Consider the following 129,551-nt stretch of genomic DNA (forward strand, 5'->3'; position numbering starts at 1 on the left):
TGGGGGCCGAGACCGGAGACGTCACTGGGCTTACAGATCCCCAGGCTGGCAACCCAGCGAAATGAGGAGGGATGGGCCACGGCCCTGGAGGGAGACGGGTACTGGCTCAAGGATGCGGAACATGAGTCCTCATTTCCAGACAGTGTCACCTACGACAGCGTCAGGTGAAAGCCAGTGGTTTGGTATTCCTGGGATAGACAGTTCTGGAAATACAAGGGAAGCTTTTTACTCCTCCCCTCTGAACACATGAGGTCCATGGTCCCCTCACATCTAACACTGGGAATCAGAATCGGTGACTCCTTGTCCACCTGAGGACCACCCAAGAGGATCCACACACCTGCTACAACAGCAGCACCGCACCTGGTCTGCCGGGGAGCAAAGCAAATCCCACCTTTATGACTAAAACTGGATTACCCTGACACTGGCAGCCTGCAGTGTGTGTATCGTCAAGCCCCCACGTCTGTGCCACCTGCAAGAGGAACACAAGCCCTTAGTCCCAGGTTCTCAGGACGGCCTGTGAGGTAGATGCTGGCACCTTCCCATCTCCCAGGGGAGAGGAGAGAAGGCCACGGTCAGGGCTTGCATATCAGGAGGGTCGGGATTCAAACCCCATCTGCCTCACAAAGCAGCCCTTACCATTCAAGTGACTTCTATCGTCAGCCTTAAAATGTACCACAGTTACCAGCAATTCTGAGTGCTGTTCCTTGGGACATCATAAGCAAACATTTTGTTAGAAAGGTTTTGCCAAATCTGCTTTCAAAATCCTATGGTATGAAATGACTAATGAAAATTTGAGCTATGAAATAAAGCACATAGTTAAATGAATCCCAAAATGACTATCGCGAAGGAAGTTTTAACTTGAAGTGAAAAATATCCTCCAAATGACATCAGCCAGAATTATCTTCAATCATTACTGATCCCATATGCTTCAGGAATTATACAGCATCATCTCAGATATGAACTTAAAACCATTAGCTGAATGCACATTTCAGCACAACCAAAGTTCTGCTATAATAAGCAGCACAGGCGTCTCTGGAGAGGATTTTAATTGGGACTACAAACGATGTGCACGATCGTGGTAAGAGGTTTCATGCTGGCTGTTCTCCAAGGTGCGACACAGAGAGACACCACTAACCTCAAAGACACCTGCTGCTTTGTAATGAGATGAGAGACGATGTGGACGGACTACTGTAAATATTCGAAAAGGAGAAACAATGCAAGGAAAGAATCGTATCAGTTACCCTTTACATTCTTAGAAAAAAACGATTTTTCTTTTGGGATGATTTTAAAAGAAAATGACATTTCTGGATTTTTTTTAACTTTTCTTTCTGAGACAGGGTCTTGGCTCTGTCGCCAAGATTGGAGTACAGTGGAGCAATAGCAGCTCACTGTAGCCTTAAGTGATCTTCCCACCTCAGCCTCCAGAGTACCAGGGACCACAGGCACGCACCACCACACTCAGCTAACTTCTGTTATACAGATGGGGTCTTGCTATGATGTCCAGGCTGGTCTTCAACCCCTTGGCCTCAAGTGATCCTCCTGTCTTGACCTCACAAAGATTTAGCCTAAGCGACCATGTCTTATTGGAAAACAGACATTAGAGCAAATGCATTTCTGTAAGATTTTCTACCTCTTTTCACTGGAGAAAAAGGTAACTTGCCTCCAAGGGTCAGAGACAAAGACGTTACTGCAGACAAGAGCGCTGTGCATCCCGGGAACCGCTACACCACGAGGCACGGCCGTGCACACTGGACGCAGGAGTAACAAACGAGGCTAGCACAGGCCGATGCTGGCCCTCTCCAGAAGCAGGCCTATCCTTCCTCCTCTCCTCAGCCCCCTCTCCCTTCAGGCCTCAGTGGCTGCTGACAGCGGAGAGGTCACAACTAGAGGAGGCTCTCAACTCCACCAGGGACAGGAGTCCCGGATGCTGGGGACTCAACTGCTGTCCTCCGCATCCACCTCCTTCTGGTCCAGCCTTCTCAGGAGCCAGGCGTGGCCACTTTGACCCTCTTTTCCCTTCTGTGGCTCCTACAAAAAACCAGTTCAGAGAGCCCAGGCTGCCTTGCACTCCAGGGATACCTGGCACAGGCCCCCTCCATGTCCTTATCCAAGCTCCTGGGGCCAGAAGGGTCTTGCAATATTTCACTTTCCAGTTGACCATCCCCAGCCTGAAATCCAGAGTGCTCTAAAGAGCATTTCCTTCCAGTGTCATGAGGAAGCTCAGAATGTTTCAGGTTTTGGAGCATTTTGGAGTGGGGACTCTCAGCCTTAATTTGAACCTCTTCAAGGAAGCCACACACTGAAGCCCCCGATGTCCACCCTACACAATCCCAGCACACCATCTGAAGTCCTCAACAACAGATTTTCTTTCTTCAAAAATAACCACAAGTCACAAACTCACACGCAATCACAGAAGGGGGTTGTGGACACCCACACAGATGATGAAATTTAACTGTCACATTTTTACCTAGGTAATTTAAAGTCATTCCTCAAAACACACCTGTTTTACTGAGTTGCATTTTAAGGTGAACACACACAAATCATTTCAGGGAAACAAACGTCACTTTGGGCTGCGTGTGGTTTCTTGACTCCCGTGAATAACTCAGCGTTCACCCTCACTTCTGGATAAGGGAGACGATGCAAAGAAAACTGTTAAAACAAAGACATGAAAACAAGTTTAAGAAGGGTTTGAAAGGTTCCTCCTGTCCTCCTGGAGGGGAGACGAGGATGCCTGGAAAGCTCACGGGGGACAGGAGCACAGCCTCCTCGGTGTGTCATGGACGCTGCCTCACCAAGGGGAGAGGATGATGCCTGGAAGGCTCACAGGGGTGGGAGCACAGCCTCCTCAGTGCTTTCTACAGTCAGCAGCTTCAGAAATTCCTGCAGAAGCAGAACACATCATGAGAACTGAGACTGGAACACCCCAAAGAAAGGGATGAGGGGTCAAAAAAAGCATTCGATCATTACCAAGGAGCGCGGGCATGAAGCCGCTTCAAAGACCGTGTGAGAAGTCACTCATAGGCGTTTCAGAAAATAAGGGTAGTGCGAGATTGCTCGATCAGCTCAAACAGGCTGCCGTCCCTCAGGCCATGAAGTCCCTGAGATGAGCCTGTCACTGAGCAGAAGTCACTCGTATCTCTGCCAGAGAAAGTACTACAAGCTGACACATAACCTCATGAAACCTGGGCTTCAGCCGGTCAACAGTGAGTCTGACATGGTACATCCCTCCAGATAGTTAAAGACCCCAGGGGTTCATCAGACAACCTCGAAGGGCTGTGTCTGTCCAGCTCCTTTTCCGAGTTCTGGATGATTTTTCCTAATGCACTATAAGCAGCATGTTCCAATAGAGATGTAATTAACTGGATGGGTGTCCTCTTAATTTTGAAATTAGAAACACACTTGGCCAGGCACGGTGGCTCATGCCTGTGATCTCAGTACTTTGGGTGGCTGAGACAGCTGGACTGCTTAAGTCCAGGAGTTCAAGTCCAGCCTGGGCAACATTGCAAAACTCCATCTCTACAAAAAATACAAAACTAAGTCAGGCATGGGGACACGTGGAACACGTGCCTGTGGGTCCTGGCTACTCAGGAGACTGAGGCAGGAAGATCACTTGAGCCTGGGAGGTTGAGGCTGTAGTAAGCTGTGCTCACACCACTGCCTGGGAAACAAAAAGGTTTTTTTGCCTGTCTCAAAAAAACCAAAGAGAAAAAGAATTATATACCTGACTAGGCCAAAATAAAAGAGGCCTTCGCTGCCTACATAAAGGGCTTTCAGAATTCACTTCCATCCTTAGGAAAGGGGGCCAACACCAGGCTGTGTCCCTTAAGATGCCCTGTCTCATATGGGAAAAAAAGTCAAGAGAAATCAAATAAAGGCCATAAAATACATCAGTTTCAACACTAAAATTTGATAGTATGCTTTAAATTGAAGATGAGTTAAGTCACATTTCCAAACCTCTGAAAGCACGGTTACTGGGAGGGAATGGTTTGCAACACACAAACGCAGCTCTGTAAAAGTGCCCAGGCTGGATGAAGGCTCAAACGTCAGTGCAAGGAGAAAGTCTGAACAAACTCTCTCCTGCCCTGCTGCTGTCCTCTTCCAAAACACACTGTTTATCTGTCAGTTTAGAACAAGGCCTAGGGAGGTGGGAGGCAGGCCTGGGAGGGTCACCTAGCATCCAAGCTCCTCACCCACACAACTGCACGAGGCTGAGCTGAGCAGTACACACAAACACAACTGATTCTCCCCAAAAAGAAGACGGAAGGCAGCACACTGCCATGCCAGGCACCCTGCAGATGAGAAGATTGAGGGGAGCCAGAGGTACCTTTAATCTTGCTTGCATGGTGGAGGGAGAGGAATAATGCCACTCACTTGAGTGTTGCACAATTCTTTCTAGCACTGAGTGGCAGAAAACAAAAATTATAGATGCTTCCTCAGATAAATGTTTCTGAAGAACTGAACATAAATTACGTTCAGGAAATAGCATTATGAATGCCTCAAGTGCTTCTGTTTTCAATAATCCCAGAGTAATTCTATAAACCCAGGGAATCAGTCTCACCCAACTCCAGGATCACGGCCCAGGTGACGTGGGCACACATATCCTGAAGCTCCAATACTCAACTAAAGTGGGGCGAGTGAAAATGATCCTGGGTATAATTTACACGGACACAGGAAGGTGGCTGAGCCCCAAACCCCTAAACCAGGAAGACCAGTGTCCTTCAGGGGCCTCACCTCTGTCCTTTCGCAGCCTCTGGGAACCACCACTCTGCTCTCTACTGACACAAACGCCCCTCCCAAGGTACAACACCAGGAAGACCATCATTCAAAACTGAGGAACGTGGCAGAACAAAGCTGTCAGGAGATTTTAATCACCAACACCACTTGTTACATGACCCAAAGATGATTAAAATCCCAGGCCCTTCAAGACTGAATGCTATCTATACTTAAATGCATTTCATCACCATATTGGGGGGTTATTCCTTTGTTTTGCTGCAAATATATCCAACTGCTGTAAAAGGAAAAGGCAATTTGTTAACGAAGCTTCTTGGAGTGTCTCAACAGGCCTCGAGGTAGCATAAAAGGCAGGACTTCCTGGCAGAAACGCTCAGCTCTGAGGTCAGGTGGAGTTCTTGAGCACCAACCAAGGCAAAATAAGGTCGAAGACCACACCACACTTTCCTCAATCACATCTTCATTCCACCTTTCCTTCTATTTCTCACGACTTCACTGGGAGAAATTGTGCTGAAAGAAAATGGAAACACAGACATACATAGGAGACCCTACAGATGCTGAGAATGGGTGCAGCCATCACAGTCCGAATGTCCTTTCAGGGCCATCTGACCTGTCTGGGATCCAAGTATCCAAGGGCAGGATTGTATGTCAGACCCGTGAAGCCAGGATTACAGCCACTGAACGGCAGTTTTCCATCCCACGGAAACCGGCCTTGCTAGGGGCTTCCTCAGGGACCACCGACCTCAAGCCACCACCCGTCAACTACTTCAACTAACCTACATCATGGCAGAGGCCTCCCTAGGCAGACCAGCCCTGTCCAAGTCCTGCTTCATGGCAAACCCTCCAGACAAACGTCCTTGGCCTCCTCCGGGAGGCTGTGCTCGGAAGGCGCCCTCATTTACTTCTGCGGCTCTGAGACATTTAACTAGAGCCCAACACATTTCTTCCTGTTCACATAGTATTGAGTTAAAAGACTTTTATGAGTAAACTTTCACTGGGAAAAATACCATTTCAGGAGCCCCAGTGACCACAATGAAAATGTTTTTACCTTCCCTTACGTGACATCGGCAACGCCAGGTCCAGGAAACGTTCTGGATCTCAGATAATGGCAAATCCACTCATAGTAAGTCTTGGTCTTGTTTCACAAGCTATCAAATGCTGCCCAGAAACAGGAAAAACCCCACAACGTGGCAAGGAGGGGCGACCAGCGTGAGTTCTAAGGCCAGACCACCCGGGTCTGCTGACAGCGTGGTGAGGGGCAAACAGTGCAGGGTCTAAGGCCAGACCGCCCGAGTCCCGCTGACAGTGTGGCTTCAGGAATTTCCTAAACCCTCTGCTCTCCAAGTTTCATGTCAGAAAAATGCAGTGATAACCGTGTCCACCTCGTTAAAATATGTATATATATACACACACATATATATATACTCCAAACCTACAGCCCTATAAAGGTCATTAATCCTAGTTATCCTCAAGGCATTGAGCGATCAATAATGAGCCATCCCCCTGCTGCTGACCTGCCACAGCCCCAGCCTCCGGAAACCCCGCATCGACACCAGCCACACAGGATGAGGCCAGGGAAGGAGCAGGACTGTGTCTTGGGAACTTAAACTCTGGAAGCTGAGTTAAATCAGTGCCGCTCAAATCTTGTCACCAACTGTCTTGTTAAACTGGGAGATTCCATCTCTGGGGATCTTGAAGGAACCTGAGGCTCTACATTGAGTGAGGTGAGCACTCGTGCTGGAATGAGCCGGCAGGGAAAGCAACCGAATCTGGGGTCGCAGCTGCCTGAGGCTTGGGTCCCACCGGGAAAGTGGCACCAGGGCCCTCAGGACAGTGGCGGAGGTCCCAGGAGGCAAGTCCCGGTGCAGAGACTCATGGACCCAAAGATTGCTCCACGGCCAGGAGGGGCTGCTGCGCTGACAGCCACCAGGCAGGCAGCCTTCGAGCTCCTCCAGCTGCCATCCTGCAGGCAGGGAGGACAGTGCCCAGACCACCCTGGGGCTCCCCCCAGCCTGCCAGGCTGGTACTCTTACTCCAGCCACTGACAAGAGTCCCCATGTTGCAAGCTAGGTTGAAACAGTGCCTCAGGCCTCGGGGCACATGCACCCCCCTGCAGGGCCGGGATGGCTATTCCCACACATCCCCAACTCACAGCAAAACTTAAAAATGAAAGTCGGAAGATACACAGCCAGGAAACCAATACTCAAGAAGCAACTCCAGGGTGACTCTTCCTAGAGCTATTGCTATTGAACATCTTTAAAAACATTTCCAGGGTGACTTCCTAGAGCTATTGCTGTTGAAAATCTTTAAAATTCTTCATTTCAAAATTAGCTTTTATTACACTGTCTTCCCTATTCTACCAAGACTCTAGAAAACAAAACCATTACAATTTCCAATTCTATCTTATAGGAAGTTAGAAATACACGTTTCCTCAAAGGATTCTACGTGTTTCCTTGGCAATATCCTTTCCATGCCCCGTACTACTGCCCACAACAGAGAAGGCTTTTCCAACCCAACCCAACCCAACCCAACCCAACCCAACCCAATGGCCCTGAGACAGGCCCCTAACGAGTCGTCTACAAACTCTTGAGACAGGCTTGCCCTGACAAATCATCTGCAAACTCCATCTTCTATTAAAAACAGTACCGAAAATGAGCATATTACCACTTTTTAAAAATTACTGTAAAGTGGACAGTGTTCAGTTCTGTGAATTTCGGCACAAATATTCCCATAATCATCATCACACAAGCAGAACAGTCCAACAGCCCCAAACCCACTCACGGGGCCTCATAAGCATACCCTCCCATTCTCAGCAACCACCCTCTCCGTGTCCTCCCATGACTCAGGTCTATCTTTTGCGAGCGTTGTGGCAAAACACTCGCAAAATCACAATTTCCTGGGCATTGTGCTTGGAGGTGCACCCAGGGTGTCCTGTGATCAACAGCCAGGCCTCGGGGCTGCTGGGTATTTATTATTCCACATATGGCTGTGGCACATTGTAACCTGTTTTGGACAACTATAGACAGCGCTATTAACATCTGGGCACAGTTTTTCTTAAACATCAGATTCTGTTTCTCTAGGGTAAATACCCAGGATTGGGGTCACTGGGACCCACGTTTGTGTGAGTTCAGTGTTGTAAGAAACCGCCAAGCTGTCTGCACCGTGCTGAACCCCAGCATCGCACAGGAGTCCCGACTGCCTGTCCTCACCAGCACCTGGGGCTGTCGGAAGACCTTAGTCAGGCGCTCCAGCAGGGTTGTGAACAAATTCACTGCGGCTTCGGTGCACATCTCGGTGCAACCAGTCATGCTGAAGGTCATTTCAGATGCTTTCGGGCCATCCTCCCGTCCTTGTCAGCGAAGCATCTGTTCAGGTCTCTTCCGCTTTTAAGTCAGGTGGTTTGTTCTCTGTCATGAGCCGTGGGAGTCCTGTGCATTTTGGATACGAGTCCTTTGCCGGCTGCATGGTTTGTAGACATCTTCTCCCCGTCTATCGAAAATGTGTCTCTTCAATTCCCTAGGGGTGTCTTTTATATTAGAAGTTTAATTTTGATGAGTCTTACCTACTTGTTTTCTTCCTTGATTATGGATCATGGTATGGCTAAGAGCTCTCACCCTAGGTCTCCACAATTTCCCTTTGTTCTGCAGGTTTTGTAGTTTGGTATTTTACATTCAGGGCTATGGTGCACCTTAATTTTCATACAGAAATTTCTCCCTGTTTTCACTCTTTTGCATATGGCTGTCCCATAATTCCAGCACCATTTGTTGAAAAGACTCAAATTCCACTGAACTGCTTTTGCATCTTTGGATCTGTTCTGGACTCCACTCTGTCAGCTGACCCATGTGTGTGCATCCTGAGCATAATTTATGACTTTAGTGGCTGTCTCTGTGAAAAAAAGTAACTCTGTCTGGAAGCAAAAACTACATTAGAAGTGCTCTAAATAAGATTCTTCCTGTTGTCAGGAGAGCAAAGCCACTGCCCTAAGCAGAGGTGAGGCCTCAACAGCTTCCAGGCACAACCTTAACACACAATGGGGAAGGGAATTCATTTCAAGGGCCACAACATGAGACCAGCATAGCCATGAAAACTGCAATAATTTCACAACAGAATGAAATTCATAAAGAATTGCTCAGAAGCGTGTGATAAGTTACATAAATCACTGTTCCTTAAATTCTGACGGTTGACTAGAACAGATACAGCTTCACGGTACAGTTCAAACAGGAGAAAGGTAGGTAGGGGTGGTTTCCACACCACACAGGGCCTGCAGGAAAGGGACACTCTTCCTCTAAACGGGAGATCCCGGGAGTGATGTGATAAGCCATGGTGAGAGTCACAGAACTGTGCAAGCCGGAGTCGCGGCCTTTGCCCCACCACGGAACCTGTGTCCATGAACGACGAGGCTCAAATGTCAGGCCGGGGCAACCGAGGCAGTTATCAGGGGACAAGAAAACGAGCGCACGGTGGAGGCAAAGGTCTGAAATCGCGCGGCAACTTCGAGTCAAGTGGGACAAACTGACTCAAAATACAGGTTCCAAAAACCACCACAGAGAGCTGCTCCTCGGCTCTGGAAAGGCTAAGTGACTAATGCCCACACTGAGCATCTGCTCCCAGAGACGACCCTGGTGACCTAAGGCCCAGCTCCTCCGAACCCGCGCCGAACCTCAGTGAGGAACTTTGTTGGTATCTTACGGCACATTGACATGTTCCCTTAAAATCTGGTATTTCATCAACAATGCAGGCGCCAGCTTTGACTCATACACATTTCGATTAAACAAGATAATTTACACCCTGACTATGCCAGGTAAGAGGTTTACTACAATCTTTAAACAGAGCCAGAGGCTACAGTCTGCTCCTACACAACACCATGTCTCTACAAGTTCCATGGGTTTTTACTTTCCATGTCTTCACTTGCCTAGTGCTAGAAAGCAGATTAAAAACAGAAGGAACCCAGAAACACTATTGAATGAGACTCAAATATCTTGCAGTCATCATCGTGATGAGATGTTTATTAAACAGAAATGTTCTCCCCTGTAGAAAGCAGCACACATCAACACGCACCGATAACTGTCGCCAGCATTCCAGATCATCTTCCCTTCCATGGCCACAGTGCAGGGCAATGGACCACGCACACCTGCAGACCCACGGACAGCGGGGTGACACGGCCGATTCTTGTAGCAAGCAGGCCAGGGTGCACTCAAAGTGCGTCTCTTTCCAGAGGTCTGCCATGGAAAGTTACACATTTATTCCACGAGTTAATGGCACTGCACCAAACATTTCTGTAAGATTCTCTAAGCAAGCATTTCCTTCTGCCTACAATGGCCCGACACAAACTGAAAAAGCTCTTGGAGCTGCCAAAGACTTCAATATCCCCTTAACTATTGTCATGCACGCCCGTGTGAAGAGACCACCAAACAGGGTTTGTGAGCGCAACATGGCTGTTTATTTCACCTGGGTGCAGGCGGGCTGAGTCCAAAGAGTCAGCGAAGGGAGCTAAGTGTGGGGCCGTTTTATAGGATTTGGATAGGTAAAGGAATATTACAGTCAAATGGGGGTTGTTCTCTGGCGGGCAGGAGTGGGGGTCACAAAGTGCTCAGTGGGGGAGCTTTTTGAGCCAGGATGAGCCAGGAAAAGGAATTTCACACACACACAAAAAATCATCGCTTAAGGCAAGGACCGGCCATTTTCACTTATTTCTGGTAGAATGTTATCAGTTAAGTCCAGGCAAGGCATTTGCACTTTTGTGATTCTTCAGTTACTTCAGGCCATCTGGGCGTATATACGTGCAAGTCACAGGCGACGCAATGGCTTTGCTTGGGCTCAGAGACCTAACAACCATAGTCTTTACTTTTAAGGTGTGGGGTAAGATCATATAATCCCCAACTAAGCTCCTGATGCTGTGTGTGGCATCTAGCAACAGCACGTTCCATTCCTGGATTACATTTCACTCAAGAGTCCACAGTGAGAACGATTTCTGGTGAATGAAACACCAGGCAGGAGGGTGATTCCGCTGGGCAGCTCTTCACACACAGCCCAGGAGCTGAGGGGAGAGGAAGAGTCCCACGAGCGTCCACCGTGCTCACGCCCCCTTGGAATGCGCCCCACTCCTAGAGACCCGGACCCAAGGGAAATCTGACCTGAAAATGGGCAAACCCTCACTTTGGCAGAGGGACAGGGACTCGGGCCACAACTTGACCTCAGAGCAACACAAGTGCAGACACAGCACCCCACGACACCCTCTCTACCCAAATTCAAGGAGGAAAACCAACGCCCCGCCCCCTTGCGGAAACCCCCGGCTGCTGGAGCAGACGCCTGCCGGCGTGTGCAGCCTCTCCTGTCCCACGTTCCGGGCTCAGCACCTGTGCCTCAGCCCTGGCACTGCTCGCCACACCCACAGGTGTGCCAGGAGGGGCAGGTCCTAAGGTCTCCACTGCACCAAAGCCTGCAAGGCAAAGGGGCAGCTCCCTCCAGCAGGAGTCCAGAAGCACACACTGCACCAGCGTCAAGGCGTGAGAATTCTCCCCTCGGTCTCCGAGTCTCCAGTCTGTTGCCCGCCACGGACTTCTGCCAACGGTGAGGCCCAAGCTGAGCGGCACATTTGGTTCTCACCATTTCCCTTGTCAAATCAATACTGCAAACATATCCAATTCATCCTGTCACTAAAAATGAAATAATCCGCCATCTCCATCACAGATGATGCAATCAGGTTTTCATTACCGGGTTTTTTGTTTTGTTTAGTTTTTTGTTTTTTTTTCTATTTTGAGATGGAGTTTCTGCTCTGTCGCCCAGGGTGGAGTGCAGTGGTGCGATCTTGGCTCCCTGCAACCTCTGCCTCCTGGGTACAAGTGATTCTCCTGCCTCAGCCTCCCAAGTAGCTGGGATTACAGGTGCCTGCCACCATGCCCGGCTAATTTTCATCTTTTCAGTACAGACGGGGTTTCACCATGTTGACCAGGCTGGTCTCGAACTCCTAACCTCAGGGGATCCACCTGCCTCCTTCTCTCAAAGTGCTGGAATTACAGGCATAAGCCACCACTCCCGACCATTACTGGTGTAATTTCTAAGCCACTCTCTCTCACACCCACTCCCTTTTTTTTTTTTTTTTTTAAAGAACCAGCTTTATGCCTATATTTTTTCCAAGAGAACCAGTTACCCCATTTCAAGTACAAATAAGACATGGTGTTTAAAAACCAAAAATGCCCATTTGCACAGAAGTCTCCAAATACCCAGTCGATTTAAGCCTTGAGAATAAGATCAAGCTGTTTGGCTGAATACAACTTCCCTTTCCATCTGTCTGCCTGTGAGTTAGACACAAGGACGAAGCCACGAGCTAGGGACATAAAGGCAGGAACCACCAAGGTAGCCGAGACTCCAAATAAAAGCTGGAAGGACCAACACAAATGCACCACACCCTGCATGCCCCTCCTCCTCTCCTTCCTTTTCAGAATTTCCAGAGGATGAAACAGGGACCTTCTCAGACGTCCCACGATGCAGGCGGCCACAGGGGAAGGCGGCGGCAGCCTGAATGAGGCGACCGGGAAATCACATTCCACAAACAAATTCTCCATGTGCTTTACATCCTCTGTCTCTGAACAACTATGCCAGTCTAACAGTGGCTAGAAAACCGCATTCAAGTGTCATTTCCCATTTCAAGCAAAGAAAACAGTGGTGGGGCATGAGGGAAAAACATAGCCATGTGTTCTGGGCTATTAAATAAGGTTTTTCTGTTATAAACGTATAATTTTACATTCTCAGATTTCTGAATAATTGATATGCTTCCTAATTAGCAGACATAGTAATAAAAAGTGAATTCCAAGTGTAAGATCGGAGGAACCGTTCACATGGCTTCAGGTTCTGCTACTGGGTTTCAACTTAAGAAAATGGTTCTGTGTGTTGGTAACAAGGCCTGAGAGTATGTGTGAGAGTCAGTGTGGCTGTAATCAGGGTTCGTGTTGGTTCCCTAGCAGAGGATGTTACACTGTTACATTATCTTCTACAAAAAATCCTGAAAAAAATGAAGGCTGAATAGACATACACACCCTCCCAAAATAATCCAAATGTCCACCGATATGAAAAACAGATGAATTACGGCTTCCATCGTGGAATATTCTTCAGCAGTGAAAACAAACTATAGCCACAGGTGCCAACTAGGATAAAGAAAACCTTTTAAACACGCTTAAAGTGAACCGACTAGGCAGAATTCCTCGATTACAGGCATCTGCTCCAAAAGGGTACTGTTATTAGTCCTGTGATGTAGAATGATAGTTAGCAACCCTGTTTCGGGGCACATCTAGAAAAAAGCAAAATAATGACTACACAATTTTAAATTCTTTGTAAATTATAACTATTACTATGAAAATTCTAAAAATGTGAAAATCTTCCCAACTGTTATTGGACACGCTTCAAAATAAATACCCTGGCATTGCTTGCCACACCCACAGTTGTGCCAAAATAAATGAAAATATAGCCCAAGGTAGTAGAATTGAAACCTGAAGATGTACGAGCCGTCCCTGCCTCGCTATCTATACATCGTGTAGAAATTTAAGAGCAGGTAGTGACACTGCAATGCAAGGCTCAAACCAACTGGGTATTTGGAAACTTCTATGCAAAGTGGCATTTTCGGTTTTTAAACACGGTGTTATTTGTACTTCAAACAGGTAACTGTTTGGTTCCCTTGGAAAAAATATAGCCATAAACCTGGTTTTTTTAAAAAAATACGGGAGTGGGTATGAGAGAGAGTAGCTTAGAAATTTTAAAAGTATCAGCAGGGAGCAGTGGCTCATGCCTGTAATCCCAGCACTTTCAGAGACAGGCCCAAGGGGCCTTTGAGGACACCGGTCTCCTCTGCTGCCTGCCTGCTGGACTGACCCCCCAGGACATTCACTGGGTTTCCACCCCTGTCTCATTTAACATCCCAAGGGTGGTCTTCATCCTCGTCTGGGGCTCAGCTCTGCCCCAATTTCCTAAATCTCTGCCTTCAGAGCCTGAAAACACCCACGCCCAGGGTCACCCTAAGTCCACGTTTACCCCAGAGAGTCCCCATTTTATGTTTTCCAGGCATCACCTTAGTGATAATTTATCCTGTAAATTCCAACTGCCTTCACACCTCACCCCTGCTGTCTCCCAGCAGACCCCACTCAGATGCACATGCCCCAGACCCACACCCAGGTCTGTACATGCTGCCCTGCTCTACCCATGTGGGGACCACCTCTCTTTCTTGAGGAATCAGCTGGCGATCATCTCCTTGTGGAGGGCTGCCCTGACTTCCAACTCTCTCCAGCAAAGGCAGAAGCCATCCTCAGTACTTCCCCAAAACTCAGGCCAAGTATGAAGATGGCGCAGATGCTAGCTGTGCCTGGGATGCCAAGGGCAGGGCCCACAGATGCTCTGCACATGGCCCGGGGCACCGCCTGAACACAGCAAGTGCTGAAGAAATAAAACTGACATGCGATGACCTCTGATAGGGCCTCCTTCACCATCCACATCTGTCTCCCCACTGGACAGTAAAATCCACAAGACAGGGAAGGCTTGTCTCACTCATCTTCAAACTCCCAGGGTCACCCTGGCAGGTAAAGGGGACTCAAATGTCTTCTGAAGGAAGCAGCTGGTTAGCTGCCGAGTTAAAGGGCCTCTGAAATTCAGAGCTCTGCATAGGAGTCCAGCACACTTTATTATGAATGACTCCAACCACGGCAGAAGTGGCCGTGGAACCAGTGCTAACCAATTCAGGGTTTGTTCACTGTTTCTCAGTTCATTATCACAACGCATTCTCCCAGAGCAGCGGCGCACAGATCCTCAGACGTCTACACAGAGTGGGACGATGGCGCCAAGTCACGTCAACGTCCTGTTGCAGACTGGGAGACACCGGTCAGACACGGACCCAGGCAGAGCACAGACCTCGCGTTAAATCGGCTCCGTGTAAACAGCACTCCCTGCCAGGCCCTTTCCTATCTGCACAGCTTCTACAAATTCAACTCTCGCACCTGACACCTAAGAATACTGCACACCCCCATGTGAATCCCCTACTCACCTCCCAAAATGACCCGGCATGGCCGAGTACAAAAAATTTCAACATAAGGGAACTGGAGGGCATGTGGGGCTTTCTCGAGTCCCTGCTGCCTCCTGATGGGAGGGCCCAATGCTTCACACCCCTAGTGAAGGGCGGGTCTCTTCGGCCCCCAGGCTTTGACCTGGAGCTTAAATCAGCATTAACTAATTTCACTTTCCAGAACCAACTTCAAAGGCCTGCAAAGCCAGAGAAGGGAGAGGAGATGGAACACGCCCTCACCTCAGATCTGCTGCAAGCACACACTTCTCAGATGCGTCCCAAGGTGCACAGCGTGTCCGATGCCTGTTTCACATCCACCGACCTGCAGGTCTTCTATGTGGCATCAGCCTCCTGGGCACTGGGAACAAGAGGTATAATGGCAAGTCCCTTCTGCAGCAAAGCTGAGGCAAAGGGACCCAACACATTGGAACTGACCTTTTTCTGACAGTATCAAAACAGAAGGAAAATACTGTACAGTCAACTCTCCCTCACGCAGGTTTATTTACCTGTGACTCAGAGGCCATGACAGAGAACTTCAGGTTCTTACCGATTCCTATTTTCCCCATCCAGGAAGCCTTTGTTTTTAATATCGTACGAACTTGCCATTTTATAGGCCAAAAACAGCAAATATTGGCAGTTTCCTACAGTTCAACTGAATAAAATATGATCATGGCCTTTTGTGAAACCATGAAGAAAAGGTGGATATCTCAATATGTGTTTCCAGACTGGCTTTGTTCCTGAAGCGGTAACTCTGTTCACTCAGGATATTAGACACTGAAGAATAAACATCAATATCCCACCAAGAAAACCAAAGGAATGAAATAATTTTGCATCCACCTTGGAACCTTTTTAGGACAAGGCAGGACACAAACTTCTAAAAAGCTGCAATTGTCCCTCTGTATACACAAGGACATGGATTCCAGAACATGCCCGAGTTTACCCAAATCTACGTATCCACAGGACCCCACGGCCACCCTATGGAAGCACATGTAGGAAACGTCGGCCCTCCACAAAGCCAGGTTTTTTCAGTAAGGGTTTGGTTGGAAAAAAAATTAACATAAGTGATCCTTCGAAGCTCAAAACCCATGTTGTTCAGGGTCAGCTGCATTTATTACTTGTGTCATATCTGAGGCCTGAAAGCCATCATTCTCGATACCTTAATGTGACGGTTAACAAACTAACTGTTCCGATTAGAAAGAGGAAAAAGCTTATTTTTAAGCTGACAATGAGAGTGGATGCGGCTACGATGAACGGAGAACAGACCTAAGCAAGCACCAAGGCTGGGGTGACTGCCTGTGCTCAGACCCACCAGGGCCTGTTCTTCCATCTCCCTCTGCTGAAAGGGATAACCTCCTTCTCCCCCACGACTAAAGGGCCTTTTTAAAATATTCACACGAGAAGTGCTATGAAAAGCTGAAAGGTCACAGATAACATTTTTAAAAATAAACATTAACGTAAGCATTTAATTTTCGTATAAGGAGTAAGGAAAGGATCCAGTTTCAGCTTTCTACTTATGGCTAGCCAATTTTCCCAGCACCATTTATTAAATAGGGAATCCTTTCCCCATTTCTTGTTTCTCTCAGGTTTGTCAAAGATCAGATGGCTGTAGATGTGTGGTATTATTTCTGAGGACTCTGTTCTGTTCCATTGGTCTATATCTCTGTTTTGGTACCAGTACCATGCTGTTTTGGTTACTGTAGCCTTGTAGTATAGTTTGAAGTCAGGTAGCGTGATGCCTCCAGCTTTGTTCTTTTGACTTAGGATTGTCTTGGAGATGCGGGCTCTTTTTTGGTTCCATATGAACTTTAAAGCAGTTTTTTCATACGAAAATTAATTCAAGATGGATTAGAGACTTAAATGTTAGACCTAGTACCATAAAAATCCTAGAGGAAAACCTAGGTAGTACCATTCAGGACATAGGCATGGGCAAAGATTTCATGTCTAAAACACCAAAAGCAACGGCAGCAAAAGCCAAAATTGACAAATGGGATCTCATTAAACTAAAGAGCTTCTGCACAGCAAAAGAAACTACCATCAGAGTGAACAGGCAACCTACAGAATGGGAGAAAATTTTTGCAATCTACTCATCTGACAAAGGGCTAATATCCAGAACCTACAAAGAACTCAAACAAATTTACAAGAAAAAACAAACAACCCCATCAAAAAGTGGGCAAAGGATATGAACAGACATTTCTCAAAAGAAGACATTCATACAGCCAACAGACACATGAAAAAATGCTCATCATCACTGGCCATCAGAGAAATGCAAATCAAAACCACAATGAGATACCATCTCACACCAGTTAGAATGGCGATCATTAAAAAGTCAGGAAACAACAGGTGCTGGAGAGGATGTGGAGAAATAGGAACACTTTTATACTGTTGGTGGGATTGTAAACCAGTTCAACCATTATGGAAAACAGTATGGCGATTCCTCAAGGATCTAGAACTAGATGTACCATATGACCCAGCCATCCCATTACTGGGTATATACCCAAAGGATTATAAATTATGCTGCTATAAAGACACATGCACACGTATGTTTATTGCAGCACTATTCACAAAAGCAAAGACTTGGAATCAACCCAAATGTCCATCAGTGACAGACTGGATTAAGAAAATGTGGCACATATACACCATGGAATACTATGCAGCCATCAAAAAGGATGAGTTTGTGTCCTTTGTAGGGACATGGATGCAGCTGGAAACCATCCTTCTTAGCAAACTATCACAAGAAGAGAAAACCAAACACCGCATGTTCTCACTCATAGGTGGGAACTGAACAATGAGATCACTTGGACTCGGGAAGGGGAACATCACACACCGGGGCCTATCATGGGGAGGGGGGAGGGGGGAGGGATTGCATTGGGAGTTATACCCGATGTAAATGACGAGTTGATGGGTGCTGACGAGTTGATGGGTGCAGCACACCAACAAGGCACAAGTATACATATGTAACAAACCTGCACATTATGCACATGTACCCTAGAACTTAAAGTATAATAATAATAAATTTAAAAAAAAAAAAAAAAAAAAAAAACGTAAGCATTTAACAAGCCCATTACGATTTAAAGGAAAAAAAAAAAAAACGGTATTAAGTTCCTGGGTGCAGGGGCTCATGGCCGTAATCCCAGCACTTTGGGTGGCCGAGGTGGGCGCATCACCTGAGGTCAAGAGTTTAAGACCAGCCTGGCCAACATGGTGAAACCCCTTCTCTAACGAAAATACGAAAATTAGCCAGGCATGGTGGCGGAAGCCTGTAGCCCCAGTTACTTGGGAGGCTGAGGGAGGAGAATCACTTGAACCCGGGAGGGAGAGTTTGCAATGAGCCAAGATCGTGCCATTGCACGTCAGCCTGGGCGTTGAGTGTGAAACTCCATCCCAAAAAGAAAAAAATATATAAAGTTTTCCTTCCAATGAACCTATCATTCAGCCACCGAGGTATCCTATAGCTACTTATTCAGCCATGAGATACACCACAGGCGATATAGGCGAACAGGACACAGTTCTTCCCTGAAAGAAGGCTGCACCCTCAACAGAAGGGAGGCACATACTCCGAATGGAATCGGCATAGGGAACAGATGCTGCTGCAGGTGAAACTGGCTGCACAGAGCACCCACTCAAGTGTCTGAGAAACAAGGAGCCGTTGGTGCCATCACCTTCCATACTTGAGCTGGGGCAGTGGGGAGCCTGTCATCACCAAGGACAAAAAGCCCCAGAACCACACAACGAGCTTACAAACTCACCGAGGCGATGACTGAGCAATGTGTGTGGAGTGATGCGAACACACAGATGTCAGGGCCACGCGCGGCGTTGGTTTTGTGCATCAACCTGAGCGTGCCCGGGGTGCCCAGATGGCTGGTTCTGCATTATTTCTGTGTGAGATGCATGTTTGCCTCTGGACTGAGTGGAGACCCATCCTCGCCGGCGTGGGGGGCACCACCCTATCCACCCAGGGCCCGAGTAAAACAGCAAGGCGGGGAAAACTGGGTTCACTCCACCTGTCTGGCTGATGGGCCAGTGACATCTGTCTTCTGCAGCCCGTGCTTCTGGGTCTCAGCTCCTCAGACCACGGTGGGATCCGCACCCTCCGCTTCTCAAGTCTTCAAGCCACACCCTCCCAGGACTCTAGCTTGCAGCCTGTGGGTCCTGGGGCTTCTTGGACTCTGTAGCCCCTGCAGCAAGCCTCGCCCTGGAGACACACGCACACCCGGCTGGCTGTCTCTCTGGAAGCCCTGACTAAAAGCCGCCCCTAAAAGTGGTCTTCAGAATTTCTTTCTAGCCCTAAGATCCCAGCGCCCCTCCTACAATTCTAGGCGGAAAGGTGAACGGAGACCAATGGACAGAGGTGTGTGCGAGGACACGCCAGGCAGCAGCACTGGGCAGGAGGGCACTAACGCTCACTAAGCAAAGAATCAATGTTGCTTGCCACAAAAATGAGAGCAGCAAAGATTTCTTCAAACAGAAATGAGTTTGTATCATGATTTGCTCTTAATACATAAGAAAGCATAAAAGTAGGCCTATTAACAATTACATAAGTCTTTAGAGGCCCTTGAACTACTTCTGCCCCGAGTCCTTCCCTTGCTATTGATGGAAATATGGGAGAAACCAGGAGGTCTGAGCGTGGACCTGGCCGTGCTCCCAGGGGCCGAGGAAAGCACCCATCTGTCCAGTCTTCCCTCCACCCCGCGGGGTTCCCTCTTACCCAGACTCTTGGGCTGACGCGGCTCATGCACTCAACAGCGCCATCATTAAACGTTTAGCTTCGCATCACGAGGGCCTCCTCTGGCCTCTTCTGACCACTCCTGAACCTCCAGTCAGCATTAGTCTGCAGGACACGCGTGGACAAAGTTGATGGATCACGGCCTCCAACGAGGAAGGTGCCAGGCAAGGAGTCGGAGAGCCGGGGATGGAGCAGCCCTCACCCAGGGAGGCGAAGGCCAACAGCGGCCACCACCGAGGACCTCCCTTCGCACCCTGAGGGCAGCTCACCCAGGGAAGCGAAGGCTGACGCCGGCCACCACTGAGGGCCTCGAGGGCTCTCCCCACCCCGAAGGCGGCTGCGATCACATTTTCCCATCGCACCAAGAGACCCCTGTATTGAGCACAAACCTTTCCAACCTTCGAATCAATAAGGAATCACAACACAGACATTCCCTCAATCCAAATGGCCAGCACACAAAACAGACATGCAATCATACACATTTCCTGTGGGAAAATCAGTCAGTCTCTGGGGCCTCGCGCCAGGGGTGGGGGAGCATCATGGGGAGACGCCCCAGCCCCAGCCTGGCTCCTCCCTCTATAGCTCCTTTTCCCTCCTCTTCCCCCCGCCCCTTCCCACCCCCTCCTAGCCTCAGAGGCTCCTTCCTCAAATTCTTTCCCCTTGATGAAGTCATTCATGCCCAAAATACAAGGCAAAGTCATGGGGGCTCAAGAGAAAATCCATACCGTGGCTCGCGTTTTAGATTCTCATAAGTTTGAGAATAACCAAGCAAGAATCTTTGGCATCTGAATGGTCTGAAGGATTCTGAGCTCAATGTCCTGCACTGGCCCGGAGTGGATCATGGGTGTCTCGGACATCTTCACAACTCTACACCAGTTATTTTGAAACACACCAGCAGAATAGAACCATGTGAATAGCTGCTTCTCAGTTAAAAGTAGGAAAAGACTCCAAAAGCTGCCCTCAAGGAACATCCTTCCCATGAGGAGTTTTCTGCATCGGGCCCTTCAGGCACAGGCAAGGCCCCTGGGCCCAACTCCCTCATCCCTGCGTCATCAAGCAGCAAAGACAGTGGGGAATAAAGCAAGTGAAGGAGTCAGTCCCGCACAAAACGGGCTCCAGAAGCCACAGCTACTCTCCCAGTGTGGGAGCCAAGTTCAGAGACCTGGAAACACCAGCATTCCCAGGGAGGAGGGCAGAACAATGCCATTTCCCCCTAGTTTAGGGAGACACCACCCCACGTCCTCTGGCCTTAAAAGAGGAGAGACTTCACATACATGATTTCAATGACTCCACCACACACAGAAAGTGGGCTGAGGGCTAACACAACCATATAAATGCCTGGCAAAAACACACTAAATGAACACACAGATAAGCAAGGTTCTCCTGTTATCCACCAAATATTCAGAAACAAATCCAGTAAGCAATCTCTTTGCAATCAAAAGACCAATTCAGAGGTGCAGATTAAAAATAAACATACAACTGAACCCTTAATACACCAAGAACCAAATTCCACGGAAGTGTTATCACATCACCACCTCCCAGCTGAAGGAAGCAGCACTGGCCACTGACCAGCTGTTCACTCGTGGATCAGTGAACGAAAGGCAGTGCTGTCCAGGACAATGATGAGATGTTAACCTGAAAAGGGCAAAATTGCAGAGGCTGGAGGGACCTTCCAGGTAACCCGTCCCCCTCAGTGGACAGAGGACCCCCGTGGGACCACAGAGCCCAGAGCTCCAGTGTGTTCGGGGCAAGGACTCAACTGCAACCCTGATGATGTCCGAACGCCTTCTGCCCTTCTGTGTCTCTGCCCCACTAACAGGGAATCCGTGAATGCTAAGGAAATGTAACGCATTTTACAATACATGTAGATTTTTAGCAAATTAAAGATAAACAGTGACAAACTTTGAGAATTAACTAAAATATAGTTCAGTGAATGCCCAAACTCAAAGCTAGTCTCCAAGAGGTGATAAGCTGTGTGTGGTGGTTAACGCCTGTAAATCCCAGCAGTTGGGGAGGCTGACGCAGGAGAATCACTTGAGCCTAGAACGTTGGGGTTGCAGTGAGCTGTCATTGCACTACTGCACCCAGCCTGAGAAACAGAGTGAGACTGTCAAAAACAAACAAACAAAAACAAATTAAAGGAGTTCAAATGAACTCGCCCATACGCTTTAAATTTTCATTTGGGTACATGGGGTGATCTAGTTCCTTTTTCCCTTGCAATACATGAATAATCTAATAATTAAATATAATCTAACAATTACATGGGAAAATTTAATTATTTTCCCATTTCATTATTCCCTATCTCAGGGAAAAAGTTAAAAGTATTCCCTATTTCAGGGAAAAAGCTAAAAATCATTTTAAACCTTCCTTCCACAAAACAGTGTACTCAGTCATCTCTATCTGCTTGATCATGTGGAATTCAGCTTCACATGTCTACAATACGGTTTTTGTTAAACAGCGTTTATGTAGACAGGCTAGAGAAAGAAACACTTGGTCTATGTAGAAGCAGCAGAAGACACGTTTTAACAGAAAAGGGAGAAGATACCACCGTGTGAATCTGGAAATTCTGTCGTCGTCTTGTCCACACACACAGAAAACACCCAAGCACGTGCCTAGTGTCCAACAGGAGCACAGAAAGGACAGGGTTCCTCCAGTTGTTTAATGACCAGCCCCACTTGTCACCGCCACATAACAAAATCCGCACGGCAACTTCAGCACGTTTCATTCACGATTCCACGGAAATCAGGCTGAAGAACATACAGATGTTTTGCCCACATTTAAAAATCCAAGTGTGGGACTCATAGAAATAAAACACATTATGGGTTCACTTAACTTTTCCAAATTTTTACTTGGAGAAACCTATAAAGTTCTTGTCAGTTACATCCTTAAGTTTTCCAGTAATTTTTAAATGCGAAGGTCAGGCAAGACTTGTAAAGAGGTACACACATACGGCTCGGCGTGGTGGCTCACACCTATAATCCCAGCACTTTGGGAGGCCGAGGTTGGCAGATCACGAGGTCAGGAAACCGAGACCATCCTGGCTAACACGGTGAAACCCCGTCTCTACTAAAAATACAAACAATTAGCCAGGCGTGGTGGCGGGTGCCTGTAGTCCCAGCTACTTGGGAGGCTGAGGCTGGAGAATTGCATGAACCCGGGAGCCAGAGCTTGCAGTGAGCTGAGATCTCACCACCGCACTCCAGCCTGGGTGACAGAGGGAAACTGTCTCAAAAAAAAAAAAACAAAGGAGGTACACACATACATGCCATGTTCTTCTCTCAAAGAGACGGGCCCTTTTTTAAGATTCCAGAAGTAAATGGGGTTGTCATCCTGCTTTTGAGAGGATGGGCTGTGTTTTAAGCATGAACAGACTTTCCTCCATGCACCAAGGATGCACCATGGGGGCAGTGCTGCCGCCGCCTCCCCAGTCTCTGCTCAGGGTGGGGCAAGGGGAGCTCCGTTGTCTCCCGTATACACCGTCAACAGGCCAGGTGCTCAGGAGGCGGCTTCCAGGACTCGCTGTAGGCATTCGTCAGCAGGGCAGGCAGTGCCTCGTGCTGGTGGGCATCCAGCAGTAAGGGGGTCTTGCACTTCACTCCCTGGGCCCAGCCGCAGACAGAGGGGAAAGAGACACCTGTATCGTAACTCATGTGTATTTATAGATACACAGAGACTCTGCAGTGCAAGGTGCAGAACTAGAAGGAATCATGGAAATAAGAGGGAAGACATTTGGTTACGACTGGCAGAGTCACCTCAAGCCTCAGCACTTCCTGCCGGAGCCCTCACTGACCAGACTCCTCCAGGGTCACTGCCACTGCCTTGCCCAGCTCATGACAGGGCAGACAGTGACAGAACCTCAGAACAACCTCCCACTCCTTCCTCACCAGCCCAGGGGATGAGCTGTTCATGAGTGTCCCAAAGCCTGAATGCGGGAACACAGAGGTGACTGAGCAGAAAGGGGGACAGCCACAATGGCCGCGGGTGTGCAGATATTGCGGGGCACCCCAGCAGCCCTTTCCGTCTTAAAGAGGATGGCCACGGGTGTGCTGATGCTCCCGCGTGACCCAGCCGTCCTCTCCACCTTATAGGGGAATGGCCACGGGTGTGCGGATATTCCCGGGTGCCCCAGAGCCCTTTTCACCTTAAGGAGATTTTCACAGTCTCATATCAGTCTCCAAACTATTCAGTGAGGTTGGAGGAGTATCACTGTGGACCAACACTGATTGGCACCAAGTAAGGGCGATTTTATAACCATGTCTCAACCATGAAACAATCAGGTCTTTGGCCATCTGGTCTAAGCTTTTTCTGTAACAAAGTTGGATAATTTAGTTGAACTTTGGTTTTCCAAAGCTTGTTACAGAAACCACATCTTCCTAGGTGTGGCTCTGTGGTGTCACGTGCACACTTCAGTAGCCAGGCTTGCCAAGACTCACGGCACGTTACACGTTCACCTGAGAAGGCTGCTGAATCATTGAGGGCTCTGGCGTGCTCTGAAATGAATTTGCCACTTCAGCCTACACTCTACTCCCTTGTTTGGTTAAAGAAACCCAAAAAGCAGAATTTGTTTTGGCCAATCGCCTGCTGACCCAACTGCAGAGGTTTTAATTAGAGTACTTTCATTGCATCATAGAAAGCAAAGTCATATAGATCAACTCATTATTACCACTCCAAAGGTTTAGTAAATCTCCAGATAATCAGGCAAACATTTTAAGAAGCTACATTAAGGTTTACAATACTCAAAATTTAAAACTACATCCATGCTCCAAAAAACCACCATTCCCATTTTAGATGGCCAAATGCATATGAGAAAGAAAGAAACGTGCTGAGCGCATTTTTTGGGTAATCTTATGGAGAAACTGCCACTTTAAAAATGGCTCTAGTTCCTGGCTCCAGATGGGTGTGGTGGGTTGCCTCACTCAATTTCAACTCCACCTGAAGCTGGGACACTAGAAATCCATTCGCAGACTCCACGGCACCAGAATTCCCACTTCTGGAAACAGCCAGGAATGCAGACCTGTAGCAGAGAATTCTTTCCTGCCCACCCTAACTGTCCTCTGTGGAAGGCGACAGTCAAAGACAAGTCCACCCCCCTAGTCGCAACTGCACCACGAAGAACCATTTCAAGGTGGGAAGTGATTGATCAGTGGGAACAGGCAGTTTAGCTAATCACTTATAAGGCAGAGAAGGGGGGTTTGAAGGCCTGTATCTGGTCTTGTCCTCGGTAAACGGTCATCCGCCAGTCAGCCTAAGCCACATGGGAAGGGTCTTCTTGCAGTAAAAATGGGGGCGCAGTTGTGGGGAGGGGGAATGTCTTAACAATCACTGTTTTACAGGATCACAGGGCTCAGGCAATGTTCAGTATTGTCACACACCAAGGTTTTTACAGTCTGAAGAAAACTACAGTCCTAAAGTGTCAGTTCTCAAAGCCCTTAAGTTCCTCCTGCTAAGATTCCCAGAGTCTCCACTTCTTGCACCGAACCCCAACTTGCACAGGCACCTGCGTCTTCCTCCTGCAGCAAATGCAGATAAGAAGCTGTGGCTCTGCTGCAGTAATGATGCCATGCAGCCCTAACACCACAGCAGAGCAATGGCTCTGGCCTGAATGTCCCCAAAACCTCATGCTGAAACCATCTCCGAAGGGATACATTAAGAGGTGGGGCCTTTGGGAAGTCCTGCTCTCAGGACTGGGGTTGGTGTCCTTGTTGGGAGGCCTAGAGGAGCCCTCCTGCTCCTCCACCACGTGAGTTCTGACGAGACGACCGCTGCCACGCAACACCTGTTGAGATGCTGCCGTCTGTGAGCCACAGGCCCTGGGGCACCAGATGTGCAGGTGCCTTGACCTTGGACTGCCTTGACCTTGGACTTTCCAGCTTCCAGAGCTGTGAGCAATAAATGTCTCTTTACAAATCACCCAATCGACAGCAGCCGGACAGAGACAGTAATGTCACAACATGAGTCACTTTCTCAGTGGGCCAGAGGACTCCCCATGAGCCACCACCGTAAAGCAAGAACTCCCTGGAGGATGGAAAGGGGTTCACAAGGAATTCTACCCAGCACCAGGGTGTCTGTCCTTTCTTGCAGGAAGACAGCTGAGCCATGGCAGGAAACTACAGGGTGGGTGGGGCTGGACAGTAATGTGTCACCTGCTCATCTAAGCCTCAGTCTCCTGCCTCTCATCACGACAGTGGGGGTAACACCCCCCTCACCTGAGCTGTTGGGGGAGGTAAGAGTGCTGGGTGATTAACAATTGTTAGTTCCACAGAAATAAGGCAAAGAATCTGCCCCATGTCTTATAAAACCAAATCAGCCCAGGAATTCCACATCACTACTAATTTGCATGGGAAAATACCAGATTCTCCTAAGTTCTGGCATGTCATTTGTATTAATAAAGTTTGCAGAGTTTTCACATACTAAGTATATAAAACAGGAAAATAAATCATGCAATTTGGAGGCTGAAGCAGGAGACTCACTTGAGCACAGGCGGCGGAGGTTGCAGTGAGCCGAGACCTCGCCACTGTACTCCAGTCTGGGTGACAGAACGAGACTCCATCTCAAAAAATAAAAAAAAAAAGATTTTGCTGCTTCATACTAGTAAAGTGGGCAGACTCTACATGCCAACTCTTATTCAAAGGTCGCCTAACACTGACTCAGGAACTCTGGCCCTGATGTGCTTGGAGTTTTAATCCTAACAGTGTTAAAGACCACTCCCCCAGGAGCTCTGAACAAGTACTCCAGGTATACGCTGAACAAGACCACACACTCTGACCGAAATCTAACTTCCCAGACCCAAACTACAGAACCACAGAAGACACTGCTTCTGTCCAACTTTGTGTTCTGCCATCGTTTGTGTCCATTATTTCCTACAAACCATCTCATTAGAATTTAGGGCACACAAAAGGCCGATACAACAGGGTCACTTTTCAAAGGTTTGGAGGTGAAGAACAGATACAATGCATTAGCTTCCTATTGCTGCTGCAACAAATTACCACAAATGCAAACCTCCTCTCAGCCCTGGAAGTCAGGAGTCCCAGGGCTGAAGTCAAGGGGTCAGTAGCTTGTATTCCTGCCTGGAGTCTCCCAATTCATAGAAGCCACCATGCAGCTTGACTCACAGCCCCACACCCCTCCTACCACTGCCCCGGCCACAGCCCTGCACCCCTCCGGACCCTGCCCCTGCCCCACACTCGCCCTCACCCCCACAGCCCTCTGGCCTCTATCTCGTCCTCAGGTCTCCTCCTCTGAGGCAGACCCTCGTACTGCCTTCTCAAAAGGCACATGTGAAGACACTGGACCCACCTGGACAACCCAGGGTCCTCTCCCATCTCACTGTCCGTTACACTCACATCTGCAAAGCCTCTTTTGCCATGGAAACTTCATTAGACTAACAATCATTTAACAAGTCCATTCTAATGATGTGAAAATTGGCATTGTTTTCCTCCTAATGAACAGATCAGTCACCCATGTAACCTATAAATATTTGACTATTAAATATACAATACTGTAGGAGACAGAGATGAGGAAGACGGTTCCTCCCTGAAAGACGACTGGACCCTAGACGGAGGGATAAACATTCTGAACAGAATCAACATAACTCAACATTTGAGTCGGAGAGGTCAAGCAATAAGACGTTCAAAGAAGCAACCAGAAAGTATGTACTGTGCCTGTAGTTCACATCTGCGCCTGGCGTCATGAGCACGAGCATGCGGACACGCACACAGGGCCCAAGTGTAAGATCAAATATAAGGAGCTTTCCACTGTAGTATTTAACTAGATCTTATTACAAAATAGCCTCCTGATTTTTATCCAAAAAGTTCTCTGTAATTAAGGAAATTAATTTTCCCCTAAAAGGCATTTCTCTAGCTATCATTCCATATAAACTAAATGGGCATATTAAAGAAAAAAGACAAGGCCGGGCGCGGTGGCTCAAGCCTGTAATCCCAGCACTTTGGGAGGCCGAGACGGGCGGATCACGAGGTCAGGAGATCGAGACCATCCTGGCTAACACGGTGAAACCCCGTCTCTATTAAGAAATACAAAAAACTAGCCCGGCGAGGTGGCGGGCGCCTGTAGTCCCAGCTACTCGGGAGGCTGAGGCCGGAGAATGGCGTAAACCCGGGAGGCGGAGCTTGCAGTGAGCTGAGATCCGGCCACTGCACTCCAGCCTGGGTGACAGAGCGAGACTCCGTCTCAAAAAAAAAAAAGAAAAAAGACAAATGTTTGACTTTGGGGGTTTGCCTACGACTTGAATAAGCATGATTTTCTTCTGGCCAAGCAGGGAGCAGCTGGACCAGACTGGAGGGAAGGAAGAACAAATTTCCACTCTGACCTCAGTTGGGCACCAGAGTCTTCCCTGTCAGAATGTGGGTGTGGTGCTTCCCACACACCAGCCTCTGACGAAACTCAGCCCAAGGGTGTGGGAAAAGGTTGTCTACTTCTGAAAAATCTACAAAGTGCAGACACATCAAAAGCTTCAGAAGACTGTAAAGGGCCAAGGAGACCACTACACCCTTGGAGTTTACAGAAAATGGTCAGCATCACACGTGCCTGAGGTCCAGGGTCAGCTCCCGGCTGCCGCGACGCCGTGAACGCAGCCCTGGCTTCCCCTCTGATGCAGAGAGCTGGTCACTCTGCCGGCAGCACTCAGAGCTCAGAACATTCTAGAGGAAAGCAACGTGTTCCTTTTAAAATGGGGAACCGGGGCAGCACAACTGAAGCTCTACGACTGTCTCAACTACTGGGTTTCGGGGTAGCATTAGGAAATCGTGAGAATCCAAATCTCAATTTCATACAGATTCCAGATTCACTGCAGGTTCCAGAATTTCCTGAGACATTCTTCCAATTTATCACTCAGGATTCCCTTGCCAAAGCTAATAAAGTCTACATTCCTTACGGAAAACCCCCCATAAGCACCACCACAAATAAGATCAACTGACTGACGCCCGCCCTTCGCACCAAACATAGAAACTGTTACTCACACAAGACTGTGCTGGAGGCAGCTCTCAGCTGAAGCCGAATCCGTGAGACTTCATTATCCCCCATTTTGGATCGAGTGTGAAGACTGTCAGCAAACCAGGGCCCCAGTGTAAAGCAGAGAACAGATCCTCTGATGCCTGCCTGAACATTTCCTTCCCACCTCTGTCTTGGATATTGAACACCCTCAGAGCTACTGAGTCACCCACATTTGCAGGTCATTTATCCAGCCACCAGGATAACACAATTATGCGATAAAAATGCCTTCTCAGGGCTTTGTCATACTCAACAAAGAAGCTCAGAAGGCTAGGTAAGCGCAAGAAAGGGGGAAGCGTCCTCCAAACAGACAAAAACCAAGGAAAACCGTGCAGAGACTCGAGAGAGAGCAGAAACACAGCCCGCTGTAGCCTTTCAGGTCCTGCTGGCCGCAGCCCTGCGTTACGTGGCACCATTTCCACAGATGAATCCTGCTGGGCCCACTTGAAAGGTCCCGCTTGCGAGACACTCACCCCCACTTCCAGCTCCTGCAAGACCCGCTGCAGCCCCACTCCATCCTGGGGGCCGACTGTGCAAGTCTTCTCGGCAGAGACCCCTCAGAGCCTACTCAGTGTCTGAGACTGGGAAGCACCAAGGATCCAGAAAGGCACAATCCCGTTCTCCTCGTGCTGCTTTCTGGGTTCCAAGTTGTCTAACGAGTCCTGCATAAACCCCGGGCTGGGGAGCCAGCCAGGGCCCAGCAGCACCCAGCTCATGCGCTCCACTCACCCCACAGAGGACCACGGAGGCCCCAGCACGCTCTGTCCGCGGGGCAAGACACCAGAAACAGCCACAGTTCAGGGTTCTGCCACCCGCCCCGCTGCCGTCATTACCTCCTGGGATCTGAATTCTCATTGGTTGCAAAGGTGATCCCACAGCTCCGCTGCCTTAATTACCTGCTGGGATCTGAAATTGTATTGGTTGGAAAGGGGATCTCATTGCTCAAGCACTCCCTGCTGCCTCCTTGCAAACAACATAAAAAATCCAAAACCCCTTGTAAAGAACGTTTACTATAACCTCAAAACAAGACACATCCCGAGACCAAGGAAGATACACACGCACATCTGACACCCGGTGGACGTCAGTGACCGACGCCACGGCTTCCGTGTGGCGTGTGAAGCAGGAGGCCTGTCACGGTGACTCAGGCTGGTATCTGAATGGGGGTCTTCCAAGCAACTAGGCAACCAGGACGCACACCCCAAAACCCAAGTCCCCGCACTCATGTACCTCGCAGAAATGCTGCGTGGCCATCGACGCCAGTTGTGAACCAAGACCGATCTGTGTCCTGTGGCCCTCACAACGTCCGTACATGCCTGGGCCCAGCAGAGGCCCGCACGGCACCCTGCTCGCCTCCAGTGGGGCTCTCTCCTGCCAAAGGGGATGGCCCTGAAGTCCGTTGAGATTTCCAAAGCTCTACAAAGTCGTGCTTCCTCCTGCTTGTTCAGAAGGCCTAAAGCCCTGAAGACACCAGTGAGAATTGACCTAGCCTCTTAAGGCAGCTCAAATACCTAAACACAGGAACGCTGGACCTCTCTGCCCTCGAGAGCAGCCGATAACACACTGGGCTAAGCAGAAGGTACAGATGTCACATCCAGAAGCCAGTGGCGCTCAAGATTGCATTCCAGGAGCCGCCCATGTGAGTCCCTCCAAGGCTTCCAAGTCCCACTTGATTGTTTTCATCGTATCTCTATAACATCAGAGACATTATATCTCACGGTATCTATGAGATCGTCTCCACTTTTATGAGCACATATGCTCCCTGACTTACCATGGGATGAAACTGTTCCAATAAACCCAGCGTAAGCTGAAAATATCCTAAATAGAAAGTGCATTTGACATCATAGTTTCAACTTACAACGGGTTCATCCAGAGGCAGCCCATCTTGGGCCAAACAATGCACTGAGTGTGACTAGTTCACACCATCACAAGGTTGAAAAAAAAAATCAGATATGTAACAATTGGGAGCCAGGGACCCTCTGTATTGGGGCTCCTGTCTTCAGAGACAACAGAAACCTCTTCTTAGACAAGAATCACAATTTATAATCCTCAAAATGTTAAACTTAGTTTAACAATCTAGACGTTCAAACAAAGCCAAAGTAGGCCCACAAGGCCGTTTGTGCCCTTCACTAAGACGCACGACTCTATAATAACCCTCACCACAGCCCCTCAGGGTGGGTCCCAGAGGCAGTTGAGGCTTGTGGCTACGGACACTAACGAAACCAAAATCAGAGTACGCAGGTGCAGTCAAGTCATATGACTTCTCCACTAGCATGTGCACAAATGTTCATCAGCAAATCTCATCTTCGCTTTACCTCCCTCCCATGACCTAAAAAGGAGTCCACTACACACACCCATACACACACACACCACTTCAAAAACATAATTAGTACTTGCATTCAATTCTGGGCATTCGGAATAGACCTAATGGGTGATTAAATCTTTCCTCCAACCCATTGCTTAGTCTTCTTACAGGATGAAGGATTTTGCATAACACAAGTCAACATATAAAAGATCTGCTATAGAAACAGACTTTCAAGTGGTCCTCATTAGAGTGATTCAACTAATATACAAAGGACCCAACACACAGTGTATATTAGAAGAATGATTAATTTGTTCCCCTAAAAATCCTAATATCTACACAGAAAAAATACCCAATACACATTTTATCATTCTTTACCAGTATAGTCATACAAAGGAGTATCACAAAAGCAAAAGAACACATTTGGTTTGACTCACAGTTCTAAGTTTAATATAAAATTGCTAAAACCACCAAGACAAACATGACTATGAAATATTTAACGATCTTCACCTAAATTCAAGTCACCATTCAACCACCAATACCTCTGCTCTCCTTACGGGAACTTTCCAAAAGTAAATTCTGGAATTAACAGGACAAAATTTTCTGGTGACAGAAATTAGGAAGAAATTGGTTGAAGGCCGTTCCTTGGCTGTCAAACTTTTTCTCAATAATATTTTGTAAAATAAAAGCGTCAAACAGATCTTTACATTAACTTACAATCTATCAAGCAATACTGGAGCAAGCTTTAAATATTAGCCACATTCTGTCAGGGCTGACTAACATTAAATCAGTATCAGTCTCATGTCTTGTAGGATCCACAGCTCATCTTCTTAAAACCACTTAAGATTTCATAATTAACTCAATTAAACAATGTAAGTCATCTCCTTGATCTTTGACATGAAGGGGTAATTTTCCCCCAAAATAGTACCTCTTTCCTTGACATGATTTAATCTGTGGTTAGAGTATTTAACAGGATTTCTTTCCTTCTTAGAAAATAAAATATACACCTTTCCAATATGAAAAACTCTAACTGATAATGCCATAGCTTACCCAGGTCAAAAGCATTTTTTTTTTAAGTTAAAAAAAGAACCTAACTGCATCTTTGGACCTTATGTGAGGTAGTGTCCAGGGCCACTGGGACCCCTACTTGGCCAGTGTAGCTGGGTACCAATTAAAGACAGAAACCCAAGCATTCACTCAAAGCCCCTTCCCAGCTGTTCATCCTAGTGGAAGAAGCCATGAGTACAAACGAATGCGGCATTCTACGGAGGGCTTTGGGGATAGGCTGCTTGAGAACATCAAAGTGGCTCACGTCCCCCGAGTATAAAGCCAGTGACTGCTCTCAGCTTCCATCCACAGTAGCCAAGGTCTGGAATCACCTGAGTGCCCGTCAACAGGGGATGAAGGGAACGTGGCCCGAACACACACAGGAGCAATACTCCACCACACAGCGGAGAGCCCTGTCATCCGCGGCAGCATGGATGGAGTTGGAGGACATTACGTTAAGCAAACGAGTCAAGCAAGGAAACGGCTCATGTTCTCACTCATAAGCAGGAGCTGAGAGCAGATCTCATGGAGGCCAAAAGTAGGTGGTCAACAGGGCCCAGCAGAGCCCACTCATAAGCAGGATGGGCAGAGGCTGGTAATGTGCACAAACACACAGCCTAATGGGAACACGAGACCTACTATTGATAAATCAGCAGGGGGATGGCAGTGGGTCATCTACTGTGTATTTCAAAACAGCTAGGAGAGAATAACTTAACATAACCAGCACAAGGAAAAGAAACTATTTAAAGTGAAAGACATCCCAAGTACACAGATTTCATCAATATAGGGGTGAATCAAGGTATCACATGCACTCTGAAAATATGTACGTATATTATGTATCAACAGAAACAAAAACCAATGACAGAACCATTTGCGAAGCACGTGCAGGAGAAGAATGGGAAGCCTGACATGGTGTGGCTGTGTGTCCCCACCCAAATCTCATGCTGAACTCTAACCCTATGTTGGAGGTGAGCCCTGGTGGGAGGTGATTGACTCATGGGGGTGGTTTCTAATGGTTTAGCACAATCCCCCAAGTGCTGTCCTCATGATCGTTCTCCTGAGATCTGGTTGTTTGGAAGTGCATGGCACCTTCCCCTTCACTCTCTCTCCCCTTCCAGCCATGTGAAGACATGCCGGCCTCCCCTTCACCTTCCACTCTGATTGTCAGTTTCCCCAGATGTAGAAGCCTGTACAACCCACAGAACTGTATGCCGATTAAACATTTTTTTTCCTTATTACCCAGCCTCAGATAGTTCTTTATAGCAGTGGAACAACAGTACAGTCCTCAGGACCAGCAATGTTTTCCTTCTACCCAGCGGCCAACAAGGTCCTACACCGTAGCTGGTTTTCCAAAGCTTTGCCAGAATGCTGAAGCTGTTTTGGGGATACTAACTTTCCCCATCTCTGGCAAACCAGATGGGGCATCCTATTTGCCTCTTACCACCTTTCTCAGAGAAACCCCACCTCTGAAACAGCCTCCACCAGGGGCCTCCTTCAGCAGCAACAAAGCTGAGTGTTCCTTGCACTTCCCTTCTTCTGAACAAGTCAACATCTTAAGCTTGTTTTTCCATCTTCCCAGCTCATTGAAAAAAATATCTTATGCTTTCTATTTTCCTGACACACACACATGGAAGAGAAGTGCCGTGAGGGCAGGGGCTCTTGTTTTCCCGGATCTGAGCCTGGCCCTCAAACACTAGCCGAATACTAACACGATATCCAGAGGCAGAAATGCAAATATCCATATGACTTCAAATACCCTAAGGACCTAACAGGCCGAGTGGCCCATGTAACTATGGTGTGCTGGGCCATTCACCTGGTGTCCAAATCCCTGTCCAAGTGAGCTCTTTAATTTCGAGACTTTTCAGACAGCTGTTTTGTTGTTGTTGTTCTGTTTTGTTTTTATTAAAGGGATATGTTACAATTATAATCAAGAATATCCCAGGCCGAGTGTGGTGGCTCGTGCCTGTAATCCCAGCACTTTGGGAGGCCAAGGTGAGCGAATCACCTGAGGTCAGGAGTTCAAGACCAGCCTGGCCAACATGTTGAAACCCCGTCTCTACTAATACAAAAATGAACCAGCCATGGTGGCAGGCACTTATAATCCCAGCTACTCAGGAGGCTGAGGCAGGAGAATGGCGTGAACCAAGAGGTGAGGCTGCAGTGAGCCAAGATCGTGCCACTGCATTCCAGCCTGGGCAACACAGCAAGACTGTCTCAAAAAAATAAAAATAAACCAATACTCCCAGTTAGTTCTTCACCAATGTCAGATACCTCAGTTTAAAGAAAAATATGAAAGCATGTTTTCATATTTCAGTGTTGAATTTAACCATATCTTTTAAGAAGATATGAAGATAGAACTTCCTCAAGGATTGGGGGAGAGAAAAGCAGTTAAGAAAATCTTAAAACCTCAGGAGAAAAACAAGTATGGGTTAAGACCTCAAGGCAAAACTTTTTCTTTGCACTTTGATTTCAAAAGAACAGAGATGCCCAAATTATGAACTCTCCCATCTGCATTTTATATTCGTCTGTGTCCTTTGAAAGGCTGGAGATGGGATCCCAGGTTCCAAAGTGCCTGGCCGTGGCTCACATCAGGCGGCATCTTTCACAGCCGTTTACTCCCCTGACTCTGCCTAGAGAGCTCTGTGGCCCAATTTACAAAAAAAAAAAAAAAAAAAAAAAAAAAGTCCTAATTTACTCACGTTCATCACTTTCAGCAGAGTCTCAAGAAATGAGACAAATATTGAGACTCCACAGAAGCAAGTACTCTCTTCCAAAAAGTCAAGTGTCAGGTTCCCATGAGCCAGGCAGCTTGCTTACAGAAAGCACTGGCTGACTTGCTGGTTGAATGTTAAATGCATTTAAAATGTTAAGTGATCAAACGCCCCTCCTAGTGGGTGTGCGCGTTGAGCTGGCTGCAGTAGTGATGCAGACCACGTTCTTTCCTTTGGTTTTGCTTCAAGCAGAGCACCCCACACCCAGGAAGAGGCCGAAGGACGGCATCGAGGTCTAGGACAGATTTAAGGAGAGCTGCAGGCTGACTGCCTCATCTGCAAATAGTCTCTCATTTCAGAGAAAATCACTGAACAGAGTTCATAACACGTGAATTTTTAAAATTCATATTTCTAATTTCATCCCATTAGAACTTTTGAACCTCCACCTCCCACCTAGAGAACGTCAGCTCAAGCCGATCACAGCGCAGTGCGATTTTCTATAAATAATGTGCACGCCTGCATCTGAGCTGAGATGTGAATGTCTGGAATGTGCCTGCCAGGCCCAGGAGGAACTGCAGCAAGTGTGGGGACACAAGCCGCTAAGGAATCTGATTTGGAGGGAACTGGAGGCAACTAAAACTAGGTCCACTGGTTTTTCTTGGTAAGGTTTGACCAGGCAAACTGTTATCACTGTTGCTAATTTATGGTAATTGGCATGGGGACTTAACAGTAAGTAATTAGAGTAATTACAGAATTTGCTACTCAATTACAATGGCACAGATTCCTGAGAATGGAAGAACTGTTGCCCAGGAATAGAGTTCAAGAGGTCCTCCCCATGCTCCGAGGAACATGGCATTTCCACGCACCCCTGCTTTGGTCCCTGGCCACCACCATCCTGATCTCGGCCATCTGATGGCATCAGTCCCCAAAGCTGGAAACACCTGACACCTCTTGTCACCCTCCCATCTGCCCTGCCTTCCTCCAGTCCGGGATATTCAGGGATGCCCACATACAGGACCAGGAAACCAGGGTTATCCCAAACCAGTGCCTGCATTCAAAGTCCTCCACGGCAGCACAATCACCAATGGCCAATACTCCCAGAACCTTCCACCTCAAAACGGGAGCACATCTGGATTCAAGCTGACAATGCTGCATTCTCTTTGCCATGTACACATGGAGGCATGTCAGGTTCCACCTAAAGGTATCAGGTTCCACGCTGCTCAGGAGCCCAAACCTAGTCACTCTGCATGATCTCAATTCACCATCCACAGAGAAGCCTGCAGTTTTCCTCTGGTGCACGGTGTGGATGGTGGATGGTGGATGCATTTCCCCTGAAGACTCGGAAACAGAAGCCTGGCCAAGGAGGCCAGTCACCCCAGCCCCTGCAAGGCCCGGACGTGACCCTCTGCTGTCTGCACACAGTACCCAAGTCTAGCAGTGCTGGCTCTGTGGTGGGATCCATCTGGGCCTGCAGAGGACCCGGGGCACAGGAACCGTGCAGCCTGGCTGCAGCCGGAGGCCTAAGGGATCCCCACGAGGCTCTCCAGCCTAGGTGCCCTCACCACAGGCAGAGCCATGCAAGAGAGTTGCCTGCTGAACTGGAAACGCCCCAATCTGCTCAGCCAACACAGAAAGACAACAGCCACCTACAGCTGCTGAGCCCCAAAACGTGGCCACTGGGCCTGAAGGGTTGAATCTGGAATTTAATCTGTGAAGTTCTTTTCAAATGTGTTTAGCTATGTAATCAAATCTTTATTCTAATTCAATTTAAAGGAGCCTCTGGCTATGGGCTCCCTTGTCGGGCTTCACAGCTCCAGGGAGTAAGAATGGGAGAGAGAGAGGCCCAGAGCCTCTCTGCATTCTCCACGTTAATTCAACAAGTCATCATAAGGAAAGGCACTCCAGCAGGAGAGGTGTACACGGGAAGAACTGGGTTGGCCCTGACAAGCATGACCCCCATGGCATCACAGCTGCCTCAGGCAACAGGCAAAAGACAATGATGCCCACCTGGACAGGCCACCGGATGTGATGATGCACCCCCAAGCCCTAGTCCCACAGTAGCCAGAGACCACCTGCTGCTCATCCCGGGTGAAACAGGCAGAGCTACCGGAGCCCTCAAAAGCAGGAAGAATTAAGGAAGCGATTCCCACGACACACGTGACACTCCTTGGAGACAGACACAGGCTTCGCTGTGAAAGTGCAGAGGACGGTGGAGTCCCTAGGCAGGCTGCTTCTTCCAACGATCAGGAAGAAACCAGATCCATTTCCTTGTAGGAGAATCATTTGTACCGTGATTAGACAGAAGACAGAAGGTGGCTGATGTTATCAAATCATCAAGCACCTCACGGCTGCTTCTCCAAGGAAGGCCTGGAAACTTGCAGCCACCCGCGTAGGGGCCGCAGTGTTTACAATGGAGATACGGGTGACCGAGGTCTGGCTTCCTCAGGGAAGCTACATTTGAACTTTCACCACTGAGGAATCGGTCATTTACAGTCACTCACCCTCAATGCAGAAGAGGGCTCAAGACACTGCACCAGACTTCAACACTCAGGGTTGGGGTTAGGGTCAGGGTCAAATTCACAAGTTTTACAAGATGTATTTCCTTGGGATGCCAGAAGAGATGCAGCTTCACACCCCTGACCTCCATGGTTTCCTTAGCCCCTTCACCAGTGGATCTCACCAACAGATGACACATCCACGCCTCATCCATGGCAGCACAGAAAACCACTTGGAAGACAGCCACTCCCACCAAGCTTCCTGACTTTGGTGTTTAAAATCTGCATCATTTAAAATCTGCATCTCATACGTGAGATTACACTCCTCCGAACAACGACATTGCCACTGTCATTTCACCCAAAAGGGCTTTAGGAAGTGACACGCGGTCCAGACGCCAGAGGTCGCCGGCCGCCTTACTCTAGCCTAATTCCTTTGTGCCTGTATGGAGGCTTCACAGATACAGCCCATTAATGACTGTATGAGAAGCTCAGGGCATAGACGAACTCAGTGCTGAATTTTTTCCATTTATCACCCTTTGTTTTGTCCAGAAGACAGCTGAGAAAGGCGGGGGCAGATCATCTCCTCGAGTGTAATGACTCTAGCCACTTCTCTTCACCCCAGGTCACCACTCAGTCAACACCCTTTTGAGAAACCAAAGCAATTCTGTTCCCTTCACTCCGAGTTCCAAGCACTAAATTCCTCCGTTTTATCAATTAGATTATCAAGCAGCCGTTTGTAATCTGGACTGCAATCTGATACGAAATTTAAAGCTAATTTAAGTTGCGGTAATAGCTCCTATTCACATTGTAGATAAGGCATGAAGGAAAACTTTAATCTGTTCATAGGACCAACTTTGTAAACAAACCAATTATTCAAGCAATGATTGTCTTCAGTTAGATGCAAATTACTTTGCTCATAAAAGATTTTCCAGTAGGAATTTTTAAATCCATGGTCTGTCTTTTCTGAGCCTGTCTCTGCACCTTCCCCTGAGTGCACAGCAGGACTTCTCAGGGCATCCCATCAGCAGACCCACTGAAGAGAATAAGCCCGCAGCCCCCAGCCCAGGAATCAAGTCCGAGCCCCAGCAGCCCCTCGTCCAGCCGGGGCTTCCTCACCAGCACAGCACCCAGAGGTCTTCCAGGTTTAATGCCACGTGTGCGTGGAAAGTAGAGTGCTGGAAGGAACACAATAGACATTCAACAATGCAAATTCCCCCCTGGAACAGCCCAGCAATCCTCTGTACCTTCCCCCAAAGTACCCATGCTAGGCAGGCGTAGAGTCCGATGGGGGTGCCTAGGAATCGGCATTTAACACTATTCTGATGAATAAAAGTTTGAGAGGTCGGTCAGCGAGAGGCTGTCGTGGCCTCCACTCATTTGCAGGCTCTGAAGAGACACAGATTCAGGTAACAGGCCAGACAGGACAGGACAAGGATGGGGAGGTGGAGGGCAAATTCCATGGACCACCATCCGCCCCGCCATCCCCACTGAGACTCCGTGATTTAAAGAGAGGCAAAGCCAGGGAGAAAAGATGCCCGCACCACACGAGCGACTGAGATTTCACCTAAAGCACGCAGCATGTGGCTGAGGGCCAAGGTTGGGCAAGCCAGGAGCACAGAACGGGGTTCACTGGCCCAGAGGTGTCTCCCACACCCACACCCCGTGCAGACCTCCCAAGCACTGCCTGTGTCTCCTGCCTGGTTTAGTTCCTCCCCGCCTTCTACTGTGTTGGTTTCTCAGCCGCCACCCACCACCACACAACCCTCTCTACAAGCTTGGTGGACTGAAAAGAGAGGGGGCGGGTAAGATCTGGGCTCTGGGGCCAACGTCCTGCCTGAGACATTAGTTCCAACCCACCTAGCTGTGATGTGAGCCCCCGAGATTTCTCAAATGTGAGATGGGAAGCTAACTGAACCCACTCACCAGGACGGCTGTGCAGACTGAGATTACATATAGCCACACCTCGGCATCCACCACACGTGGGACCCCAGTCGTGTTGCCCCTGATGGGAATCCCTCTATCTATGCCCCTTCTGCTACCAGAGCCAACTCCCAGCAGTAGCTGTGGAGGGTGCATCCTCTATTCCCACTCCACTCCCCTCCCATCGCTCCACGCCGTGACCTGCCACGCAGCGGCCACCAGCAAATCCGGCCCCACTGGATAACCGACCACCAGCCCCCCCTCACTTTGGGGCGTCTTCCACTTGCAGTTCCGAAGCAGGCCGAGAAACCGCCCTCAAGGGCAGTCACCTGTTCCTTAGTGCATGTAATGACCTGCCACGCAGGACCACCAGCAAACCCAGCTCCACCATCCAGGCCCCTGTGGATTAACCGAACCCCCACCCCCCACCTTGGAGCGTCTTCCACTTGCGGTTCTGAAGGGGGCCGAGAAACCGCTCTCAAGGGCACTCACCTGTTTCTTATTGCATGTAATGACCTGCCAAGCAGGGCCACCAGCAAACCCAGCTTCACCGTCCAGGTTCTGGTGGGTAACTGCCCCCGTCCCCCGCTTCCTCCTGGGGTGTCTGGGAGGCTCAGAAACTGCCCTCCACGGGCACTCACCTGTTCCTTATTGCACTAATACCTCATTTACAGAAATCCACTTTGACTTTCCAGCACTGCAGTTGTGACAATTTAGCAATCCTGCTTGCAAGCTACAAGAGCTTGAGGTCACGTCCACCTCACCAGTATCCCAGAGACCCAGCACTATCCCACTGTGTTTAAAATTCCAAAATACTCCTTCAAAATGCTACTGGCATTTGCTTTGCACATAAAATGCTAACAACCTTCAAGTGAAACAAATATCTTCAACAGTTTGGTACAACGACATGTGAGTTACACATCTGCCAAGTTGTAAAGCCTCATGCATTTATAACATTTTATGTACGGTCAAATGGTTCATTAATATAAATTATGAGAATCTCTAAGAAACAGGTTTTTTCTGGCATTAGATGACCTAAGGAAAACTGGGTTCTGGCTGGCTTGCGGGCCTGTAGAGACAGACATATCTGCTGACACAACCAAGCTCCTTCCCACTGATGTGGCCTCATCCCAGGCCCCTCACCCGGATGCCTGCAGGCCCCTGGAGGAGCAAGCTGACCTGTCCACATTTCTCAAATGCACAGCTGTTGCTCACACTGCAGATAGAGTTCAAGGCACGAGCAGGCCACCATGCTAAAAATACCACGCAGCGTCCACGCCAGGTGACGGTGGTTTTCACTCCATCCCAAAGCCCCAGGTATGAGTTTACAGCCATGATTACCACATGGATTTTTAGACCCTCAAGACATACTTTGTTTCCTTTTATGCAACAAAGTTAAAAGACTATCACTCAGATATAGGCTCTGAAACTGTGGAATAATTATTTGGGAACAGAGCCTCTGCCAGATCAGGATTAGCACTTGGGAAAACACCCCGTGACCTCGGTCCACACAAACCCATCCAGACCAGAAGCCTCCCGCACTGTAATTTCTGTGGATTTCTGTAAACGAGGTATTACTGCAATAAGGAATAGATGAGTGCCCTTGGAGGGCAGTTTCTGAGCCTCCCAACCACACGGCCACGTTCAGGCTGAAGCCGCACCACCTCCAGAAACACTGTCCCTCGCCGAGGTGTGCCTGGCTTCTCCCTTTTTCCAAAACTTAACAAAACTTGAAAAGGACAGGTCTGTGTAGAAAAACACAAACTACTTGCGATTCCTCTTCCCAGTTCAGGCTGTAGGAAGCTCGTCTCGGCCCTCACCGTGTTCTGACTGTGGCTTGGTTCCCATAAGAAATAAAGTCAGAATTCTAGTCCCTGTCTCCTGGGCAGTGTGGCAGGCATACATACCTTCAGTTATATGAGGAAAGGCGTGGCGAGCCCCCTTCCTTCAGTAAAACTGCACAGTTCCCAGAACCCTGATGCCATCTCCCTCACACCACTGTGAACACCTGGACAGAGCACATTTCAATGCGTGCACATTTGTGGGCTAGTTTTCTATTTCTCCACTAAATCACCCCAAATTTAGCGCCCTAAACTCTGACTTATTTTCTCACATTTCTGGAAGCTGGAGTCCAAAACAGGTCCCACCATCTAACGTCGAAGTGGCGGCAGGGCTGGCTCTGGGGAAGCCACCGTCTCCTTGCCTCCCGCAGCCTCTAGAGGCTTCTGCATCCCCTGGTCCATATGGCACCCACTGTCTTCAGGACCCACAGCGGCTCTGACGGCCCCTCAACTGGAAGACGCAGAAATGTCAGGAGCCCGGGAATCTAGTGCTAAGGCCAAGCCTCCCCACCCTCCCAGCTCCTCACACACTCCCGTGTGAGCTAATATAGATTCCACTTTAACTAGTGTCACCTGTGTAAGGGGTAAGTGCCCAGCTGTGAACTGGTTAACCTCGCCCACACAAACCCCGAGAATAAACTCACAGGCCATGGACCACTCCACAAGCAATAAGTGACCACCTGCTCAGGGACCTCCATGCCCCAGCAGAGCCCTCCGGTACCTCCTTGTGAGCTCAGACTGGCAGCAGGGTTCTGCAGCGCCACAGGGCCCTGGATAAAAAAGACAGCTCCCATATCGGGAGGCACCGCCCGCGGTTGGGTTCCCAGTACTTTAATAGCCCAGGTGGACAAGCCGGGGCGCATGCAACCCCATCACCAGAATAACGGCTGCACGTGGCGAGTGCACGGGTGGCCACCACTCAGCCCAGCTGGCCGCGCTAAGCACATCACCACCGTGACGCCCAATCAGATTGAACTGCTGGAACAGTCCCAGCATCGGCCCCCAAGAACATTCTGGATCACAATTCAGAGTAGTGATTGCGATCAGGGCCACATGTGGCTGAATGTTTTTACAGGAGGACACCACAGCTGGACTGACGCCACAGCTGGATCTGGCTGGACTGAGAGCATTTCCCACTGGACATTCTTACAACACCATTTTATTTGCACTTTATTAAACTTCTATGGCTTTTTTCTGCTTATCTACTTTATGGGAGTGTTTCTTGTTCTTATGACTGCGGTGATACTTCAAGCTACAACTATCAATGTGTAAATTAGTTTGGAAGTCGCCTTATCATTAAACATTTCACAAGCAAGCAGTCAGAGGCACCTAACCCGGAGGCCTCTTTTCTTCTCTGAGCCAAAGCTACCTTGGACCCAAAGAAAATGGCACATGGAGGGGGACTGGATCTCCAGCGCCCATTCCTAGGGAGCCCCCTGGGGAGCAGATATGGAGGGAGAAGCCCTGGGTTATGGCACTGTCGTACTAAAGAAAAGTCTGTTTGGGTAATGTAAGCACCAGACTTAAGAGATTAAGCAAACCATGAAAAGAAACTACTAACCACAGCTTCTCCAAAACAGAACTAAACTCCCTTCCTTTAGTTTGAATTGGAAAAGCAGAAGTGATGATCAGGATACAAAAAAAAAAAAAAAAAAGAAATGACACAGTATCTGAACACAGGAGAATAATCAAGGGCCACTGTCTCTTCCTGTGTCAGTGGGAGCCTCGCATCTAAACTGGATTTAGAAGGTTGCTACTTTGGACTGAAAGGTATCCCCAACTCTAGTTTGTAAGCAAGTGGAGCAGAATGCTTCAATTATTTCAAGGTTTAGCGGTAAAGCTCTGCAACTCTCACAACCATTTTAATTGGTGTGAATTTTAAAGTGACTCAATCTGTTGGCTGGAGTATCTAACGGCTTAACCACGGGGTCACGTTGGAAAATTTTTCCAATTGCTTTTGTTTTTCCTACTGAAGATGCATTTGAACGTTCTTGTAGTTTGCAGTTGGCTGGTTCTGATGTTTGGTCCTGAGGAAGCCCAAGTATCCGTAGAGGAAGAATCTGAAACCTCAAGCCACTCGAGTGCTGTCTGGGCAGATGGAGACCCCAACCCGAGGGCCACTGACGGGCTCAGCATGGGCGCAGGGCCGCCCGATGCAACAGGCCACGTATTTGCCGGTTACAAAACATCATAAGCACACACCCCCAGGTGTGCACACACGCTCTGTACACATCTGTCCCTATCAACACCAGCACACACCCCCAGGTGTGCACACACGCTCTGTACACGCTCACGTCTGTCCATGCCAACGACAACATACACCCCGAGGTGTGCACACACGCTCTGTACACATCTGTCCCTGCCAATGCCAGCACACATCCCCAAGGTGTGCACACACATTCCATACGCGCTCACATCAAGGTGTGCACACACGCTCTGTACACACTCACATCCCTCCCTGCCAATATGAGCACACATTCCCAGGGGTGCACACAGGCTCTGCACATACTCATGTCTGTCCCTGCAGCCTGAGTCAAACAGTCACAGAGAGGCAGAGGAGGAGGAAGAAGGATGCGATGGGCACTAAGGTCCTGGGCCAGTTCCCCTCCCTACCTCGGGAGAGACCCCTCATGTGATCCTGCCATCACTCACCCTTCCGCCTCCATCCTCCATTCTCCCACAGGGATCAGGAGGATGCCCACTGCACAGAGCTGTGATGAGCATGAACAGAAGATGGCAGGAGCTCACGCCAAGGTGCTGAGCACGGGGCCTACGGAGTGCTTCTTTCTGCTGTGGCTGACATCATCAAACAGAGACTGACACAGCTTCTGCAGAGAATGCCACTTGCTAAGAAACTGAAACGTGTGACCTAGGAGCCTGTGAAGGTCTAAGAACAAACCAACAAACCAAATGGTTTTGTTTGTTTTTCAAACACCATAGCCTGTTTTTTCTTTTTTTTCATGCTCTACCTTGGGTATCATTTAGTTTAATTTCAAAGTAAGTCCAATAATTACACAAAATCACAGGACTGAGCATGGAGCATTGTTTCACTTCATGTCCTCCAGCCTTTAGGACACATTAAGGAAAGACATGATTCCAGGATTCCCATTAGAAAGGCTGCCCTGAGGCACCTGCTGGGGCAGCCAAATTGCAGCTGTTGATGCTGCCCCCAAGCTGCTTGGATGAAGCAGAAGATTCCGGAGATCTCCTCTCTTCTGCCCCTTGTCCAGGAGAGAAGGTGGGGGGAGAAAGGTGAGAGAAGATAGGAAGAAGGAGAGGGGAAGGAGGGAGAGAGGAGGGGAGAGGGAGGGAGAGAGGAGGGGGGAGGGAGGGATAGGGAGAGGGAAGGAGGAGGGGCATGTTCCATCCACCAAGGCAGCTACACTGCAGAGAGAATGGAGGGTGTGTTGCCTCTCAGGACAGCAAGTTCAAGCTGTTTATAATTGTTAGCATAAACAGTGACCAGCTGAGGACAGGGCTGTCATTGGAGTTGACGTTTTATTTTCATAGTTGATATTGGGGACCTGGACCTAAAGCAGCGTGCCTTGCCCTTTTGCCAGATGGGCCTATGCTTCTCTATACTTGAGTCTATTTGACTAAATACCCGATATTGACTAGGAATTATGACGTGTAGGATACCCCTTACCACAGTAACATCAAACTCATATTCTAAATGCAATTTATTCAGGGACTGGCTTCTAACTCTGGGTGGGAATGTTAAGCTCAGTCCAGTTCAATTCAGTAAGCATTTATCAAGAAACTCCTAGACCAAGAGCTCTGTTAGACACTGGGTATGGGGGGTGATGGGGATACGAAGATGTGGAATTAGAACTCGAGAAGCTCAAATGCTTCCATTTAATTCCCTAATGCAATTACTAAGCTTCAACCTGATGGCTGTAATGTCTAAATTCACTTTTTCTTTATTCCAGTTCTACATAACAAAGCACAAATAATCACAGAGGAATGATTCTGTGTTGGACTATTCAGTGGACAGAGAAGAGCATTCTGACCGGTGTGAGACACTGTCTTCCTTCCCAGGGAGCCCGTGAGGTGGCTGCACAGAGCACACGCGTGAAGATTCAGGAACACGAGCATCAGGTGATGGGAGGGGCACGGAGGCAGCACCAGAAAGATGCCTGCCGAGAGGCCGCTGCAGCCAGGCCGGCCGGGAAGGTCATGGGAGTGGGCGCAGGCATCTCCCTCCAGCCGCACTTGGTTTTCATGAGGACGCGTGCACGGAAGGGGATGACACCGAAATGCTGTGGCGCTGAGGGGAGGAAGGGAGGGACACAGGGCCGACGGCTGGCCCCCACCCCTTCCGTCCCTGCCCCTATGAACGCTGCCAAAATCAGCCCCAACGGGGAGAAATGAGGTGGGTGAAAGAGGTGGACAGACTTGGCTTCCATGGAATTCACAGATTCCAGTCATTAAAAATCCCTTCTGAGTTTTCACCTGGAAAACTTTGCCAATGTACTTAGGGACAAGAGGCGGAAGATGAAGCCAACACAATTGGGCTCAAACTGCCACCCTTCTCCTTCTCTTTTCATCCACCACTCTCCCTGGGCCCCTGAGTGTGAGAACCAGGAGCTGCACAGCCCAAGGGTGCAGCCCCTGACCAGAGGAGGGAGCCGCACGGCGGGGCCCCCAGCACGTGGATGGCAGGATCTGTGCTATGTCAGTCCCAGGGCCCCAAGCAGAGAAGGCCTGGGGCTCCCAGCTGAAGTTTTGCTGTCTACTCTCTCACCAAAGTCGAGAAGGACTGAGTGGGACCAACGCTGCACCTGGTGGCTCCTCAGTGGCTGCCGATGTGGTCCTCAGGCTGCAGGTGAGACCCTCTAGGGAAGCCCAGACAGTGGCGAGAATGACAGCCACGAGTGCTCCAGTTGCCCCAAAACTCCAGCATAGCCTGAGGAAGGCAGCGCCCGCTCAGATCCCCGTGCAGGCTTGTGTGGCACACTGGTGAGGCACACAGCACCAGAACATGGCACTTTAAGTGGCTTTGTGGGGTGTAGGAACACAAAGTGTGGTCTGGAGTGGCTCAGAAGTCACTCCCACCAGCCTGTGGGACCCGGACGGCCCCTTTGGACGTGGCTGGAGTCTCTCCAGGGCGGGCTCCAAAGTCCCAAGGATGAGGTGAGCGTCGGTCTTGCTCTGAGGAAGGCCCCTGACAAGTATCCTGAACATGCAGGTACACAGCTGGCTGACTCATCTGAAGGGACCTGCTGAGCTACGAGCTAGGGACAGCTAGAGAAAACTGCGTGAACCTTTGTGACTACTCACAGGTAGGTAGTACTGCCTGAGACACAAAGGTAAAGAATTAACCTGAAACTGCATATTATAAAACTTATTTTTAAATGATGGCGCTTAATTGAAAAGACTCCCAAAGACTACTGCATTAGAAAGTGACAGAGTGAAACCGTGAGGCTGACCACAGGAGTCCCTGGAAATTTCACCAAATGTTGTGTCAAAACTGGGAAACAGAAGAACTGCACCTGATGAAACATTCCATTAATCACTCGAGTCCTCCCCACATACGAAGCTATGTAAAAAGTGTTCCCAGAAGGTAAAGTGAGCAGGAGGGCTGTGAACACACAAAGAGAGAGCCACTTCGTCCACGGACCACAACAAAAGAAACGCTAATGAGTGCCGACGACACGCTGGAGTCCAGGGCTCTGGGCGCAGCTGGGACGGGGACACTCAGGGTCCCACTGTCCAGATGGGAAACCAGGGTGGAAACACCAGGGAGCCTGTCCCAGGGTGCAGAGCTAGTGAACAGTGGTTCATACTGCGACAATCCCAGCTGCCAGGCTCTGGGGCTCCTCGGGACAGAATCCTGTTGACTTCACTCTGGGGTGCGAGAGGCGGCAGCATCCCCCAAAGGCACCTGGAGAAGTGGTGTTACCCTCCATCCCCTGTCCCCGGCGTTACCCTCCATGCCCCTGTCCCCGGCCTTACCCTCCGTCCCCCTGTCCCTGGTGTTACCCTACTTCCTCTGTCCCCAGTGTTGCTCACCATCCTCCTCACCTCCAGGCCCCTCTCCCTGTCCTCCCTCGTTTTCCTGTTCAGCCAGAGCACATCACATGTCTCTTCCCTTTTCAAGAGGCTCAGCTGCACCCAGAGGCATTCCAGCCTATTCGGGATGGGGCACACACCCTGGGATGGGGCACAGCACAGGGCCGGAAGGGCCTGAGACCCTCTCACTGTCGCCCAGGAAGGATGGAACAGCCCACGGTCATGCTCATTGTCAGGCAGGATGAAAACTTCTGTGTCCGAAATGTTCTTTTCACTGGAACTGTTCGGACCATTCGTGAACGAATCAGTCAAATACCAGCAAGTGCCACTCCCACTTATTCTCTGGCTAGTTTTCCACCCACCAGCAACCACACTCCTAGGAATTATCCCTAACGCAGAATCAGCGCCTTGTGCCTTTAGGAAAACCTCTTTCTCTCCAGCTTTGTCCTCCTTCCACAAAAGGTGCCTCTGACTGCCTCACTGGCTGTACCAGGATTTCACTCGGCTATGGAGGAAAATCTGCGTGGGGCTCAGAGGTGGGTGGTCCCTGCATGGGCAGCAGGTCTGTGACATCCTCCGAGGAGCCTGGCCCAGGCCTGCCTCACACGCCAGGACTCTGCCTTCTGGCCCTCGGGCCCCCGAAGCTGCTTTCCCTCCAGGTGTCATGCCCCGGGCAAGAAGGCCGGACAAGGGCCCAGGGCTGCTGTGGGTCAGGAAAGCCTCCTGACACCTCCCACTCCAGGACCCCCCATCAGCATCCCAGCATCTGGACCTGTGTCACCAGCCGCTCCGCCGTACAAGAGAATTGGATTTTCAGCTGGGTGTGCTGCTTCCCTAAACAAAGTAGGGTGTTGTTACTCAGGAAAAAGGAAAAAATTGGCATCTTCTTGGCAACCCTGCGACATCCAGCCACCGGTTCTCACCATCCCAGAGATGTCCATCCAGGGCAGATAGTGTCTTCAACCAAGCGCCACTGACCCAGAAGTGCAGTAATTAGTACACTTTCACCAGAATCACCCATTCCTTCACCTTTACACCCAAGAAAAACATGTTTGCCAGGCAAATTAGATGTCCAGGAGGTGTAAGGAAACCCCAAGCCTGCTTTAAGCCTCAGACTTTTGAGACCGTTGAGGGCTGTGCGCACAAGAGCAAGGCTGCACCCGAAAGCTCTGCTTCTGCCGGACGTCATGGACAGACCACACGGCTCAGCCACATGGACCCTTCCAGGACTTCACGAGAGGGACTTCCGTGGTACATGCAATGATGTGCACTTCGTTCAGCCTCGAACAGACCACGCCCTCGTTACAGGGTCGGTGGTCCACCTCCTGCCATCAGCCCCCCACCTCACCGAGGGTCTGTGTCTGCATCTGAAAGAACTTTGCTGTTTTACCTGGGTACCAAAATGCGGCATCGCGATGTTTAAAGGTCTTTAAATATCAACACTCCGGGTGCAGTCCTTGTCACTTTAATGCGGTCACTCGATGCAGGCCTCACTCACAACTCTGAGGTAGCTCATACCTTCCCTACCTAACCAAGGAAGAAACGAAGGCATGGAAGGTGCAGCTCCTAAGGAGCAGATTAGGATTCAAACCGGTGAACTTCGTCACATGCTGACCTACCTCTCAGGCTGAGATAACGTTGAAAATTAACCAGGTAGAACAGCGTTCCATAAATCAGCTGGAAATGGTCCTTGTGGATGGGCCTGTGGTTACTCCCTGAAGAACAAGACCATTAGCCCAAAAATCCACCTGTGTCACACTCAAATGTTTACATATACAACTATTTTTAAAATAACCCAATCAAGCATGTTCACAGCCATTTAGAGCCATATAGATTGTCTGCTTCGCTGACAATCAACCCAAGACCTCTGTCGGCAAAGGCCACGGTGCCAGGTCCAGAGAAGGCGGGACAGAGACACAAGCAGACACAAGCAGGAACCTTTCCATCCCTGGAAGCCTCGCTCTGATCGGTCCGTGAGGACACGGTACAGACCGTGGGGCACAGGCAGACGGCAGGCCAGGAGAAGGGGCTGCAATGCCGGGAGGCAGTGCTTTGAGCTCTAATGGATGGAACACTGCTAACCAGTGAAGGTGGAGAGAGGGCACACGTCTGAGAGCATGTAGAGGCAGCAAAGCACAGCCAGCCTCGGGGAACCAGAAGCCACAGGGACATCAGGTTGGGTGCTGCTGTCTGCCGGCCACTGGCTGGGGGACTGTACTGGGCCTGGAGGGACATCCCTGACACTCCCCACCAGATGCCAGGGGCACCCCCAGCCCCAGGTGAGAACCACGGATCCCATGGTGAATGAGGCCAGCCTGTGGGAAGTGGGCTGGGACAGCTCTGTACAGCTTAATAGGAAAGTTGGGTTCTATTTTGTGGGGTTTTGGTCACGCCGATGGCTAGTCATGGCTGTCCGTCAGGAAGTGATTTGAGGATAGACTAGAGAAGGGGCTGCCAAGACCAGCGGAGCATTCGCTGTCTGGGTCTAAGGAAAAGGAAATAAAGGCTGGCGATGTGACAGTGGGGGGGGAGCACAGAGCAAAGGAACTGGTGGAGACACAGGGCTGGCCCCGCACAGGGCTTTGAGCAGCTACCCGGGGGTTGTCCTATTAATTCTCCTCATGGCCCCAAGAGGCGGCTGTGAGGATCCATCTCCTGAGGACAGAACTGCTCCAGAGCCACACAGCAAGGATCCACAGAACCAAGATCCGGGCCAGCTCCAAAGCGGGTGAACTTGACCCCTCAGCCATGGTCCTAAGACAGGGATCGGAGCCCCCTGGACACACAGACACAGGAACTGCAGGAAGGGGAAACGGATGCCCCGGACCAGTGGCGGGACCCAGGGTTTCAGCCCTCCAGGGCCACTGGGACCAGCCACTGCACAGGTGGACACATGATGCTTTAACTCGCGCTGGGGGAAGGAGCCCTCACTCTCAGGGTGGAGACCGCAGCTCGATCGGGCCGGCCTCCCTGCTGGGCACAGCCTGAGCCACACAGGATGCTGAGGTGCCCCAACGTTGGGGTGCTCAGAGCCACTCAGCTGAGATCGTGGTGCTTTCTGTAACCACCCTCGTTTCTTCACGGTATAGATCTGGACTCCATCCTTTGCAATGTGTGAGGTTCTAGGAAGAGGCTGGCCAGCTGGGGAAGTGTCCTGGGCTCTGTCCCAGTGATGACGAACTTGGCTCCCCACAAGGGCGGCCTGTTCACCACAGTGACCCCCGGGGACCACGCCTGCACCCACCTTGCTGAAGATAATTCACTTCTCATCCGTGAAAGAATAAAGCTAGACTAACTCAATTTCACACTCACTTCCAACTTTAACAACTTGTGTTAGGAAATCAAAGACAAGGACTCTGACCACGTCACAAACCCAGGAAGCAAAATCCGAGACTAACGGAATGATGCCACCTTCGCAGTTCCGAGCTTTACTAGTTGTTTTTCTTTTCTGGCCTGTTTTTCTCTTTTGGTTTAAATAATTAAAGACCCTCGTTGACAAGAAAAAAAATTCTCTATGAAACTAAAAAAAGTGGTTCTAATTAAACATTTAAACATTCTTCCATATGCTTTATAAACAGTTGAAAGTACAGCTCTACTTAGTGTTAAGTACTTTAACCAAATGAAAGGTTAATTATACAGACTGGCAATTATAAAAAATAAGGCTACATATTCGTGGCATCATGAATAATTAATAAGAACCGTTTGATTTCATTCAGACCAGGGATTCTGTGCTAATAGGCTCTTAGCTGTCTTGAAATAATGGTGAAATTTTAAAATTACTTTTGTACTTAAACACGTCCCCGAAGTGAAGCACAGCGGTTAACATCCATCATGGTGCCCAGCAGAGCGACCCGCCCTACTATGGCCGACACCCTGATTCCCGAGGGCTGCATCCCGGGGCTGTACTCGTGCAGAGAACGTTCAGGAAACAGACCAGGTGGCAGGAGGGGGTCTTGTCCTCAAGGAACCTCATGAGTCTTGCTAGGGGGACAAACAGCGAGAGAATGAAACCGGCAGCCACGGAATCTGGACAGCGATGCCCAGGCCCCGCCATGCATAACCCCTGGCTGGCACCTCCCTGAGACCCGTCTGGCACAGGCAGCGGCAGGGTCCGGCCCTTGGAGCGCAGGGATGGCAGAGCAGGGCCATCAAAGCGGGTGGCATGCCGACAGCGGCTTCTCCGCAAGAGCTCCTGGCTCTCAGGGAGCTGAGGGCTCCTCAATGGGAAATTCTGGCTGAGCTCCAGGGGAAAGCGGGTGGGAGGCCTGTCTCCTCTGCCCCCATCTCCTCTGCCCCAACCCTGGAAGAGGGTCAGATATCAATGCTAACTCTTGTGCTGACTCAATTAAATCAAACAATTCAGAAAACAAACTTGCTTTAAGTATTAATTTCCTAAAAAGAACTAACATGAATTCAAATAATTCACATAATTAAAATGATTTTAATTGTTAATTTAATTAAAACATCTCCGTTTTCACAGCATCATGTACCCTGGTACTTTCTCCTTATTGCATTTCCCATCTTCCAGGGCAGGTTTCCTTCCACCCAGGGCAGCAGCGACTCTGGTGTCTCGGGTATTCCCAGGCTTCCGTCAGCCCCTGGGGGGCTTACAGTTCTGCAGCGGTCTCCATCCTCATTAATCTGCATAAGAACATCCGTCCGCAGGGATGTCCTGTGGCCCCGTGGCCACATCTGACGTGCAGCTAAACGCTGGGCGTGTCGCCTGGTGACAGCAGATGACACAACTGTGGGCAAGGTAGCACCTCTGGGCGCCGACACTCTCGATGAGTTTTTTACAAGACCATTCTTTAATGGGTGAACCCTGAAAGGAAACACTAAAGATTGTTTTTAACTATTTTTATATCGAGACAAATCTTTGTCAAACGTTCACTCAATGCTAAATGTCACTTCTCCAGCCAACCCCTTTAAGAATACCTAAAACTTAAGACTGGAATGACGCTTTCAAACACATACTCTACTCATGCATTCCCGGGAGCAGAGAGCAGCTTAATGTTTTCACGCTACACAGGCATGAAGTTTGGCGAAGGCATTTTAATATTTTTACCTGAATATTTTAATAAAATCAAAAGATCATTTTCACTCTAATACTCTACTTAGAATCTAATTTTCCATTAAATAAACAGTCAATGTTCAGTAACCCACATGCTGATAAACTTTTGAAAACTTTAGAAAGTATTAAGTATAATCAAAGATTACTTTTAATTTTCGAGCTGGTAAGAGCCTGTGTCAGGGAACAGAGTTGAGATTGAAGAGATAAAAGCACGATGATTTTCTTAAAGAAAAGCGAAATTCGTAAAAGAGACCAGGTGATTATATAAAGAAACACAGAATCCGTTTTCAGAAATGGCAAACATTGACCACAGAACACCAGTGTTGCCCGTGATGAGAGAAACAGTTAAAAGGAAGAATTCACGGTGGCCCAGCATAGATCAGGTGTGGGAGGACAGAGACGTGATGAAATGATCCTCCTTCTAACTTCCCAGAAAGGCACAAATGGCCAGCACTGTAACTGAAGACCACGCAGGCACCAGTGTGAACTCAGACTCCATGGCCAGCACCGTAACTGGAGACCACATGGGCAATGGTGTGAACTCAGACCCCACGGCCCGCACCGTAACTGGAGACCACACGGGCACCAGTGTGAACTTAGACCCGACGGCACGTGCCTGGGCTGCTCCAGCCACCACCAGAACCTGTTCTGCAGCTGAACTGGAAGCTGATTCTGGAAGGAACTGAGGAGCATGAGGACGAGATCCTTCTACCTCAACAGGGATCAATTTTTTAATGATTTCTTTCTTTTAGAAAACTGTTAATAAAATACTTTGTTCTAAAATGACCAGGATTTCAGCAGCCTCTACATTCCTTCATGTCAATCAAAGCTTAGGCACGTGGGTTACTTCACTGTTCGCGACACCCTTTTGAAATAAAACCCGGGGCCGCCTGTGTACCCAAGAGCCTGGGCACTGAACATTCAGACAAAACGTCCAGGGCGAGAATGTTCACGTCCCAGCGGTGCGGTAGAGTGGATGGGGGGAGTTCGAGCCACAGGTGGCCACGCCTCCCCTGCCTCCGGCCAGTGCCCACTGCTCACGCACTCCTTCCTCGGCCCATCCTGAGCCACGGGGCCCTCGCGTAACCAAGGCCACTGCGGTACCTCCAGGAACAAACTGGTTACAGGTGGACTGCTCTCTACGCAACGTACAAAGATTGTTTTTAAAACTGCTCGTCTCTGGAACTTATCCCAGTAACAGGCTAGATTAAGAAAACTGACTAAAAACAGTAGGAAGAAAAACTCACTCTACCCGTTGAGGCAAGAGAAATGCACACAGCCTCTGAAATAACTGCAGAGGAGTTTTCCTGGGTTAGGTACGCGGTGGGGTGACCCTACCCCATAGCGGGGCGATGGCACATGGTGGGAACCAAGGAACATCTCCGAGTAAATGTAGGAAAATGCACTCAACTCCCAAACAGAGAGAGAAACTGCCTTTTTCCTTAAAAGCTTCTCTCTTTTATTCTCAGAAAGACTCTCTTTGGTGTCTTGACTGCTGAAGGGACAAGCCTGTCATCCCCAGAAAGCAGCCCTGGACAGTCTCCAGATCCTATGGCCCTCAGGCCCACCTTGCCTACTGATGATCCCACATTACGAAACCTAATAATCAGAAAAAGCCTCCCAGTCCGCAGCTCACAAGTGACATTTTATTCAGGGAAATGCTAATAAAAACCTGGGGCTCTGTGTAAACGCTGTCCCCTAGGTACTGAGGCTCCACACAGATGGCACACAGGGAGACAGGCCTCACCCCTTCCTGGTGTCCCATGTCTCTCCTCACATTTTATTAGCTGAGTTTTGTGACGGTTTGTTACTTTTAACCTGACTGTCCAAGGCAGCTGCACTAAACTAATTGTCCAGGGCAGATCCACTCATAATGACCATCAGCTCAGAGTTGGAAGTAGCACTGGAGAATGAGGTGGTGTCAGGGCACTATGCTTCCCTGCCCTCTTTTCCAGGGATGCCAAGTAAGTTTCTGCCATGGCTGATGATGTCAGCACTACACTAACATTACTTCAACGGCAGGCCACCAATTAATACTTAATGAACAATGCCCTTAAGAGCAAAACCCCATCTCTGCCAAAAATACAAAAAATTAGCTGGACGTGGTGGTGAGCGCCTATAATCTCAGCTACTGGGGGACTGAGGCAGGAGAATTGTTTGAACCCAGGAGGCAGAGTTTGCAGTGAGCCGAGATTGCACCATTGCACTCCAGCCTGGGCAACAAGAGTGAGACTCCATCTCAAAAAAAAAAAAAAAAAAAAAAAAAAAAAAAAAGAAAAGAAAGAAAGAAAGAAAGAAAGAAACGATTCTCATGACCCTGTCAACATCTTCAGTTTTTCCCAAGGATAGTGTAAAATTATCACACAAAACGTAAACCCAATTAGATCAACGTTCTCTCCTCACCAATCCATACCTAAATCCATATTTCAAAATGGTCCTCAATTTTTCACAATTTAAGAAGACTGAGAGGAATAACCATGAACAAGCAAGGTTTACACAGACGTCAGTCTTCCCAACTCTCGCTCAGGAGCTCACCCCAAACTCCTCCTGTGGAATCAGCCCGGATAACAGTTCCTGGTGGCCGCACAAGAACAGAGGGTCCCACGAACCCATGACAGACCCCACCATTCAGCCCCAGGCAGAGGAGGGAGGTGGACGGTCACGAAAGACAGAAAAGCAGGGAACTGTGATTCTTCTGAGTTAATGCAGGTGATTGGGCCAAAAAACAAGGCACATCCACCTGTGAATGGGGTGAGCTCCCAGCTGGCTGTGCAGAGGCTGTAGATATGAAGGAACTCACTTCCCTGCACACTGAAGTGCATGAGCATCTCCACATCGACCGCACCTGGGCTCTGCTCGCCCCTCACAAACTAAGATGACAGTGGCTGCTTCTGGACAGAATGTCAAGGACAGATGGACAGACATCCTGGACAGACACTGTACAGAGACCAGGGGCTGGGAAGGGGGAAGCGGCACAGCCTTGGGGCCAGCAGGGGCGAGGCCAGGAAGCCTCGGTGAAGGCCTGCATCTCCTCATCCAACAGAAGCAGGAGGGGCCACCCAGTGAGGGCTGCAGCTGCGGTGAAGTGGCCAGTGGGACATAGCAGGAGGCCGTGGCCAGCCTTACCCCCAGCCCAGGAGGAGGGGCCCAGCTGCGGGCACTGCCCCGGGAGCCAGAATCCTGAGCCCCCAGGGAAGGTGGGAAATTGCCCCTGGGCACTGGGTGCTCAGGCTGGAGGTGGTGAGACCTCGAGGCCCTGCAGTCGGGGAGGTGAGGGCAGAGATGGCCAAACTGCAGCTCAGTGAAGGGCTTTGTCAGGAAAGGCCCTCAGAGGCTGCCTCACCAGCCAGGGGGAGGTTACTTCCAGCCCAGAGGCTCAACAGGGCCCTCGGTGGTGATGCTTAACCTTGTCCTCTGACAGAGGACCATCGAGACAGAGTCACTCAAACCTCTGCCAAGCTCTGCACCCAAATGAAGCTGTTACCACAGACGCTGAGGCAGGTAGTGCTCATCTCAACTCTGTACAAGTGGTTTATTTAGCCAGTTCTCCAAATTCTTAATGACAAACCACACTAAACGTGTGTTTTCAGTATCACCTATGCTCATAGCTATGTATAAAATAACTACCACAAGGAAAACTAGGTGGTGAACCCAGGAGGAGGAAATCCCCACGACGAGTCGAGAGAACACCAACGGACCGTTGGCTCTTCCCGGCTGAACCCAAGAGCACTTGGCTGGGCTCACTTCCGTTCTAATTTCCAGATTTATTTTTACTTTCCCACATTTTCATTATGAAAATGTTCAAACATATTTAAAAAGTGGAAGAACAGTACAACGAGTGGTCAAGTTTTCTCCACGTGGAGCTCCAACAACTGCTAACATTTCGTTAGATTTGCTTTCTCACTCTCTCTGTAGATCAGACAGAGAGACAGATTTGTTTCTTCTCTGGAGCCACTTGAAGGTGAGAGGCTCCTGCTGCCTCACCGAGTCCTCAGGCACACGTTCCCTAGGAATAAAGGCCCCTCTGCAGCCGCAGTACCATCATCAGCAGACAAGAATGATTTCAGAGCATCGTTGTCCAGGTTATGTTCAGGTAGCACAATCGTTCCGAAAACGTCTTTTCTATCCGGGCCACACACTGTGCTGAGTGACTCTCCTTCCCCGTCTTAGTCAGGGACAGCCTCGCACCCCTTTTATCTGTGATCTTCACTTTTCGAGAAGATCATTGCATTGTCCTGCAGAATATCCCCTACCCCAGAGGCATCTGTTTCTAGGGCCATCATGAAATTCCCTACTATGCACCTCCATTCCCTGTAAACAGGAAGTTTCAGTCTCGAGGCGCGATCACCTTCTGTCAAATGCTTCTCGGCAGCTTCCGGGTGAGGCTGCTGCTTCACGAGGGGCGCGAGCTCCTACTCCTGGTCACTGACGGCACGGCCGCGACCAGCACCACACCCCGAATCAGAAACGTCTGGAGGGGCCGCGGGCAGCCGAGACACCTGGAGGTGCGAACGGCACAGGCGTGGGGCAAGAACAAGGTCAAATCATAACGGAACGTCTGATTCCAGACACTTCCACCTGGGTAAGATGGTGACATCTCCCTAGCAAGTATCTGAAGCCAGAAAGCATGACAGAAAATTCACGACCTGCCTTCGTTCACCCAGGCTGCTCTAACAACACACCACAGGCTGGGCAGGGGCTGGCAAATGACACAAGTTCATTTCTCACAGCTCTCAGTCTCAGTCTCAGGCTGGGAAGTCCATAGTCAAGGCCTGACAGGTTTGCCTGGTGAGGGCTTCCTGGTTCATAGACGGCGCTTCTCACTGGGTCCGCACACCATGGAAGGAGCGAGGGAGCTCTCTGTAGTCCCTTTTCTGAGGGCACAAATCCCATTTATGAGACCCTCACGACCTCCTCACCGCCCAAAGCTCCCCCTCCTAGCACTATCTCCTCGCGGGTGAGGATTCCAACTTGTGAATCTTGGGGAGACACAAACATTACAAAAGCCCATCATTTAATTTTTTTTAAAGGCATTTTTGCTTCTGCAAAGTCTCAAGATAAAATCAAAAGAAAGAGGTCTGAGTCAATCCACACAGTTCTCCCAAAAAGGGAAGTGATCAATTGCCACCACTTTTTATCCGAGACCTGCTGGGTGCCCCGGTCTGCATGACTGATTCTAAAACGCCATCCTCTCCTCTGCCACTCAGAGGTCAGAGTCAGTCCAGAGCTTAACACCAAGGCAGAGCTGACTGAATGACACCAGCTAATCCAGTAAGACAAGCCAAGACTCCTGCCCAAGGCCTAATCCTTCCCCCAGGGAAACATGGAAGGGCCAGACACCTGGCAGCCCTTCCTTCCTGCTCTAAAGCCCCAGAGACACAGCGCCGGCCAGGTGTGTGCCTGGGGCAATGCACAGTAACGTCAGCTGGGCACCGAGTCTGAGAACATGTTATCAAGTAAAAATGAAAACAAGACTGCTGAGAAAAGTTCATGCTTAATCACCTCTGGGCTAAATTCTAAATACAATGTTATTTCAGAGCTAGGTGGAAGTAATTCCTTAAAAATATATATGAACAGTGACTAGCAACCAGGGTGATAAGTACTCAATATGTGTTTGATGAATAGATGAATTTTTAAAATTTATGAAAAGAGCACGCTCTATTTAGGAGAATTCTATTTAATTGGATGTCCTAACTAGACAGTGGTTCCTTCGTGCTGACAGCAGAGTTTGTTTCAGTTAACTCAAAAAATGGTAAGTCACTCTAACAGAAAACCAAAAGGCTTTACAGAGAGTCAAATTATGGTGCCAATTCAACCGTGCATGGCAATTTCACCTTAATATTTAAATTCTCGAAGCACCATACTCAGAAAACAAGACATAACATACATAAATGCATCGACTAAAGCACCATCATCTAGAATTTGACAAAGTTTGACTGTGAGTTTCAAGAAAAGGGCTGATGAGGCCAAGAAGTTCCTTCCCCTCTCCCCTTACCTCCCATTTTGGTGACCAACTTAACGCAGAGAAATTCCTGTTTCAGGTTTGCACACATTGGAACAATCCTGGTATCTATTCCCCCAAGACACCAACAGGCTGAAGTCTGCAGGGTGCACATATTGAAAAATCACAGGAGCACTAGAGTGGCGGAAAGAGGTGCCCGTGAAGACGTCATCCTTTCTAAGACAGGGTCTGATTCCGCCTCCGGGCCCTTTTGCAAAAAGCCATTGGTACAAATTCATAGCCACCAGGAGGAAACACGCAAAAGACCCCACTGCCCTCCTGGCTTCCCAGAAGGCCTCAGAAGGATGAGACATGGAGCCTGCGTGCAATCCTGGACCCTCCTCCCTGCATTCAGTTTGACATGTGTCACTTGTTTGACTGACGGAGGTCCCACAATGGGCACAAGGAGACCCGTCAGGTCAAGAGGGTGCTGCCCGGCTCATGGTCCACACATGCGGACCTGTCAGGTCAGGATGCCCGGCTCATGGCCCACACGTGGGGATGCGTCAGGTCGGGAGGGTGCTGCCCGGCTCACGGTCCACACATGGGCATGCGTCAGGTCAGGAGGGTGCTGCGCAGCTCTCAGTATCAGCCACATATGCACATTCTCCACTGAAGCCACTGCATGAAACCACTGCATGAAGCCACGCTGGAAGCACTTTCTGGCAGGTTTAGGAGGCTCGTGTCCAAGGTCATTAAACACATGGCAAGCTCGCCTTGGAGGCATTTTACTTTGCTTATGACAATGAAGCATTCTCATTGCACTGAATAGAGCACGCTTTCTTGTTCAGTGCCTCGTTGAAATAGGCATTTTGTACCTGTCTTACAGATTACATCAAGGCCCTAATACATTTAGACCCTTGTCTCAGGTACACACAAAGCAGCGGCATCTCTAGAACATGTTTTGGACCACGGGAGGAAACCAAATCGCAGCATTATCCATTGATGTTGCTTAAAGTGTATTTCCAAATGTGTCTCCCGAGCCCGGCCTGTGTTCACGGCTTCCGCTGACCACACGCCATCTGCTGGGCACTCTGTGCACTTTCTCTCACACCCGCCACGTCTGTGGTCCTGTGCCTATCCCGCCACACGTCCCCACGTGGCTAAATCTCCCACACTCACCACGCCTGTGGGCCTGTGCCTATCCCTCCAGGCGTCCGCACCTACCACGTGGCTAACGCACACTTCCTACAGGCGGCAAGTGCCTGAACATCCCCACGGCTGGAGGGGCTTTGGGTAGGTTCTACAGAACCCACAGACAGGCATGGCCACCCCGCCCACGGCCACCAGAGGCTTTGCTTTGTCTCTAGAGGTGCCCTTCGATGAGGCGACATGGCAGATGACCCAGTGTTAGGTAATTAAGACTCAGGAAATCACGGCCGTCTTACCTTTAGAACTCACCTCTCTCCCCAGCACTATATCGCGAAGGGTGGGTCGCCAGAGTTGGGGAAGAGATGCCCAAGGCTCCCTCCTGCCCTGACAAGCTGGGACACTGCTCCCCTCTGTTGGTTTCTCACCGCACCTCAATAAACTGAGCTCACAGCAAGAGGCAGGCATGGGCTGAGTAGAAACACACAGCAGACCCCGGGTGGGCAGGACAGAGGACGAGGGTGCTCGCGGAGACGAGGGTGTGCCCCAGGAAGAACGTGCACGCGGGGTAGAGGGTGCGCGCGGGGAAGAGGGTGCACAGGCCCCGAGAACCTGGTGGCAGCAAGGCCGGTCAAGGCTGAACTCCAACAGAGGCAGCAGCAACGGTGTTGGGCAAGTCACAGAGAAAGCACCACCCAGAGGGGCTGCATGAACCAGCAGCGACCCCAACCCAACGTGCTCATCGGACTGGGCACACGCACACGCTGTGGACACGTGTGAATATGTTCCACTTAACGTGATGTTACATAATAATCAACAATGTTAAACCCACGACTTCATTACATGGCATCTGGCACATTGAGACTTTTTATTCTGTCTCTCTTCCTATACAAAGAAGTGGAAAATAGGTCCAAGATCATTCACAACAAATTATTGCTAATTGAAACAAAAAAAAAAATTCCTACCCTCACCTTGGAGGATCTCAAGGCAACACCTCTTTCTTTGAGGTCATGGTTGGGACCCTCTCCGGACCCCTAGATGGGTCTGAAACTGCAAGGAATCCCCAAATGGGCAGTTTTGGGGCCAGCACAGATGCCAGCCACACATCCAGGCAGGTCTTGGCAGGTTGCTCCGTGACTTCGGCTGGGTCACTAACCTTTTCTTGCACTCAGAACCTGCCAGGAACGAGGGCACTGGCCCGCACGTCTCTGCTCCCAAGGATACATCCCCTATGTTCCGCTGCACTCTGGGTTCCATGCCTTAGATCCCAGGCACCTTAAAGTTGACGTTTCCCCACCAGCCCTCATGAAGTTGATACTCAGATAACGTCCTTCCTCTCCCACCTGGTCAGTACCCGGGGAGAAAGGAACCCGGGTCTCAGATTGATTTTCTGCCAGTCCATCGAAAAAACAACTGGCCAGCAGCACTGGTGCACAGCACTGCCAGGTTACCCGTGACGAAAACAAAGCAAAACGAGATATACTCAAGTCAGCTGCGGCAAGTGCTTCTACATCCCTGCTCCAACAAGGAAAGACAGGAGGCCAGGAGTGTGGCTCACGCCTCTTGTCCTTCCTTGTTGGGTCAGGGGTACAGAAGCATTTTGGGAGACTGAGGCAGGACAAATGCTTGAATTTGAGACCACCCTGGGCAACATAGCAAGACTCGTCTCTACAAAAAAAAAAAAAAAAAAAAAAAAAAAATAGCCAGGTATGGTATCGTGCCTGTAGTCCCAGATACTCAGGGGGCTGAGGTGAGACGATCACCTGAGTCCAGGAGGCAGAGGTTGCAGGGAGCCAAGATTGCACCACTGCACTCCAGCCTGGGCATCAGGGTGAGACCCTGTATCAAAATAAAGAAAAAACAAAAAAAAAGATAAGAAATACAGGAGACCACTAATAATTCCAAATAGTGCCTGCTAATTTGAAATCTTTTCCAGATATGGTGAAGGAAATCATTTTTCTTCCTACGCCCATTCTAAGGAAACGTTTCTATTTTTCTGCTATACAATGTGGTAACCTGCCATTTCAGATCCTGGCCTCTTTAAGCAGGACTTGCTGGAGTGCCAACAAAGCAGCGCTCTGAAACCTCAGCATCCTCAGCATCACCCTGGAGGGCAGGTGAAGGATGCTGGGCCTCCATCTCCAAAAGTCACACTGGGGTGGGGCAGATCTGGGGTGAGGCAGGGTTTGCATTTCTAGTCTAGGGCCACACCACCCTAAACACGCCCATCTCATCTAACACATACCAGAGGGAGAAGCCACGTAGGGCAAGTCACAGAGCAAGCGTCCAGGCACCAGGTCACCAGTTGTCTATTTAAATGCAAACCCGTCAAACAGCTTAAGTCAAACAGGTTCACCCTCCTAACACATTGGCCAACACAGCTAGTGATAAATATCACTGCTGTTAGACCTTCTGCTCACTGATGACCAGAGCAATGGCCTGAAACATCAAAGCTGAAGGGTGTGTGCCACGGTCAGGGCTCTGAACACCCCCATCCCAGGCCATCTCACACGGGTGCCTTCACTGGCACCGGGGTCTCACAGACCAGCTCCACGCTCACACTTACTGGGACGCAACCACCCTTTCAGCCTTTCATGCATCTGTACCCTACAGCAGTGTTCAAGGGAGGCTAATTTAAGTAAGAAATGTAATACGGACATCTGTGAACTCTTCCTCCATATCCACTGAGTGGCCGTCCAGAAACAGAAATATTAAAAAGAAAAAGAAGATTTAAGAGTCAAACACAGGGCCGGGTGCAGTGGCCCATGCCTGTAATCTCAGCACTTTGGGAGGCCAAGGCGGGTGGATCACATGGGGCCAACAGTTTAAGACCAGCCGACCAACATGGCAAAATCCTGTCTCTACTAAAAATACAAAAATCAGCCAGGCATGGTGGCACATGCCTGTAATCCCAGCTACTAGGGGGGCTGAGGCAAGAGAATTGCTCGAACTGAAAGGCAGAGGTTGCAGTGAGTGGAGGTTGCAGTGAGCCTAGATCATGACACTGCACTTCAATCTGGATGACAGAGCAAGACTCCGTCTCAAAAAAACAAAAACAGGCCAGGCACGGTGGCTCACGCCTGCAATCCCAGCACTTCAGGAGGCCAAGGCGGGTGGATCACAATGTCAGGAGATCGAGACCATCCTGGTTAACACTGTGAAACCTCGTCTCTACTAAAAATACAAAAAATTTAGCAGGGCGTGGTGTGGGCACCTGTAGTCCCAGCTACTCGGGAGGCTGAGGCAGGAGAATGGTGTGAACACGGGAGGTGGAGCTTTCAGTGAGCCTGGATCGCGCCACTGCACTCCAGCCTGAGTGACAGAGAGAGACTCCATCTCAAAAAAAATAACAACAACAACAACAACAAAAACAAAAACACAGAAACTCGTGGAACAAGCCCTTGCCCCACTCCATGTCAGCTGTGCTGTGCCACCCAGGAGCATGCCAAGCTCAAAGAGTCATCCACCTGCCTTGCGTAAACGATGTCAAAACTCAAATCACAGAGACTGAGATTCCCTAGCCCTCGCCATGTGCATGTCACTCACAAGCAGGCATGAGGACCCCCGCAATTCACAGGGAATCCCTCTGGCCATCTGATGACCATCCATACATAAATAAAAAGCATTAATTCCAGCGGGGTTGCAGAGGTGTATACATCAATACTTGTTAGTGTTCACAAATGTTCCACTTGCGGATAGAGTGACGTTACAGAATTGGGAAGAACTTCACAGACATACGAGGGGTGCATTTAAGGAAAAAGTGTAAGGAAAAGGTGAGAAAATGGAATATGCTAACCTCTGTCTTTTCATCACCCTCTAAATCTTATGATTCCAGTTCTGTTCATTCTGCAGTGAAAAATAACAAGTGATTCACACTCAGACACAAGGTGGCTTAGGAAACTATGGCTGTTTTACAAAGATGAAACAATTTCGAAGATCAGGATTCCATGAACGTACTTACTTAAAGAGAGAAGAGACTGGGAGTTACACATCAACTTACCAAGGCTGTCCCGAAGTCCAGGAGCCCCTTAGGAGAACAGAGAATGTGCAGTCTCCACAGACCAATGCAGGTGGCTGGGCCCAAGAGTGGGGACGGGTAGGCTGCAGGAGGCTTGAAGAGGGAGCTGTACCACCAGCCTCTCGCAGAAATTCCTAATTAAACCCTGACAGCAACTCTGTTTAGTGAATTGTCTCCTGGTAACTAAGAAGAGTGAAGCTGTTGAAAGCCTACAGCCAACCCTCTGGATAACAGTTGAGATGTATTTTAGAGAAGGAAATGATCCTGTCACAATCCCAGTCCTGCCCACAGCTGCAAGCACGTCCTGGGAGTGCGGCTTCTTGCTCTGTCAGCACCAGAGCCCACTGTAGTGCCACACGGGTTCTGCCCGACCTTCCCACTTCAGGGAGTCTGGGCAGGTGCAGCTGAAACACCCAGGGGGCAACCCCCACCCTCACTTCTCAAAAGTACATGCAGAGGCAGACAGAATGAAACACGGCCCCCAAACCTCAGACGTACGGTTCAGCGGCACGGCCCACCATAGAGCCACATGGGATTTGCCCGACGCCCCCAATTCACAGAGTCTGGGCAGGTCCAGCTGAAACAGCACCTGGGGGGCAACCTCCAACCCCACTTCTCAAAAGTACATGCAGAGGCAGACAGAATAAAACACGGCCCTCGAGCCCCAGACATAAAGTTTGGCACGGGCATCTGTGAAACAAGAACAAAAGTCGCATGGGAAAGTGAGCACAAAAATGAAAAAAAATAACAGAATTACAGTGAAGATGGATGAGATGGGGAGGATTGCGAGGAAGTTGAGAAAGGGACTGAGGACCTGAAGGGGGACATAAGGGCTGGACATTCCCGACAAGGTAACAAACACACCTCTGGATGAGGTTGGACATCATCTTCATTATGGAAATAAAGGGGAAAAGCCTGAAAACATCAGTTTCCTACCAAGAAGCAAAAATCAAACTGGCTTCAGATTTCTCCTCTACAACACTGGGTTCCAAAAGATGAGGATGTGGCATCCGTGGGGTCTTGAGGGAGAGCTGGCACAAACGTCCCAGACCTGCCGTCTCCAGAAGCAGCTGAAACAGCCTCAGATCCAGCAAACTCTTGTCTTGAAAAATCTATCAGAGTACACCCCCTTATCAAAGGGACGCGTGGCTGCAGGGGTTGTGGTGTAAGGCAATTTAGAAATTTTACTCCGTGCAGACCCTAAACTTGGGAGGCTGCTGGTCACACCCTGGGAGGACCTCAGCCAGCGGGAAGCCCTGTGCCTCCTCTCTGCTCCATCTCTAATGCCAAGAAACATTATATGCATAATATTACGTTATTTCCAATTTGTTAAATTGTATCTATTAAGTCCATAAAGAGACCAAGAAAATGTATAAAAACATTGATGACTTCACGGTGGTATTATAATTAATTTTTAAACAAAACATGTTGTCTAAATTTTCCAGACTGAAAAAATACTCTTTTTAGCAAGAAAGGTGCTTTTAAAGTCACCATAAACAATTATATATCCATCCTACGAACGTGGTCTTAAAACAAAAAGTGAAGAGCAAAAACAGCAGAAGGAAGTGCATGAATATGTTGATAACGTTTATCTCTGAATGGGGGCGCTGTTTTGCCTTCCATTTCCCTATGCTTGAAGTGTCACCTCTGTAATGTAATAATAGAGCAAACACCATAGTTGAGGAAACACTGCTGCCCACTAGGACATAAACCAAGTCTCCTCCACAATGCTGCGACCCCAACCTCTGATTTTATCTTTTAAATCAGCTAGGTTCTCTCCCCTAAAAAGAAGCATATTGTATCATTACTCTTTAAAGTTAGGTGACTTAACAGGCATACAGACTTAAACACCTTCTGGAAAGGTGATGTGTCAAGTTTAACTAAGATTTCTTTTGTTCTGAAAAGAGCAGGGGCACGTTCCCAGGTGAGGGGACTCCAGGAAACACTGGCTGTGTCCGATGGGCCCTCACCTGGAGAAACAAGCGCTCGACGCCTCCACCCTCCACCCGGACTCAGCAGGAAAGGGATGCAGAGCTGAAGACAGACTCATCTATAAAAACCCCAACGGCTGTTTCCAGGAGCTACTCACTGTCCCGTGCCGCTGCACCCTGCTCCCCTGTGCAGGTACCGGAGCTGCTGTCCAGGCTTCCCCAGGCTCTCCACGCCTCCTTCCACCCCACGTCAACCTGCACCACCCAACTACCCACCGTCTCTTACTGACCACCGCCCTCAATTCCCGCATAGCCTGGAAACTGCAAAGCTGCCTGGCAGCAAGAGGGGACGGGCAGCGAACGCACCAGCCAGGTGGCACCTGCTCCCACCAGACTGCAGGGTCACAGCCCCTGCCTCATGGAGCCGTTGTTATGCACAACTACACTGGGAAATCAATGCAGCTTTAGCTTTCCTTTGGTGCTAAATTAACTTTATAACACTTGGTTATAACATACATTAATTTTTACAGCAATTACTAAAATAACAACTCATAATGCATTCATTTACCATATTCAGAAAAGCAACTGAAAAACCAAACACACAGCAGAATTTTATAGGACTGTAGTAGTTTTTGTTAGGTTGTCATATTATTTTAAGCTCAAAATTAAAGTAATTAAATCTGTGACTCTCAACTGGGGGAGGTGGGCACACACAGAGAGGGGAAGTTAAAATCCTTTTTTTCTTCCAAACCTCACACAGACCCACTCGGCTGGTCATTCCCATTGCTGGAATTATGTCCTGTTCCTTAGGTTAAAAACAACTGCCTTCATGCCTATTAAAAATAATGTTTCTTCCTTTCCTGAGTGATTGTGAAATGAGCCATGGTGGCAAGGTAGGCACGAACCGAGGGAAACTGAGTCCATGCCCACATTTGATGGTGGGCAAGAACAGAAGGAAATTGGGTCTATACCCACATTTGATGGTGGGTGAGAACAGAAGGTAACTAGGTCCACATCTATATTTGATGGTGGGCAAGAACAGAGGGAAACTGAATCCGTGTCCACATTTGATGGTGGGCAAGAACAGAGGGAAAGTGTGTCCAAGTCCACATTTGATGGTTAGCAAGAACAGGGGGAAGCTGGGTCCACGTCCACATTTGATGGTGGGAAAGAACGGGGGAAACTGGGTCCACGTCCACGTTTGATGATGGGCGAGAACACGGGGAAACTGGGTCAAAGTCCACATTTGATGATGGGCGAGACCAGGGGGAAACTGAGTCCACATCCACATTTGATGGTGGGAGAGAACAGGGGAAAACTCGGTCCACGTCCACATTTGATGGTGGCTTTTAATGCACTGCAGCCTGTGTCCCCTTGACCTTCACGAATTTTCAGGTAGTAAGAAAGCAATTTTTCTTACTGGAAAGGAGAAAACTAAGTGGCTGCAAAGTAATATAATTTCCTTAAAGCAAAACAACAGAGAACCAACTTTGACTTTTTCCACATTACCCAGTAATTCTAAGACTAAGGGTTTTGTCATGTTACAGCAAATGCCGTTCATTAGGGGGAAATTGGAAGTCAGAACAGTGTGTGCTATTCAAATTCTCAATGAATAATTAACTCAAATGGGTTCAGAGTGCTACAAAATGAAATTAATTTGTTTTTAGTTTAACCCCAAATCCCCAATCCCTTGCCAAATGATCCGCTATGTATCCTACATAAAGGACAGGGTCTTTCTGGCAGAAAACCATTAAAAGCTTTTATTTGCAGTAAGAGAAGCATGCCTTCTTATCAAACAGGTGCATGGCCCCCTTGCGGGGGGGTCACCCATCACCTGCATCCCCGTGTGTCACGGTGTTGCCGCACACCATTAACGCATCAAAATGGAAAAGGAAATGTAAGCAGTGTTTGCTGTCCAAAGTTCACGTCAACAACTCCTTATTATGAAGGCACTTCTGAGCCTTTCCTCCTGCATCTGGGAGCTGCCAGCAACCCAGTTCCAGGAGAGAAAATAGCTCGACACCTCCTGCAGCCCATGGAGTCCTCTTGTTGGGACAAGGTCTCCCCAGGAGAGAGGAGCCCCCAGCAGGGTCAACACTGGAGGTCCTGGGGGTGGGTGGTGCTGGGGAGGCCATGCGGGGAGGGCTGTTCCCTGTTCCCTTCCCCTCAGGAGACAGCTGGCCCAAGGTGACACAGGACCGGATGGGATTTCAGGGTCAGGGACCACGGAGCCCGGGGCTGTGGACCACACCAGCCCAAAGCCACTGCATGCCCCAGACCGGGGCTGTGGACCACACCAGCCCACGGCCACTGTATGCCCCAGACCAACACGAGAAGAGTGCAGACCAACAACATCTTCGTCTACGGTAGGTGTCACGGTTATCGTTCCTAAGAGAGTCCACGGCCACTTCTACCAGGTGCCCTCCACTCTTCCCCTGCCCCAGCTGGTCCCCCTGTGACAGCCGTGTCTTTGAGAACGGGGTGTGGAGCCAGGGGGAAAACACAAAATAAACCACCTGCTACTAGAAACAGCCTCGCTGTCCTCAGGGAGCCGGTCCCGGGGCCAGCCTCGCTGTCCTCAAGGAGTCGATCCCGGGGCCAGCCTCGCTGGACTCAGGGAGTCGGTTCCAGGACCCCATGGACACCAAATCCAGGCACATTCAAGCCCCACAGGTGGACCTGCCGAACCTGCGTGTACAAAGAGTCGGCCCTCCGACACGCGTTTCACATGGCAGGAACACTGTATTTTCTGCGTGTACAAAGAATCAGCCCTCCGACATGCGTTTCACGTGGCAGAACACTGTATTTTCTCCCTGAGTTTGGTTGAAAAAATCCACCTATAAGTTGACCCGCAAAGCTCAAGCTTGTGTTGGACAATAGTCAACTGTACGCAATTGACACTGATTCCTACCAACAATATCCAAATCTTACCATGACCAGCACGATAAAGAGAATGAGCAAAATTTAAAAACTAAAGCAGAGTTTTTTCCTGCTAGTTGGGGCACTGCGTATCCCCTGTGGGAAAGACAACACTGGCTGCTGACCAAACTCCATCGGCCTCTTCCTCCGTCCTGAGGGCATCTTCCTCCATCCTGACAGCAGCCTGGGCTTACCTCAGTCCCAGGGCGGGGGAGGAGGACGCACTGTGCACCCTCCCAGCTCTCCTCCGCCCCTTCCCTCAGGCTGGCCCAAGAGCAGCCTGAACAGTCAGGTGCTGGGAACACCGAGCTGCCCCTCCTCGGCCCACAACCTCAGGCCACCTGTCTCATTTGTGACGGAGAAACAGAGCTGCAGCTGCAGGCGGGAGGCGGGACACGCTGGGATCTACCCATGGCCAGGCCGAGCTACTCTGATCACTCAAGCTTCACTTTCATCACTTGCTCTACCAAATAAACTAGAATAAAATATGCCACTTCCTCCTTTGCACACACTCCCAAGCCTCCCATCCCACTTCCCGGCGCTGACCCCATAAGAACACTTTCTGTGCCTTTCCAGGTATTTTCTATCCTCCTCAAGCACAGAACCACATTCAGAGTGAATTTTTTTTTTTTTTTTTTTTTTTTTTTTTTTTTACAGAAATGGCACCAGGGCAGATGATTTTTTTTGTACCATTTCTTTGGTTTCTTGGGCATTTTCCGCACCAGGACAGATGGGCTCTGCTCTCCTTCCTCCCCACCGAAGGTTGCCTCACAGCAGCCACACACAGAGCCGTAAGCCCTCGCAAGACTGTGGGTGTCTCGGGGTGCCCCACGTCCCCAAAGACCAAGGGGTCACAGATCCACACTGTCCAACAACACTTCAGACATGGCCTCGAGCCTGGGAACCCTGCTGGCCAGCCCAGGCCAGCAACAGAATAGAGGTGTGAGAGGTAACATTTGCACTTCTTAAAAAAAAAAAAAAAAAAGGCAGATATTCAGTGCCACATTTAAAATGATCATGGCGGCCAGGCACAGTGGCTCATGTGTGTAATGTAAGCACTTTGGGAGGCCAAGGTTGGCAGATCCCTTGAGGTCAGGAGTTCAAGACCAGCCTGGCCAACACGGTGAGACCCCTGTCTCTACTAAAAATACAAAAATTAGCTGGGCATGGTGGCAGGCACATGTAATCCCAGCTACTTGGGAGGCTGAGACACAAGATTCTCTTGAACCCTGGAAGCAGAGGTTACAGTGAGCTGAGATTATGCCACTGCAATCCAGCCTGGGTGACAGAGCAAGACTCTGTCTCAAAAATAAAAATAATAAATAATAACAAAAGAAAAAATATATATGCATTCCTAGTCCCTTGGAGCTGCAGCAACAAAGCTGGTGATATATTTTGGGTGTTTCTAATCAATGTTTTCCATGAGCTACACTGCAAGTCTCAACCTTGACCCTGCTACAGTAATCATCTATTACAAATTAAAACAAGAGCCATAACTCTGTCTCCTACTAAAATATTCTAACTGAGACATGTTAACAGAATACATTTCTTTGGGTGAGAAAGTATCCACCAGGGTGGGGAACAGACGGCCCACCGATTGTGCTGTGGCCCTAACCACCAAGGACTCATGAATCATCCACAGCAAGGCTGGTGACTCAAAAAGAACACTAAATTGCTCTTTGACATCAATTCTTAAACCTTGAGAAACCAAAGTTCTCTTTGTAACAGACTTTAAAAAGGATGAAGTCAGAAGTAGCTCAGCAGAGATGCACCAACTCTTACCTGGGAGAGACACTCCTTGCTAATCACGTCTGGATTAACGGATGTGCTAAAAGCATCTCTTCCAACAGAGACACAAACTGAAAACAGGAATGCCATGAACACCTTCCCCAGATAACCCAGTCCTCACCCATCCACCCCTCAGGAGGTCCCCAGACAAGTCCAATAAGGAAATGACCCCACAGCAGATTCAGGTGCAGGCAGTGAGGGTAGTGGCGTCAGGGAATTCCGCCGTAAACCTTGGCAGCACGCAGGGAGGTGTACCCAGCTGGACAGGTGAAGTCAGAAGTGCAGGATGATCTGGCCATTCCAAATAAGCAGGGCATAACAATTTTGTTAAAATGAAACCCAGCCTTTGAAAAGGCCCGGACTTCCCACAATGTGTGGTATTTATAGTGTGGAGGGCACTGTAGAGAAGTTATCAGAGGGTTCACGACGGCAAGATCCACGGAGGCTCTGCCATGTGCCAGGCATGAGACAACAATTCACACAAAACACCTCATTTCACCCTACACAGAGTCCACAGACTGCTCCACAGTCTCCCAGGTAAGAGTTGGTGCATCTCTGCTGAGCTACTTCTGACTTCATCCTTTCTCAACTGCTTCATGTTTCACCCTACACAGAGTCCACAGACTGCTCCACATTTCACCCTACACAGAGTACAGAGACTGCTTCACAGAATACTACCAAAGGGGACCATCAAATGATCCCCAAGAAGTAATGAGCGCCTTAAAAGTAAGAAAGCCAACCTCCTCCCCCTCTATTAACTTCCTCTCCTCATTTCCGCAGAACCAAAGAAATATGAAGGGCCAGTGACGCCCCACTGAAGAACGCTCTCCTGGTGGTTACACTCTGTACATAGGGAGAACAACACTGCTCCGTGCTGCATGAGGCTACTATTCTATACTACACTAGTACGATCTGTTTGTTCTATTCTATACTATTCCATTCTCTATGATAGAATACTACAGCTTCACTCCATACTATAAAACGCTGTACTATCTGTTCTATTCTATTCTATTTTCTTCTATACAGAAAGGAGTTAGCCAGCTTGCTTTAGGCAGACAGTAAGGGAAGGGTCCCAGAGAGCCTCCAGCCCATGTTTTGTGCAGATAGGGGGACTTGCACGGGGGGGCCCTCCTAAACATGCTCACAGCAGACTAAAGGTCCCCATGCACACGAGGGAATGGGGTGGAACCACCAGATATTTGCTCCTTAGACAGCGAGACCAGCCCCATCAGCTTCTATATAAAAGCCCTTGTAGTCAACTGGGAAGGGGGCGACCAGCAATCTGCTCTCAGGACCCCTCTTTTCGCTGAGAGCTTAACTTTTAGCTTAACGAGTTCCACTGCACTCACTCTTCGATGTCCCCGTGCCTGTTTCTTCCTGGTCATTAGACAAGAACCTGGACCCAGCTGAGCTAAAGAGCAAAACTCCTGCATCAGTGCTACAGAACACTATCCTCTCTGTTCTGTGCCATGCGACTCTACTATTCCACACCACACTACGTAATATTAATACTATGCTGTGTGTTCTAATCTAGATTGTATTATGCTATGCAATACTACGTCATTAGTTCAACTGTATACTCTACAATACTATCCCACTTGTTCTATTCTAGACCATGTAATACGATTTTTCCTATTGTATACTATACTACATAATGTTACACTGTTTCTTCTGTTCTATGCTACCCTATATAACATTATGCTATTTGTTCTATTCTACGCTACTCTATATAATTATATTCTGTTTGTTCCATTCTATACAACACCTTGCATCATTTTACCATGTTCTACGATACAAGAGTAGAGTCAGTTATACTTTCATAATCTTTTCCAAGCTCTTACCCAGTAAGAAATGTGATGTTTTACTATGCCTCACATAAATGCACATTTCATGATAATCAATGCCACTTCCTATGGTTGTAGAATTCTGTCTCTATGATTCTACTGATGCGGCTTCTTTGGGCTTTTCTTTAAGTCCTTTGCAGTGTCTGGTTTCCTAGTGAAAAGATGACTAAGGTCCCGATAAGATCCTACAAAACCAGCATTCACACAGGCTCACCTGTGTGCACTCTGCTGGACTCCGTGTTGAAGGAGTGACAGGAAGACAGACGGCTGTCGGTGGATGGAAGGCAACAAGCACAGAGTAGATTCCAGAACTGAGACATGTACCAAGGCTCTGGCACAGCTGAGGGTCGATCCCAATTCTAGCCTCTCACAGAAAGGCAGAGGGGACTTAGCACAAAGAGCACGGAACTTTGCTTTAATAAAGCAAATGCTTACCATCCACTGTGAGGAGCTCAAGGAGAAATGGCAGTAGGCTCTACTAATGATACTGCTTTAAAAAATGGAAGGGAGAGGGTACATTTTCACATGGGCCATGTGGAAAGTTGGCTGGACCTGCCGCTGGACCTGACACTGGACCTGCTGCTGGACCTGCCCCTGGACCTGTCGCTGGACCTGCCGCTGAACCTGTTCCTGGACCTGATGCTGGACCTGCCGCTGGACCTGATGCTGGACCTGACGCTGGACCTGCCCCTGGACCTGCCACTCGGTCTGCTACTGGACTGCTAACAAATGCTGCAGATTTTTATGTAGAAAAAAGTACAATGCGTCTGAGAGCAGCTGTCCCAGCTCTGGATGAAGCCGGCAGAAAAAGGAAGCAGCAGAGACGCTGGTATCATTCAGTGGGCAGAGTCAATGACCCTCCTCTAAGTCCAGCAAAGCTCAACCTGCATGTCTGCAACTAGAAATACCAATCATAAGCCAGACCTCCTGGCAAATACCATTGACCTGCTGTAATTCTGTGTGGTGTATTATGTCCCATGTACAGGAAATCTTTCACAAAGCCTTTAACCAGGAAGTACTAACATGACTTTTAATGCAATATAACAGCTTTGCACCCATTTAACATATATTTAACCCCAGTGGTATATTTAAATATATATTTTATAGAACATCAGGCATGTTTACCTAATGGCTCGAACTTTCACAATGTCTCTCTCCCTGAGAGGACAGCGGAGGATCCCATGCACTGTCTCCAGGAACATGCCCCTCCCAGAGAGGATTCACAAATCAAATGTGCACATGCATGCATGCACAGACACATATCACACACACACACACACACATGGACACGCACACCTATATGCAATACATACATTCACACATGCACACACGTTCACATAATCACATAATACCACCACATAACAGACGCGTACACATACACACAACACTCAAACACACGCACACAAACATACAACACTCAAACACACACGCACAAGCATACACACAACACTCAAACACACATGCATATACATACACATTCTGACACACATACATACGTAAGTGTGTAGACATAACATGCACAAATATACATGTATAACTATATACACATGAGCATCCATGCATGCCTACTTGCACATATGTGCAGTCGTGCCTAAACACGTAACACATGCACACACATACATGCAACACAAATACACATGCACACATATACACATGCATGCACATGTACATTACACACAAAGGCACACATACATGCACAACACATATACATGCAATACACACTTTCATACACATAAATGCAAACACACATACATATATACATCCCTCAAAGACCCCATTATTCAATTCTAAACAAAGTGGTTTATCCCCCAAATGTACCTTCCCGTAATTAATAAGCTCTACTGCACATTTCTTGTTTCAAATAATGAGGTCTCACACACAGCACACACACATTTATACTCCAATACGTGTGAACATATAAATAGAAATAGGCACACGTGCACGAAGACCCTCTTCTGTAAAGGTATTCTCAAACTTGAACTGAACGAATTCTGCTAATTATAGTCAGAGTCAGCAAAGATATATATTTGACCTCGGAATGAATATACTCGTTCTTTTCGTTACCCCTGGCAACAGCAAGAATGTAAAACAGTTGTGCGATATCATGTCACTTATTCAATCCCACTTCCTGGGATCTGACCCACTTGGAATAGCGTTTCTGTCTGAGTGATTTCCTTCTGACTAAAATCATGAGACGATTCCTTCTCTTCCTGCTTTCTCTTTCCCAGGCCTTTTCACTGCCCTTTCATCATCTCAGAAATAAATCATACTTGTCAAAATGGAACGCAAAGAAACAGCCTTAGGAGAGAATCCCACAATGGAATGGACCCAAGAGAGGAAAAAATATTCTTTTTGAAAATGTACAAAAGGAAAAGTCAAGAGGCCTGGGTTCCCTCTCATGACAGAAACAGACGTCAGCATAGCAGGTCGCTCAGCACAGTTCAGCTCTGTGTATGAAACAGAGATTCTAGTCCTTGTCCCTGTTTCAAGCTCTGTGTATGAAATAGATTCTAGCCCTTGTCCCTGTTTCATGATGTTGCAGTGAAGGTAACAAAACAGACAAAGGGCACAGGCTGCAGAAAAGGATTTTAAAAGGATGACTTTTAAAATGTGAGCCTGCTTTTCAAGGGCACAATGAGGACATTTTCAAGTATATTAAAGCTGATTTATAAGAGATAGGTATAAAGACTCTACAAGGTCGTTAGACTTTAGACTTACAAAGAAAACAAATCACATTCTCCTAGCATCACCAGTCAGGTGTTCCACAAATACTAAGAATAGCCACTGCAACGGGGTCCACTATGAGGGGTCAAAACATAACCCATGAAGCATGGCCGAGAGCTCCTATAACCTGATTTCTAGGAATCTAATTTTAAACATCCTCACAGCTAGCACATCACAAAAATACAGAGCTCCAAATGCTGTAACACAAGTGCTAACAACACCTAGCCAAAAATATACGAGGCATTTCAGGCAAAAATCCCAGAATCAGAAGAACACAAGTTTTCTAAGTTCTTCAAAAGCCGGTGCTGGTTGAGGCTCCTCTGCAGACTTCAACAAAAGACACGCTAGAATTAGCCATTGACGGTAACCCTGAGTCAACACGCACAGTGTTCGGAAAAGCACAAGGCCTGCTCCGGCTTGAGACCCCTGGGAACTTTCTCTGGACCGCACCGAGTGGACGACTTTGAGAACTCAAAATAACCAACAACCAGTCCATGAACAGAGAAAGAAGACTGCAGCCTCCCTGGGGACCTGGCTCCATGCCTGCCCCCTTTCTTCCGGATACCTTTGCCCTTCCTGGCTCCCTCCTCCACCTGGAGATGCTCTGGGTTCAGGCCCCTCTCCAGTTGTGTCTCGGTCCACAGCTGGCTACCTGTGTGAAGCACCAGGCCTTGAAGGACCATCTCCACCTGCTTCCTGCACTTCCCACCCACTTCCACCATGACACCCAGGCTCTGGCTGCTCTCAGGGATCAGGGCCGCCAGGCTCCCCCACAGGCTCCAACTGGAGTCCTGCCCCCTGGTTTTCAGCAACACTTGGGACTTTCTCCTGGAAACTCTCGGCTCTGGGCTTTAGTGAACTGCGCCATCCAGCTCTTCTCTGGATTCTAAGCAGGGCCTTCTCTGGGTCTTCCAACCCTTCCTCCATTTCCAAATGTGGGCTTTCCTTTGGCCTCCTCTCTCCAGACATGCACGCCTCACACTCTGGCTACTTGACCTGCACTTCTACCTAAGAGGCTCCCAAATGCTCCCTGCTCCAGATTTTCCCCAAGCCTCCTCCTGTATTTCCAAACTTGCAGCTTGCAGTGGTGTCTCTAAGTATCTCTGAGTCAGGTCCACACTTGCTTCTCCTGATTTCCGGCAAAGCGCAACGGCGACCTCGGGGTGCAGACTCGCAGCTTCATCCGCCTTCCTGTACTCCCTCTTCCCCTCCTGACCGAGGCACCGAATTGCTCAGCTCACTGGCTGCCTTCTCTCCTCCTCCGGCCACGGCGAGTGCCCTGCATGAGCCTGCCCTGTCACCCCCCGGCTCCACGGCATGCCGCACATCAGAGACACGATTCTCTCCGAAACCCTCAGTGGTTCCCTAGTATCCCACAGGTAAGGACTTCCACATTCTGGCCCCAATCTAACTTTCTGGCCTCAGATATGCACATGCATATTTTATCTGTGCAAAGAGAGTACAGGCCTCACACCCGCTCTCATTCCTGGGCTCCTAGTTCCTCTTAAAGGTGCTGTATGAGGTACCTATGCACTTTCCAAACACTAACTGAATATGCGCTTGGAGAACACTTACTTGATAATTTTGTGGCATTGCCGGATAACGTGGACAAAGTGAGAACTACGCAGGTGTGTGGACGCTGCCTTGCCCAGACCTCACTTACCCAGACACTCCCAGATGCTCAAGGTGACCAGCCCTATTGGCGCACAGGCAGGCGCAGGCTGCACCCCCACAGCTGGGCCCCGCGAGCTGAACTATAATTACGAAGCAGTTGTTTGCTCCTAAATCTGTTTATGCTGGTGCATTTGTTACACATTACTGAAACCAACAAAGTATGACTCCAAAGAGAGAATAATTGTATGAAAACTAAGTTGGATGCCTTTCAAAGACTTAATATAGGGGAATTTTTTTTTCATTTTAATCTTTTTAAAATTGCTATCAAATTAGGTATGGGCAAAAAATATATACAATGTTTGAGGAAATAATTTTTAACGGTTTCATATCTAACATACCTTGCTTCTCTTGTGTTGCCTATTCTCTTCTAGAAGAATAAAAACTGTGGCAGGCCTGCGATGGCTGTGGTTGAGGAAAGAGGCCACAGCCACAGCCAGCAGAACCATGCTCAGCAGCAGCCTAGCCCCGCGTGGAAGAGGCGTGAACACTCTCGGGAGAGGTGGATGTGAACTAACGGTTCCCAGCTCTGACCTCTTTATCTGAATGCGGTGATTGGTTTTATCTGAATGTCAGACAAAAGGGTGTCTACGTCCAGGAAAGACTCTAAACACTCTGGACGCTGCTGCGGCAGATGGTGACCGTGACCCAGTGATACCACTCTCCAGTGGGCAGCCAACCCAGTCTCCTAACCGTAAAGGACATTCATAGCAACACTACGAAAAAGAAACACTACTGTTCTGACCCAGAAAAGTGAAATGTAAAACATAAAATACACAGGTTCTAACTAAGAGGCAGACAGACCGGGCACGGTGGCTCACGCCTGTAATCCCAACCCCTTGGAAGGCCAAGGCGGGTGGATCACTTGAGGTCACGAGTTTGAGACCAGCCTGGTCAACATGGTGAAACCCCATCTCTACTAAAAATGCAAAAATTACCCGGATGTGGTGGCGGGCACCTGTAATCCCAGCTACTTAGGAGGCTGAAGCAGGAGAATTGCTTAAACCTGGGAGGTGGAGGTTGCAGTGAGCCGAGATCACGCCACCGCACTCTAGCCTGGGCAACTCCTTCTCAAATAAAATAAAATAAAATAAAATAAAATAAAATAAAATAAAATAAAATAAAAGGCAGAGAAACAAAGGAGATTTCCTCTGATCTTAAAAACAGAAGTATTTGTTTCACAGCGTGGATAATTGAAGATCTGCATAGAAATCACCTAGGGTCCCGCCCTCCCTCACAACAGACTGGGATAGAGGGAAGGAGGGCAGGAGGTGGGCCCCTTGTCCACGAGAGCCTCCTCCCACCCCATCCCCTTCCTCAGGAGGGCGGCCTGCCCAGTGCAGGCTCCCTTCTCCCCAGGTAAGACCCTGGCGTCTCTACAGGAACACCCACCTCCCTTCCCTGCAATCCACTCCAGCTGCTCACGGCCAGTCAAGGGGGGCGCTCTTCAGAGAGGAGCAAACGGTTTGGAGGACAGCCTGAACTCCAACGTCCCAGGTGTGGCTTTCCAGGAAGCACAGAGGAAGGATGCAGGTCCCCAGAAGGAGGAGGCGCAGGAGGACGATGAGAGAGAAGAGAGAGAGACAAGAGAGGCAGACTGCCCAGCCGGGGGCTGAGCACAGGATCTGGCTGAGGCCCCCTGGGGAGGGGCAGAGGCAAACAGGCTGCTGCTTCTAGGCTGCTCGGGAAGATACAAGCTTGAAGGGGCTGCAAGGCAGGACTCACTGAGGAGCAGTCATGTGGATGCCACGCCTCTCACATGGCACACACTGACAACATGCAACTCACATGCAACACAACACAGCACGCATGTACAATGGGCTTATACAACACTGACAACACACACTGCACACAAACACACACAACCTATACAACACATACCCAATACATGTGACTCACAACACAATGTGCATTTATAACACACTCATACGACACATAACCAATACATGCAACTCACAACACAACATGTGCGTACAACACACTCATACACACATACAGCACACGTAACTTACATACAACACAACACGCACGTACAATGCACTCATACAGCACACACAACACACAACTCACATACAACACGCACATGCAACACACTCATACAACACACAACACTCATACAACACACAACACACGTAACTCACAACACAACATGCACACACAACACTCATACAACATACATACAATACATGCAACTCACAACATACACACACAACACACTCATACAGCTCACGTACAACACATGCAACTCACGTTCAACACAACATGCACGTACAACACACACAACACACGCAACTCAACACAACATTCACGTACAACACACTCATACAACACAACACTCATACAACGTACACACAATACATGCAACTCATAACACAACATACACATACAATACACTCATACAACACATACAACACATGCAACTCACGCATAACACAGCATGCACGTACAACACACTCATACAACATATAACACATACAACATGCACACAACACACGCAACTCAACACAAATACATGTACAATTCACTCACAACACACAACACTCATACAACACACAACACATGCAACCCATAAACACATGTACAACACACTCATACAACACACAACACTCATACATCACACACAATACATGCAACTCATATACGACATACACATACACACATACAACATACAACACTCATACAACATACAAAGCATGCAACTCACAAATACACGCACAACACACTCATACAACACACAACACTCAAACGTACAATAAGTGCAACTCAACACAATATGCACATACAACACACATACAACCCATGCAACTCACATACAACACAACACACTCATACAACACATTCATACAACACACACTATACAGATTCTAAGTATGAAATAGAAAACAGCACACTCACAGTTTCTAAATTTGATGAAAACTTTTTTCAAGAAAGTCGTCCAACATCCAAACTGGTACCATGTCCTCATTTTCAGTTGCTGTTCAGATTCAAGCATTTTTATCATCTACTCTATGAATTATAATAATACAGCATAAACCCATTTTTCATTTTACACCCACTTTGCTGTGGGGTGCTCCAAAACAGGGGCCAGGAGCCTCAGAGTCGTCCCTCGGAACAAAACACAACCGACACTCAGAGGCCAGGAAGGGAACTCGGGGGGTGACACACACTCTCTCATCTGCAGAGCTCTGCTTCAAATACTTTACACGTAACCAGGCTGGAACGGGTTGGTGAGGGTACAGACATGGCAAACTGAGAAGAAACTGGCAGGTGGAGAAAGATCAGTCAAAATCCAAGGAAAAATGCTGAACATTTTCCACAAATAGTTCACACAACAGATGATACTCAGGCTACTGAAAGTTTATTGAGAGGGGTCTTGCTCCAAAGAAAAAGTTCTCTCCCAAAGTTATCAAAGATTCACAGCAGGCACCTGCCCCCAACACACCATCTTCCGAGGGCCTAGGAGTCAAAAAGAAGGTAAGACAGTAGTAAGGGTACAGGGAGAGGAGAGCGGGAGGGGACCGAGAACTCGGAACCAAGAGATGGGCGGACACTGAATGCCTGACTCCAAGGTTATCACCCCAGAAAACAAGTCTGTTTAAGTCCGTAGTAACAGTGTTAGTACTTTCACTGAACCTGCACTCAACACTGGAGAACCTCCCTGTGTTATAAAGACGATCTGAAAAATAACATTAATTCACAATGTAGAGTGATGATTCAGCCACAGAAAATAAAACTGACATAATCCACTACAAGTCACACTATGTCTGTCTTTAAGACTGGTTTATGATGCAGAAAAGAGGCAGTTTGAGATCTAAAATACTTAAACTGGCAAACACCTTGTTTCCCTGAATTCTCACAACCGTGGCACCAGCTAGAGTAAGACAGAGTGGTTTTCAGAGCTTCCAGAACAGCAGAACAGATCAATCATAAATATGCAAAAGTGATCTGAAAACAGAATTAATTAATATTCCACGTTTTGGCTTAAACTAGTCATGTGATTTCCAATAAGTGGGAAACATTCACACCGATTTTTATAAGAAAGTTCAATGTGAACACATAGTACAGAACATTGCCTTTGTTTTGGAATTTATTTATTTAATATGATAATTTCATTTGTATTTAGTTATTCTTGATGTTGAATGCTCATCTTTATTAATGATGAGCTACCCATTTTCTGACTGAGGAAACAGAAAGTTGTCACTGCCTAACAGCAATACTCAAAACAGCCTGTATGAAAGGAAAAGGTATATCTGTGTGCACACAGATGCATACACATGCATACACGTACCTATACATGTACACACGCGTGTACATATGTGCATACACATACACACATACACATGTGTGCATGAGCACACATGCATGCACACATATACACATACATGCATACACACGCATATGCACATACACGTACACTCATATACACACGTACACATGCACACACATACATGCATATACACGTGCACATGGACACGTGGACACGCACATACACACGCATACACACATGCACACACATGCATGCGTACATGCATACGTAAGTATCATCTCAGGTACGTGGATTCAAAATTCTGATGCAAACAAGAATAATTACAAAACAAGGTAGGGTGTCAACAAGTGAGAATTGAGATGAAAGTTCTGATATGTTCCAGAGACGATACGGGAGGTCGTCACATCACATAAATATCTTACCCATTTTAAACGTGACAATTCCTGCCAACATCGGCCTGGATTAAGATGATTTCATTGACATAAGGAACAGAAAATATAGTATTTATTCTAATGAGATTCTGTAATCATTACATTATTTTCACAATTATAAGTAATCACTAAATAACTTCCTCCCAAGGGTCTAAAAATAAAAATAAGATAACAAAAGAAAGTCACAGTCCTGAGAGCTTTATCATGCAAATCACAACTGTGAAAATCAAGCATGTTTTTGAGACTATGCCCTCCTCAAATATCCTTCCTGGAATTTTGTACCAGTAATGGCTGGTAATTAATTGTTATACCAGCTGGAAAGTATATCATTGGGGGTACGTGAAGTAAACATGTAAAGAGAAATGAACACACACACTTGAACCCAGGCCTCATTTCACAACTGTTTCCTACTTTCGATTTGCTTAGTTTACCTCATGAGGTACCTCGAGGAGAGAAAGCAGAGCTGGGATCTGCCCCGAGGCTGCTTCGGGAAGAGCTGGGTGGGCACCAAGACCCTCAGACCGAGGGCTGAGCTGCGTGGCTATGACCCCATCACTGCAGCTCCCCAAGCGTGTGTCCCTGTGTGTCACGCAAACCCCTGCCACACAGGTGACACACGCCACACGCCTGACACAGGCTCAGCACACAGGGAGCGATCAGTAAGTGGTGACTAGAGAGAAGTGACGGCCTTCAGCGTGGATGGAGAAAACAGGCCACAGACTCACAGAGGAAACGCCACAGATCCACAGACGGAGAAAACACCACAGACGCACGGACGGAGGAAACACCACAGACGCATGGAGGGAAGAAAAGTGCCACAGACGCACGGAGGGAGGAAAAGTGCCACAGACGCAGGGACGAAAGAAACGCCACTGACGCACGGATGGAAGAAACGCCACAGACGCATGGACGGAGAAAACGTGCCACAGAGGCACACACGGAGAAAACAGTCCACAGATGCACGAACAGAGGAAACGCCACAGACGCACGGACGGAGGAAACAGGGCAGAGACGCCTATACACCAGTGTGGAACGTCGGACAGGAACGTCCCGGCCATGCACTGTCCACTCCCCCTAGAGACTTCCCACCCCAGAGCACTCAGGATGGCTGTGGAGCGCCTGCCACGCACCCCAGAGGCGAAGCTGGGGAGCCAGAGATGAGCAGGTTCACGTCCATCAAATGCAGCTGCAATCCCTGTAATAACTGGAGGTCACTATTAAACAGAAGGGCACTTCACTTGGAATAAAAGCACTCTGCATAAAAGAACTAAAGATTGGCTGGAGACAGCTTAGAAACCGTCACCATTATTCTTGTTAGTGACAGCGAAGCTTCAAGAGTGGTCACTTTTCCTGTAGAAATCCCACAGAGGTGATTCCTGGAACTCATTTAGAATATTTCTTTCCCAGAAACCACACAACCAAGAACTTAATAGTGCCGTCTCTTGACCAGAAAGATTCAGATTTCTGATGAAACTAAACCCTGTCCAGCCTCCTGATTCTAGAAGATGCTGTACAGAAAAGCTAACTCAAAGGGGTCTCATTTCTTTTGTCATCCACGACACATAAAAAATTTTTTTAAATATACAAAAAATGTAGGAATTGTACAGTGAATACCCATGTGTCTACCCCCTGGATCACAGACTAGATTTAAATGTAAAGTTCTAAAGGTTCCCAGCTAAGGAAATGTGCAGTGTAAGCCTCTACCTGGTTAGAACCAAGGGGAATGGAATGAGCTTTCCCCAGCCTTGCTGCTCAGCTGGGAGGGGCTGCCACAGCTCAGCCACCCCACCCCAGAGCACCCAGGATGGCTGTGGAGTTCCTGCCACCCACCCCAGAGGTGAGGCTGGATCCCCATTCGCGGTGTTAAGAATGAGCCAGCCTTTAGAGGCCATGTGGTCTATACTTGAATAGAAAATGTTCCAGGAAACTAAAGATTCCAATGCGTGCACTGAATTCCTAACCATTTGAAACCCAGGCTCCTCATCTATACACGAAGAACAACGCTCTCTCCTGGGAAAGCATTTCAGAAGGACGAAAAAGGATCCACATGAGAGCAGCTGAAAACTACAAGGCATCATGCAATTATAAGCCTTTTTCTATATCTTTGTTTCAAGGAATGTCAGCATTCTAAATATTGCAGTTCATCCCACATCACCTTTCAGGAGCAAATCATAACGATCAAAAGTATCAGCAGAATCACTACCAGCTCAGTCGCCATGTGCTTCTTCTTCCTGCATGACAATTCCTGCAGAACGATGGGACCATCCAAGAATGGCTCCCTGCCATCATGTGCCCATTCTCCTTCCCCAGGGGGCTATTCCTGTACTCACGGGGCATGGGAAACCTGTATAACGCCACCAGAAAGTCCTTGTTTGACTTACACACTTCCCAGAAGGGCTGATTTTATCCAGAATCCTAACTGTGTCAAACACTAAACCTAAGAAATCATCAAGAAACCAAGGAAATGTAAGGCCATGTCCTGCCCCGGGTGCATGGCTACTAGGGGAGAAATAGAAAATGAGACATGAAAGGAAACTTTTAAGATATTCAGACCATCACTGGATGATTCCAGGAACCCATTACAGATCATTGCTGTTCCTAATAACAGGAAAGAAATTCTAAAATCCCAACAGGCATGGTGAGTCCCTCACTTGCATGAAGTCAAAATAATAATCCATCACTCTCTTCAAAAGGACAAAAGAAAAACTCTACTTCCTCTTCATATTAATTTGTGTACAAGCGACTTAAGTGAGAAAATCTTAATGTCTGGACTGTGATATCAATAGCAAAATAATCCCAAGATTCCCAATTAAAAGATAGAGACGGCCTGAATGAATTTAAAACAAGAAAAACCGACTATATGCTGCCTACAAAAAACACAGTTCAGCTGCAAAGACACACATAGACTAAATGTGAAGGGATGGAAAAACACATTCCACATTAATGGAAATCAAAAGTAAGCAAGAGTAGCCATATTTATTTCAGATCAATCACAATTTAAGTCAAAAACTGTAAAAAGGAGAAAAAAAGGTAATTATATAATAAAGAGATCAAAATAGCAAAAGGATATAACAATTACGAGTATATGTGCACCCAACAACAAAGCACTCAGATATATAAAGCAAATATTAGTAGATCTAAATGGAGAGAGAGGTCGGGCGCGGTGCCTCACGCCCATAATCCCAGCATTTTGGGAGGGATGTGGAGGCAGGTGGATCACCTGAGGTCAGGAGTTTAAGACCAGCCTGGCCAATATGGTGAAACCCTGTCTCTACTAATACAAAAAATTAGCCCAGCATGGTGGCACATGCCTGTAATCCCAGCTACTTGGGAGGCTGAGGCAGGAGAATCACTTGAACTCAGGAGGTGGAGGTTGCAATGAGTTGAGATTGCACCTCTGCCCTCCAGCCTAGGCAACAAGAGCAAAACTCTGTCTCAAATAAATTTATATATACATATATATGTATAGAGAGAGACAGGGAGACACCAACACAACAATAGTAGGAGCTTCAAAATCCCACTGTCAGTACTGGAGGTCATCTAGACAAAAAATAACAACAAAACATCAAATTTAAAGTCCAGTGTAGACCAAATGGACCTAACAGACATTTACAGAACATTTCATCCAACAGATACAAAATGCACATTCTTCTCAGCACATGGAATATTCTCTAGAATCCACCACATGTTAGGCTACAAAAGAATTCTCAATACATTTTTTCTAAAATTGAAATAACATCTAGGATATTCTCAGACTCTAACAGAATAAAGCTATAAATCAACAACAAGGAACAGACACTTCTCAAAAGAAGACATTTATGCAGCCAATAGAGACATGAAAAAATGCTCATAATATAGAATGAGACCACCACTTCTCCTGTTGTCTTTCCCAGCTTTTCCCCGTCTCCCCTTTTCCCTAGTTTATAAGACAGGAGAAGGGGGAGAAAACAAAAAGTTAGAAAGAAACAGAAGGAAGATAAATAGCTAGAGGACCTTGGCACCACCACCTGGCCCTGGTGGTTAAAATAATAATAATAATATTAACCCCTGACCAAAACTACTAGTGTTATCTGTAAATTCCAGACATTGTTTGAGAAAGCAGTGTAAAACGTTTTGTTCTGTTAGCTGATACATGTAGCCTCCCATCATGTTTTGTCTGAGGCTAGTCCTGCTACAATAATCACTCGCCATCAGAGAAATGCAAATCAAAACCACAATGAGATACCATCTCACACCAGTTAGAATGGTGATCATTAAAAAGTCAGGAAACAACAGGTGCTGGAGAGGATGTGGAGAAATAGGAACACTTTTACACTGTTGGTGGGACGGTAAACTAGTTCAACCATTGTGGAAGACAGTGTGGTCATTCCTCAAGGATCTAGTACTAGAAATGCCATTTGACCCAGCCATCCCAATACTGGGTATATACCCAAAGGATTATAAATCATGCTGCTATAAAGACACATGCACACGTATGTTTATTGCGGCACTATTCACAACAGCAAAGACTTGGAACTAACCCAAATGTCCATCAATGACAGACTGGATTAAGAAAATGTGGCACATATACACCATGGTATACTATGCAGCCATAAAAAAGGATGAGTTCATGTCCTTTGTAGGGACATGGATGCAGCTGGAAACCATCATTCTCAGCAAACTATCGCAAGGACAGAAAACTAAACACCGCATGTTCTCACTCATAGGTGGGAAATGAACAGTGAGATCACTTGGACACAGGAAAGGAAACATCACACACTGGGGCCTGTTGTGGGGAGGGGGGAGGAGGGAGGGGGGAGGGATAACATTAGGAGATATACCTAATGTAAATGATGAGTTAATGCGTGCAGCATACCAACTTGGCACGCGAATACATATGTAATAAACCCGCACATTGTGAACATGTACCCTAGAACACAAAGTTTAATTTTAAAAAAAATCAACAACGAGGAGAACTTTCAAAACTGTATGAATACATAGAAATTAAACAATATGCCCTTGAATAGCCAATGGGTCAATGAAGAAATGAAGAAGGAAATTTAAAAATTTCTTGAAATAAATGAAAACAGAAACACAACATATCAAAGTTTATGGTATACAGCAAAAGCAGTATTAAGAGGAAAGTTTATAACAATAAACTCCTACATTTAAAAAAACAGATTTAAAATAAACAACCTAACAACGAACTGCAATGAGCTAGAAGAGCAAGAACAAATCAAATCCAAAAGTGGTAGAAGAAAAGACATAACAAAGATCAAAGAGGAACTAAATAAACTTGAAACTAACAAATATAAAAATGAAGAAAAAAATGTTGGTTTTTTGAAAAGATAAATAAAATAGACAAACCATTAGCTACACTAAGCAAACAAAAAGAAATCCGAAAGAAATAAAATTAGAAACAGAAAAGGAGAATGACAGTTGATACCACAGAAATACAAGGGATCATTACAGACTATTTTGAACAACTATATGTCAACAGATTGGAAAACCTAGAAGAAATGGATAAATTCCCGGACACGTACAACCTACCAAGATGGAACCAAGAAGAAACGGAAATCCTAAAACAGACCAATAATGAGTAACATGTATGACTAAGTAATAATAAAAAGTCTCCCAACAAAGAAAAGCCCAGAACTAGGTGACTTCGCAGCTGAATTCTACACATTTTTGTTTCAATTCTTCTCAAACTATTCCAAAAGTATTGAAGAGGAGGGAATCCTGCCAAGTTCATTCTTCAAGACCAGCATTACCCTGATACCAAAATAAGACAAGGACACAATAAAAAGAGAAAACTATAGGTCAATATCCCTGATGAACACAGATGCAAAAATCCTCAACAAAATACTAACAAACTGAATCCAACAGCAAATCAAAAAGATTATACACCATGATCAAGTGGGATTTATCCCAGGATGCAAGGATTGCTGAACAAACACAAATCAATAATCATGCTACATCACATCAACAGAATTAAGGACAAAAACCATAATATCATTTCGATAGATACAGAAAAAGCATTTGATAAAATTCAACGCTGCTTCATGATAGAAAGTCTCAACAAAAGAGGCACTGAAGGAAAAATACCTCAACACAATAAAGGCCATATGTGACAAACCCACAGCTAACATAATGGGGAATGGGGAAACACTAAGAGCTTTTTCTCTGAGATCTGTAACAAGACAAGGACGCCCACTTGTGCCACGCCTATTCAACACAGCACTGAACGTCCTAGTCAAGAGCAGTCAGGCAAGAGAAAGAAATCAAGGGCACCCAAAGTAGAAAGGAGGCACTCTAATTGTCTGTTTTCAGACAATGTGCTCTTATATATTAAAAAAAAAAAAAAAAAGACTCCAGCAAAAATCTCTTTGAACTGATAAACAAATTCAGTAAAGTTACAGAATACAAAATCAACATATAAAAATCAGTAGCATTTCTATAGACCAACAATGAGCCAGTGAAAAAAGAAATCAAGAAAGCAATCCCATTTAACTACAAAAATATAAAATAAAAATAAAAATACCTCAGAAGAAATCTAACCAAGAAGGTTAAAGATCTCTATGAGGAAAACGATATTCTACCCTCGGAAGGTAGAACAGTGGCTTCTAGAGACAGGAAAGGGCGGCGGGAAGGCAGAAAGGGAGAGGTTATCTAATGGATACAAAATTACATCTAGATAGTAAAAATAAGGGTTAGTGTGCTATAGCCTTGTAGGGTGACTATAGTTTACAATTTATTGTATATTTTCAAGCAGCTAGAAGAGAGGATTTTAAATATTCCCAGCATTAAGAAATGACAAATGTTTGAGATGATGGACATGCTAATTACCCTGAGTTGCTAATTACACACGAAAAACATGTATTGAAATATCATACTGTATTCCATGGATATGTACTATAATGTGTCCATTAAAAATAATAATTGTTAAAAACCCAAGGGTCATTTCTCATGTGTCCTATGTCAGTGTTGTGGTCCATTGGTGGAGACCCAGCCATTTGCAAGTAAGACTATAGTCACTTGAGCTGAAAGCAAATGAATCGTCACAAAAATTACCACTGGCACCGAGTCTTCTTTCCAGAATTTCCTGCCCACAGCACTGCCACAGTCACTGTGGGCAGGAAAGACACACTAGCACCCAAGTTTCAACCCCAGTACAGTTGATGCTTTTATTTCTCTGGTTTGGAATAGGTGTGTGTGCATAATTTACGTTTACTCCAACTGTCCCCTTGCTTAAATAGCTTCTTAAGGATAACTTCCTCTTACTAAATCCCAACAGCTTCTGAGCATCCGTTATATTCTCCAAAGTAAATAAAAAGAGAAAACGTGTTGAAAGCCTGATAATGTTCACTTAAGAATCCAGCATGATGTACAGCTTGAAATGGCTACTCCACCTTGTTCCTTTACATGACTTTTAAAGTAGCCCCAGTTATTATACATAATTGAGGTCATAATTTCTGCAATACCATTAGGTCCACGAACGGTAGGGCCAGAGGACTTCAAAGTCTGTCTCCGATTTTTTTTTTTTAAAAAGGGAAAGCTCATGAGAGTAGGTAATGAAAATAAATATTCACACAACTCGGAACAGGGGATGGTGAAACATAAAACTCCAGCCTGGCACAGGTGTCCAGCCAGTGAGGGTGGGGACACAGACTCATAGGGTCCCCACAATCCCTCAAAAATGCCACAGACAGGTGGGTGGCCTGAGACAGAGCCAGGCTCCGAATTCCGGGAGCTGTCTGGCTCATGTGCACCTCATGTGGTCCACACTGCACGAGGATGCCCAACGTCACCAGTCCCGGTGCAGAACACAAGAATGCCCCATGGCATGAGCCCCCGCTGCACAGCATAGCCCGAAGGTGCCAGCTCAGACTCCTACACACGCTGGTCACCAAGGCACTGCCCTCCAGGAAGGAGGACCCCAGAGGTCGTGGCAGGGTGAGGTTCTGCTCTTCATCATCCGCGAGCAGAGGGGAAAGTCCCAGCAGACATTTGGGGAGCCTCTACACGTGGTTCTGGGACTCTGAGTGGAGGTTCAAAGATGTCCCCAGGTACGCCAGACTCAAACCTAAAAAAGACCCATTCTTCCAGATATGCCCAGACTGGAACCTATATAGGCCATCCTTCCTAGCTTTTCTCTGGAAAAGCAGGCTTAAAAGAGTATCGACTAAAAGGGGCCACCAGGAAGACAGAAGTCCTATCTTTAAAAAAAGATTTTTTTTTTTTTTTTTTTTTTTTTTAAAAAGAGGCACTGAGGCTCTGACCCATCTGAGCACAGAGTACATGCTCGGCAGCCTCTGTCAGAGCAGAGCAAGTACACACATGCTCTCCATGCCCTGTGCTCCCAGCACCCGTGCTCCCCGCACCCATGCTTCACACGCCCGTGCTCCCCGCACCCGTCCTCTCCACGCCCATGCTCCCTACACCTATCTGTGCTCCCCATGCCTATGCTCCCTGCAGCCGTGCTCCCCGCACTGTGCTCCCTTCGCCCATGTCTGCTCCTCGAGCTCTCTTCCACTGGTTTCCTCTGTACATCCCTCTTGATAGTCACTGTCACTGTCACCTCGAATCACCTGGCTAAATGGAGGTAAAGAAAAAGTCTAGAGTAGCACATTGGAGGACAGAGTGGAAGTGGCTATTTACCAAGCAGGGCTATGAGATGAGCGCATCTGATCCCCATTAATCCTGACGGTCAGTTGATTAGCCCTGTTCAACAGCTGGGGACACTGAGGTGTGGAAGGACGGGCTTGCTTACCCCAGACGATGCTGACAGTGTGGGCCCAGCCCAGTCCCACAGCCACCAGGAGGAGGCTCCTCACTGGGCAGGCGCGGATGTGCAGCCCAGAGAACGCTTGGGACCCTGGCACAGACTCCTCAGGAAGGAAACAGAGAAAGGCCCACAGAGACTCAAGCAGCACAGAAGAAGGTCACCCACAAGTTAAAAATAGATGTTTGTGCTTTACCGTCCCAGAGTGCTAAAAATCCAACCCACTCACACGCACAGCCTGACGTGAGCCTGGCCTCCTGCAGCACTGGGCTAAGCGAGAGACGTACCTGCCTCTCTCCCGACAATAGCAAACTTGGCAGCTATTCTTCAATGTACTTGACACGCTTCTGTGAGGATTAAGCGACACTCTGTCGACACTGGCTAAGGTTAATCCTGACACAGCCAACCATCTAGATCTGCAGTGAACAAACAACTTACTTTGGATGATTCTGCCACTAACAAAGACCCTGAATCTCCCACCAAAGCTTAGTGACACGACTTACCTTTCTGTTTTCATTTCAGGTACACTGGCCCACATGATCTAATTTACCTGCTGATAATGCCTTGGAAAGACCACCAGGGGGCCCCACACCATTTTCAGCTTTAGAGGGATGTGAATTTCCCTTTGATGAGAAAGGTGATGGGGAAATAAAACAAGGATCCAAAACAGATGCCTGTGTGTTTCCTGGGAGTGATAAAGTCAGGAACTGCCTCTGTGTGTCAGGCGAGGGAATAACAGAGACAATGGCACCAACTCCTGAGACAGAAGACCTGATGCATGGTGCAGCCACCGCCTGTGGCCAAGGAAATTCCAGGGAATGTAGACCCCAGTTGTATGGTACAGCCACCATGTGCGACCACAGAAATTCCAGGAATGCAGACCCTCAGTCACATGGTACAGCCACTATCTGCAGCCACAGAAATTCCAGAGAACGCAGACCCTCAGACACATGGTACAGCCACTAGCTATGGCCATGGAAATTCCAAGGAATGCAGACCCTCAGTCACATGGTACAGCCACCATATATGGCCACGGAAATTCCGAGGAATGCACACCCCAGTCGCATGGTGCAGCCACAGCCTGCAGCCACAGAAATTCTGGAGAACGCAGACCCCAGTCGCATGGTACAGCCACTACCTATGGCCATGGAAATTCCAGAGAACAGAGACCCTCATTCCCATGGTACAGCCACCACCTATGGCCACGGAAATTCAGGGGAACGCAGACCCTCAGTTACATGGTACAGCTACCACCTGTGGTCACAGAAATCCTGGGGAACACAGACTCCAGTCGCATGGTGCAGCTACCACCTGTGGTCACAGAAATCCTGGGGAACACAGACTCCAGTCGCATGGTGCAGCCACCACCTGCAGTCACGGAAATTCCAGGGAATGCAGACCCCAGTCACATGGTACAGCCACCATCTATGGCCACGGAAATTCCAGGGAACATAGACACCAGTCGCATGGTGCGGCCACCACCTGTGGCCATGGAAATTCTGGGGAATGCAGGCCCCAGTCTCTAAAGTATGAACTTCACTGCAGTGAATGTGGAAGAGTTTCTCTCTGTGCAGAGCTCAGTATCCAGAAGGGGAGATGGCCCCAGGAATGCCTTCCTCCTCTTCAGAGCTCAGGGCCTAGGGCTGACACCCTTGGGAGGGGTCCTTGTTCAGCAATTGTGCCTGTGGAGGGTCCCCCAACACTCACCGTGCACCTCCTAGGAGCGGAGGCTACAAAAGGGAGCCAGAGACCAAGCTCTGCTCAGACAACAGTGAGCTGATGGCCTTCCACTCTAAGTTCAACAGGGACCCAGGGACCAAGCTCTGCTCAGACAACAGTGAGTTGATGGCCTTCCACTCTAAGTTCAACAGGGACCCAGGGACCAAGCTCTGCTCAGACAATAGTGAGCAGATGGCCTTCCACTCTAAGTTCAACAGGGACCCAGGGACAAAGTTCTGCTGAGACAACAGTGAACTGATGGCCTTCCACTCTAAGTTCCAACTGCATGGAATGTGTATTCCATGAATGCTTGTTAAATGAATGATTCATATAAGGTCATCTGTGCTGACCTTTGCTGGTCTGCTGAATGTGAGCTTCAGAGCATAGGCCTCATTCCTGGAGCAGCCAGCTCTTCCCAGAGCGACGGCCGCTGCAGGGCAAAGCCCAGAGCTTGTCCTGCAGCAACACACTCAGGACCCTGCGCTGGGCACGCTGGGGGCCTCTCCAGCAGAAGATCCCCAGCCCGGACCGTGCAATACCAGTGAACCCCAGGGGAGTCCCAAGTGCTCAAAATCATGTAAATGTCCATTGTGATTTAACATATCAATTTTAGAAGAAAGGGCATATTGCCACCTCTCTCCTCAAACTAGGGACTATAAATCGATCCATCACCCTAACTGAGACTCTGCCTTAAATTCTGCTAAAACTACCATCCAAACACTCAAATTTACATTAGCGTTAAGGGAAAAAAAAAACTAAACCAAACACCTGTAAGAAACGGTCAAGTAACCTGTGATACATCAACCCAAAGATTAAACATGAAAACAATGAAGTAGCAAGATATTAAAAGAATATAAACTCTATGTACATCATGGTCCGAGGTTCTAAAATTACACAGAAACAAAGACTGGAATGGAAGGGGGATACGTTTACAGACACATTTTTTATTTTTTAATTTTTAATATTGCTTCTCTAATGTATGATTTGACTAACCAGATAATTCAGCAAAAAATAAAAAAATAAATTGTGCCTATAGATAAATATGTAAAGAATCCTTTTCTTTGATGCCAATGGAATTAGTTTGGGTCTGACCCACAGTCTTCAATCTTTTAATTAAGACACAAAAATCATCTTTCAAGCTGTTAGGAAAAAAAGAAGAAAAAGATTGAAAACCAGGAGCCCAGAAAAAAAGGACTCGCTATGTATCACAGCGTCTCTCCACGCCTCTCCACCAAGGACAGTGCTCCCTCTTTCCCCATTTTCATACCTACTGCACAAAACACTTAGTAAAGAACTATCTCAATTCATGAGTCACACAGCACAAAGGGCCAGTGTCTCTGCCAAACATACCCTGCAGCCCCAAAACGAAGAGGCAACTGGTTCCTTCCTTCCTCAGTGAAGGAAGAATGAGAGGCTGCTGGTTGTCATTTTAAATCTCACACCTCAATGTCTTAGCACTTTCCTGCTTTGTTGGTTTCCAGGGCTTATTAAAATTAACCACCCCCCCCCCCGCGGATATTGAAGAAAGAAAGCAGGAAGGTTGTGCAGGCTTCCAAGAGGCAGAGCCCTGCTTCCGCAGCCACCTCTGTCTTTCTACCCACAGCAGCCGGGTTTACCAATTAGTCTCCCTTAAAGAGCAGTTTATGCTCATCGCGAACAAATGGATGCAATTGCTTCTTTTGAGATGCAGCAAGTTTTGGGCCCTCAGCAAAAAGAAAAAGAAAGAAAGAAAGAAAGAAAGAAAGAAAGAAAGAAAGAAAGAAAGAAAGAAAGAAAGAAAGAAAGAAAAGAAAAGAAAAGAAAAGAAAAGAAAGAAAGAAAGAGAGAAAGAGAGAGAAAGAAAGAAAGAAAGAAAAAAGAAAAGAAAAGAAAAAAAGAAAGAAAGAAAGAAAGAAAGAAAGAAAGAAAGAAAGAAAGAAAGAAAGAAAGAAAGAAAGAAAGAAAGAAAGAAAAAACAGGGCACTGGCACAACAGTCATAACCTCTGCGTGGCACACACACAGAAGGAAAGTTAAAGCCCTGGAGGCGGAGGCGTTCGGAAAGGGAAGGTGGAAGTAGGAAGGACGCCCACGGGATAGAGTGGTCAGAAACAGACCACCTCACCAAAGGGCGCCTTAGACGTTCCAGAGGACAAAATGCTCCTCTTTCCAGGGTAAACACCCATTTGCCAAACTCAGCCAGTGACGGTAAGCAGGAGTTTGCTTTTTTTTTAAGGCGTCTGAGTAACGATGACAAGAGCAAGAAATGAGCTTAATAATGGGACTGACAGGGCCCTGGGCTGGTGACTCTGCTGATGTGCACAGCATCAAAACCCAGGTTCCTCAATGCGCTCCCTCTGCAGTTCAGGACAGCACTACAACTCACCCCATCAATCACTGCTTAAAAAATCAGTTCTAAAAAAAGACGACCCATTTGAAAGCAGCCGGAGGAGGAAGACAGAGAGTGTCTCACAGAATCCAACCGCTTGTAGCCTCGGAACCATAACAAGAATATGAAACTAGCGGGTCCAGTGTGAGGCAGAACAGAGACGCCGTCACGGCTCTCAGGAGGCTGAGCAGGAAGCGCATGGCTCAGGCCCTGCAACGCCCTAAGGGCGCCTGGAGCAGCCCACAGGCCTGTGTCCTTCGTGTGGGTTCACCTTCCTAGTTTCCTGGGTAAATTCAATGTACAGCATTTATTCGCCAAGAAAAGAACATTCAAATCAAACTACTGTCATAACTCTGAAGGGCTCTTAACACTCCAGTCCACACGTTCAAAAGCCCACAAATATCAGTGCTGCCACTGTGCAGGTAACAATGTTTTGGATGCATCATGCACGTAACCAGTAACGACGTTTTCATGTTTTCCGTAGCCATCTCATTCAGGATACTAAAATGATCTGTGACGACTTGATACTTAGTTATCTGTGATTTTCAGATAGATTTAACAAGGCTACCTGGCCAAGAAGGCCTCACCCTCCTGAACCTGGGCACCGGTGCCCCTACGTGCACCTGGGGCCTGGGGAGCGCAGTCTCCACCACCTCTCGCTCTTCAATGTTAAATGTCCTCCCGGAGCGCCTGCGTCGTGGGCCCAGGCTCGGCCCCTCCTGGAGAGCCCTTTCCACATTACAGGACAGGGGAAGCCCAGAGCCCGCGCTGCAGCGCCACTGACGTCCCGGAGTCCCCGATTCCTGCTCCTTCCCGTCCGCGGAGGCTGGCGGGGAGGGCCTGGGACCCATTTTAGTTTTCGGTTTTGTCACGAGCCGGAAGGCGACAGCACATGCGAGCGCAGGAAACCCTTTTTTAAAATCTTCCAACGGAAACGCGAGGGGCTGCCTGACTGCCTCGGAGACGCTAGGCGGGAACCCAGAGCACCCCTGCCGTTTCCCGCATTGCAGCAGCCGGGACCCCGCCCACGCCGCGGGGGGCCCGAGGCGACAGGAGGCCCGCCGGGATCCGGCCCTTTCTTCCTCGACAAGCTGGGAGGTGGCGTGGGGCGGAGTTGGGGGGCGGGGGCAACTTAAGAAGTGATCGCGCTGTACCCAGGATTCGGAGGGGAAGCCCGGCCCCATCCTACAGCTCAGAGGCAGAACGACCCCGGAAGGTGCTCCAGGCGACCCCCTCTACCAGGCTCAATTTAAAACATAAACCGGAGAGGGTGGAAAGCTCACTATTTTCCGAATGGAGGTTCCTATCGCCATGTTCCTTCCTCCTCCGCCCCACCCGGCATGGACCCCGGGGCTGCCTTGCCGGCTCCCGCCGCCCCGCAGGTACCCCTGCCGCTCCCGGGCACGGGCTTCTCCCCAGTTCTTCCCATCGCTTCCCCGCTCTTCTCCCCAGTTCTTCCCATCGCTTCCCCACCTTTCCCCGGGTCCTCCCATCGCTTCCCCCTCTTCTGCCCGGTTCCCCCATCCCCTTCGCCCTGTTCTCCCCTTCTCCCTCTTCTCCCCTTCTCCGTCCGTCCCTCCCTCGCCGCCCGGAGGGGGGCGCGCACCTTGAGCATGTCCCCCGCTGGTCAGCACGCCGATGGCCTTGCCGGCCCCGGAGAGCTGCTCCAGGAACTTCCGCAAGGAGCCCTTGGGGGCCCGGGAGTCTTCCGCGTCCAAGACGAGGAGGCCGAGGGCAGCCGCTAGTCCGGGTGCGCAGCAGGCAATGGAGACCCTGCCCGCGTGCGCCCGACTCGGAAACGCTGCCCCGCCCGCGCCCCCGCCCGGCCCTAGCGTCAAAGGGCCTTGACGGGCGGGGCCCAAGCGCACAGGAGGGGCTGCGGGGGTGGGGCGCGGCTAGGGGCAGGGGCAGGGGCAGGGAAAGGGGCAGAGAAAGGGGCAGGGGCTGGCCGGGGCCGGGTGTGAGCAGGAGGACCTACGCGGGGGTCGTCGTAGGTGGCTGCCGCGCTAGCGGTGGGTGAGGTCGCGGAGGCGGGGGTAACACCACAAGTGGGCGGAGTCCCTGGGGGTGGGGCCGCGTTGCCGGTGTGCTACCCTTGCGGGTGGGTTGGAGGACTCTGGTTGGGGCCTTTAGAGATGCCCGGAGCGCCACAGGTGGGGGCAGGGGCAGCGACCGGGGGAGGGGAGACCGCAAGGGGGCGGGGTCACATCGTTCGCTGGGCGGGCCAAGGCAGGGCGGAATAGAACGCCGGGAGCATCTCCCGGGGCGGGGAGGGGGGGGGCAAGGGAGACCGTGAGTGGGCGCGAACGCCGGGGCCGGTGGAAACTCCGCACTTGCGGGGAGCGCCGATGGCGGGGTGGGGTGGAATTGGGGCGCGGAGACCCCACCTGGACGCGGAGGCTCGCGGCAGGCCCGGTAGATCCGGCTGTTGTCAGCGCCGAGCCCGGCCGCGCGCACAGCTTCTTGGTGGCGGCAGGATTCCTCCTGGGGCTGCGCTAGGAGCCTCTGCGCGCGGCTTCCTCGATCCCCGCCCCCACGTTTTCTCTGCAGCCTGAGGTCGGGAAGGACGCACGGAGAGTGGATCCTCCAGGTGGTGGGAAAAGCTGAGCGCGGCGAGCTTAGCTATGACGAAGCAGCGATTTCCCGGGTCCACGGGGTCTGTGGCGCTCCCGGGCCCCCAGCTCGTCCCGTGGGGAGAAGAATCCTTGGGGTGGGGAAGAGTATCGGGGCGCTACACTCAGAGACGCATGGGCGCGCGAAAGTCAGAGTGGGATAGGAGGAGGCGCAACGGGACTGACCTGGCGGGGAGGCGGGACGACACTTCCTCCCTACGGACAGGCGCGCTGCTGTACGCTGTGCCGACCTCGGCTGACTTCACCGGCCAACTCCACGTGCTGAAATACGCACATTCAAAGCGCTGTGCCAGTTGCCCATCCACAGCTTAACAGCCTGGTGCCAGTTACCTGCGATGGGACAGGGAGCAGCCCCTACAAAAGCACGGGCTTATGGGATCCCGGTTCCTTCAGTGCTCACCCCACGAAGAAGGGCTCCCAAACGGCCCCACTCGAGGGCTTTCCGGAGGATGGTCCTGCGCAGTGGGTGTTTGTTGAACAGATAGGAAACAACAAAAGAGACTAAGAAGAGGTTTGTTCTATGAACCCGGGAAAGTGAAGCAATCGCAAAGGAGAGTCTCACCAAAGGGCAATCCTGGGGAAAAGATGGAGAGGCATGGATTTTTCTTGGATGTGTGCCTCATCCTGGGGCTCATCCCGCTGAGCATCAAATATTCATTGCAAAAGAGGAAAAAAAATATATGCTGCAGACAATGCTGGATGGTCTAATCTCTCCCTTGGCCAGAATTAACGGCGAAATTCCTAACCCCTCGTGGTCCTCAGAATCACCTGTCCTATGCACACCCCCATTAAACCACTGAAGTCCAGTTTCTGGGAGCTCAGCCAGGAAATGTGTAGTTTTAAACAAACCACCTAGGTTATCCTGATGAATGCAAAGTCAGAGAGCGCTGCTCTCATGCAGTGAACCTGAGCATTATTCTATTAATTAAAAGGGAGAGGCGAATCCTGGCTGTCTTAAGGTGGCAGTTGAGTGGCCTTTGCCTTCTGGCGGGCAGAAGAGCAGACCGAGGCTCTAAGCACCTGCACCCACAGTTGGGCTCAGGATCTGTGCTGGAGAATAGAAGGGCTAATTTAATTATTCATGCCTTTTTAGAGCACGTTACATGTGGAGAAGGTGGGCCACACTGAATTTTATTTTAGCCAAATACCCGTTATCTCCTTATACAATTGATATTTTTATATTGAACATTAGGGGATTGGTCATTTGTCATCAAATTGTCTGTAATACAGAAAATGATAGATACAACCTAACAGTTCAAACATGATGAGTTAAATAAATGATGGTAAAAATATGCGCTGCAATAATATTTAGTTGCTGTTACCGCTACAAAGATATGTGTCTACTGACATGGAAATATGTTCAGGACATACAAATAAGTGAAAAGGCAGGCCTAGACGCAGTGCGAGCCTGTGTGTGAGTGCGTGCGTGCGTGTGTGTGTGTGTGTGTGTGTGTGTGTGTGAGTCTGCATACATCTGTAAATGTTTCTGAGCATTTTATTTCCTTTCTTTTGCTTAGTATAGGCAATGCCATTTTTCTCTGCGATGAACAGGTATTGTTTAGGGAATAGAAATAGCTAATGAAAAACAATAAAATTTAGAGTGTCAAGACCCCCAAGGTTACGGATTATGTTCAAAAGTTTGTCTGTGTATAAGGGCTGGGGTCAGGGTGGTCACTGACGGTCCTCACACATCTGTTCTTATGAGTTTGGCCCCTTGCTCAGTCAGTCAGGGAATTAACATATATTAATATATACCTGTAGCAAAGATGGAAAAGAATAGCTATGGCTTTTTTTTTTTTTTTTTTTTTGAAAGTCATGTATTTCAATGTTGCTACAACTAGAGGTTTTTTTTTTTTTTTTTTTAACTTTGGCCTTAGCAATGAATCTTCTAATTCAAGAGGAAGATATTACATGCCGTGCTGACCGTACAGCTTCCACCCAGTAGGACCTGAGGTGTGTGCTTGTTCTTTATTGTCCCTTGACAGATTACTCCAAAGGCCCACACCAGCACACACTTATACCCCAGGAATGATTACTCCTTGGGCCAGGAGTTCAGGCAGGCTTCACTGGGCCCTCTGCCCCAGGGGCTCTCCAGGGCTGCAGCAGGTGTCTGCCTAGGGCTGCTGTGTCTTCTGAAGGCTCAGGCTCATCAGGGGAGGAGCTGCTTCCATGCTCACTTCTGTGTTGCTGGCAGGATTCTGTTGCTTGCAGGCTGTTGGACTGAAGGCCCCAGTCTCTCTGTGGCATCAGCTTCAGGTTGCCCTCTGCCCTGGGCGGGTGACTGGCTTTGCCAGAACTAGCACCTACCAAGAGCCAGGGGGAGAGTTCCAGTGGACAGAACCTCAGCTCCTCCCAATCCAATCTCAGGAGAGACCACCATCTCTTTTGCCTGGTTCTATTCATCAGAAGTGAGCCGCTGAGTCCAGCCCTCTTCTAGGGTCTGGCTGTGAACACTAGAGACAGCGGCCAAGGGGAGCCACTTGGGAGGGTGGTGCTGCCTGGGACCTGCCTAGGACAAGGTGAAGGAGAACATGCATAGGGACAGCTGCCCTTCCCACTTCCCCTCAGTGGTGAGCGCAGGAGTTGCCGATGTGCCCTAAAGGAGTTCTGGCATCCCAGGAGGGAAGCAGCTCCCAGCCATGAGGACACCATGACCCAGTGCCCCAGCATGTGGGGCTGCACATCCCAGGGCTACCTGAGCTGCAGCCTCTTCCCCTTCTCTGCTGTCTCGGCCTGTGCATGGAGTGGGCATCTCAAATCTGCAGGGGCCAAACTGAGCTCAGGCCTCTGCACCCCCCACACAACCCCCCATCGCTCAGTCTTCCTTACCTCAGCTCCTGGTGACTCCATCCTCCCAGGGGCTCAGGCTGAAGCCTTGCAGTGCTCTTCCACCCTGGCATCTAAGTCCCTCAGGAAAGTCCCCATTGGCTCTTCATTGCATCTGGAGCCACTAGGGCCAGGCCACCACCTTTGACCTGGACCGGAACAGGCTCCCTCCTCATCCCCTGCTCTGCCCCAACCTCCACCCCACCTCCATGTCTCGGGTGTCCTCAGCTTCAAAGTCAGGGTGCACCTATCAGGATGTAATTCAGGCATCTTCTCTGCTGACTCGGAGTCACAGACCCCACACAAGCCACACTGGCCTGTCCTCTGGTCCCTTCAGATCCTGGTGCTGCCCAGAGGCCCATGCAGGCACCCGACAACCTCAGGCCTAGCCTGCTCTTTCCTCAACCCAGGCCCTCCTCTCCCTACCGACTCTGCCCACTTTCCACAGGTCTGTCCTGCAAGGTCTCCTGCACGGTGAGGCCTCCCCAGATCACCCTCTTAGAAATTTTGGGCTCCATGCACACTCCTGTTCCCTCCCTGCTGCTCTTAAAACATCCTCGTCAGTGTCACACATGGGGCATTTCACCTATCTGCTGGGCTTCTCGAAAGGTCCCCTGGCTGAACTCTGAATGCCGTGGATTCAGAGATCTTTGACTCTTCCCTGCTGCAGTCCCAGGGCAACAGCAGAGCCCAGGAAAGAGTGAACCTGTCATGGGTGCTGCTGAATGAATGAATGAAGGAGGGAGGGAGTGAGTGAGTGAGTGAGTGAAGGAGTAAATGAGTGAGTAAATGAGTGAATGGGTGAGTGAGTGTCAGTCAGTGAATGAGTGAGTGAGTGGATGAGGGAAGGAGAAATGAGTGAGTGAGTGGGTAAATGACTGAATGAGTGACCGTGAGTGAGTGAATGAATTGCCAAGGGAGTCAATGAGTGAATGAGTGAGTGAGTGAATGGGTGAGTGAATAAGTGAGTAAGTGAATGAATGAGCGTCTTAGTGAATGAGTGAGTGAATAAGCAAGTGAATAAGTGAGTGAATGAGTGAGTGACCGAGGGAATAAATGAGTGATGAGTGAGTGAGTGAGTGAATGAATGAGTGACTTAGTGAATGGGTGAGTGGGTGAATGAGTGAGTGAACAGATGAGTGGGTGAGTGAGTGAATGGGTGAGGGAAAGAGTGAGTGAATGAGTCAGTGAGCGAACAAGTGAATGAGGGAGTGAAGAATTGAGTGAGTGAATGAACGAGTGAGTGAATGAGTCAATAAATGAGTGAGTGTGTGAGTAAAGGATGAGTGAATGAGTGAGTGAAGAGGTGAATGAGTGAGTGAATGAGTGAATGATTTGAGTGAGTGAATGATTGAGTGAATGAATGAGGAAATGAGTGAGTGAGTGAATAAGTGAGTGAATGAGTGAGTGAATGAGTGAATGGGTGAGTGAGTGAAAGGGTGAGTTAGGGAATGACTGAGTGAGTGAATGGGTGAGTGAATGAGTGAGTGCGTGAGTGAATGGGTCAGTGAATGAGTGAGTGAATGAGTAAATGAATGAGCAAGTGAGTAAAAGGGTGAGTGAATGAGTGAGTGAGCGAGTGAAGGAGTGAATGAGTGAATGAGTGAGTGAGTGAATGAGTTAACGAGTGAATGAATGAGTGAGTGAATGAGTGAGTGGGTCGCTCAGAGGAGATGAGGACAGGAGTTGCCCTCTGACTGCTACAGTAGACAGGAGCTGAAGGAGTCTGAAGGGTGGGATGTGCTCACTCGGTACATACACCCTGCTCCACACATCCCCAGAGAAACCTAGTCTCACCAGAGTGGTCGCTTGAGAATTATTAGTAACAACCTTTTTCCCAATATTTCATATATGCAGGATGATTTCTTACTTTCCTTGAAAATGCCAATCGTTTTTTGGACTTGGAATTCTCCACTGCTGGTCCACGCCACTGTATTCTCCCATAGGGGTATCCCCCGAGTTGGAGAAAGAGTCATTCCCAGGAATGGATAAAAGCCAGAAGGGCATCATCAGGTGGGGCACCTTCTCCTATCATCCTCCCCTTCCTGTCTGGGTTACCCTGAGTGACTTGGTTTGGAGGTCTACAAAATGCGGACATATCAAATTTAGATAAAAGCCTAAGCAGTTTAAGAGGTTGCAGTGCTAGCAGGAAGGTCTTTGGCTCCCGGCACCCTCCTCCTGTCCAGTCTCTGCTGGACCCAGGACTCTGACTCCACCTTCGGCCTTGGGGGTTTCCTCCCTTCCTTCCCAGCCACTGAGCCGGCTTGGGCTAATCTGCAACCGCAGAGGTGCAGCCCTCCTCCTTTCCTCCTGCCTCTTCCTCTCTTCTCACTTTCCTTCTGCTTCTTTCAGGACTTTGGAAAGTCCAAGAATAAGCAAAACTGTAGACCAGAAAACGCTGCCTTGAGCCCATTCCCCTCCCAGCAGCTTCCCTTCAGACTCCTTGATCTTGAAAACTTATTTTGCTTCGTATCTAGATGCTAAACTTTATATAGAAAACAGGTGGGGTTGGTTTCTTGGCCGGGTACAGTGACTCACACCTATAACCCCAGTGCTTTAGAGGCCAAGGGGGAACGATTGCTTGAGGTCACATGTTTGAGACTAGCCTGGGCAACACAGGGAGACCTCGTCTCTACAAAAATTCAAAAAAAAAAAAAATTACCTGGAGCGATGGCACATCTGTAGTCCCAGGTACTTGGGAGGTCGAGGCAGGAGGATCACTTGAACTCAGGAGTTTGAGATAACAGTGAGCTATGATTATATCACTGCACTCCAGCTTGAGTAAGAGAGTGAGACACTATCTCCTAAAAAAATAAAAATAAAAAGTGCTGGAGTCCAAGCCCACAGCCAATTGCGACATGTAGATCTTTCATTTTTACAATCCGCCTCTCTTGTCTAAGTGCCAAATGACACTTTCATTGTGTGCAACTACTTCCACTTTTGACTGGCTTCTCTTTCCTTATGTATTAAGAATCAGGTTGCATAGAGTTCTGAGAAAATAAACTAATAAATCAGCTGCGTGCCATGGCTCATGTCTATAATCTCAGCACTTTAGGAGGCTGACACAAGGATTGCTTGAGACCAGGAGTTTGAGACCCGCTTTGGCCACATAACGAGATCCTGTCTCTACAAAAAATAAAAAAATAAAAATAAAACGTTAGCAGGACATGGTGGCACACCTGCAGTCCCAGCTACTCAGGTGGTGGAGGCCTGAGGATTGGCTCGAGCCTGGGAGGTTGAGACTGCAGTGAGCCGTGATCATACCACTACACTTTGGCCTGAGTGACACAGTGAGACTCTATTTCTAAATAATATAATATAATATAATATAATATAATATAATATAATATAAAAACAGATGGAAGCTTCCCAAGACTTTGATGCAGAAACAGGTCGCCCTGAACCAATTAAAATTCATGTCCAAAAACCGGAGAGAGATGAAAGAAAGAAGTTGGATTATTTCTGTAAAGTATGAGGCCACTACAAGTTTTACTTTCTCTAGGACGTTTTCTCAGTGGTGTCAACTGAAGTCCACTTCACAGAATGACTTCATCTCCTGAGCACGTTGGAGAACGATGATTAAAGAGACTTCCTGGCACTCCCGATATTTTTAGTGTCACATGGAAGCAGCAAGAGTCATATGTGTGAAATAGGTGGTATTAAAGCGGAAGACACTGGTTTGTTCTTTCATGAACATCATCGGAACATTTCTCTAACGACTAGCGTTATGTCAGAAAATGGGGAGAGAGAGATGGTTGTTTATTGGCAAATAAGTTACATAAATTTCCCAGTTAGAAAAACAATCATGATTTTAGCCTTGTCAGATGAAGTCAGATATGCCCTATGCTTCAGTTATGGAATGCTACCTCTGTATATTGATTGACCAGTATCTTCCACAGACCTGTGATCTGTCGCTGTGTATAAGCTTGAATTCATAACTACCAGTCCTTGAAGCTCCCTTGCTTCCTGCGCTGAACTGAAGTGGCTCCCAACTGAGGCATTCAAGGGAAAACTCACTGAAATATTTGAAACCACCGCCATGAACAAGAATGCTCTTCCTGTATGCTAGGATGTACACCCAGAGCGTTATCTCATTAGTTGTATATGCCAGCATCCCGCAGGATCTTTTACCTTTTTTGGGTGTCAACTTCGAGATTCTGATGTAAGCTGCAGACCTCTTCCTCTTCCAGGCGGGCTGGAGGAGAAGGCTGGGCTGGAGAGGAAGGCTGGGCTGGAGGAAAAGAGTGGGCAGGAGGGAAGGGTGGGCTGGAGGGGAAGGGTGGGCTGGAGGAAAATGGTGGGCAGGAGGGGAGAGAGGGAACCTGTGGTCTTCCTCAGGTTGCAAGAGAAAGAGAGCAGATGGGGAAGGATCAGTTACGTCTTCATCTCACATGCGGTAAATCAGTCCTCTACATAAGCCTTTATATAAGATAAGGTGAACATAGACCAGCTTCCTGTGGAGATGTAGCTATCTGTAACTATCTGCTTAGGAACAAAAGGAAAGGCAGTTTCTTGCATGATTCAGCTTCCAACTTAATGATTTTTTTCCGTTTTGGCTGTGAGTTGGGGTCTCAAGGCTTTATTTTTCCCTGTACACTATATTGTATGTGAAAATTGTTGTTTGGGACCTAAAGTTGTTTACTTACTCCACCTGCATCCGTTAGCTCCATTTCCATTTGGAGTGGCTTCTGGAAGGCTGGAATTGAAATCCACCAGTGCCCATTTCAAGGTATTCCCAACATTGCCTGGGAAAAAGGAGCCCGGATACGCTTCCCTGTGGATGCAGGTCAGTCATCATAACGCACAGAAACAGCGTTGACCTCAGCCTGGAGCCATCGTCCTGAAAGGGGATTCTTCTCAGCTCGGGCCCGAGACTGATCCCTGAGAAGCGGCCGCTCCATCCCTGAACCCTTCCTGCTTATGTCTCCTTACTTCCTAGTGATCACGACATTCAGGCTCAGAATGCCGCAGGCCTATCCCACTGGAAGCTGCCGAGGTGCCTCCTGCCACTCAGGACGCCCGGCACAGCAGCAGGATCAAGGGACCAGCAGGGAAGAGGCTGCAGTGATTTGGGGGAACAGCCCGAAAATCACCTGGAGCCTGGTGGCAGGTGGTCCCACCTCCTCCCCAATATTAGGTCCCAGAGAAAATGACAATATGAGCAGCTCACGTCACCATTATTAGCAGAGTCTTTTTATTCTTTCCTTAATTTTTTGCCATTAAATGGAGCTCTATAGGCCCATTTTCTTTTTTCTTTTTTTTTTTTTTTTTTTAGACAGAGTCTTGTTCTGTTGCCCAGGCTGGAGTGCAGTGAAGCGATATCGGCTCACTACAAGCTCGGCCTCCCGGGTTCACGCCATTCTCCTGCCTCAGCCTCCCGAGTAGCTGGGACTACAGGGCCCCATCACCATGTATGGCTAATTTTTTGTATTTTTAGTAGAGACGGTGTTTCACTGTGTTAGCCAGGATGGTCTCGATCTCCTGACCTCGTGATCCACCTGCCTCAGACTCCCAAAGTGCTGGGATTACAGGCATGAGCCACCCCGCCAGGCCTATAGGCCCATTTTATGCTTTTAACGCCACCAATACATGAAATTCCAGAGCTGCTTCTGTGAAACATACTTTCATTTTCATTATTTTATTATTCATTACATTAATTCTAGTATTTTATTCTCTTTGTTTTTTTAAGAAGAACTTCAGCGAGAGAGGGGCTATCCCTGCTGCCTTGTGGCTGCAGAAGGAGAGAGAAGGAGCCTCTCCTAAAAAGGGTTTCATGAAAGCCCTGAGGCGAGATACTCACTTCAGAGGGTTCAGGACAAGGACACTCACTTTGTTCTGTGCGGTGTGGAGACACGGGTGAGCGTTCCTCAGTGACACCAACTGGTTCCCTCTTGTCCTCAGCTGCCAGTGCCCTGGGACGTGTCATTTGGACAAAACCATTTTCCATGTCCTGCCATCCATTCCACGGAGGCAGGAGAAAAGGGTCTGGAGGCAGGAACATAAGGCCGATTCACCTTGACTTCCGAGAACGAAATCAAATGGAAACTCTTGCGGTATGACAAGAAATATCCTCTCCATTTACACAGGGCTTACACCGAGTACATGACTTTGTAATTTTACTTCATCCTCTTCATTTACGTAGGGTACACACCAAGTAACCAATGGAAACCTCGAGAGGGGATTTAAGCCCTAGAAACTTCAGTAACGGGCCCCCTGTGCTCAGGCGCTCTCACCCTGTGGAGCGTGCTTTCATTTTCCGTAAATGTCTGCTTTGCTGCTTCATTCTTTCCTTGCTCCATTTTTGCATTGCGTCCAATTCTTGGTTCAAGGCACCAACAACCTGGACACTTTCAACCAGTAACATTATCTTAATATCTTGTTTTAAAACTGAATTCTGTTTTTCATCTGTTCACCTAGTTTTTAGAAAATAACAATGAAATACCAATTGGAGCTTACCACAGCTTAATAGGAGGGTCACTATGAGCTATACAACAGGTTTGATGTTTAAAAGTTTGCAACAATTTTTATTGCTCTTTCATTTACAAACTACAGTAAACATTTAGTTTTTTATGTTTAATTATGAAATATATGACACCTAAGAGTCTATAAAATTTGGCTGGGCATGGTGGCTCATGTCTGTAAGCCCAGCACTTTCGGAGGCTGAGGCGGGTGGATCATTTGAGGTCAGGTGTTTAAGACCAGCCTGGCCAATGTGGTGAAACCCGTCTCTACTAAAAAAATACAAAAAGTTAGCTGAGCATCATGGCAGGCACCTGTGATCCCAGCTACTCGGGAGGCTGAGGTGGGAGAGTTGTTTGAACCCAGGAGATAGAAGTTGCAGCGAGCCGAGATCGTGCCATTACACTCTAGCCTGGGCTACATGAGCAAAACTCCGCCTCAAAAGCAAACAAACAAACAAACAAAACTGAATGCATAATCTGATAGATTAATAATTGCGCTGTTGTCATCATGCATTAGCATCGAGTGTCTTGAAAGGCTACAATGCGCCCTTCTTTCATCACCTGGGTCTCCCTTCTTCACCCAGACATAGGACTAATGTGTTAATGTTTGTCTTGCTTTTCATAAGTTATATCATTTCTCTGTATATTATTCAGCCATGTCATATGTTATAGTTTGTGAACTGTATGTGGAATAGCAGTGTATTTTTCAGTAATTTCCTTTGTTCACTGTAATTTTTCATTGCTGATGCTTCTAACGGCAGTTCATTTTCACAGCTGTATCATATTCCACAATGTGACTATGCCAGCTTTTTTCCTTGATAGAGATGTATTTGGGTGGCTTTCAAGTGTTTTCTATGTCTACAATCACTGCCTAAATATTCTTGCCCCGTATGTGTCTCTTGGAGAAGGCAGTGCAAAGGCATTTCTGGGGCAGACATGCCTGAGAAGGCAAGTGTGAGGCCACAGAGGGGCGTGTCTAGCTTTTTATGAAATACAGTCTCTTAACGGGAGCAACAGCAGTGGATACTTTGCCAGCAGTTGATCTTTTCCACATTTTGGATTTTTGTGACTCTGCTCAATTTGTTTCTTGAATTATTGGATGTATCCACAGTACTTTGTTTACTTATGTTTTGTAACTTTTTGCACGGGGACTTATCTTTCTTGGAATTTTAAGTGGGGAGATATTTTGAGGACAGGGTTGCATTGTTTCAGCAAAGATGTTCACTCACATGGGGTAGAGGTGAAGTTAGCAGCCGCCTGGTGTCACGTCGATTTGACCCATGCTCTCGAGGTCTTCCAGCATGAACTCCTGGAGGACTGTTTCTCATCGGTTCTCAGGGTCAGTGGTTTTCCCTCCACCCAGCACCAATGCAGGGACAGCTGCTCTCCTTGCTGCTCCTGCTCTGAGGTGGGCTTTTATTTTAAGTCTAAGATGTCAGATTTCTGACCTCATTTTGGAGAGACATCCGGTTTTGTTTCTGATGCCCCATCCTCTGTGCAACTGTCTAAACAGAAAAATAAATTCCACTTTGGTTCCCGCCAATTCCTTATCGACTGCTGTGGATTCCATCCTTCAATGCCAGCCCAGTAATGCACTTACAAAGATGCATTTTTGTAGGTTTTACCCAACATCTCAGTTGTTTTCGTTGGGAAAGCTATTTAGTGTCCCTTATGTTGAAAGTTGGAAGCGCCTGGCAGCACTATAGGTGAGAGAGCTGCTCTTCCCCCTTTTCATCATCTTCACGCTGGGTCCAGGCCTTCTTCACTCTGTGATTAAGATGCCACAATGGGCCGGGCATGGTGGCTCATGCCTGTAATCTTAGCACTTTAGGAGGCCAAGGTGGGTGAATCACCCGAGGCCAGGGGTTCAAGACCAACCTTGCCAACATGGTGAAACTCCGTCTCTACTAAGAGTACCAAAAATTAGCCCGGCATGGTGGTGGGTGCCTGTAATCCCAGCTACTCTGGAAGCTGAGGCAGGAGAATCACTTGAACCCAGGAAGTGGTGGTTGCAGTGAGCTGAGATCACGCCATTGCACTCCAGCCTGGGCAACAGAGTGAGACTCCATCTCAAAATAAATAAATAAATAAACAAAAAAATAAATAGCTGCTATGGCCTCTGAGCTGCTTGCTCTGCCTCTGGCATCCATTCTCATGCCCCACATTAGCAGAGATGCACTCACACCCAGTGGGAAGGCAGGGCGACTGAAGGACTGTTATTATTAACAAGAAAGATAAAATAATTCTGAGGATAATGTATAATTCTGTTTCCTAGAAATATAAAAATGCTCTGATAAATTATTAGAATTAACAAAATTCAGTTTAGCACTCATGTTCCAAATGATCACCAACTTTAATATGTCAACAGTAGCAAGACTAAATAATAAGAGGGAGTGAGGGGGTTCACTCACAAGGGCCAGGCCTCTGCAGAGAGGGCAAGAAGGTCGACTCACTCTGCAGCTTCCTGGCCCATCATCATTTTCCGTGGGGAGAGGCTTATGGGGCCTGGCCCTCCCTCTCCTGCCTGGGGCCTCCAGCCTAGTCTCAGGGCTGAGCAAGGAATAAGCCCCATTTAGGTCATTTCCTCACTTGACCTTCTTCTGGACTGAAACGCATTTGCTTTCCGAGTGCTCATCAGGGAGCCACACATAGAAGCCCTTGTTTTCTCCCCACTGCTGACTGATTCTGGGTTCGAAGATGCCCCCATTCCCCTGACTCCTTGGACACTGCATCTTTGGCTTTCACTCCAAGATTTTGACCTCAGTTAAGGGTTCAGAAACTCTCTTTTTAAACTTTATTCTCAGATTGGTTTTCTAAAAGTCAGGCCAAAAAAAAAAAAAAAAAAAAAGACACGTAAAGTGGGCAAGTCAAGTGTGAGTGTAAAGTTCCGCGGATGAAGCCGAGCATACACGAACCTCTGTGAGGGCGGCGTCTGTGCTCAGGAGTCATGTTCATCCCAGAGCTTCCCAGGACACAGACCTAAACAAAAGAAAAAAAAGGAGGATAACAGAAGTAAATGCTAAGATTCAACATAAAATCCCATTTTTTTGGTGAATGCCTTTTCCCCTTAATTTCTAGGCATTTGGCATCATGGAAATAGAACAGCAGCATCTTCTACCTGCATGGCCGAGCTTTTTCAGGTGGGCAGAATAAACCAGGACAGTATACAGATCAGAGGGCAGGTTGGCAGGTGTGGATGGCCACAGAGGATGTGGGATGATCCTAAGGGGCCTTTCTACCATGATGTGTATGGGATGCAGGGAGGAGACAGAGAAGCACGCAGGGAGACAGGGGGCGGGGGAGAGTGGGAGAGAGAGAGAGAGAGAAAGGGGGAGATAGAGAGGGAGAAAGGGAGGGAGGGAGAGACAGAGAGAGGGAGAGAGAGAGAAAGGGATGGATAGAGGGATGGAGGGAAGGACATAGAGAGGGAGAAAGAGAGAGAGGGAGAGAGAGAGGGAGAGAGGACCAATTCACCACTTTTGTCCAAAAAACCAGGCCAAATGTCTGGAGCCCAAGCATACCTTCTCTAAAGGGTTTTGGAGCATATTGTTTTTAATTCCCTTATTCCTGCAGCTCTTCTAGAATATGACCATCTTCTGACTGTTCTATTCTTTTCTTTCTTTTTTTCTTTTATTAAATACACTCCTATAATTTGAGCTTGTTTTCCTATCTTGTAAGCTATATCCTGGCAACATTCCAAGAATGAGTCTAATTTTATTGTTTTATTTATTTATTTAAACATTTTTCTTCTTCTTTAAGAATGATTCTAGAAGTGGAATTTCTTGCCCATGGATGCAATTGTGAGGACATTTGTAAAGCTCTTGTCCAATGCCAGTCCGGAAGACTGGTCCCGAGAAGGCTCCTTGAGCAAGAGGGGGTCTGCTGCACAGCTCCCGGTAGGCACCTGTGCCACTGATCTGGGTTGGCAGGATGCCAAGCACCACAGGTAGCCTCACAGCCTGGGACGTGGGTGTCCTAGAACAGCCCTGAGGTCCTATTTTGCCCCTCCTGCCATTGTTCCTTCTTCCCTGATGTCATTCTGCTTCTAGGAGGACTTCCTTTAGGTTCCTGTGACCTGGCCTTCTGTTTGATTCATACTGAGCTGTCTTAGTTCATTCAGGCTGCTATGACAAAGTGCCATAGACTGGGACGTTTATTTTAATTATTTATTATTTATTTATTTATTTATTTATTTTGAAATGGAGCCTTGCTCTGTTGCTCAGGCTGGAGAGCATGGTGCGATCTCGGTTCACTGCAAGCTCCACCTCCCGAGTTCAAGTGATTTTCCTGCCTCAGCCTCCTGAGTAGCTGGGACTACAGGTGCCCACCACCATACCTGGCATTTTCTTTTTTTTTTTTGTATTTTTAGTAGAGATTTGGTTTCATCATGTTGGCCAGGATGGTCTCGATTTTTTGACCTCTTGATCCACTTGGCTTAGCCTTCCAAAGTGCTGTGATTACAGGCGTGAGCCACTGTGCCTGACCTAGACTGAGTGATTTATGAACAACGGATACTAATTTCTCACAGTCTGGAGGCTGAGAGTCCAAGGTCAATGGAGTGGCAGACTTAGTGTCTGGCGAGGGCTGCTTTCTGCTTCATCAAAGGAACCATCTCACACCACCCTCCCACGGTTCAGGAGCAAGTCAGTTTTCCATGGTCCCTTTTACTAATCTCATTCTGGCTCCCAGAAGCCAGGGGGGCGGGCCAGGGGTGGCTGCCAAGGGCTCGAACGCAGGGGGTGCCTCACCCGCCGGTGATGGGGCTCCCAGAAGTAAGGGGGGCGGGCCGGAAGTGGCGGCGGAGAGCCCGATCGGGGGGCGTGCCTGCAACCCCAGCGATGGGGCTCCCAGAAGCCACGGCGGCGAGCCGGGGGTGGCGGCTGGGAGCTCGATCGCGGGGGGTGCCTGCACCCCTGGCGATGGGACTCCCAGAAGCCAGGGGGGGCCGGACGGGTTGGGAGCGGGGAACATCATCTGGATATTTGGAAGAGTATCACAAGGGGTTGTACAGTGTCTGTGATACGGAGAGTAATATCAGTCTCTCGGTGTTGGAATATTGAGAAGGATGAAACAGGGTGGATGTCCACCATGTGCCACATTGCGAGTAATATCAGTCTGTCCCCTCCATGGACATTAGGAACAATATCCCAGACTGGGTGTATGCCTCCAGCTGTACAGAGTGCAATATCATCCTTTCCCTTCCAGGATAGTAATAACAATATCACCGGGCGGGAGCACACAACCTGCGTATCATTATCATCCTCTCCCCTTCCGTATACTAGGAACAATATCTCAGAAGAGCTGTACTCTCTGTGCTATATTGGGATTAATAGCAGGCATCTCCCACGATCGGGCATGCAGTCGCCACCCCTGGCCCGCCCCCCGGGCTCCTGGGAGCACCATCGCCGGGGGTGCAGGCACCCCCCGCGATCGGGCTCCCAGCTGCAACCCCCGGCCCGCCCCCCTGGCTTCTGGGAGCCCCATCGCCGGGGGTGCAGGCACCCCCCACGATCGGGCTCCCAGCCGCCACCCCCGGCCCGACCCCTGGCTTCTGGGAGCCCCATCGCCGGGGGTGCAGGCACCCCCCGCGATCGGGCTCCCAGCCGCCACCCCCGGCCCGCCCCCCTGGCTTCTGGGAGCCCCATCGCCGGGGGTGCAGGCACCCCCGGCGATCGGGCTCCCAGCCGCCACCCCCGGCCCGTCCCCCTGGCTTCTGGGAGCCTTGTGGACCCCCTGCCTCTTTCTCATATTCTGAGTAATATCATCTCCCCATCGGAAAATTTTCAACTCCTCAGACGATTGTACACCCCCAGTGTGCACACCCTCAGAGGGAGTAACCCCCTCTGTATTAGGAGTCACATCAGCCTCTTCCTCCCTGAATATTCAGAACAGTATCCCACCGTTGTTTCTACTTCCAGTGAAACTGATTTTCATATCCTCCTCTCCCAAGCAGAACTTGGAAACTCTGTCACGGCGGGTGTACACCGTTGTGATATAGAAATTAACATCGCCCTCTCCCGGGTTTACATCAGGAGCAAGTCTATTAATCATTAATAGTAATAATTATATTAATATTAATAATAATTATTGATATTAATGATCACAATAAAGAGAGTAAAAATGAATACTGGTTTAAAAGGTTAACCATTTGTAATCATAATTATTAGTAATATCACTATTAATAATAATATTATGATATTAGCAATTAATGTGACTTAAATCAATACCCAGTGATGCTGGGAATACAATAATGATTAGTATTAGGAACTAATAATATTATTTGATGACATTAATATTAATAATTAATTGAAAGCAGGCATAATCATGTATTGAAAATCATTATCCATAATTAATAATGGTATCTTATGAATTTTTAGTATCATTGATAATTATTAAAATCGATCATTGATGATTAATAATCATATTATTATTCCTCATTCCACAGGAAGTGTAAACCTACTTGTGATGCTGTTCTTAATAACCAGGGTCGGAAAGCAGGACTTTAGTTTTAATATTGCAGCAGGTGTACACTCACCACGTGACACTGATCCTAATATGAACGGGGGTAGAGTATCACATGACTCCAATTATAGCAATGGATGGATAGCTACGCGGTAATATTGCTCCTAATATTCCCGGAAGAAGCCTTTGCTATTAGTCCGAATATGGCACTGAGGGGACAGTTTTTCTGAGATATAGTTCCTAGTATACGGCGTTGGAGAGGATGATAATAATTCACAGGCTGTGTGCTCCCGCCCAGTGATATTGTAATTACTATCCTGGGAGGGAGAGGATGATATTGCACTCTGTACAGCAGGAGGCGTACACCCAGTCTGGGATATTGTTCCTAATATCCATGGAGGGGACAGGCTGATATCACTCGCAATGTGGCACAGGGTGGACATTCACCCTGTTTCATCCTTCTCAATATTCCAAGGCCGAGAGACAGATATTAATCTCAGTATCACAGACACTGGACAACCCCTTGTGATACTCTTCCAAATATCCAGATCAGGTTGCCAGGAGCCACCCCCGGCCCGCCGCCCTGGCTTCTGGGAGCCCCATCGCCGGGGGTGCAGGCACCCCCCGCGATCGGGCTCCCAGCCGCCACCCCCGGCCCGCCCCCCTGGCTTCTGGGAGCCCCATCGCCGGGGGTGCAGGCACCCCCCGCGATCGGGCTCCCAGCCGCCACCCCCGGCCCGCCCCCCTGGCTTCTCGGAGCCCCATCGCCGGGGGTGCAGGCACCCCCCGCGATCGGGCTCCCAGCCGCCACCCCCGGCCCGCCCCCCTGGCTTCTGGGAGCCTTGTGGACCCCCTGCCTCTTTCTCATATTCTGAGGAATATCATCTCCCCATCGGAAAATTTTCAACTCCTTCTCAGACGATTGTACACCCCCAGTGTGCACACCCTCAGAGGGAGTAACCCCCTCTGTATTAGGAGTCACATCAGCCTCTTCCTCCCTGAATATTCAGAACAGTATCCCACCGTTGTTTCTACTTCCAGTGAAACTGATTGTCATATCCTCCTCTCCCAAGCAGAACTTGGAAACTCTGTCACGGCGGGTGTACACCGTTGTGATATAGAAATTAACATCGCCCTCTCCCGGGTTTACATCAGGAGCAAGTCTATTAATCATTAATAGTAATAATTATATTAATATTAATAATAATTATTGATATTAATGATCACAATAAAGAGAGTAAAAATGAATACTGGTTTAAAAGGTTAACCATTTGTAATCATAATTATTAGTAATATCACTATTAATAATAATATTATGATATTAGCAATTAATGTGACTTAAATCAATACCCAGTGATGCTGGGAATACAATAATGATTAGTATTAGGAACTAATAATATTATTTGATGACATTAATATTAATAATTAATTGAAAGCAGGCATAATCATGTATTGAAAATCATTATCCATAATTAATAATGGTATCTTATGAATTTTTAGTATCATTGATAATTATTAAAATCGATCATTGATGATTAATAATCATATTATTATTCCTCATTCCACAGGAAGTGTAAACCTACTTGTGATGCTGTTCTTAATAACCAGGGTCGGAAAGCAGGACTTTAGTTTTAATATTGCAGCAGGTGTACACTCACCACGTGACACTGATCCTAATATGAACGGGGGTAGAGTATCACATGACTCCAATTATAGCAATGGATGGATAGCTACGCGGTAATGTTGCTCCTAATATTCCCGGAAGAAGCCTTTGCTATTAGTCCGAATATGGCACTGAGGGGACAGTTTTTCTGAGATATAGTTCCTAGTATACGGAGTTGGAGAGGATGATAATAATTCACAGGCTGTGTGCTCCCGCCCAGTGATATTGTAATTACTATCCTGGAAGGGAGAGGATGATATTGCACTCTGTACAGCAGGAGGCGTACACCCAGTCTGGGATATTGTTCCTAATATCCATGGAGGGGACAGGCTGATATCACTCGCAATGTGGCACAGGGTGGACATTCACCCTGTTTCATCCTTCTCAATATTCCAAGGCCGAGAGACAGATATTAATCTCAGTATCACAGACACTGGACAACCCCTTGTGATACTCTTCCAAATATCCAGATCAGGTTGCCAGGAGCCACCCCCGGACGGCCCCCCTGGCTTCTGGGAGCCCCATCGCCGGGGGTGCAGGCACGCCCCGCGATCGGGCTCCCAGCCGACACCCCCGGCCCGCCCCCCTGGCTTCTGGGAGCCCCATCGCCGGGGGTGCAGGCACGCCCCCCGATCGGGCTCCCAGCCGACACCCCCGGCCCGCCCCCCTGGCTTCTGGGAGCCCCATCGCCGGGGGTGCAGGCACCCCCCGCGATCGGGCTCCCAGCCGACACCCCCGGCCCGCCCCCCGGGCTTCTGGGAGCCCCATCGCCGGGGGTGCAGGCACCGCCCGCGATCGGGCTCCCAGCCGACACCCCCGGCCCGCCCCCCGGGCTTCTGGGAGCCCCATCGCCGGGGGTGCAGGCACCCCCCGCGATCGGGCTCCCAGCCGACACCCCCGGCCCGCCCCCCGGGCTTCTGGGAGCCCCATCGCCGGGGGTGCAGGCACCCCCCGCGATCGGGCTCCCAGCCGACACCCCCGGCCCGCCCCCCGGGCTTCTGGGAGCCCCATCGCCGGGGGTGCAGGCACCCCCCGCGATCGGGCTCCCAGCCGACACCCCCGGCCCGCCCCCCGGGCTTCTGGGAGCCCCATCGCCGGGGGTGCAGGCACCGCCCGCGATCGGGCTCCCAGCCGCCACCCCCGGCCCGCCCCCCGGGCTTCTGGGAGCCCCATCGCCGGGGGTGCAGGCACCGCCCGCGATCGGGCTCCCAGCCGCCACCCCCGGCCCGCCCCCCGGGCTTCTGGGAGCCCCATCGCCGGGGGTGCAGGCACCGCCCGCGATCGGGCTCCCAGCCGACACCCCCGGCCCGCCCCCCGGGCTTCTGGGAGCCCCATCGCCGGGGGTGCAGGCACCGCCCGCGATCGGGCTCCCAGCCGACACCCCCGGCCCGCCCCCCGGGCTTCTGGGAGCCCCATCGCCGGGGGTGCAGGCACCGCCCGCGATCGGGCTCCCAGCCGACACCCCCGGCCCGCCCCCCGGGCTTCTGGGAGCCCCATCGCCGGGGGTGCAGGCACCGCCCGCGATCGGGCTCCCAGCCGACACCCCCGGCCCGCCCCCCGGGCTTCTGGGAGCCCCATCGCCGGGGGTGCAGGCACCGCCCGCGATCGGGCTCCCAGCCGACACCCCCGGCCCGCCCCCCGGGCTTCTGGGAGCCCCATCGCCGGGGGTGCAGGCACCGCCCGCGATCGGGCTCCCAGCCGACACCCCCGGCCCGCCCCCCGGGCTTCTGGGAGCCCCATCGCCGGGGGTGCAGGCACCGCCCGCGATCGGGCTCCCAGCCGCCACCCCCGGCCCGCCCCCCGGGCTTCTGGGAGCCCCATCGCCGGGGGTGCAGGCACCGCCCGCGATCGGGCTCCCAGCCGACACCCCCGGCCCGCCCCCCGGGCTTCTGGGAGCCCCATCGCCGGGGGTGCAGGCACCGCCCGCGATCGGGCTCCCAGCCGACACCCCCGGCCCGCCCCCCGGGCTTCTGGGAGCCCCATCGCCGGGGGTGCAGGCACCGCCCGCGATCGGGCTCCCAGCCGACACCCCCGGCCCGCCCCCCGGGCTTCTGGGAGCCCCATCGCCGGGGGTGCAGGCACCGCCCGCGATCGGGCTCCCAGCCGACACCCCCGGCCCGCCCCCCGGGCTTCTGGGAGCCCCATCGCCGGGGGTGCAGGCACCGCCCGCGATCGGGCTCCCAGCCGACACCCCCGGCCCGCCCCCCGGGCTTCTGGGAGCCCCATCGCCGGGGGTGCAGGCACCGCCCGCGATCGGGCTCCCAGCCGACACCCCCGGCCCGCCCCCCGGGCTTCTGGGAGCCCCATCGCCGGGGGTGCAGGCACCGCCCGCGATCGGGCTCCCAGCCGACACCCCCGGCCCGCCCCCCGGGCTTCTGGGAGCCCCATCGCCGGGGGTGCAGGCACCGCCCGCGATCGGGCTCCCAGCCGACACCCCCGGCCCGCCCCCCGGGCTTCTGGGAGCCCCATCGCCGGGGGTGCAGGCACCGCCCGCGATCGGGCTCCCAGCCGACACCCCCGGCCCGCCCCCGGGCTTCTGGGAGCCCCATCGCCGGGGGTGCAGGCACCCCCCGCGATCGGGCTCCCAGCCGACACCCCCGGCCCGCCCCCCTGGCTTCTGGGAGCCCCATCGCCGGGGGTGCAGGCACCCCCCGCGATCGGGCTCCCAGCCGACACCCCCGGCCCGCCCCCCGGGCTTCTGGGAGCCCCATCGCCGGGGGTGCAGGCACCGCCCGCGATCGGGCTCCCAGCCGACACCCCCGGCCCGCCCCCCGGGCTTCTGGGAGCCCCATCGCCGGGGGTGCAGGCACCCCCCGCGATCGGGCTCCCAGCCGACACCCCCGGCCCGCCCCCCGGGCTTCTGGGAGCCCCATCGCCGGGGGTGCAGGCACCCCCCGCGATCGGGCTCCCAGCCGACACCCCCGGCCCGCCCCCCGGGCTTCTGGGAGCCCCATCGCCGGGGGTGCAGGCACCCCCCGCGATCGGGCTCCCAGCCGACACCCCCGGCCCGCCCCCCGGGCTTCTGGGAGCCCCATCGCCGGGGGTGCAGGCACCGCCCGCGATCGGGCTCCCAGCCGACACCCCCGGCCCGCCCCCCGGGCTTCTGGGAGCCCCATCGCCGGGGGTGCAGGCACCGCCCGCGATCGGGCTCCCAGCCGACACCCCCGGCCCGCCCCCCGGGCTTCTGGGAGCCCCATCGCCGGGGGTGCAGGCACCGCCCGCGATCGGGCTCCCAGCCGACACCCCCGGCCCGCCCCCCGGGCTTCTGGGAGCCCCATCGCCGGGGGTGCAGGCACCGCCCGCGATCGGGCTCCCAGCCGCCACCCCCGGCCCGCCCCCCTGGCTTCTGGGAGCCCCATCGCCGGGGGTGCAGGCACCCCCCGCGATCGGGCTCCCAGCCGCCACCCCCGGCCCGCCCCCCTGGCTTCTGGGAGCCCCATCGCCGGGGGTGCAGGCACCCCCCGCGATCGGGCTCCCAGCCGCCACCCCCGGCCCGCCCCCCTGGCTTCTGGGAGCCCCATCGCCGGGGGTGCAGGCACCCCCCGCGATCGGGCTCCCAGCCGCCACCCCCGGCCCGCCCCCCTGGCTTCTGGGAGCCCCATCGCCGGGGGTGCAGGCACCCCCCGCGATCGGGCTCCCAGCCGCCACCCCCGGCCCGCCCCCCTGGCTTCTGGGAGCCCCATCGCCGGGGGTGCAGGCACCCCCCGCGATCGGGCTCCCAGCCGCCACCCCCGGCCCGCCCCCCTGGCTTCTGGGAGCCCCATCGCCGGGGGTGCAGGCACCCCCCGCGATCGGGCTCCCAGCCGCCACCCCCGGCCCGCCCCCCGGGCTTCTGGGAGCCCCATCGCCGGGGGTGCAGGCACCGCCCGCGATCGGGCTCCCAGCCGACACCCCCGGCCCGCCCCCCTGGCTTCTGGGAGCCCCATCGCCGGGGGTGCAGGCACCCCCCGCGATCGGGCTCCCAGCCGCCACCCCCGGCCCGCCCCCCTGGCTTCTGGGAGCCCCATCGCCGGGGGTGCAGGCACCCCCCGCGATCGGGCTCCCAGCCGCCACCCCCGGCCCGCCCCCCGGGCTTCTGGGAGCCCCATCGCCGGGGGTGCAGGCACCCCCCGCGATCGGGCTCCCAGCCGCCACCCCCGGCCCGCCCCCCTGGCTTCTGGGAGCCCCATCGCCGGGGGTGCAGGCACCCCCCGCGATCGGGCTCCCAGCCGCCACCCCCCGGCCCGCCCCCCTGGCTTCTGGGAGCCCCATCGCCGGGGGTGCAGGCACCCCCCGCGATCGGGCTCCCAGCCGCCACCCCCGGCCCGCCCCCCGGGCTTCTGGGAGCCCCATCGCCGGGGGTGCAGGCACCCCCCGCGATCGGGCTCCCAGCCGCCACCCCCGGCCCGCCCCCCGGGCTTCTGGGAGCCCCATCGCCGGGGGTGCAGGCACCCCCCGCGATCGGGCTCCCAGCCGCCACCCCCGGCCCGCCCCCCGGGCTTCTGGGAGCCCCATCGCCGGGGGTGCAGGCACCCCCCGCGATCGGGCTCCCAGCCGCCACCCCCGGCCCGCCCCCCGGGCTTCTGGGAGCCCCATCGCCGGGGGTGCAGGCACCCCCCGCGATCGGGCTCCCAGCCGCCACCCCCGGCCCGCCCCCCGGGCTTCTGGGAGCCCCATCGCCGGGGGTGCAGGCACCCCCCGCGATCGGGCTCCCAGCCGCCACCCCCGGCCCGCCCCCCGGGCTTCTGGGAGCCCCATCGCCGGGGGTGCAGGCACCCCCCGCGATCGGGCTCCCAGCCGCCACCCCCGGCCCGCCCCCCGGGCTTCTGGGAGCCCCATCGCCGGGGGTGCAGGCACCCCCCGCGATCGGGCTCCCAGCCGCCACCCCCGGCCCGCCCCCCGGGCTTCTGGGAGCCCCATCGCCGGGGGTGCAGGCACCCCCCGCGATCGGGCTCCCAGCCGCCACCCCCCGGCCCGCCCCCCGGGCTTCTGGGAGCCCCATCGCCGGGGGTGCAGGCACCCCCCGCGATCGGGCTCCCAGCCGCCACCCCCGGCCCGCCCCCCGGGCTTCTGGGAGCCCCATCGCCGGGGGTGCAGGCACCCCCCGCGATCGGGCTCCCAGCCGCCACCCCCGGCCCGCCCCCCGGGCTTCTGGGAGCCCCATCGCCGGGGGTGCAGGCACCCCCCGCGATCGGGCTCCCAGCCGCCACCCCCGGCCCGCCCCCCGGGCTTCTGGGAGCCCCATCGCCGGGGGTGCAGGCACCCCCCGCGATCGGGCTCCCAGCCGCCACCCCCGGCCCGCCCCCCGGGCTTCTGGGAGCCCCATCGCCGGGGGTGCAGGCACCCCCCCGCGATCGGGCTCCCAGCCGCCACCCCCGGCCCGCCCCCCGGGCTTCTGGGAGCCCCATCGCCGGGGGTGCAGGCACCCCCCGCGATCGGGCTCCCAGCCGCCACCCCCGGCCCGCCCCCCGGGCTTCTGGGAGCCCCATCGCCGGGGGTGCAGGCACCCCCCGCGATCGGGCTCCCAGCCGCCACCCCCCGGCCCGCCCCCCGGGCTTCTGGGAGCCCCATCGCCGGGGGTGCAGGCACCCCCCGCGATCGGGCTCCCAGCCGCCACCCCCCGGCCCGCCCCCCTGGCTTCTGGGAGCCCCATCGCCGGGGGTGCAGGCACCCCCCGCGATCGGGCTCCCAGCCGCCACCCCCGGCCCGCCCCCCGGGCTTCTGGGAGCCCCATCGCCGGGGGTGCAGGCACCCCCCGCGATCGGGCTCCCAGCCGCCACCCCCGGCCCGCCCCCCGGGCTTCTGGGAGCCCCATCGCCGGGGGTGCAGGCACCCCCCGCGATCGGGCTCCCAGCCGCCACCCCCGGCCCGCCCCCCGGGCTTCTGGGAGCCCCATCGCCGGGGGTGCAGGCACCCCCCGCGATCGGGCTCCCAGCCGCCACCCCCGGCCCGCCCCCCGGGCTTCTGGGAGCCCCATCGCCGGGGGTGCAGGCACCCCCCGCGATCGGGCTCCCAGCCGCCACCCCCGGCCCGCCCCCCGGGCTTCTGGGAGCCCCATCGCCGGGGGTGCAGGCACCCCCCGCGATCGGGCTCCCAGCCGCCACCCCCGGCCCGCCCCCCGGGCTTCTGGGAGCCCCATCGCCGGGGGTGCAGGCACCCCCCGCGATCGGGCTCCCAGCCGCCACCCCCGGCCCGCCCCCCGGGCTTCTGGGAGCCCCATCGCCGGGGGTGCAGGCACCCCCCGCGATCGGGCTCCCAGCCGCCACCCCCGGCCCGCCCCCCGGGCTTCTGGGAGCCCCATCGCCGGGGGTGCAGGCACCCCCCGCGATCGGGCTCCCAGCCGCCACCCCCGGCCCGCCCCCCGGGCTTCTGGGAGCCCCATCGCCGGGGGTGCAGGCACCCCCCGCGATCGGGCTCCCAGCCGCCACCCCCGGCCCGCCCCCCGGGCTTCTGGGAGCCCCATCGCCGGGGGTGCAGGCACCCCCCGCGATCGGGCTCCCAGCCGCCACCCCCGGCCCGCCCCCCGGGCTTCTGGGAGCCCCATCGCCGGGGGTGCAGGCACCCCCCGCGATCGGGCTCCCAGCCGCCACCCCCGGCCCGCCCCCCGGGCTTCTGGGAGCCCCATCGCCGGGGGTGCAGGCACCCCCCGCGATCGGGCTCCCAGCCGCCACCCCCGGCCCGCCCCCCGGGCTTCTGGGAGCCCCATCGCCGGGGGTGCAGGCACCCCCCGCGATCGGGCTCCCAGCCGCCACCCCCCGGCCCGCCCCCCGGGCTTCTGGGAGCCCCATCGCCGGGGGTGCAGGCACCCCCCGCGATCGGGCTCCCAGCCGCCACCCCCGGCCCGCCCCCCTGGCTTCTGGGAGCCCCATCGCCGGGGGTGCAGGCACCCCCCGCGATCGGGCTCCCAGCCGCCACCCCCGGCCCGCCCCCCTGGCTTCTGGGAGCCCCATCGCCGGGGGTGCAGGCACCCCCCGCGATCGGGCTCCCAGCCGCCACCCCCGGCCCGCCCCCCGGGCTTCTGGGAGCCCCATCGCCGGGGGTGCAGGCACCCCCCGCGATCGGGCTCCCAGCCGCCACCCCCGGCCCGCCCCCCGGGCTTCTGGGAGCCCCATCGCCGGGGGTGCAGGCACCCCCCGCGATCGGGCTCCCAGCCGCCACCCCCGGCCCGCCCCCCGGGCTTCTGGGAGCCCCATCGCCGGGGGTGCAGGCACCCCCCGCGATCGGGCTCCCAGCCGCCACCCCCGGCCCGCCCCCCTGGCTTCTGGGAGCCCCATCGCCGGGGGTGCAGGCACCCCCCGCGATCGGGCTCCCAGCCGCCACCCCCGGCCCGCCCCCCGGGCTTCTGGGAGCCCCATCGCCGGGGGTGCAGGCACCCCCCGCGATCGGGCTCCCAGCCGCCACCCCCGGCCCGCCCCCCGGGCTTCTGGGAGCCCCATCGCCGGGGGTGCAGGCACCCCCCGCGATCGGGCTCCCAGCCGCCACCCCCGGCCCGCCCCCCGGGCTTCTGGGAGCCCCATCGCCGGGGGTGCAGGCACCCCCCGCGATCGGGCTCCCAGCCGCCACCCCCGGCCCGCCCCCCGGGCTTCTGGGAGCCCCATCGCCGGGGGTGCAGGCACCCCCCGCGATCGGGCTCCCAGCCGCCACCCCCGGCCCGCCCCCCTGGCTTCTGGGAGCCCCATCGCCGGGGGTGCAGGCACCCCCCGCGATCGGGCTCCCAGCCGCCACCCCCGGCCCGCCCCCCGGGCTTCTGGGAGCCCCATCGCGGGGGGTGCAGGCACCCCCCGCGATCGGGCTCCCAGCCGCCACCCCCGGCCCGCCCCCCGGGCTTCTGGGAGCCTTGTGGACCCCCTGCCTCTTTCTCATATTCTGAGGAATATCATCTCCCCATCGGAAAATTTTCAACTCCTTCTCAGACGATTGTACACCCCCAGTGTGCACACCCTCAGAGGGAGTAACCCCCTCTGTATTAGGAGTCACATCAGCCTCTTCCTCCCTGAATATTCAGAACAGTATCCCACCGTTGTTTCTACTTCCAGTGAAACTGATTGTCATATCCTCCTCTCCCAAGCAGAACTTGGAAACTCTGTCACGGCGGGTGTACACCGTTGTGATATAGAAATTAACATCGCCCTCTCCCGGGTTTACATCAGGAGCAAGTCTATTAATCATTAATAGTAATAATTATATTAATATTAATAATAATTATTGATATTAATGATCACAATAAAGAGAGTAAAAATGAATACTGGTTTAAAAGGTTAACCATTTGTAATCATAATTATTAGTAATATCACTATTAATAATAATATTATGATATTAGCAATTAATGTGACTTAAATCAATACCCAGTGATGCTGGGAATACAATAATGATTAGTATTAGGAACTAATAATATTATTTGATGACATTAATATTAATAATTAATTGAAAGCAGGCATAATCATGTATTGAAAATCATTATCCATAATTAATAATGGTATCTTATGAATTTTTAGTATCATTGATAATTATTAAAATCGATCATTGATGATTAATAATCATATTATTATTCCTCATTCCACAGGAAGTGTAAACCTACTTGTGATGCTGTTCTTAATAACCAGGGTCGGAAAGCAGGACTTTAGTTTTAATATTGCAGCAGGTGTACACTCACCACGTGACACTGATCCTAATATGAACGGGGGTAGAGTATCACATGACTCCAATTATAGCAATGGATGGATAGCTACGCGGTAATGTTGCTCCTAATATTCCCGGAAGAAGCCTTTGCTATTAGTCCGAATATGGCACTGAGGGGACAGTTTTTCTGAGATATAGTTCCTAGTATACGGAGTTGGAGAGGATGATAATAATTCACAGGCTGTGTGCTCCCGCCCAGTGATATTGTAATTACTATCCTGGGAGGGAGAGGATGATATTGCACTCTGTACAGCAGGAGGCGTACACCCAGTCTGGGATATTGTTCCTAATATCCATGGAGGGGACAGGCTGATATCACTCGCAATGTGGCACAGGGTGGACATTCACCCTGTTTCATCCTTCTCAATATTCCAAGGCCGAGAGACAGATATTAATCTCAGTATCACAGACACTGGACAACCCCTTGTGATACTCTTCCAAATATCCAGATCAGGTTGCCAGGAGCCACCCCCGGACGGCCCCCCTGGCTTCTGGGAGCCCCATCGCCGGGGGTGCAGGCACCCCCGGCGATCGGGCTCCCAGCCGCCACCCCCGGCCCGCCCCCCTGGCTTCTGGGAGCCCCATCGCCGGGGGTGCAGGCACCCCCCGCGATCGGGCTCCCAGCCGCCACCCCCGGCCCGCCCCCCTGGCTTCTGGGAGCCCCATCGCCGGGGGTGCAGGCACGCCCCCCGATCGGGCTCCCAGCCGCCACCCCCGGCCCGCCCCCCTGGCTTCTGGGAGCCCCATCGCCGGGGGTGCAGGCACCCCCCGCGATCGGGCTCCCAGCCGCCACCCCCGGCCCGCCCCCCTGGCTTCTGGGAGCCCCATCGCCGGGGGTGCAGGCACCCCCCGCGATCGGGCTCCCAGCCGCCACCCCCGGCCCGCCCCCCTGGCTTCTGGGAGCCCCATCGCGGGGGGGACAGGCACCCCCCGCGATCGGGCTCCCAGCCGCCACCCCCGGCCCGCCCCCCTGGCTTCTGGGAGCCCCATCGCCGGGGGTGCAGGCACCCCCCGCGATCGGGCTCCCAGCCGCCACCCCCGGCCCGCCCCCCTGGCTTCTGGGAGCCCCATCGCCGGGGGTGCAGGCACGCCCCCCGATCGGGCTCCCAGCCGCCACCCCCGGCCCGCCCCCCTGGCTTCTGGGAGCCCCATCGCCGGGGGTGCAGGCACCCCCCGCGATCGGGCTCCCAGCCGCCACCCCCGGCCCGCCCCCCTGGCTTCTGGGAGCCCCATCGCCGGGGGTGCAGGCACCCCCCGCGATCGGGCTCCCAGCCGCCACCCCCCGGCCCGCCCCCCTGGCTTCTGGGAGCCCCATCGCCGGGGGTGCAGGCACCCCCCGCGATCGGGCTCCCAGCCGCCACCCCCGGCCCGCCCCCCTGGCTTCTGGGAGCCCCATCGCCGGGGGTGCAGGCACCCCCCGCGATCGGGCTCCCAGCCGCCACCCCCGGCCCGCCCCCCTGGCTTCTGGGAGCCCCATCGCCGGGGGTGCAGGCACCCCCCGCGATCGGGCTCCCAGCCGCCACCCCCGGCCCGCCCCCCTGGCTTCTGGGAGCCCCATCGCCGGGGGTGCAGGCACCCCCCGCGATCGGGCTCCCAGCCGCCACCCCCGGCCCGCCCCCCTGGCTTCTGGGAGCCCCATCGCCGGGGGTGCAGGCACCCCCCGCGATCGGGCTCCCAGCCGCCACCCCCGGCCCGTCCCCCTGGCTTCTGGGAGCCTTGTGGACCCCCTGCCTCTTTCTCATATTCTGAGGAATATCATCTCCCCATCGGAAAATTTTCAACTCCTTCTCAGACGATTGTACACCCCCAGTGTGCACACCCTCAGAGGGAGTAACCCCCTCTGTATTAGGAGTCACATCAGCCTCTTCCTCCCTGAATATTCAGAACAGTATCCCACCGTTGTTTCTACTTCCAGTGAAACTGATTGTCATATCCTCCTCTCCCAAGCAGAACTTGGAAACTCTGTCACGGCGGGTGTACACCGTTGTGATATAGAAATTAACATCGCCCTCTCCCGGGTTTACATCAGGAGCAAGTCTATTAATCATTAATAGTAATAATTATATTAATATTAATAGTAATTATTGATATTAATGATCACAATAAAGAGAGTAAAAATGAATACTGGTTTAAAAGGTTAACCATTTGTAATCATAATTATTAGTAATATCACTATTAATAATAATATTATGATATTAGCAATTAATGTGACTTAAATCAATACCCAGTGATGCTGGGAATACAATAATGATTAGTATTAGGAACTAATAATATTATTTGATGACATTAATATTAATAATTAATTGAAAGCAGGCATAATCATGTATTGAAAATCATTATCCATAATTAATAATGGTATCTTATGAATTTTTAGTATCATTGATAATTATTAAAATCGATCATTGATGATTAATAATCATATTATTATTCCTCATTCCACAGGAAGTGTAAACCTACTTGTGATGCTGTTCTTAATAACCAGGGTCGGAAAGCAGGACTTTAGTTTTAATATTGCAGCAGGTGTACACTCACCACGTGACACTGATCCTAATATGAACGGGGGTAGAGTATCACATGACTCCAATTATAGCAATGGATGGATAGCTACGCGGTAATGTTGCTCCTAATATTCCCGGAAGAAGCCTTTGCTATTAGTCCGAATATGGCACTGAGGGGACAGTTTTTCTGAGATATAGTTCCTAGTATACGGAGTTGGAGAGGATGATAATAATTCACAGGCTGTGTGCTCCCGCCCAGTGATATTGTAATTACTATCCTGGGAGGGAGAGGATGATATTGCACTCTGTACAGCAGGAGGCGTACACCCAGTCTGGGATATTGTTCCTAATATCCATGGAGGGGACAGGCTGATATTACTCGCAATGTGGCACAGGGTGGACATTCACCCTGTTTCATCCTTCTCAATATTCCAAGGCCGAGAGATAGATATTAATCTCAGTATCACAGACACTGGACAACCCCTTGTGATACTCTTCCAAATATCCAGATCAGGTTGCCAGGAGCCACCCCCGGACGGCCCCCCTGGCTTCTGGGAGCCCCATCGCGGGGTGGTCAGGCACCCCCTGCGATCGGGCAACCAGCCGCCACCCCCGGCCCGCTCCCCTGGCTTCTGGGAGCCCCATCGCTGGGGGGTCAGGCACCCCCCGCGATCGGGCTCCCAGCCGCCACTCCCGGCCCGCCCCCCTGGCTTCTGGGAGCCCCATCGCCGGGGGGTCAGGCACGCCCCCCGATCGGGCTCCCAGCCGCCACCCCCGGCCCGCCCCCCTGGCTTCTGGGAGCCCCATCGCCGGGCGTGCAGGCACCCCCCGCGATCGGGTTGCCGGCCGCCACCCCCGGCCCGCCCCCTTGGCTTCTGGGAGCCCCATCGCCGGGGGTGCAGGCACCCCCCGTGATCGGGCTGCTGGCCGCCACCCCCGGCCCGCCCCCCTCGCTTCTGGGAGCCCCATCGCCGGGGGTGCAGGCACCCCCCGTGATCGGGCTCCCGGCCGCCACCCCCGGACCGCCCCCCTGGCCCCTGGGAGCCCCATCGCCCCGAAATGTCTACTAAAAATACAAAAAAAGAGAGAAAATGCCAGGTATGGTTGTGGGCACCTGTAGTCCCAGCTCCTCGGGAGGCTGAGGCAGGAAAATCACTTGAACTCGGGAGTTGGAACTTGCAGTGAACTGAGATCACAGCACTGCTCTCCTGCCTGGGCAACAGAGCAAGGCTCCATTTCAAAATAAATAAATAAATAAATAAATAAATAATAAATAAAATAAACCTCCCAGTCTATGGCACTTTGTCATAGCAGCCTGAATGAACTAAGACTGCTCAGTAACGAATCAAACCGAAGGCCAGGTCACAGGAACCAAAAGGAAGTCCTCCTAGAAGCAGAATGACATCAGGGAAGAAGAAACAGTGGCAGGAGGGGCAAAGTAGGACCTCAGGGCTGTTCTAGGACACCCAGGTCCCAGGCTGTGAGGCCACCTGTGGAGCTTGGCATCCTGCCAACCCAGATCAATGGCACAGGTGCCTACCGGGAGCTGTGCAGCAGACCCCCTCTTTCTCAAGGAGCCTTCTCGGGACCAGCCTTCTGGACTGGCATTGGACAAGAGCTTCACAAATGTCCTCACAATTGCATCCATGGGCAAGAAATTCCACTTCTTGAATCTTTCTTAAAGAAAAAGCAAAATGTTTAAATAAGTAAATAAAACAATAAAATTAGACTCATTCCTGGAATGTTGCCAGGATATGGCTTACAAGATAGGACAACAAGCTCAAATTATAGGAGTGTATTTACTAAAAGAAAAAAAGAAAGAAAAGAATAGAACAGTCAGAAGATGGTCATATTCTAGAAGAGCTGTAGGAATAAGGGAATTAAAAACAATATGCTCCAAAACCCTTTAGAGAAGGTACGCTCGGGCTCCAGACCTTTGGCCTGGTTTTTTGGACAAAAGTGGTGAATTGGTCCTCTCTCCCTCTCTCTCTCCCTCTCTCTTTTTCCCTCTCTATGTCCTTCCCTCCATCCCTCTATCCATCCCTTTCTCTCTCTCTCCCTCTCTCTGTCTCTCCCTCCCTCCCTTTCTCCCTCTCTATCTCCCCCTTTCTCTCTCTCTCTCTCTCTCTCTCTCTCTCCCACTCTCCCCCGCCCCCTGTCTCCCTGCCTGCTTCTCTGTCCCCTCCCTGCATCCCATACACATCATGGTAGAAAGGCCCCTTAGGATCATCCCACATCCTCTGTGGCCATCCACACCTGCCAACCTGCCCTCTGATCTGTATACTGTCCTGGTTTATTCTGCCCACCTGAAAAAGCTCGGCCATGCAGGTAGAAGATGCTGCTGTTCTATTTCCATGATGCCAAATGCCTAGAAATTAAGAGGAAAACCCATTCACCAAAAAAATGGGATTTTATGGAGAATCTTAGCATTTACTTCTGTTATCCTCCTTTTTTTTCTTTTGTTTAGGTCTGTGTCCTGGGAAGCTCTGGGATGAACATGACTCCTGAGCACAGACGCCACCCTCACAGAGGTTCGTGTATGCTCGGCTTCATCCGCGGAACTTTACACTCACACTTGACTCACCCACTTTATGTGTCTTTTTTTTTTTTTTTTTGGCCTGACTTTTAGAAAACCAATCTGAGAATAAAGTTTAAAAAGAGAGTTTCTGAACCCTTAACTGAGGTCAAAATCTTGGAGTGAAAGCCAAAGATGCAGTGTCCAAGGAGTCAGGGGAATGGGGGCATCTTCGAACCCAGAATCAGTCAGCAGTGGGGAGAAAACAAGGGCTTCTATGTGCGGCTCCCTGATGAGCACTCGGAAAGCAAATGCGTTTCAGTCCAGAAGAAGGTCAAGTGAGGAAATGAGCTAAATGGGGCTTATTCCTTGCCCAGCCCTGAGAATAAGCTGGAGTCCCCAGGCAGGAGAGGGAGGGCCAGGCCCCATAAGCCTCTCACCATGGAAAACGATGATGGGCCAGGAAGCTGCAGAGTGAGTCGACCTTCTTGCCCTCTCTGCAGAGGCCTGGCCCTTGTGAGTGAACCCCCTCACTCCCTCTTATTATTTAGTCTTGCTACTGTTGGCATATTAAAGTTGGTGATCATTTGGAACATGAGTGCTAAACTGAATTTTGTTAATTCTAATAATTTATCAGAGCATTTTTATATTTCTAGGAAACAGAATTATACATTATCCTCAGAATTATTTTATCTTTCTTGTTAATAATAACAGTCCTTCAGTCGCCCTGCCTTCCCACTGGGTGTGAGTGCATCTCTGCTAATGTGGGGCATGAGAATGGATGCCAGAGGCAGAGCAAGCAGCTCAGAGGCCATAGCAGCTATTTATTTTTTTGTTTATTTATTTATTTATTTTGAGATGGAGTCTCACTCTGTTGCCCAGGCTGGAGTGCAATGGCGTGATCTCAGCTCACTGCAACCTCCACCTCCTTGGTTCAAGCGATTCTCCTGCCTCAGCTTCCAGAGTAGCTGGGATTACAGGCACCCACCACCATGCCGGGCTAATTTTTGGTACTCTTAGTAGAGACGGAGTTTCACCATGTTGGCAAGGTTGGTCTTGAACCCCTGGCCTCGGGTGATTCACCCACCTTGGCCTCCTAAAGTGCTAAGATTACAGGCATGAGCCACCATGCCCGGCCCATTGTGGCATCTTAATCACAGAGTGAAGAAGGCCTGGACCCAGCGTGAAGATGATGAAAAGGGGGAAGAGCAGCTCTCTCACCTATAGTGCTGCCAGGCGCTTCCAACTTTCAACATAAGGGACACTAAATAGCTTTCCCAACGAAAACAACTGAGATGTTGGGTAAAACCTACAAAAATGCATCTTTGTAAGTGCATTACTGGGCTGGCATTGAAGGATGGAATCCACAGCAGTCGATAAGGAATTGGCGGGAACCAAAGTGGAATTTATTTTTCTGTTTAGACAGTTGCACAGAGGATGGGGCATCAGAAACAAAACCGGATGTCTCTCCAAAATGAGGTCAGAAATCTGACATCTTAGACTTAAAATAAAAGCCCACCTCAGAGCAGGAGCAGCAAGGAGAGCAGCTGTCCCTGCATTGGTGCTGGGTGGAGGGAAAACCACTGACCCTGAGAACCGATGAGAAACAGTCCTCCAGGAGTTCATGCTGGAAGACCTCGAGAGCATGGGTCAAATCGACGTGACACCAGGCGGCTGCTAACTTCACCTCTACCCCATGTGAGTGAACATCTTTGCTGAAACAATGCAACCCTGTCCTCAAAATATCTCCCCACTTAAAATTCCAAGAAAGATAAGTCCCCGTGCAAAAAGTTACAAAACATAAGTAAACAAAGTACTGTGGATACATCCAATAATTCAAGAAACAAATTGAGCAGAGTCACAAAAATCCAAAATGTGGAAAAGATCAACTGCTGGCAAAGTATCCACTGCTGTTGCTCCCGTTAAGAGACTGTATTTCATAAAAAGCTAGACACGCCCCTCTGTGGCCTCACACTTGCCTTCTCAGGCATGTCTGCCCCAGAAATGCCTTTGCACTGCCTTCTCCAAGAGACACATACGGGGCAAGAATATTTAGGCAGTGATTGTAGACATAGAAAACACTTGAAAGCCACCCAAATACATCTCTATCAAGGAAAAAAGCTGGCATAGTCACATTGTGGAATATGATACAGCTGTGAAAATGAACTGCCGTTAGAAGCATCAGCAATGAAAAATTACAGTGAACAAAGGAAATTACTGAAAAATACACTGCTATTCCACATACAGTTCACAAACTATAACATATGACATGGCTGAATAATATACAGAGAAATGATATAACTTATGAAAAGCAAGACAAACATTAACACATTAGTCCTATGTCTGGGTGAAGAAGGGAGACCCAGGTGATGAAAGAAGGGCGCATTGTAGCCTTTCAAGACACT

General features: G+C 50.4%; 1 protein-coding gene and 2 long non-coding RNA genes across 9 annotated transcripts; 1 reads left to right on the top strand and 2 right to left on the bottom strand.

Moving 5' to 3' along the window:
- Positions 1-300: 300 nt before the first annotated feature.
- Positions 301-41,335, bottom strand: LOC135968760 (uncharacterized). Of its 7 annotated transcripts, none has more exons than XR_012429526.1 (4): positions 41,091-41,335; positions 40,885-40,985; positions 15,017-15,134; positions 301-5,241 (listed from the first exon to the last, which is right to left on the bottom strand). It is a non-coding gene; the product is annotated as an uncharacterized lncRNA (long non-coding RNA). The 7 variants fall into 7 exon arrangements; XR_010583720.2 differs by having other exon boundaries at positions 301-2,880; positions 2,968-5,241; positions 40,885-41,335; XR_012429527.1 differs by lacking the exon at positions 40,885-40,985.
- Positions 41,336-51,255: 9,920 nt separating this feature from the next.
- On the bottom strand, positions 51,256-96,339 carry LOC135968961 (uncharacterized). Its single transcript, XM_074028239.1, has 5 exons — positions 96,263-96,339; positions 95,818-95,981; positions 95,409-95,491; positions 95,037-95,325; positions 51,256-51,665 (listed from the first exon to the last, which is right to left on the bottom strand). Exons 1-5 carry the CDS (start codon positions 96,337-96,339, stop codon positions 51,313-51,315), a joined length of 966 nt encoding a protein of 321 aa, XP_073884340.1. The 3' UTR covers positions 51,256-51,312.
- On the top strand, positions 66,912-68,345 carry LOC141409345 (uncharacterized). Its single transcript, XR_012429529.1, has 2 exons — positions 66,912-67,306; positions 67,937-68,345. It is a non-coding gene; the product is annotated as an uncharacterized lncRNA (long non-coding RNA).
- Positions 96,340-129,551: the final 33,212 nt, after the last annotated feature.

Source organism: Macaca fascicularis, chromosome 20, assembly GCF_037993035.2.
Source record: "Macaca fascicularis isolate 582-1 chromosome 20, T2T-MFA8v1.1".
NCBI lineage: Eukaryota > Metazoa > Chordata > Mammalia > Primates > Cercopithecidae > Macaca > Macaca fascicularis.

Excerpts from the sequence above, each read along its gene's own strand:
- LOC135968961 (XM_074028239.1), bottom strand. The coding sequence starts at position 96,339 with ATGTGCGTATTTCAGCACGTGGAGTTGGCCGGTGAAGTCAGCCGAGGT. Across the intron at positions 95,492-95,817 it reads CCGCGAGCCTCCGCGTCCAG|GGACTCCGCCCACTTGTGGT; the intron begins GTGGGGTCTCCG and ends CCCCACCCCCAG. Across the intron at positions 95,326-95,408 it reads CCACCTACGACGACCCCCGC|CCGCGCCCCACCCCCGCAGC; the intron begins GTAGGTCCTCCT and ends CCCTGCCCCTAG.